At 34.8% G+C, this 144,179-nt stretch overlaps 1 protein-coding gene across 5 annotated transcripts; it reads right to left on the bottom strand.

The window, feature by feature from the left end:
• Positions 1-24,622: 24,622 nt before the first annotated feature.
• On the bottom strand, positions 24,623-121,003 carry LOC114002819 (cadherin-10). Of its 5 annotated transcripts, XM_027749114.2 has the most exons (13): positions 117,412-117,718; positions 90,386-90,532; positions 77,386-77,764; positions 58,224-58,518; positions 49,653-49,772; positions 48,902-49,069; positions 43,755-43,942; positions 40,724-40,977; positions 37,815-37,951; positions 35,438-35,559; positions 28,773-28,881; positions 26,612-26,863; positions 24,623-25,696 (listed from the first exon to the last, which is right to left on the bottom strand). In XM_027749114.2, the coding sequence occupies exons 3-13, from the start codon at positions 77,614-77,616 to the stop codon at positions 25,203-25,205; spliced, it is 2,370 nt and encodes a 789-aa protein (XP_027604915.1). In that variant the 5' UTR covers positions 77,617-77,764; positions 90,386-90,532; positions 117,412-117,718; the 3' UTR covers positions 24,623-25,202. The 5 variants fall into 5 exon arrangements, with proteins under 5 accessions (XP_027604915.1, XP_027604919.1, XP_027604914.1 ...); XM_027749118.2 differs by lacking the exons at positions 90,386-90,532; positions 117,412-117,718 and adding an exon at positions 120,981-121,003; XM_027749113.2 differs by lacking the exons at positions 90,386-90,532; positions 117,412-117,718 and adding an exon at positions 117,799-117,913.
• Between the last annotated feature and the right edge of the window lie 23,176 nt (positions 121,004-144,179).

Below are 144,179 nucleotides of genomic sequence, written 5' to 3' on the forward strand. Positions count from 1 at the left end.
CTTTCTTTCTTTCTTTCTTTTTCTTTCTTTCTTTCTTTCTTTTTCTTTCTTTCTTTCTTTCTTTCTTTCTTTTTCTTTCTTTCTTTCTTTTTCTTTCTTCCTCCCTTCTGAAATTTCTATTGATCATCAAGGTACTCCTGTAATTAATTGTGATTTTTTCATTTTTCCACATGATGTTTTCATGAAGAACAGGTGTTTGAGAAGGATTATATTTGCTCGTTGAGATTGATAGCAAAAGGTTTTCACTTCTTGGGTAATCCATTTAGTATTTTAATACATTGCATTCTGACAATCTTTTCCTCCCTATACATTGAATGGGCCAAAGTCTATGGAAAACACTTGTGAATTACAGTACCTCAAAATGGACAACCTAACTTGAAATAATGCACATGAAAACTCAATTTTTAGTGTTGTTTTGGTATTTGGCTTGTTTGAATGTTTGCTCCATTTAATTATTATTCACAATAGCAATATGCAAGTACATGGTATTTCCCAGGCTTTTGCCAGATGAAAAGCTATGGCCTTGTTCATATCAATTCTAGGTCAATATTAGATCCTGTCAAAATATTATTTGATGTGTTGAGAACTTCATTGGGTAGAACAGTGTTCTGACCACTCATGAAGTTGTATGTATTTATTTTGTTCTTCCACTACAATTTGTTGTTTCTAAATTTGGTTGTTCATAGACACACAATTAGGTACTTTGCTGTCTTCTTTAATTCTCAATAACATTGGAAAACTGAAGATGGATTAATCTGGAGTTTGGTGACCACATTGTTTGTCCTTCAGGGCTGGAAAATCAGATGGCAAGTACTTACAGTACTTTATTTTGTTCTGTAACACTCTTTCTCTTCTTTATTTATCTGTTTGTTGGTCAGAATAATGTGCATTTATTGCAGCACATTATGATTCAACAGAGCTCTTCAGACTGCCACTGACTGCTAAATCAAATGTATGAATCTTCTATTTTTATTTCTGTAGTTCTAGAAATTGCTTAGTACAGTGATAGAAAAATCTTTGAGAAGAAGAACATTCAGGACCTAGTTCACAAGAATGAAACTCAAGTAGAAAAATTCGAAGAAACTGACTTCTTTTGCAACAGGTTTATACTATTCTTTTTTATTACTAGCTTTAGCAGAATTATTCTTTATGTACAGTAATTTAAGGCTAAGCAAAATCACATCCAAAGTCATAAGATATCATTTCAAAGAATTGCCTGATAAAGATATACTCTGGCACACTTAGCACAATGCAATTAAAGATTTGGAAACTAAAGTCTCAAGTTGCTACAAAGATTGTATATATTTAATAGGGAAATTAAAATTAATTCTTAAATAATATGTGTCAATCAGATAAAAATTCAAAACTCTTTTGACTGTTTTAATTACGCATATTGTTCATACTCAGATTAATGCTTCAAGGAAATATTTAGATGCTGCTAATTTTAAAGTACTGAATTTAAGTGGAACACTGAAGGTTCTTTGCCGTGTAATAATCTCATGACTGTTGTTGTATCTGCACTGCATAAGAAGGAATTCTGTGGTTTAGTGAAAACCTGCAGTCAGTGGAGTGGGAAAAAAGTTATTAGATCAGAAAAAGTAGCCTCTAAAGGAATTGTGCCATCAACACAGAAGATATAAATATTATATATAGAAGAGTATTTTAATTCCCTCATACATGTATATATGCTAACATATATTAAAAAATGTAGTGTGAATGAATACATATAAAAACAGAGTTTAAAAATAAAGTATAGGTGTTTATTAGGCAATGCTTAAAATCATGGCTAGGCTTCGCGAACGAAGATTTGGGAAGGCTCTATCCACATTTGCTGCAGGCACGCTGGTGGCTTATGAGGCCAATACGTGACAGACAAATCCGATTGCAAAAGGCACAGCAGAAAGACTCCTTAGATGGTGTATTCTGCAATACACGGTTCTTTCTGCGTTGCCTTTTTTCCTCGAGGGTGGTCCTGCGAGTGTTCTCAAAGGAGACAGCTGCGTTATAGATGGTGTGTCTCCAGGCCTCCCGATTTGAGGCCAGAGTAGACCAGTTATGGTGATCAATATGGCCAAGGCTGAGATGTTGTTTCAGGGAGTCCTTGTATCTTTTCTTCGGGGCTCCTCTCATGCGGCAGCCAGTGGCAAGTTCACCATAAAGCAAGATCTTAGGGAGGCGGTGGTCCTTCATCCTGGAGACATGACCTGCCCAACGCAGCTGTGTTCTCATCAGCATGGCCTCGATACTTGTGATAGCTGCTTGCTCTAGAACAGATGTGTTGGTCACATAGTCTGACCAGTGGATGTTAAGGATTGTACGGAGGCAGCGTTGATGGAAGCGTTCTAAGAGACGCAGGTGGTGGCGGTAGATGACCCATGATTCAGATCCATATAAGAGAGTAGACAACACAATGGCTCTGTAAACACTGATCTTGGTGCTTTTCTTCAAGTGTTTATTACGCCATACTCTTTTATGGAGTTTTCCAAAAGCACTATATGCCTTTGATAATCTGTTGTCTATCTCTCCGTCAATCTTACCATCTGAGGAGATGAGGCTACCGAGGTAATTAAACTGTTGGACTGATTTGAGCTCTGATTTACCAATGGTGATGTGGGGATGATGGGGGACATCCTGAGGTGCAGGCTGATGGAGGACCTCTGTCTTCTTTAAGCTGACCTCCAGTCCAAAGAGCTCAGCAGCGTCTGCAAAGCAGGATGTTAAACACTGCAGAGCTGCTTCTGTGTGGGCAACAAGGGCGGCGTCATCAGCATAAAGCAGCTCCCGGACAAGATGGTTTAAGGTCTTAGTGTGGGCCTTCAGTCGCCTTAGATTGAATAGACTTCCATCAGTACGGTATCGAATGTAGATACCGTCCTGATCATTGAGGTCTGCTGTGGCCCTTTGGAGCATCATGCTAAAGAAGACGGTGAATAGGGTAGGAGCGAGAACGCAGCCTTGTTTCACACCATTCTTAATTAAAAAGGGCTCAGAAAGTGCATTGCCATATCTGACTTGGCCATGCTGATCCTCATGGAGTGAGATAATCATTTTGAGGAATTTAGGGGGACAACCTAAACGTTCCAAAATCTGCCACAGACCTTTTCTGCTCACAGTGTCAAAAGCCTTGGTGAGGTCGACAAAGGTTACATAGAGACCTTTGTTCTGTTCCCTACACTTCTCTTGCAGTTGTCTGAGGACAAATACCATGTCTGTGGTGCTCCTGTTGGCTCTGAAACCACACTGACTTTCAGGAAGGATACCTTCTGCTATAGTGGGTATTAGTCTGTTCAAGAGTATTCTTGCCAGGATTTTGCCAGCAATGGAGAGCAGAGTAATACCACGATAGTTTGAGCAGTCAGATTTAATTCCTTTCTTCTTATACAAGGTGATGATGACTGCATCACGAAGGTCAGATGGTAGTTCGCCGAGTTCCCAACAGCGCACCACGAACTCATGGAATTTGGTGTGGAGTGCAGGGCCCCCATGTTTCCAGATTTCAGGTGGAATTCCATCAATCCCAGCTGCCTTGCCGATTTTCACCTGCTGTATGGCCTTGAGGGTTTCTCCTAAAGTGGGGGCAGTATCCAATTCATACTTTACTGGTTGTTGTGTGATGGACTGAATTGCTGAGTCTTGGACTGTGCGGTTGGTACTGAATAGAGTCTGAAAGTGTTCAGACCATCGATTCAGAATGGAGGTTTTATCTGTCAGAAGTGTTTGACCATCAGCGCTGAGTAGAGGGCTTTGTACCTGGTATGTAGGCCCATATGCTGTTTTCAAGGCCTCATAGAAACCTCTGTGATCACCTGTATCTGCGCATAATTGAGTTTTTTCAGCTAGATCAATCCACCATTTGTTCTGGATGTCACGGAGTTTCTGTTGGAGTTTGCTGCACGCAAGACGAAAGGCTGTTTTTCTTGCGTGACAGGATGGCAGTGCAAGGTGTGCTTGGTGGGCGGTTCTCTTCTTTCTCAACAAGTCTTGGATTTCTTGGTTGTTTTCGTCAAACCAATCCTTGTTCTTCTTGAGGGAGAACCCTAAGGATTCTTCGGAGGATTGCAGGATGCTGTTTTTAATATGATGCCAGATTGTTTCAGGAGAGGAATCTGCAGAAACTGTGGGAATGTTATCGAGCTTAGTTTGAAGGTTTGCCTGGAAACTGTCTCTTACTGTGGCTGATTGGAGATTGTTAACTTGGAGTTTTCTCCTTGGGATGCTGCCCCTTTTTGGTTTGATTTTGATCTTGAAATTGAGTTTACAGCGCACCAGCCGATGGTCTGTTTGGCATTCTGCGCTGGGCATCACGCGGGTATGGTGGACATCGCGGACATCTCTCCGTCGCACCAGGACATAATCGATGAGGTGCCAATGCTTAGAACGGGGGTGCATCCAGGTTGTCTTCAGACTATCTTTCTGCTGAAAGATAGTATTAGTGATGGTGAGTTGTTGCTCTGCACAGAATTCTAGCAGAAGTCGACCATTATCATTGCAGTTTCCAACACCATGCTTGCCTAATACACCTTTCCAAGCTTCAAAATTCTTGCCTACTCTGGCGTTGAAATCACCAAGGATAATGATCTTATCGTCTGCAGGGACCTTTTGGGTAAGGAGGCGCAGGTCAGTGTAAAATTTATCTTTTTCAGCAGGGTCAGCTTGGAGAGTTGGGGCATATATACTAAAGATGACAACATGTTGCTTGTTGTTTAGTGGAAGGCGTAGGGAGATAATGCGGTCAGAGTGACCTGTCGGCAGATTTTCGAGTTTAGGAACAATAGAGTTTTTGATCATGAAGCCGACTCCTGAGAGGTGTTTTTCGGTTCTGGGCTTGCCTGACCAAAAGAGTGTGTAACCGGCACCATGTTCTCTGAGGCTGCCTTCTTCATGAAGGCGAACTTCACTGAGAGCGGCAATGTCGATGTTGAGACGAGCCAGCTCATGGGCAATTAGGGCAGACCGACGCTCAGGACGTCCGCTATCTGCAGAATCGAGCATGGTTCTGATGTTCCAACATGCTAGAGTTAATTTAGGTACACCTTTGGAGGCAGGTGCGTGCCTTTGACTTTTCTTTGTGCGACCGCATTGGAGGAAGATGCCCGTTGGCCTGCGGTTAACCAACCGGGTGAAAGTGGAGATGAGCTTTGTTTAGGCCACCTTTTCTAGGCCCCTCTCCGAGTGGAGCAAGCAGTGCTGTCCTTGGAAAGGCTGCTTGGTCGTTCAGGGTGCTGCCTCAAGAGACTGTCATCTCCGGTCAGTCTCAAATGACCAATATCCTGAACCGCCTGCATGCAGGGTTGAGTCTGCGGCTCCCAGTGCACCTTTCACCTGCCGTTTCGACCCTCGCCCGTCGCTACAGGACTTTTTGCATGTGGGTAAAGCCTTCAAGCCTGCGCAATGGATTTTTTAGGTGAGATGCAGTATGCGCGGAACTGAACCCACCCTTTAATCCCGAGGTTCATCTGCCAGGGCCGAGCGAGCTTGGACGGTGGCAGTGAGGTCCTCAGGATGTAGGTTTGATTAGAGTGACCTTCTCTTAGATGGATGGCCTTACAGGGCTAAGCGAGCTCCATCTGCCCGGGTTTGGAATTAGAGTTGACCTTCTCCTAGGATGACTGCCAGAAGGCTAATGAGCTCATCCTGCCCACAGATTTATTGTATCCGACCCTGTAGTTTTGACCTGTCTGGCATGGGTGACCCTACTGAAGGCATGTACTATCGCCAGCGTAGCTCGCAACCACATAGGGGTATACAGGTTGCATTCTTACTATTAAAAATGATTAGGCCAAGTCTTACACTACCTAGGTTTCTGCCATCTGTCTATATTCAATCCCAGGGAAGCACCCAGGAACAGCCCTTTGTCCTGACCAACCTTACAGGATGTAACAGATAAATCCAGGACATACCAAACCTGGGCAGTAGCCACGGGTGAACCAAAAACAAACAAACGAGCGAAACTGTTCTGGCCACCGTACCCATCTAGGGCTCGAGGCCCTCTCTAGGCCCCAGTCCGACCAAGAACTCCAAGCCCCAGAGGAAACTATTAACCACTCTGATCTTGTCCTCCCCCCACCGTGTTTCCTCATATCTTCCCACGCACTACTTACCTGACCACCCTCCAGTCCGAGGACCCCCACAGCCTGCCTGGTACCCCACCCCCCTCCCCAAACCAGACCGGCAAACCTCTGTGTATTCCGAGGCTTCAATTCTCCTCTCTCTCCTTTCTCACGAGGGCACAAGGTCACGCCGGCGAGGCTCCCTCTATCCTTTCCCGCTGGGGGGGGAGGGGACCGGGGGCGGCCCCGCGCGGGACCCCGGGGCGGCCCCGCGCGGGACCCCGGGGCGGCCCCGAGGCCGCGCGAGAACCGCGGGAGCGACCCCCGAGGCCGCGCGAGAACCGCGGGAGCGACCCCCGAGGCCGCACGAGAACCGCGGGAGCGACCCCCGAGGCCGCGCGAGAACCGCGGGAGCGACCCCCGAGGCCGCGCGAGAACCGCGGGAGCGACCCCCCGCAATGCTTAAAATAAATTGCATCCAAATAGCTGAAACATGCTACTTTTCTACATATCAAAACAATAGTTGTCCCTACCAGACTTACAAAGAGTAATGACTGTTTTCTAATGTTTGATGCGGACACATTAACCATTCAAAAATTTCTCCAAATTCTTCTAGTGGACCTTGGAGTAAGTCAAAGCATCCTAATCCTGTCTGCCCCCTTCTATGCTGTAATTCCAATTCACCTAGTTTCCTAATGCTTAAATATTGTATACAAAATTTTACCCTATCTAGACTTTGAGAGAAAAATTAAATACTCAAAAAAATACATCAAACTCAAGACATTTTGAGATTCTTTTTCTTGAGAAACTAGCTTTCCCCATCCACGACGTGGGGGAGCCCAGCTCTAGTTCCTTCTCCGTCTGAAGAACCATTTCCGACGTCTTGTTGGACGGGGAAGGGGGACTCCAGAAACAGGGTTTTTCAGGCCCCGAGCCTGGAGGGGAGAGGTGCCCTCCCCTCCCCCCAGCACCCACGTGGCTCCATGGCAGGCACAGAGACAGCACACCGGCGTGGAGAGGAGGCAAGAGAGAGTTTATTGTTGGGGAGGGGTTTATAAGGCTTTTAGGAGGGTCAAAGGGGAACCAATCACAAGTTCAGGGTCACACAAAAGAAACCATCAGGTAAAGGGTCAACAGCCAATAGGAAGGGGTTAAACAAAGGACCAATGGGACGCCTCAGGACACCTTTCCCAGGACACTCCTGCATGGGAGATAACAGTTGCTGTGGGGGGGTGTTGGGAAGAAGAAACACGTGTTTGCAAAGGGACCACAAAGAGCCATTTTAAGACATGTTTAAACAAGTTTCTCATCAGATATAGTGCTACACTTCTCCAAGTGAGTCACATTCTGACTATTATACATATCTCAAACATTTACTAGATATTTGTGCATTGCATCACATTTTATGCTGAGCTACTTCCTATCCTGAGTTCATCTTAATCTTAATGACTGTTCTCAGATACAAGCTTTTTGCTATTAAAGATTTCCCTCCAACAAAAGCAAAGCATGTTTGCTTTTCTGCTTGCTTCCTTTCAATTACTCTCTTGATTCTATGATCTTTTTCTGATCCAAATAAAGGAAAAAAAGTGTTCTGTTGGTTTGCTGACATAAATTTACTCTCCTTTTGGTCAGTTCCTCAACAGTCAGTTTAAGAAGTGTCAGAGTTGGCATATAGGAGACGGAAGAATGTTGTAGAATTTCAGGAAATGCACAAGAGAACCTTGTGAAGACTAAAACCTCTGGTTTTGGCACTGGGAAGCTACTAAATGGACTTATCTCTATTGTTTGGCCATGACCCTTTTTGCTAGGCAATGATTTCAATACTCTAACATAAATAAACATTCATGGTGTGGTTCAGGCTTCTTATTTGGTCTATCCGTGAGTTTAAAAGGCTCTCATAAATACACCTTTGATTTCATCAGACAGAAGAAAAACATCCACCAACAAATTCAGTATTTTGCCTTTCTGTCTGAAGATATTTATATTGTCATCTCTCCTACGTTCATTATCACTGTCATTCTCCTGAGAGGTTAGTGTCTTCACAAACTCCTTTGGACTCATTTAATGCAAAAAAAAGCATATTCACCTCCACCTGTGCAGTTATATTGGAGCATACTATACTTCAAATTATAAGGTCTATGTTAAAAAACAAAAAAAAAACCAAACCAAACCAAAAAAAACCAAAACCAAACCAAAACAAAACAAACCTAAAAACAGGTAACAAAACAAAACTCATTTTCATTGTTTTTCAGAGTTCTGATTACCATTTGTGTCTGGCCATATTATTTAGAGTGAGACTAAAACCAGAACTGTTGAGTGAGTAGACTGCAGTGAAAGAGAAAGAGGAGTAGAAGCTATTCCTATTCAAAACCCAAATAGGGCAAACTCAGTGATCCAGATGTTGGATAGTAATAATGTTTAACTAAAAGTTGTGGCAGAGTTTAAGAGAATAGTCCAGTTGTATGTGGGATCTGGAGCTGTGTGCTTTAATATACCAACTTAAGGACTCTCCTGGTCCAGTTAGTAATTTGTACCTCCACCTCTCTGCATTCAGAGATACAAGAGAATGTATCAAAAAAACATGTTAATCGCCAAATCATTTACAACTTCCTGATGTAGTTGTCTAGTTCAAAAAACAAATCATGGTTTTTAGCTTCTATTTATCTAACTATGCTGTTAAAAATAGCTAAATCCAAACTGTGTTTTTTTAGACAGAGGTGCCTGTATATGAAAAGAAAGTGGAAAAGGTATCTAATACAATTTTAGACAGTCCCAGCAGTCAAAGTAAAAATGCTCACCATCCACATGGCTTTGGTACGGCACATTATTGCCAAGTTTAAAACAGCTATTAATGCTTATTTCATATTTTCCAGAGACATTTTTAAGGACATTGTTAAGAGGCATTGTTAAGTTGCCATTTGGGCAATTTTGAGGACACTGCTTGCATGCCTGATCAGTTAGGAGACAGTCACTTTCCAAAGGTAAACAGGAAAGCTCATAAAGTGAACAACTGAAGCCATGTATAATGACCTAAGACAATTCACAGGGCATGTCAGGATTGTCTCTAGGACCCTTGAGTAAGATGTTGCTGTCAGCTGAAAATGAGCTAAGGCAATTCTGAGACCTAATCATTGAAGAGATATTTTAGAAGGTTGCAAGTTATCAGCATATCAAGATATTTTAGAAGGTTGCAAGTTATTTTTTCCAGTCTATACAAAATGCATTCATAAACTGGCACGTGCACAGTAACTTGCAATCTGAAAGGAATACCATTACCATGGGCAGCTGACCATTACTTCTAGCCTTAAATAGGTAAGTACGGTTCTATCCCTCTCTGCTGAAAGATTGCTCACAATTGGAAAAGCAGAATGATGTGAAAAGAAGGGTTGGAGAGGCAGAACTCGCACCTGAAACCTGAGCAGCTGGAAAACAACCAAGCTGGACTTGATCAATTTAATTACTGAGTTATTTGTGTTTCATACTGGTATGAGGTGTGTTTGTATCAAGAGTGATCAATGAGTTCTTATTCAGTAAAAAAAACAAGAGCAATCATTAAAGATGGAGCATTTTTACTTATAAAAAAACCTGAATCATCAACCTTAAGGTTGGAAAAGACCTCCAAGATCATTGAGTCCAACCTTTGACTGAACACCATCATGTCAACTAAACTATAGCACTAAGTGCCATGTCCAGTCTTTTCTTGAACACCTCCATGGATGGTGACTCCACCACTTCCCTGGGAAGATCGTTCCAGTGCTTAACCACCCTTTCAGTGAAGAAATTCTTCCTGATGTCAAACCTGAATCTCCCTTGGAACAACTTGAGACCATTTCCTCTTGTCCTGTCACTAGCTGCCAGAGAGAAGAGGTCAACCCCCATCTCACTACAACCTCCTTTCAGGTAACTGTAGCAAGTGATAAGGTCTCCTCTGAGCCTCTTTTACTCCAGGCTAAACAATACAATTCCCTAAGCTGCTCCTCATAGGACTTACTCTTACCTCCACCAGCTTTGTTGCCCTTCTCTGGACACGCTGCAGCATCTCAGTGTCTTTCTTGAAGTGAGGGACACAGAACTGGACACAGCACTTGAAGTGGGGTCTCATCACTGCTGAATATAGAGGAACAATCACTTCCCTAGTCCTGCTCACCACAATATTTCTGATACAGATCAGGATACCATTGGCCTTCTTGGCCACTTGGGCGCATTGCTGGCTCATGTCCAGCCACTGTGGACCAGCACACCCAGGTCGTTTTCTGATTGCCAGCTTTCCAGTCACTCTTCCCCCATCCTGTAGTGATGCATGGGGCTGTTGTGAACAGTGTAGGACACTGCACTCAGCCTTGTTGAATCTCACACCACTGGTCTCAGTTTATCAATCCAGTCTGTCCAGATCCCTCTGCAGAGCCCTCTCACCTTCCAGCAGATAAACACTGCTGTCCAACTTAGTGACACATGACTTAGTGAGTACATGAATGCACTTGAGCCCCTCATCCAGATCATCAACAAAGATATTAAACAGAACTGGCCCCAGTACTGAGCCCTGGGGAACACCACTTGTGACCAACCACCAGCTGGATGTAACTACATTCACCAGTTAGGCTACATCCACAGCCTTTACTTTATCCACTGGGCAGGTCATAAAGTTTTGTTTACCTAGAGTACAGAGTCTTCAAATGTCTATTCCAAACATTGTCAACTGCAAACAATATGTTGCAAACAATGTTGCAACATATATTTGTTTGGGTTTGCTTTGCAATAAAAACACAAACCCTCTATGGTTTAGCATCTTGGAAAATATTTTATGCATAAATAATAATGTCCTAATTTTCACATTCCTGTCTGGAAATTTTGTTCCACCCCCATGTCCCACCCCTGCCCTGCAAAACAGGAACAAAGTTAACAGGAATCCCTCACAATGACAGATATGTGTATGAGGCCTCTGGTCACCAACGTTCCTTGTCCATCACTTTAGCTGACGTGTTTGTAATCACAAGTTAAAGAAAATCTCTCACAGGAGTATTATGGTTTGGCAAAAATAATTTTGGAGCAAACATTTCATATTAACATTTTATATTTTCCTTTATGCTAGCATTGTATGTTAGTATATTCCACATGCATTTGATCACAACTGTTCAATTCTTCTCCAAAATCTATGAAATCACCAAGAGAAAAGGAAAATGACATGTAGGCATTTAAGCCTTGCATGATAGCATGCATAGAAGTGGGTGTTTCAGAAAGTCAGAATTCAGGTTTTTACTTTCATAGAGAAGAATTCCTCCCTCACAAGATGATGCTATTCACTTTATAGTGCTCACACATTGCTGGGGAAAAGAAGAACTGTGAAAAATGTGTGAAGTAAATAATTAGCATGAAAGTAAGGAACAGTTCATAGGGTATAACATCTTCAGAAATAAGGTGCAAAACACTTTTTCAGAAGGGTTGAAGGAAATAATGATCAGTGCTTTTCAAAGAAAACTGCTGGCTATTTTTCCTCTACTACTTAGAATTTTACTAACAAAGGATAATTAAAGAAAAAAGAATCTCAGGTTTTTATTTGAAAAAAAAAAAAAAAAGCCAAAATTTGATTCTTTCCCATTAAAATCCTGAAGAACTTCATTGAAATGTACTTGCTCTCTTTCAGAATTTGCATGGAGGAAAATGAGTTCAGTTTCACTGCTATAAATGTTAGGAAGGCAGAAGCTGAATTGATTAAATCAGGTGGTTTATTGTCTTGTTTTAGAAAGCATTTTGGGAAAGATGAGAAGCGATATAAAATTACATTTCTATCTCAGCCTGAAAAATATGTGTTCCATAACCTGCAACAGCTGATCTAGCTTCCTTGGAGTAATTATATGGCCTTCCTTTATGACTGTGAATGCCATAATAAAGAATGTCTCACATTTAATGAGAAAAGGGATAAAGCTTCAGGAAAGCTTTGAACACCATTGCATCTTCATATCTTGTTATTAAAAAAAATAATATAGGTCCTTTATACATTAAGTAAACCTTACCAGAGGTTTTCCACGGAAAGAATGAATAGTCATACTCTCAAGAATCAGGTGTAGGATCTGGATGACCAAGAAAGTCTCCCAGTCTTGAGCAGGATAACATTAGCAGCTGGAAAAGAGCTAAAACAATTCTGAGACTTCAACCCAGAAGAGATGCTAAAGAACTATGATTTTTTGCTATACTTACAAGTTTTGTAAAATATATTGAGATGTTTTTAATAGAATTTCACTGAAAGATGCAGTGTGGGACATGAGATTATTTTTTTATGAAGATAATATTATTTTAATATAAACAACAACAGAAGGAATTTAAGGACATTCTTACAGATATTTCCTTCGTACATAAAACCATTTAATGATCATGTGAAATTTCTTAATTCTTCCTAGTACTTTATGTTTTGCATTAGCAGTACTACTGCAGGACATCTAGTCCTATTTTAAATAAAAGTCTTAAAATACTACATTTGAAACAACAATTATTACAGTAATATAATCTTTCATGCAGAATCAGTTAATGCCATCATTGTGTAATTGAGCCCAAAACATTAAGGTGAAAGCAGATTGGCAGCATTTTTGCATGATATGCTCCTGCTTAAAACATCACTCTGGATGGGGGGGAGGTGGGTGAGGAGTGGGTTAGGCAGATGAAAGACCTATAAATCAAACTAGGAGGATTTGAAGTCCATTAAAAAAAAAAAAAGTCTCCTTTGAGAACACACGCAGGATCACTCTCGAGGAAAAAAGGCAACACAGAAAGAACCGTGTCTTGCAGAATACACCATCTAAGGAGTCTTTCTGCTGTGCCTTTTGCAATCGGACATGTCTGTCACGTATTGGCCTCATTAGCCACCAGCGTGCCTGTAGCAAATGTGGATAGAGCCTTCCCAGATCTTCGTTCACGAAGCCTAGCCATGATGATGACATCAGTTTTACTGAAAAAGACTAGAAATATTTCACCATGTACTGATTTGTTATCCTAAAGCAAAACCTCACTAAATTAATTAAGAGTACAATACCAGTGCTTGGATATGGTAATATAAACATATTATTATTATTGAGTAACTAATTTTTTCTCACATGAAACAGTGTTGAAGTAAATGTTACAATTAGAAAGTTGCTCAACTGGTAATGATGATTAATTTTAATTTGTTGATTTTGTATTTGTCAAATTAGTTTGTCTACAGAAGAGATTTCAAATGTTCTAATTCATAGTTCCTGAGCCATTTCCTTTAGGTCTCTTAGTGAGATAATAGTGTGTATGCCTTGTGTAGTCACAAATTTACATGACATGTTTCTTGAGCTATTCCATCTTTATGAAATTGATACTTTTAATGATGTGCTGAAATGTGAACTAGATATGCTTCAATAGAGAGAGATTATCAGAGCTCTCTCTATCAGATAGGGATCATATATACCTATATTGTGGAAATGTTATGACATATAATACTAATTGTAAAAAATAATTTCTTATATTCCTGTACTCTTTTAAAATATGTCTTGCTAAAACATGATATGCAGTTAACATGGGATTCGGGAGTTCAGTTTTATACAAGTTCTTGGCAATATCATAATAATTGACACTTAAGCAGTTTTATTTTTTTTCATGTTGTAAAAATATCATTGCTACTTGCTGAATATTTGGCTTTCTATTTAAGTATACTCAAGAAGATTTAACAGAAATATGCTGATTTTGCATTTTCAGAAAAACAGATTATATCTTGCAGAGACAGTAGAAATATAGAACTTCTTACTGAAAGGCAGAAATATTTGGTCATATAGAATGTGTTATAAACAACTGTATCTTTAATCTCTCCTGTGTGGTTTAGGGGTGATAATTTTGAAATGTATAAGTTTCAGGAAGAGCAACCACAAAGATCAAAAAATGGACCAGGTTTATATTATTTTTGACATTCTTTGGAAGTCTTCTGATTAAGATAATAGTAGCCTGTAACAAAATATATTAGAATCAATATATAAAATTAGAATCAAAATATATAGAAGTGGTGTGGTATTAAGATCTAGGTCTGATTCTGAAAAACATTATGAAATATTAATAGTAACATTTTCCCTGAAATACAGTAATAATAGGCAGAGAAGAGATATGGGTCAACTTCTGCCATAGTAATGCCAGCCAGAGATACAGGTAGTCTTCAGTCTTAGTTTTCTGAGAGTAAAACAATTGCTATACTGCTTCTGATTGTATGAATCAGGAAAGGGTCACAGACTTCAGACTTCTATTGTCTTTTCCCTATTCTTGTTATTCTCCTTATCCACCTGTGATAGATGCCACTAAAGTGAATTAATGATGCTTCTCTTCAAAGGTACACCAGGACATAACGGTAGAATCTCTTACAGCTTTTCAAACTCAGTCCCCCTCATGCCTAGAACGCAGGTTAATTAGTTCCCATCTCTGCTGAAGAAGACAATTGAAAAATCCAGTACAATGTTTTTCTTTTTAAAACTCTGTGACTTCTTCTGTATTGAAAAACAAAAAAGGGAATGGTAGAATTTCAGAATGAATAAACAAGTTGATTTTTACCTTGTACACACTGGTTTCTCGGAAACTATTTTAGTAGAAGGTTTTATTTGTTCATATGTTTTTATATTTGCATGTTCTACTTCTTTGATTGTGCATGATAAAACCCACTATAGTTACAGAAGAGATGAAGCACTCAGAAGTCATAAAGTAAATGGTCCTGATTAACTCAAATTGGATGCTGCTGAAATTACATAAAAGTTGTCTTCTGACTTAGGGCTCTACTTTCTTCTACATCAGCAGTGGCACCAGAAGGGACAAGGGCTGAAAAACATTCAATTAGGCTTTGAATGACTCTTTCATGCTTGTCAGAACTGAACTGAATCTATTTGGGGTACATCCACTGCAAGAAATAAAGCTGAAACCAGTGAGAGAAGGAAACATCAGCCATTTTTGCGAGTGACAAAACAATATTTTATTGCTACGTTATTTTATTACTTTTTCCTGTAATAACACTGCACAAAAATCAATAAAAAACATTGTTCAGCTTTCACTACTTTTGAAATAAGAAGGAATTATATTCAACCATCAGTGGCTGCATGAATTGATATTAATTCATTTCACAGCATTTGGTTGTTAGGCAAAAACTAGACTGCTCCCCTCCCCTGTCTGACATTTTCCTTTTAAACATGGATTGCTTTTTCCTTAATATCTTATGTAAGATAATTGCGCATTAAATGGCTTAGAAATACATAAATAGCTGACAGTGACCAGGAGGAGTTATTTTCAGTGGGCTTAAACAGACTTTATCTGCACACATGATTGTTGATTACTATTGCTTTTACTTACATTAATTAAATTAATCAATGTAATCACAGAAATATTTTGTTTTCATTGGAATAGACAAAGTTGATAAATAACTACAAAGCTGAAACTTAACTGTTCAGATTCTTGTAAGCTCTGTGAGTTGTTTTGTTTATTTCTTACAAAAAGCTTTGAGAAAGTTTTCCTTTGTTCTTCCTGTTACAGTTCTTTAATGTTACTCTCAAATCTGATTTGAGGCACCTTCGGTAAAGCTTACTGGCATTCATTTTAATAGTGTTGAGGCATTATGGAAGAATAGATGGGCTTTGCTTATTTTGTAAAATGCTGTACTTGATGTTGAAAGAACTAACATCCTTCTGTAATGACATATCAAGTATGTTTGTCACTCTGGAACTACAAAAATATGAATTTAGAACGTTGATGCACCAAGGACTGTTTACTTCCTAGCTAAAAAACACCATTTCAGATTGGAAGCATGTTTTACATCTGCAAAAATGTTGTTTCCTGAACAAAATGTATAAGACTACAACACTTTATGTAAGCAATTTCATATTATATATTTGATATTGTTCTGACAGTTCTTAGGAGTAGAGGGAAGGCCTATACTACTGGTCAGATCTATGAATAGAATGACAACAACAAGACAGTTTTATTTGGGGGTTTCTTAATGTGCTGTCAGAAAGGAATAAATAGAGTAAAATTGCTAAATCTATTTTAAGAATACTTGCAATTTATTATTCAATCCTATTTTTACCTATGAACTGGAATTTTAGGAAACATAATTTACTTTTATGTCTCTGCTGATAGCAAGGCTTCCTTTTTTGTTTTATATTTGAAGGTTGTTTTTTTTTTATCCTGCTATATAGCAGCAAAGAACTCCAAAGTTTTATTAATATTAACAGAAGATTCTATTTTTCAGAAAAGAATAATCTGGTAGACCCTTATTTACATGAGACAAAGAAGCAAACAAGTTTTCCTTACATTTCAAATACACTCCAATTTTTAAAAATGTTAAAACTACAAGGGAGTCTTGGAACAGTCACATTTGCAAATTTTACTTATGAAATGGTTCCTTACACATTACAATACAGGAAAACTGGAACTTCAGACAAAAAATCTGATTAATTTCATCACATACTAATGGGCATCATACTCAAAAACAGTATTATAGTTAACATAATTAGAGGCAAATTAAAATTGTAAAGGTAACTCAGGATATGTTGTTATTGAGGTTGTACTTTTTTCTTTCTTTTAGGTGTGTGTTATGGGTGAGTTTTAATCATATGTTTTGATTTTGATTTTTGTTTGGGTTTTTTTGTGTTTTTTTTTTTTTTTTTTTTTTATTTGTTTTGGTTTTTTTGTTGGGTTTTTTTGTGGGTTTTTTTATTTTGATTTTGCTTTTTGTTGTTTTTTTTGCCTTTTTTTAATTTTTTTTTTGTTTTTTTTTTTGTTTTCTTTTTTTTGTTTTTGTTTGTTTTTGTGTTTTTTGTTTTGGGATTTTTTTATTTGTTTTGTTTTTGTGGGTTTTTGTTTTGTTTTTTTATTTGTTTTGTTTTGGTTTTTTGTTGGTTTTGGGTTTTTGTTTGTTTGTTTTTTGGGGTTTTTTGTTTGGGTTTTTGTGTGGGTTTTTTTGTTTGTTTTGTTTAGTTTGTGTTGGTTTGGGGTTTTTTTGTTGTTGTTTGTTTTTTGGGTTTTTTTGTTGGTTTTTCTTTTTTTTTTCCCCAGAATGCCTATTGTGCTCAGCACTATAGAAGATGAGTGTTTGGCAACTAATTTAGTCATAAAAATCTTTATGGCCTAAAAGGTGTATTTATATTTCTTTTAAAATAAGACCTGAAGAATAACTACTAAAGGATAAAAACACCTTCTAGCTGAGATATGTAGCTGTGATTTCACGGTCTTAAGGATTGATGGTTTTGCCACAAGCTTGGAGCTCAGAAATTCAAAACTATGTAGGTTATGATTACTAATATTTATTTTATTTAAAGACTCTCTGGTTGAAGTAGAAATAGAAAACTGCTACCTGGGTAGTGTAAGGGGTTTTTTTGGAGCATTTTCACTACCAGTGACAATCTCAGTATGAAATGAGGCAAATCTCTACACAAAATAGTCATTATACAGTAGCCTCAAACCATTTCCAAAACAAGTCCAGCTGGTGTGTAACTGAGAAAAATAGAACAAGATGAACTACGATAGGGGAGAGTAGGAGTTATCATAATATTTGGAATATAAGGAAATTTGCAATAAGGAAGAAGGTTTTTTTCTCTCTCAGCAGTGCACTAGTATGGAAGAAGGCCAGACTGAGCCCTTAGCTACAAAGGACCGTTTTTTTACAAGAACTGTTTTTCAAATGATATAATTAAAGGTCACAAGAAAACCTTCATGATTTTCTTTTTTTCTGTTTTCCAGTCTCATTTATACCAAGGCTCTTCAGGTCGCTGTTCTGAGATGTTGATGCAGGAAGGTTTATATATCTTTGGTGTAATTGTGCATAGGAGTTGTCTGAAGTTTCTCTGCTGGGAGTGTCATTTAAAAAGGTTACTGTGACATTTCTAAACGTGTGTCTTGTTAATAGGAATGAAATGTTTGTTTCCCTTTTCATGCATATATTTTTTGCACGTGTACATATGTTTATCTAGAACACACATACATACCTGTACATATATATAGAATATCAAAGTTAGAAATAATATTTTCTTTAGATTCTATTTTGCCTTGAATTAATTGATAAAGAGTAGCAAGGAAACAATGCTTCTCAAACATGAGTAATTTGGAGGACAGACAGACGGACAACAGTTTCCTTCCAGTAATAGTTTTCATCGGCCTCTGAGTTACCAACAAATTTTACCAACTTCTGTTACTAAATAAAGTGATGCTTATGGCAGCTAAATTAACTATATATCCTTGACTGTGTTTGATGGACTTTTATACAGAGTGAAATATTTTCAATGAAAATTTAAATTTAGTCACATTAAATCTAGTGTTTGTTAGCTGTTATGCCAGCAATGTCTTGAAAATGTACCCACTATATTTTCTTTGAATAAATTTGTATTTTGACCCCACTTATATTAAAACATACCTGTAATGAAGGTGAAATAGAGTTTTTCTATCAATGCCATCTAGCATGTTGTCGATCTACTTCTCTTCTGCTTCTGTTAGAACATTTTCTGGAAAATTATCCCCTGATGGTTCAGCAGTAGTCGCAGATATATAAAAAGAATGTCAAGGATTGTTGATCCGTTTGCATTGAGAATTATATGGTGGGATTTGTTTTTGATGGCAGGGGGAATGTTGTAAAAATGAGAACATCATTGCACTAGAAGGTTTATTGAGCCTGTCTTTGATGGTGGCCAGCTGTGAGTGGTTAGGGAGAGTAAAGTAACATGCATAAAGTAAGCATGTAGTGATACTTACATATAGAAGTTACTTCTATGATCACTGTCAATAAAAAAGTCCAGGGCTTCTTATGATTATAAGTTACATGGATGGGCTTTTGAAACATTTCTTTCGACAATTTTGTAATGTATTTAAGCAATTAGCATCTCTAAAATCTTGCAGAAAGTAACTCCACAACCTTAAGTGTCTTTTGTATCTGAAAAATAACTCTTTTTCTTCTTTTTGAACCTGCTATTTGTTGTTTTTACTAGAAGATTCCTGCTTCTATTATTAAAAGCACAGTGAATAGTAGATCCTCCATCTCATCCTTGTTTTCATAGATATCTATCTCTTGTCAGCTGGAGAATGCTAGTCTGCCTTATTGTTCCTTATAAAGAAACCATTTTTTCATTTTGATCATCCCTTTTCCTCTTTATCTTTGCTAGATGGAGAATATTTTGTCTGGGGGAGAATATGCTAATGACAGCAATAAAACCTTCCATATAAGGGCATAGTCAGTAGCAGAGGATTTTTTATTCTTTCTAATAATTCTTAATATATTATTTCCTTTATTTGCTTAATTCTGAGGCAAGGTTTTCACAGAATTAGCTATTATGAGTACAAGATCTCATTTGTGAATAACTCTGTCGCATCACACCATCTCTTCCCATTCTTTTGAATGGCCTTTTTATTAACTGGTCCTAATAACAATCTTAAATAAGCTGTCTTACCCCATTAGTCATCTCCTTTTCCAGATCAGAAGATCAGATCATGAAGAATTCCACTTCTGTCCTTCCTCTACTAGGACCACTGAATATCTATTTGATTTTCTGTATTTTGTTGAGGAGAAGACTTTTCAGCCTAATTTCTTTAGGAGTGTTGATGACAGACCTTGTCAAACATGTATGGGAAAGCTAAACAGACTATGAAACCTGAAATTCCCTCCTTTATATGTAAAAGTTATGACTGTCTTAATTCATGGCATGTAAATGTAAGTGGTCAGATCTTCTGACTTTCTATCCTTGTGAACAAGCAGATTACCACACTATCCAGAAACCAGCCAAAATTACAACAATTCAGTACTTCTGTAATTTTTTACCATTACAAAATTCATGTGGGGAGTTACATAATAGAGATGTGCGTTATGATGGAGATATTCTTTATGCACCTATATAAAATACAATGTTCCTCTGTAAATTAAAGTTTGTCAACAGTGTTATGGCTTCCAAAACTTTTCAGGCATTACTAATTAATTGATTTCTTGTATTTGCTGCACTGTCTGTGACTGTAGAGCTGGAAGTCAAGTTACTTTGTCATCCTATAACCTATCACCTCTTTGGAACATAAAAGCTACTTTCTAGATTTAACTGCTGACTTCCCTCTGTTCTTTTGGTGAATATAATAAATTAGAATTTGTTCTACTTCTCTCAAAAAGTTTTGCCCAAAGTTTCCACACACAGTACCTAAACATGGGTGCAAATGTATTTAGAAAATGCTTTCCTTGCAATTCTTAATCAATAATCAAAATATTGTTTTGCAAATGTTAATGGAAATGTACAGAATTATTTTTCTAGGTATAAGCTCAAAATATAAATGATCTCTGGTTTGTAGTCAAAAATCAAAGATGGACTATTTCATATTTCTTTTCAAATAGATTTTTAATTTTTATTGTTCACTAAGGTTGCCAAATTTTCTCAAAAGTTAAATGTTCTATTTTTTTTTAAAAAAAGAAACTTATTCAGAAAAAATGTTGACTTAAAAACTGTCATTTTGATCTCATGGTTGATTATATTCCTTTAAAATGAAAACAACAATGTGAAGAAGAAAAAAACAAAAGAATTTTAAAAAAGTCTGGCCAGCTTATTGTATTTATGAATTCTGATGTTGTTATTTCTGGATTTTACATCTTCTGTCATGTAGAAATGACTTTTCAGTCAGTTTAATTGTATTAGTATAGAATTTAAATAAGCCTCTGAAAAACTGGAGAGACAATAGAGAAGCCTAGGATATTTTGTTCCCCAAAAAAATTGTATTCACGTCTCCTTATATTTGCTATAACCTCTTTATGTTTGCTATTTACGTAATGGTTTTGGACATAATAGATAACACTGTTATGAGTAAATGAAATTGTTTTAGCATCTTGCGCATCTTGCTGTGAACAGATTGCTGCTGGATGATTTCTGTGCTGTTCAAGTAATAGTGTTTGAAGGCTTCAGGTAACTTTTATTGTCAGATTTCTAGTTCACTTATTTGACAAAAAGTAAGGAAACCTAAACTCTATTGTTGATATTCCTATATCAGATGTATTTTACTAAGTAGCTTCCTAAAAGGTTAGTTGATTTTTCTTTTCAGTATTTAATGATGTACCAAAAGAGAGTATTTACTTTTTCCCAAATGTTGGATAAACCTAGAGGAACACTATCAGAAATTTTATTTCTGATGAATAAGGGCTAAACAGTCTGAAGCAACTCAGAGCAATGACTGGATTTAATTTTCTCCATCATTCATGATGGTCTTTTTGGGACCCTTCCAACTCAGAATATTCTGTGATTCTGCGATTAGCATAACAAGCAGCTCTGTAGCCAGTAACAAGTGTTTTTGTAGTTAACCCAGTCGAATCAAATTATAAGAACAGGGTTGAAGGAGAATAATGTAGCAAATTTGGTTCTCTTTCTTTCAACTTTGTGTGACATGTAGAATAAGAAGAATTTTAAAAAATCATTATAAGAACCTCTGATTCAAAGGCAACAAAGTCACACTGGACAATGAGTGAGAGGAATGAGGCGTAAACTCTTTACAGACAGTAATGTAATTGATAAATAGTTTGGCCTGGGAATAGTATTACATATGATTGAAGGACAAATTGCGAAAATGAGATACCTTATAAGAGTGAAAGAGTGAAAAAGATCTGCATATACGGATCTGGCACCTGGTGAATATTGACCTGACCATGTGCAGTGTGAGGATTTTGTTGGTTTAGGGGCTTGTTTTATTCTCTTGGGTTTTTCACTCTGCTCAGACAGTTCCTACTATCAACCTTTTCCCTGAAGGCCCTCTGAAATACTACCTTTTTCATTGTTGTTTTTAACATAGGATCTTGTACACATCTGCCTCCATAAAATCCATTAAAAAAAAAAAATTTCTTGCAACAAACTGTAAGAATTCACTGTCTCCTGGGGGTCCAGTGACTGGAGTAGTTTTGATACAATTCTGAATTTTTAAACATTGAGAAGGTCTGCTTTGTAAGTTCCACCTGAAATGCAATATTAATGTCTTTTCTTTCTTTTCTGTGGTCCTGTGACATTTTTGTCTTAAGAACATATAGAAAATTCATTCAGAGTAAACAATATTGGGATCTTGTTTACTACATGTTGTTATGCTTTGTAAAGTTTCATACAATCTTATGTGGCTAGGCTGAGGACGTGCCACTTGGGAAGCAAGCATCCTGTTTTATATTTTCTCCATTTTAAACTGTCTAGGAGTTTCACTTTCCAATTCCTCACTATTCTGACACCATAAGAAGCCATTGTGATAGTGCCCTTGATTGCTTTCTTTTCCCTTTTCATGGCATATGATACTCATGGCATTTAACTTTTCCTATATGGCCTTACACTTGACTAAGATGTTGTGACTCATCCATGGTGTATTAGACCTTGGAGAACATTGTGGACTATTCTGTTACTGCATGGAATATTAAGGACCAGAATCAGTTGCTCAAGTGATACAGGTCCCAAAATATATCAGATATGACAATGAATTATGACTGTCTAATGATTTGTCTGCACAGATGACTTCATGTTCCTGTGCACACTTTCACTATGTTGAAGTATTGTGCAGTAAAATGGTATATCTATTTGTACGGTGAAATTCTACATGCAGAGTAACATCTATAGTGCTGAAATGAAATTTGGGTTTAGCTTTTCCTAAAATGTGCTGGGGAATAAATCTCCAAGGATATGGCAACAAGTAAAAGAAATTTTCATTTATACTAATTATATAATAATGTTATGGCTATGTTTATATATTGTTTATACTTTCACAATGCGACTCAGATTCTGCTGAACAGTTATAAAATAACTTCCCTAAACATAGTGGTCGACAAAAATTTCTATGTAGTTTTTATTTGGAAATTAGTACTGTAATGCAAATCAAAATAATAGAGTCTTATTTTGCTTGCTTATCTTGCTGATAAGTATGAAGAACGAGGGAGCTATGTGCATTTGTTTTTTCTTTCTGGAAACAAAACAGAGATTTTTACAGAGTTATATCTGAAAGTGTTGTCTGGACCTATTTAAGCAAAGTTTTGGTTTCAGTAAAGAGGTAAAAACCCAGCTGCTTTACAGTCTATTTTATTTTCTGTCCTACGACATACTCGGTTAAACACTTAGGGTGTCACTGATCTCAATGTTACTGTAGATAGAAAATAGTTTTGAAATAGTGTTTTTTGTCTATTTATGATTTTAATGGATGAATATTCTTTTTTTATTTCTTCCTATTACATGTTATTGAAGGAGTAATGGAGATTTGAAAGTAAAAAAAAATTAGGTCCCATTCACTACATAATTATTAAGAAGATCAACCGTTTGTATCACCTGTAAGACTTCTGCAAAACTTTGTCATGCCGATCATGTAAGATGTTTCTTAATATTTTCAGAATAATTTTCTAGTAAGAAATATAAAAAATCCTTAGTTAATGAAAATATTATTGAGTGAAATGAGGAAAAATCCATTATATTCACAATTTCTTAATAGATCAAATAGCTTAACTTGATATCAAGTCAATAAAAATTTGATCTCCATTGCACCAAAATAGCTTGCATAATGGTACTGCATTCGGCTTTCAACTTCATTGGGTTTAATCAGTCCATTAAGGAGACTGAAATATCCAACCAAATGAGAATGCAGCATTCCACTTTTCAAAGGACTAATATATTTACAATATATCTTGTTTTTTAAGCCAGTAAGTAAAGAGAAACAGAGGAGGGATTATCCTTCAAATGTGTTTCTCCCACAGTAACTAATACAAACCTTATGACATCCTGCTTTTGCTCTGAAATTATTTAATCTCAGCAATCTTTCAAAATTGCAGTGTTTGTTTAGTATAAAATTTATGTAACCAAAAAATTGAAAGAAAAAAGAGAAAAGAGACATTTTAAAATGTTTTTGGATACCTCCTTAGTTTTGTGATAACTGAAGTATAATTTTGGTTACAGTTGGCTCATTGGTCAGGTTTCTTTTTACTAGACTTTTCCAAAATATCCTAAATCTCAGTAAATTGAGTGGGGGCTGTGCTAGTTTTACTGACAGTTTCCCAGTCTTCAGACTGACAGCTTTAAAGGAGATTAGGTTATCTCAGGTGGTTATAATACAACACACAGTGGTTTGTCATCAAATGATTTGTCTTTGGAAAAATGGAGCTTAAAAATGATTATTTAAATATATTTTTACACTTTATCCATTGCAGTTACAGACCATCTCTAATCATGCAATTATGATTCAGAATGGTGAACTATAGAATAAATAAATTGAGATTTTGAAACTAATTTTATCTATCTGGATAGATTAGTTGTGTGCAAGCATGTTTTTAAAATAAGGCAATTCAAGTCGTGACAAAACAGTAATTCATCCTTCTAGTCTAGAATATGATTAGTTGAGTGCAAAAATAAAAAAAAAAATTCTCTTAAACATTAAACTGCAAGAAGTAGCGCTTTTGAGCAAACAAACAAGTCTATAACTTGATCCTCTCTCAGTGAATACAAGCACTTCAGACTGTGTGGTATGTATGGTGAATACTGCAGTACACAAGTACGAGCAGTTGGCTTTGGAGAAATTCCGTGTTCTCTTCAAGATTGAAATTCATGGCCAGAACAGGCAGGCAAGCAGCAACATAGTTGTAAAAACTGGTTTATTTTTTAAAAATAAATACAAAAATATAAATATAAAACATTGGCAGATAGAATTTGATGAAATGAAGTTGCACAAACTTTTTTTTTTAAACCAGCTGCATATTACACTTATTAACACCACGTGTACATTTTGTTTTATTTTAATGTACAGAACAGGACATATTGGATTTTTTCTTCTTTGCCATCTTAAAAGCTGCACTTGCAGGGATAGGACATGTACCTAACAGAAGCGGCTTGTACATGAGGTTGCTTAAGGGATTATCACCCTGTTCAAATTTCTGAAGGTAAGATATTGTTTATTTTACTTACTAAAATGGACAACACTGAATTTCCATAGCTTTGGCTCTTGGAAGTTGATTAAATAAAATGTTGTATATATTCCAAGTGGCATCCTACTAGAAAGAATGAATGACATTAATGTACAAGTTTAAAACAAATTTTAAAAGGAAACCATTGTGCTGAGTGGCAGGAAAAATTTCCTGAATGTTAAATACTGTTGAGTGCAGAAGGTGTCTGTAAAATTACTTCCACTCAAAGGAAAAAAAAATGAAGCTACTGTAGGTTAAGAAGTGTCTTTGTCACTTTCTCCTCCACCGTACATCTCAGCTAGCTTATTAAACCGAGGGCCCCATTCTCGGAGGTAATCATAGTTTTGGTCTCCTTCAGTAGTACCTGACTCCAAGGAGCTCAAAGATTCAGCTATTGAATCGTTTCCTTCATAGGCATAGGTTGCAAGCGAGTCATACGGCGGTGCGGAAGGATCAGTGTCATGCTCTTTTAGCCTTTGGTTAATGAAATCTCGGACATCTGTGTTGTCTGGTGCCGAAGGAGTCCTGCGTGGTACAAATAATGTTTCAGGGATAATGTCTCGTCGAAGCTTCTTATCTTCAATAGCTGCAGGATTCCTCAGTGTGCCAATATCAAAGGCTTGGGTGTCTTCCTCTCCACCGCCTTCATCATTATAACTCACAATGTTGTCTCTGATGTCCTCTTTAGAGAGGATCAAAGGCTCCTTCTTTCGTTGCCTCTTTAGAGCAGCAAATAGCACCACTATAACTTAAAGAGAGAAACAAAGAATGGGTAAAGATTTCTATTCAACAATTTCTTAGCAGTAAATTCACCAGGTACAAGAACTATGTTTCAGCTACATTTCAGCAACTCATTTCTGCCTGATAACTGGATAAACACCTCTATCCGTATTATGGTAACACAGTAAGGTCTATATCAAAAAGTGCTATTTTGCACACCAATTGTGTGCTCTGCTTTACAGGACCGCAAGCTTGTCTGCATGTTCCTTCTGTAACTGTAATATGCTTTAAGTAAGCCAGACCTATTCTGAAGATATTTTCCCTTTTTCAAGCACAAAGTACACTGTTAAAAACTGGGTTTGAGGTGAATTATAGGTCATTAAGTGATATTCCGAAAACCACAAAATGGAGGGTTTTTTTTTTTTAATTACAGCGCAGAAACCTATAGATAGACAGTGCTTTAATATAAAAGAATACAGTTTACTGTCTTATTATGTGTGAAATATATACCGTATGTTGACTTTAGATAGTTTATTAAATAGAGACATTTCCTCAAGAAAAATTTCAAATGAAAGACATGAAAGCAGTTTTTGATTATACTATTCCTCCCCTCTGATATTTCTTTTTTTGATCAACTTAACAAAAGAACATAAATGAGCTTCTGTTTGCACACTGATAGTTTTAACAGTCTGAGACTTGAATTCTTATTTACAGTGTCCAATTAACAGAAAAACAGAGTTTGCTTTTGGTTCTTTTTCTTTTCATTTCAAGCTATAGTTAAATTCTTCTTGCAAAATCATTGATTTTATCAACCTTTTTATTGATTTTATCAACCTTTTTATCTTGCAAAAGCATTGATTTTATCAACCTGCATAGCTTTGTAAAATGAATCAGGCCTGAAATATTTCTTCCTGGGTGGGGGAAGATGCATTTCTTTTCTTACCTAGCAGGATAATGATGCAGAGGAGAATGGCAACCAGTGCCCCTGTGCTGAGGCCGGCAGGGAGGAGCAAGGCCTCAGCACTGCAGGACTGCATGTTCCCCCGGCTGTCGCAGGCACACACTCGAATGGTCAGCGTGCCCGTGCTGCTCTGGATCGGGTAGTCGTTGTCCGATATCACCACTGGTAGAAGGTAAGTACTTATTTCATGTCGACTAAAGCCATTCCGTCTTGTCAAAATTCTGGCAGTGTTATCTAGATTGATTAAAATATATTGTTGTAGACTATGTGAACATAAAACATGTAATTTATAGTAGATGCAATCCACCATATTTTACCTCAGCAGTTACACTTTGAAATAGTTCCTGATATCATGGTGATAGCTCTCTTTTTCTGACAACATTCCCATTTGATCAGAAAGCTATTTATAATTTTCTAGGTACATCTGGCCTGCGTGTCTGTGCCTCTGCATCACTTTTGCATGTGATTTGAAAAGAGGATTTCTCAAAGCTTAAAATGTTTTATAGATTAATGCATGTGGTGCGTGACATAGTTATAGTCCAGGGCTGAAGCCCTGAAATGCAGCGGCCAACTGAGGAAAAGTAACCTTCCACTTCACACAGTTCAACAAGCACTCTGCTCTGAAAGATTCTTTCTATGGATCATCTGTGACAACATCCATGAGAATGCTATCTGTCAACTCAGAGTAAGATTTGCTACACCAAAACATTTTCAACACACTGTAGAACCATAAATTATGCACCTTAGCACATGGAGTAGATTTTTTTTTTAATAGAAATTGTCTTAGTAATTCAGAAAATGTGAAAGACAATAGATTTACCTGCATATTTTTGAGAAGTGAACTTACTAAACTGTATCTGTAGCAGACAAATCTTAGTTGTGTGCAGTATGCTTCAGCATCAAAAGCTGTTCACTGAGCATCCAGAGGGAAGGAAAGGAAGAGAAGGAATGAATAACAGGGAGACTACTTCTTCTATTGTTAGAGCCACAACACAAGAGTGTCAGCCAACACCAGAGTTGTTAAATTTTTAGTCCAAAAGAGAGAAAATAAATGTTTAGTCTCCACTAAAAGGAAAATTTAATTTTCATTGTATTTTTGCATTGCTTCAGCTCAGTGGTTAGCTATCTTGACAGCCAACTTCAGGCTGAATGAAAAGAACCCATGTGCAAAAAGAAAGAAAATCATTGCAAATAGCAAATAAAGAGCAAGATCTATACCTATCTGCACACAGGACCTAGTCATCAGGATATAATATTTGTTTAAAATATTAAATTTTTCATAGACTTCAAGATGTGAAAGACAAAGTTTTCCTTATTGCTTCCCTCTATTGGTTTTATGTCTTTTTATGCTATTTTTTTCACTCAACATAAAAATTATGCATCTGATGGATCTTTAAATACCTCTCCTGCTGGGGATTTTATAAGATACCCAAAGTATTTGATTTCAAGTCTTCACTTCCCTAGTGTTAGAATTATTTTTTTCTGCTGTTGTTTGCAGCCTATTACTTCCTGAAATCATCAGGATTATTCCCATTGCCCTTATGCATGCAACACATTTGAAGACTGATACTATGTTCCCCTTGATTTATTTCTTCTGTAATCTAGAGTCCTCTCAATTAGTCATACTTATAAAGAAGGCCAAAATACACAGTCCTCCTTTCCCAACAGAAGCTTCTGAAAATTTTCTCTGATAAAGACAGATTGACAAAGGATCAAAAGAAAAGTCAAAGTGGCTATGTTCTCAAAACCATTATTTATATTAATGGTCAGAAAGAAGTAAAAGAGAAGGCCAAGGGAATCAGAACTATGTGACAGAAGGCTAAAGTGAAAAATCTCAACTTGCCAGCATTTTTGAAAGCTTTTTTTTTTTCTCCTTTAGTCATGCATTTCATGTCTCTTTCACCCCAAGACAACACTTATACTGATTTTCTTTATAATTTTTTTTATCACGCTTTTGCCTCCCTTAAACAGATAAAAATGTAGAAGTCCTAAACCTCAAACATTCAGGTAAAGTATTTTTCTTGCTAGCAGCAATCTTCACAGCTTCTCTACCAACTGATAGACATCAAAAGCAAATACATTTCAGGAATGTAGTGAGACAGCAAAAATAAAACTCCTTCCTTGAAACAGGCGTGAATATTACCTTCATTATCCTGAACAGTGAAGTTAGGGTTAACGGCAGCTAAACTGAAGAAAAATTTTTGTCCACCGAGAGGGTCATCTTTGTCTACTGCACTTATGGTTTGAATAAGCTGTAGGAAAAAAAGCAAGCAAACAAACAACAAAAAAACCCCACATACATCTAGATTTTTGATAAAGTTGTCTCATCAAAGAAGATTAAAAATATTAAAATAACAATATTCAGACACATTGATTTAACAATATAGTAACTGAACAAATATCAAAAAAGTGTACTATATAAGATTTTCCCACAAGGACATCTTTATCTTTCATGTGGCAGTACATGTACACCTATATTTTTGTAGCTATATGTGGAAAAACTTGCTAAAAATAGTTTCAGCTGTAGCCTGTTTTTATTCTTCATCTCTGATTCATCATTTTAAGTTCAAATCATAATCTAGGACAGTAATTCGCAGGAAGTTTTTTGTTTTTGTGATAAAAAAGGTATTTTATCAAACACATATTTCTGATAGGGAAGTTAAAGTTTCAAATTAAATTTCAAAATTAAAACATTTGTTTCTAAACATGATTTTTCTATTTATTATTATAACAAAATACACCAATATGATTCCTGAGATGAAAAATGCCAGTTAGATTATATTTCAACCTCAGAGTGGGATGAGAATCAGGTGTCACAATTCTCAAAGTAAGCTACATCAGGTCAGTTCAATACTTCTGCTGAGTGTTTTCTCCAATGCCTACAAAAAATTGTGGGTATTTTTGGGAAAGTAATGGCAAGCCCTTTATCAGCATTTGTTTATCTGTCAAGTGAGTGAATGTGTGGCATTTTTCACTGAAGTTTCTATATCTAAGAGAGGAAAAATATTATTTCCCAAACAAATTACATTTTGGCATATTTATTGCTTAATTTCAGACTGGGACTTTTTTTTATATCACAGCAATAAAAAATGAACTTATGGATGGATTTTTGTGCATGCATGCTTGAATGTTCAGTTATGTTCTTAAGTTTAACTTCCAAAAATAGATTAATCTTTAGTCTAGGTCATTTTTCTTCTTCACTTCTTATCCATCATTTTAAATTGCACTGATTTTTCAACCATGGAATTACATCTAATTTTTAACACTACTCATTCCCTGTGGCATACTCATTAAACTCTGTTTGTTTTTCCTCTTCCAATTCTTTCAAATACAATCATTTCTCTTCATATCACAGCTTTTGTCAGGTCTGATCATCTTTAATATCAACAACTGCAATGTACTCCTGTTTGCCTTAACAAATGCATGACTAACTCCCAACTTCTCTATTGTCCATCCAGAAAACAGCAATAAATTTCTTCATGAGGCAAGGATCGTATTTCTTTTAATGTAGCAGCTTCCTTGCTTTCTCAACTGGCATTTTGCCTTTCTCTAAATCTATTTTCATACATGACATACAATACCTTATAAAATGAACAAAACTGATAATCCAAGCATAGAATATTGTTTATTTTTCAAGAATGAATATTTTAATTATTTGAGTAGTTATTTAATTATTTGAATATTTTAATTGTGTGAGTAATTAGCGTATAAATCTTGAGAGATATCAACAAAACACTAGTCCATTTTACTTCTTGACTAGAGACCATGAATATAGTCAGTTTTTGGTGTTAGGCTGATGAAAATAAACTGATTTGCTAAGTGTCCATACTTGTCGTTTAAAAAGAGTATGTAGAATTGAAAGCATTATGTTGCACAGTTTGCAAATTATTTCCTGATAATATTGGCTGCTTTTTTAATGTGATATATCCTGTTTTACATGTGGTTTCAAACACCGTTTTTTTCTCTTAGACCCGTCAACCATGGGAAACCCCTGTTACACCCACGGTAAGTAGCTTCTTCTTGCTATCAATGCTGCAAAGCAGTAACTGCAGGAAAGCCAAGGACTGTTTGATAACAGTCAGGAAACTAAGTAGTCACAAGGGTTGTTAGCCGCTAAAAAAATGATTACAAAGTGGAAACAAGTTTTGTGTATAGTCTGCTTATTCCAACAAAATTCATCTTTCTGCTTGTTAGGTCATCTTTGAACATCAGTTCTATCAACTGTTTAAGTAAACTTTTTTTTTTTTAAATACATTATATATTTGCTTTTAAATGCAGCACAAAGAACAGAACAGACAATGTGCTATTAAGGGAAAAAAAAAAGCAGAACTCTTTAGAAACTGTATATCAATTTGCAGTTCAAAAACTTTCTCTTGCCAGAGTAAAAAAAGTAAAACTTTGAGAGTTTTTGAAAAAAGTAAGGCAAAAGGAAAATTCTGATACTAGTAAAACCACTGGAAGATATCAGATCTATGGAAATATACTGAAAAAACTATGGTAAGAATGAATCAGGGGACCTGGAAAAGAAAGAGGAAAAAGAATTTCAAGTAAATTGACCACAAATTGTAGTATGTCAAAAGAAAAGAGGGAGATGCAGTAAACACAGATAAAAAAGGCTTCAAGATTGAAGGATATAAGAAAGTTCTATAAAAACATCTAAAAATAAGAAGGGAAAATTGAATGATAGAAAATGAAACCACAAGGAATTTAGTTTTGCAACCATTTTTAGAAAGACACCTAGTGAATATAACAAGGAAATTTCTGAAAATATAAAGATACCAAAAGCCATGTTTAAGCAAGGTTTTAGTGAAAAAAACATCCCTGATGAAGATTGTTATATGGGTCAGATGAGTTGATATGAAGAGGAGCAACATAAAAAGAATTAATTCAAGAAACCTAGTGTGTTTATATAATCTTTGTTGAATTAAGTTATAGGAAAAAAGAATAAATCATTCATATTTTAAAAGGTCTCTGAAAGAGAACTCATTATGAGCTAGACCTCTTTATATAACAAAGGGACATGTGAAGAGTGGGCGCGTATAGATTTAGCAAAATGAAGGCTAATAATAGCAAGATTGCAACAACTGTGCTTGGAGACCCAAACAGATGGAAATACATCTTTCTTCACTACTGTTGAGGGGTTTGAAAGCTGCAGAGAGCCATGTTGTTTACCTACTCCTACCTCTGGTTCATGGAGGTAGTCCTTCAGAAAAGAACGCAAAGGACCAGAACGCCACTAGGCACCCTTGTTGGTATGGGTCTACTAACACAATACTGTATGTGGTTTGGTATATTTTAGGTATATAACCCTCCCATACACACACGGGGAGTTACAATGACCCAGAGTAGAAGACGGTGAATGGCCAAAGGGAAATGGAAGAAAAGTAAGCAATTTCCCATTTAAACATCACAATATAGTTGTGTCAGGTGCAGGTGCCCCCAGTGCTGGCAGTCTGCTGGTGCGGCCCCCATGGGTGGGAGGGAGAGAGCCCAGGGGAAAGCCTGGGCAAGGGAGGGCAAAATGCTGCCCGGCAGCCAGGGCTGAGGGAGGGGAACCGAGTGAGAAACAGCCCTGCGAGCCCCGAGGGCAGAGCGGGAGGAGGAGAGGAGGGGAGGGGAGACCCTGGCAGGGATGGGCCTGCAGCCCTGGGAGAGATCCCGGTGGGACAGGTGTTTCCCTGCAGACCTGGAGGTGACCCCATGCTACAGGAGATTTATCCTGAAAGACTGCCATCCACGAGAAATACTCACACTGGAACAGGAAAAAGAATGAGGAGGAAGGAGTGTCAGAGAAGAGAAGGTAGATGAGTCAGTAGTGAAGGGGTGAAAGTGAACCTGGGAAGAAAGTGGGATGAAGGGAAAGTGTTTCTTTTCTTTTGTATTTGTTTCTCACCACCCTACCCTATTTTTAACTGACAGTATATTAATTTTCCCCAAGTCGAATCTGTTTTACCAGTGATGGAAATTGCTAAGTCTGTCTCTGTCTCAAACCATTTCCTTTTTCATATTTTCTCCCCCTGTACTGTTGAGGAGGGAGGAAGTGCCTGGGTGGGCACCTGGAAGCTGTCCAAGGTCAGCTCCTGCCTTCTTTTCTTTTGGCAGATCATTTGCAAAGAGAGAAGAAGGGTATCTCTTCTGATCATTGCCATAGGGAAAAAAAATATATAGAAAAATCATACTCAGCTTCCATGCAAAATCTCTCTAAAGCAGGACTGACTTCTGCTTTCTACACTGCTTCTTATCTTTTACACTAGAGGATCTTTGGAGGCTGGCTGCTGAGCTGCCAGACGTGTGACAGCTGGGAGCTGACAAAAACCAGTGGGATTCCATCTGTCCAGATGCCCAGCTCCTGGCTCTTCTCACCTGGGGCCAGAGGACAGCTGAACTTCTTTGGTTACGGAGTTGCAGCAGTCTGAGCACGTCGCTGCTTTCTTTCCCTGAACTCCTACTGAGTCAGCTTTGTACAGCTCACATGAATGCCTGTGTCCTCTTTGTGCCATCACACTAAGACTGTCCTCATTTTCAGAGGGTCGAAAGAACAGCAACCACCAAAATAGCATTCTGCCAGAGGTGCTGCTTGAGTTTTTTGAGATAGGATATTCACATTGTTTGTAAGGTCACGGTACAATCTGACATCAGCAGTAGTAGCAAGCAGGAAAACATCACAGGCCCTTTGAGTCATTCAGTCTACAAAGTCACATTTCTCTCTTGCTATATATTTGTATGTACGTATATATACATGTATATACATGCACATCTAGAGGTATTATATATATTGCGTGGGTCTATATGTGTAAGTATGTATATATATATTATTTAGGCTTCTTTATAAATTAAGTAAATGGGAAACTATAATATTGATTAAAATGTCTTTCTTTCGTAGATAGGAAATATTTAAATGAATACCACAAAATTTGTGACTGATGAAGCATCATTATTTTCGGTGATCTAATGGAAGATACAAATTTGATCATGGATCAAAAGTAATTACAGAAACCTGAAAGGGAAGAAAGATAATATAAATGTGGGAGGAATCAAGCTTAGAGAACCATGTTCAGTTGGGATTGATTAGATTCAGTCTCTCAGGACAGACTGAATTTGAAAATAACAAGTCTTATTTATGATCTACCAGTAAACAAGAAGAATATAATTACATTCAAATAGATTATTCATGTTATCCAGCATTGCATTTTTTCTCTTCCTGTGAATTGCTTTCTTTAAGCCATCATTCGCAATTCAGATTTCATAAGAAATGTTTATATTAATGATCATTTTAGTAAATTTGGCAGGGTTTTTTTTCTGATAAAAAGACACTATTGAGCTCTATAACAATTTAAATAAACATTTGCGGGTGCATACACTTATTTAGCTTCTCATTTATCAGTCATAAATGATTAGTGTTATTTTATTCAACTTTTTAACTGACAGCCTGTTCTGAATGTAAACAGAAAAACAATGGAATGTAGAAATACCTTTTCTATTTACTTTTAAATTATACTGACTTCAGTAATCTAGATAGTGGAGAACAAACAGAGTTCCTCAACATACATTTATGTGGAACATAACTGTTCTACTAACATTTTCTGTACCCTCCATTATTAGTATCCTGTATATTACAAATTCTGGAACCTCAGGTGAGTAAAATTTATGGATTAATGCATTTAGACTTTTTTTTTTTAACCTAGGATTTTTTTGGGTGAAACTGGAACAGGAAAATTCAATGTTCTTGTTTTCCAATTCTTAACGCTTATGTCATATTGAAAATTATTAAAACATTATTTTAGTATTTATAGAAGAAACTACAGCTGTCAAAAAGTCTACATTTTTAGCCACTGATTTCCCTTTATCTAACAGCTTGAATTCTCTTACAACTGTCAAACTAGACAACTGCCCTTGCTCAGTACCTTTAGACATTTTATGCATTATAGATTTGGACCTTAAATCTTTTGTTCTTATTTCCAACTGGTGTCACTTTGGAATGAAGAAAGGCAACCTGAATGTGAAATTTGTAATACAACCTGTAATGCCATACCTGTGAGACTCAAACAGTTAAGACAAGCTGGCATTTCTCCCACATTCTATGCAAAGGTACTGAAGGGGTTGTACTGAGCTATTACTGCTACAATTTTAAAGGCTTTATTATTGGATGATTGTGTTCTAATGTAATAGGAAAACATTTTTTAACAGTTCTAATAAACAGCTGTCTATTAGGAATTAGATATTAAGTAGCACAGTCATTTCACTTAAATCGAAGTACACATTGTGCAGTCTCTAAGAGGCAAACCAAAATATTATGTTACCAGTTTAAAAATGTATGGTTGTTTTTTCTTTTCTTTTTCAGAAGTTTTTGGTATGATAATGAAAGATAAATCTAACAATTAAAAAAAGAAAAAAAGTGTAGCAGATGTAATTGTTTATAATCACCATCAGTGTGGATTGAAATATATCTGAATTTTGCTATTTGAGAGTTATTGAAAATATAGATCAAACTTTTTAGTAGTTACATAAAGCACTTTACTTTATGAAATTTATGCCAAAGCAAATTATGACCATGTCTCTTGGACACATCTAGTCAGGATTTAACAGTAGTACAAGGTTAGGTAAAGAAAAGCGGTAATTCGCAAACTGATGCTGTTGTAATATATTGAGATTTCACTCTAAGCCTCACCTACAGAACTACTTTGCTTTCATTTTCAACATTTCAAAAACTATTTCAGATATGTTTTTTCCCGAGCAACAGGCAAGAATGATCTACAGTTGCATGCTGTAGCAAAACTGGATAGTAGGTAGTGTTTATCAGAGGCATACCTGTCCAGCTCTTGCATTTTCACATACAAAAGTATCGTAGAATACAGCAAACTGTGGAGCATTGTCATTAACATCCAAAATTCTTACATAGACAGGAACACGAGTAGTATCTTTGGGGTTGTCTGACAGCAGAAGAGAGAAAAAAAATGAGATTATTTTCTTCCTAGGAATTTTCTGTTTTCTTCTAAATTTCTTGAACATTATTCTTGCAAGATTGGGTTTGAATCTGGTCAATATTTAGCATACAAACTGGTAACATGTAAGAATCAGGCCTTCTGAAAAATAAGGAAATTTTTTGTTTAGAGTAAATAAAGTATTAGTATCTAGTAAGCAATTAAGATTTTACATGAAGATAGGGGCTGCAAATATTAATCTATTTAAATTCAGTATATTAAAGTATGCCACTACTATCATAACAAATTTGATTATTTGGTGGGCTTAAGGTTTTGTAAGGTTTTTATCTTTAATTTTAAAATTATTTGTGTTCTGGTTTATTTTACGGAGAGAAGATATTATTGACTTTATGCATTATGTTGGGTTTCGCTGGGATATAGTTAATTTAGTTGATGACATGCATATATATTTTGAACATCTTTCAAGCCTTACTTTCCTCTCTTGTGCCTAAAGAAATTCCAACAAAACAGATGAAATTAACCCCCCAAGAGAATCTGCTACAGAATTTGTTTAAATAAGAGTTTATATGTTTAAATGTCCTTAAAAAATATGAAGGTAGATTTTCAGACATCAGCTTAAGAATAGTAACCTCCCCCTTGCCAAATGCCAAAACTCTATTATTATTTAGAGTGCTCTTTTATTACTATGGGTTAGGTCAGGAATACAAGTGTCCCTGTTCTCACTTGCCATACGAAGAATAAGAAATAATGCCTGGATGTAAAATAGTGCAGCCATTTCTAGGAATTCTGCTGGATGGTAGCTAAATACTATATGATTTTGCAACATTAATGGAATGGCATAACTAACAACAGTGAGAGATAATCCCAAATTACTGATTTACCCCCTTCCCTCTTTTATTCAAATAAAACAGTAAACATTTAGGAGCACCTGGAATTTTATTCCCTTGTTATCAATAAGACCTTTGCTAAAGGGTATGATGAGGATCTTTTTGACATCCTGAATTGTTTAAAATGCCAAGTTTATGACAGAGTTTTTCATAGCCTTTTGCATGTTTGTATTAACTTTTCAAATAATTTTTAATCTTAACACTGTTTTCCCATTTTGTAATGGGTAAAATTTTTAAAGATTTAAAGACCTAAATCTCTTCCTTAACTTCTTTCTCCAAAACTAACACACCTCTTTGGAGAATGCTAGCTACTCCTAGAATGTAATATGTCCAGAATGTAAATTTGCTGTAAGTTTCATGACAAAGAAATGAGTTGAGCACTGAGATATAATTATATAAGGAGGCAAAGTTTTTGCAATATATAAATCTGAAAAGTATTTGCACAACATTTGACAGCACTCTGAAGGATTGCAAGCTCAGGCCAATGCATAGCAAGAAAAAGATAGACTTTAAAAAAAAATTACGCTTGTTTGTTTTTTTGTTTTGTTTTTTTGTTTTTTTTTTACAGAGTGTTTAATCGACAGGGCACAATGTTCCATTTAGTTCTCTACAGTGTAGCTCTTGCCAGTCATGTTTCACTGCTGATCAGTGTTTACTTTTTTTTTTTTTTTGACTGATTTAGAGCTAATCTTAAAAAATAAGTGACTTTGAAAACAAGTGATTCTTAGTAGTAGCTGATTTCAAAGATCAGAACTTTGTCCCTTAGAAAATATTCTGTCCATTGAATAGACCTAATCTCAATAACGTAGCAGGCTTAGGAGGACCTCTGCTTTTCTCTTTGTGCTGTTGACATGAAAATATCTACAGAGAGATGATTTAAATAGTCCAAGAAATGCTACAGTTTAGGATCCAATTGAACAGAACTTGTAAGATATATTGATTCCAAGAGCTGTAGGTGTAGATACCATAGGAAGAAATAATGAAAGTATTTTTAAGGAAATGAAGAAAACAATAGAGACAAAAACATAGACTACCATTCTAAACTCTGGTATTTTAAAAGCAAAATCATGTTACAGTCCTCCAAGAAAAGGAAAAAACCAGAATTAGTCCAGTGACATTATTTAATTTGGTACATTTGAGAAATAACTTGGACATTAGAGGTGAGTGATGGAAGCAGGTGAAGAAAAAAGCAGTGAGGAAACAGCCATTGTTAACTTCCCACAGCTTGATTTCCAGAATATCTAGTAGAAAGGGGCGGGGAGTAAGGAAGGGAGGTTTTTTTACTCACAAAGTCACAGGTGTAACTCTACAAGCTAAGGAAAACTGAAAGGAAAAAGAAAAACCAAATTGGCTTACTGATCTCAGATGCTATAACACTAAGATTGTGCCATTGTGATATTTCACGATCAAGTGGCTTAGAAGTATAGATGGACCCGTTTCCAGAATGAATGTTAAATATCCTGTCAAGGTCAGTGTGACGATCCAGGGAAAACCTATATATGATAAAGAAATAAAAAGTATTGTCAAAATTATAGAAAATGGAAGAAAGCATATATTTCACAAGTCAAAATAGATTTTACATTCTATATGTCCCATTACAAAGGTTAGTTTTGAAATGGCATATATTTAGTTTCTATAAACACTTCTGAAAATTCTGAATGTTAGCTTCACAGAATAAGGAATGAAAATTGGAAGAATTTCAAAAATATGATTCAGTAGTGTAATATTTGATAATAAGAGCTTTTACAGACCTATATGAAAATCATAAAAAATCCGAATTTCAAAATAATAATTAAAGAATTTTTTTATCTTGAAAGGAAAGTTGTCTTTGATATACTGTTTTTTTCAGACCAAGACTGACAGTAATTCATGAGCTTTTCAGAAGTATTGCGATGAGCTTAGCTTCTACACTTCAGGATAAAATAATTCACTAAAGATCAAGTTAAAAAAATCTGTTTGCAGAACTTTCATGAAGAGACGTTAAAGGGCCTTTTATATTGCTGAAGTTATACTTCTGCAGGCAAAACAACTCCTAACATAATATGATGGTGTCAAACTAGTATCAGAAAATTGCTCTTTTCCCCATTTTTTTTTCCTAATATTTAACACTGTTTTCAATTAGGATTGAACCTTTGATGTGGAATTTAATGTAGGATTTTGCCAAATACAGAGCATTTATCAGTGTATGTGGCAGAATAGGGCCAAATTTTTAAAAAAGTTAGCTAGCACATTTGTACGGTGCGATAGAAACAGTTGTTCATGTTTCTATAAAATTTTATGAGTGATCTAAACAGTTCATCAAGTGTATCTGGTTTCACTTACAGTACTTAAATAAATTGAGTCAAATAAAAAAAATGTTGTGATATGAAAATAATATTTATACAGTTTTGGTGGCTATTGTTTGCTCAATCTACCAGACACAATAGAAGTAAATATGTAAAACAAACAAATGAAACTTCAACAAACAAGTCAACACCAAAATGAATACAGAAACAAAACAAAAGAAAATTAGAACAGTCAAAGAAGACTTCTGAAAGTGCAATAAAGACTTGCTCAAACTATTTTTTTTTACTGTTAGCTCACTATAATAACTCTCAGTTAGAATGAAATAGAAATCTGCTATTTTGTAGAGAAATTATACTTAAGACTATTTGGTTTATATGATAAGCATTTCATTTTACTTCATCCATGGTATTAGTTTTATTGAAGACAAGAAATTATATCATCAGCACTCTACCTAACAGTTTTTCAACAGGCAATAATCACTTCTCTAGCTAAGAAGATCTTTTCTACATTGCTTCATTAAAACATGAGATAAGCACATATTTTTACCCCATCATATTACTTCTAATGGCTTCCAAATGGTACCAAAATTATTATTTCCAGAAAATACCTTCATATTCATTGAACAGAAATAGAAATTAGTGCAACAGAAAGCTATTTGCACTCAATTTACAGGAAGTCTAAATTACATGTAGTTTTAATAAAGAGAAATTAGTATTTTTAAAAACAGTTAAACAGAAAAAAACTCCAAAACCTGAATCAATGCCTCATCCTGAATCTATGTTTTTTTTTTTTAAATAACAGTGTTAAAGCATTACAGAAACTGCTCTAATTTCAACATATGCCAGCCTTCAGACTACATTAGTGTAAATGTTAGCTGTTAACTTCTGTAATAAACATATTGTACTTTGTATTTGGTATTGATCTGGTAAGAAATAAAAGCTTGTAAAAACTTATCCTAGGTAGTTATTGTTTGAATGAAAATACAAGGTTGCTTTGAAAATTGAGGAACAAAACAAATGCCATTCGAATTGTTTTAAGTTCTTGTTTTCAAATAGATAACATTAAATGAAATCTGAAATTACTGTACTATGAATAACAATATTGCACATATCTTTAATTTTTTTCTTCAAGAGAACTAAATCTAGGTTCAGTGGTCCCTTTCAACTTTTTACAAATTTCTTTGCTCTTGTAACTATTGGTTTTCTCCACCTTATTCTTCTAAATTAAAAATCAAAAGGACATAAAAAAATATATAAAATAATCTTTAGCTTACTAGTCTCTGTAAATAATAGTGGTGAGGGAAATGCCTACAACAGTTCTTCAAGTTGCGTCAGATACAAAATGAGCAAAAGCTCCAAGTTTGTTCTTTTTCAGTCGCAATTAAGATAGTATAATTACTGAAACTGGCAGTTGTCTCATGTAATTAGAGTAGATAAAGTTGCAGCGTTAAGTTATTTATATATTCTCAAATTTTAGAGGTGTACTGTTATGTCTTATCTTTTCCATACACATGAATTGCCATAGGAGAAAATAAGATTCATTTTCACTTTCTAATCCTCCTGGGCCTTATGAAGAAATATGTGGCAATTGACTATAAAGTCAGTAAATAAGATTTTTTTATCACAATGTAAATTTGGTACTTTTTTTGGTATTTCAGACAGCATATATCCTTGGAAAGCATTGTCTTACATTTTTCTTAAAGCTTAAGCATTATAGAAAAATAAACTAATATTCTCTCCTCCCCCCAAATATAGTTTATTACATACTTTGTGTGTAAGTGAATGGCTGTTCCCCAATGTGTTTGGAGGTTAACAGATTAACATAGTTCTCAGTTCTGTCTATCTACGGGACACTAATAAATAACAAAAAACACTACCGCCTTATTCTTGTGAATAATGTGTACATGAAAATTCAAGCTGTATTACTATTTATCTTAATTTCTTTATCACATAATGGATTTACAGAATCTGAAGTATTACCTTATCGGACTTGAGGCTGAATCAGGATCCCTTGCCATTACCGTTCCTATTATTGTCCCTAGCTCAATATCTTCATGCACCTCAAAAAGGTAAGAAGATCTGCTGAAAATGGGAGGTTCATCTACATCTTCTACAGAGATTTTCACAATAGCTGTATCTTTGAAAGGCCCAAGATAATAGAAGCGTGGATCCACATGGGTATTCTCAGCTTCTACTTTCAAAGTATAAAGTCGTCTTGTCTCATAATCCAGTGGCTAAAATAAAAATTGTGACAAAGCTTATTAAATTACATTTATATATTGACAGATAATGGAAACTGAAGAGGACTCAAGCCTAATCAGATACTGCCCTGCATTGTGGGAACACCAACACAATTCAAATTTTCCCCACCACAGGAATTACTTTGTGTAGTAAGAAATTTCCATGGTTTTTATAGGAAGTGTCTCTTCCTAAACATTAGTTAAATTATCTCAGCATCAATGACAAAAAGATTTTCAGTGCAAATAAACCAATTATTTAGGGAGCTTTGCAGCTGTTTCACAAGAACATGGGTTTGAAAAAATCACAGCATTTAAAATACTTGAAATACAGAGTGGAAATAGTAACAGTTCAGAACAAGGTACTTAACATTAATATTTCTCAAGAAATACTGTAAATTCTTGGATAATTAAAATGGCCAGAGTATTCTTATTGTCAAACCTACGTAGCTGGTCTTAAATATCAGGAATGTTTCAGATGTCTTTTAAGGAAGGTGTGTGTGTCAAAGCTCTCTATATCTAGAGAAACAGTAAGAGCTTAATCTTGTTCCTTTTCATTTAATTTAATGAATCCAACATCAGAGTTTTTTGCAAAATAGAGTTGACATTTTTGTCAGCAGTTCCTTTTTAAAATGGAAGGAGGAAAGGCTCAGGGTTATAATTAGAAATCACTTTGGATAGAAAAGAATTCTATTCCTTTAAATTTTTCTAGCTGTCATAGATGAAAAATGTTAGCTCATTAATGATTCTGAGGAAATGAGCAAGATGAGAATTTACCTTTCTGACACAAAGAAGACTTCATTAACTCTCACAAAATCTCAGAGAAATATAGAACTAGTGGTTTTCATTCATCAAAATGGGTGGTTGAAGACTTATTTTTCTTCTTCCTAACTGCTTTTAAATACTAATTAATGTTCACAAAAGATGCAAAGTGACAGATTATACATTTAAATACACTATTCAAGAGCAGAAAGATGCAGTCCAGTGAAAGAATGAGTTTCTTCACTGCCCCAGATTTATTTTTAAAAAGTGGTTAGAGCAGATGGTAGAATATCTGAATACAGTTGAAAAATGCAACACAATGTTACTATTTAACCTAGATCTGAGACTATTGGTGTGTTTATAAAGTGCAGCATGCTGCTGTTAAGGGATGATGGCTTCAAGCCTAGAAGCAAAGAAAAAATGCTAGTCCTGCCTTATTCTAGTTAGCTGGCTTAATTTGCCAGAATGTGCACAATGAATACGTAAACTTGCTACTACAACATCCAATTTGGACATCTCTTCCACCTACACTGCAAAACATGAATATGAAACCTGTGGATTAAACAGGTATTCCAACCTGTTAACAGTAATGAACCAAACTGTTGCCCAAATATATGAAATTGTGGCAAATCAATTATTTTGTCCGTGAGAACTTGTGTAGAAAAAATTGTATAGAAAAAGTTCTTTTACAGCAGATGTTAAAATCAGACTTAATAACTTAAGGGCTCAGTAAAGGAACACCAGCTATTTGTAGTTATTCACCACTAAAAAGAGAAATTACAATCAATGGGGATAAATAATAATAATAAAATCCCAGAATATTTTACTAAATCAATGAACTCAGCATTCTCATCTTCTCCCTTGCTAGTTAATGTTGTTGTCTATGGTATTCAATAAACTACTTATTCATCAATAGGAGAAAGCATCCTGAAAAATCCATATTCTGTCAGACTGTTAATGACAAAATCAGATCTTGTTTATCAGTATTTCATAGTGACATTTTTGGAACTGCTGTATTATACCACAATTTTTTTTATGCTTGATTCAGCTACTGGACTGTTTTTTCAAGATTCTATTAGTTCAGTATAATAGTAGACCCCAAACTTTGTTTGGTCATTCTTTCCCAGGTAAACTACTACAGTGACTATGAACACAGAAGAATATAGAGATTGAAGAGTAACACTCTCTTATCTTTGCAGAACTTATCTTTTCCTTGGTTGCCATCATCAAGAGATGTGGAGATATATTTTATATCACTGTTTAATTCATTATTTTATGCTTAAGGAGATTTGTTTGAAAAGCTAATATAAACAGTGCTTTATGATAGAAATGATGCCTGAACTCTTTAGAAACACATCTCAAAAGCCCAAAGACAAGGACCAAGAGACTTCTGGAAAAGAATTTGTTGAGGAGCAGGAGAGCGGCATTTCTAACTGTGAGATAAGCACTTAGAAGATAAGCATCTGAAAGTGTCCTGACAATGCAAGACAGAGGGCACAACTAAAGCTAGCTCTGAAGCAAGAACACCGTCATTATGTACACACTGCTCCTGTGGTAACCATCTGATATGCTGGAAACAGGAACTTGAACTTGCAACTCAACTTTCATGAGTGTGTTCTGGCGTACACTGGTCACACAAGGAGATGAGAATCTCACAGATAAGGAAAACCTATGTCTCCAAGTAGTGAGTGAACTGCTGATCGCTTGCTGAACAAAATAGGTTACATGAATATGAAAGAAGTCTGCGTTTAAAAACACAGAGATAATTAGTGAGTCTGGTCCCTTTTTTCATACTTTGCTGGCAACAATGCTTTACACCTATGCTGCATCTCAGCTATAGTTACCGACTTTTATTTCCAGTTCACCTTAAAAGGAAATAGTGCCTTTCAGTCAGTGATTGAGGATGCTTGCAAATGTTAAGCAGTTAGCACTTCATCTCATGATCTAAGCAATGAGTATTTGTGATATAATATTAACACAAAAATCATTTAGTGAATGCTGTTAATAGACACCTTTCGCACAGTTATGATGCCTTCCTGTGTGTCCTTCTGTGTCACAATATCAAACATGTCAGTCCCATCGCCATCTATAATTCTGTACTCTACTTCTGCATTTTTTCCAGTGTCTGCATCTGTGGCTTTAACACTGCCAATGGCTGTCCCAACTGGGGAAGACTCAGGAACACGGAGGTGGATGGTACCTGTCAAAGAGACAAAGAGCCACTCAGGACACCCACAAGCCAGTAGACATGCATTAAGTAGCATCGTGCCACACAGTAGCTGATAACATATTTTTGTGTATCTTTTATTCTAGAGACCTTACCATTTAATACCGAGCAGAGGAGCAAAATTTGAGGCAGAGAACTATGCAAAGGAAAGCTTTAGATAGAAGACTGCAAACAAAATTGTAGAAAAAAAAAAATTCGTAGAAAAAAAAAAATCATAGAAAAATAGGCTTGAGAAGGACCTCTATTCTATCTCAAAGAATCAACTGTCTGTACTTCTCTTGCCCTTCTTTTTCTTTCATTCCTGAAACATCATGTGGAAAGACTGCTTTGTGTTCTTGCCAGCTTTCACTCTACTTTTTACCCTTTAATATCTAATCTTTGGGATACATTTTACATCTATTTTATTTTGGAAGCAATACAAAGAACAAAATTCCTTGACTTCGCTGGTCAATTCTAAGCAACAGACTGACATTTCAGCTTTCAAAATTAGATAGATATCATACTAAATAAATTTGAGTAATATATTAATGCGGGGGTAGACTTTTGAAAATCCACAAGCAGGTGTGCCTATACTTGTTAAAGCAGTTAATTCATATTTAAATGGGCTTATGAACATTGCAATTTTAGGGTTTTGCTACTTTTCTTAGCTCAGTTGTATCCCTTTATTTTGGTACCATACAGCTGATAAAACACATAGGAATAAAACTGTCATCATTCAGATGTGCTGCAGTAAATTGAAATAAACATCTTACCATATATTTTAGTATTCTATGTCCTAGGCTTAGTGTGAAAACTGTAAATAAGATTTGAGATATTTGGTCCCATCTGTCAGAACACATGTTATAAAAACACGTGGGGGACATAATGCACTATGATGAATCCTCAGAAAAAGATTTTAAAATTAATGCAGATACGGTTGTCATTTCAAAGATGAAAGTGAAGTCATCAAATCTCTATTGAAAAACATTTTCTTCTATGGCCTTAGTTAAGTTTTCCAAGATTTGTTGTTCTACTTAGGAACTAAATTGAGTGAGTTAGAAATATAGTTTAGTTGACAATAACAATAAAAGTGGAAGTGGCAAAGGCCAGCAACTGCAACAGGAAAAAACTGAACAGCCTACCCAAAAAGCAGGACACATATACATTGTCATAAATAAACAGTACAGAAAAGTCCATAAGGGTTGTTATTAGTTTTGTGCAGTCAAGAAGAATCATGGGGAGAGAGCAGTGGCAAGGTTGTATGAGAAAGCCACTGGCAACATGATTTTAACATATCTTCAGGAAAGCACAGGTGAAGAGTATTGGTGTATTACAAGTCAACTACAGAGTGACACTCAGTGAAAAAAACCCTATTATTCATCAGGTCATTTGAGACTTTTTATGCTTCTACAGAGCTAACTTACAGAGCTAATTTTCTGTTCTATTATTATGTTACCCCTTGACAAGCCTAAAAAAACCTCCTAAAATTAAAATATAAATATGTTCACACAGATTGCAATTAAATTTTGAATGAAAAATATTGAATTTTAACCCCTTCATATAATTTTATTTAGGCAGCTTTTAATACGAAACTGACATATAGCAGCAGAATGAATACTTTATGGTCATGTACACTCCGTGTTCTATTTACATGTATTTATTTTTGCTCAGTTACACTTTGGTGTTTAATCGAGTGATTTATCCTGCATTTGCTCTAACATTTTTATTACCTTTATCTAATAATTACATCTGTATACTCTGCTACATTAGTAGACAATCTCTCTAACCATTTATATAATGGTTAAAAAAAAAAAAGATTAAAAAAAATGGCCTCAGCACCCATTAATATTTAATCAGTTCTACGTGAGACTGTAGTGAAAGACTGTGGTTTGGTTTTTTTCCACTTAATATTCATACACCATAATTATTTTTATGGAGTGTGAACTATTCTCCACATTTTTTTTCTGGAGTGCTTAAAACTACACCCCTAAGCTATGCCTTGTGGACATTACTTTGACTCCCAGTGCAATACCCAAGTCATTAATTTAGTCTACAAAGTGGTATGAGCTCATATCTTGAATTGCTAATAAGGTAGTGGAAACAGAGAGTGAAAATAACCAGAAATTTATAATATGAAAGATAATTTTTAATTTAACCTATCAATTTATAGAAATCTCCACCATAGTATGAGACGCTGCATTTTATTATTTATGTCACTGGAGACATTTATGCATTGGCTAAGTATGGGGTGCAGTACAGCTTTATACACTTTCTCAGAACACAAATTACACTGAACTAGAATTACGCTTGCAAAACTCTGCTGTCAATCTTATTTCTCTCTTCTATGGAAAAGTAGTTTACTGTTTGCATTTACTTCAGTGGGTGATGTTTTTTCATTTGTCTGTCAGGAAAAGAAATGGGAGGATCAAGGAAAGGAAAACTTTTCCATATACTAAGGAGAGTGGAAATCAGCTGAAAGATTAAAGTCTACACACTTTGGACTGCAAATACTTCAGTCAGTCATAAAGAATGAAAAATCAGCCTTATTTTTTTGTTTACCCTTCTTCTGATTCACTCTCGAATAAGCATATAAAATAAATATTTTCACAGAGTACTACAGGCTATAGTATCACAGGAGACATGGGCTACCATAATTTAGTAGCACTGAGTTTCAGTCAGACTCAGGTTTCTAAGACCATAAATCGCTTATCCCTTTATTGTTGGTCAATACTATCTCCTTACTTCTGAGAACACTTGGGAAATATTACAGTTGAAACAGAGATCCAATGTGTGAGGTCTTTGATGACCTTTCTGCAACACAGTCAATTTTATCATGTTTCCTCAAAAGAAGAGCCACTGCTATCTGTATGGTTTTCAACATATCTTTAGGAGGAGAAAAATATTCTGAAGAACCCTTACTCCATCTTTTTTTTTTTTTTTTTGAAACTATGATAAAATGAATTATGTGAATTTTCCACAATTGTAATATGAGTTTCTTCTGGGAGACATTTAAGCTGGTTTGAAACATTTTATTGAAACATATAGCTATAATATGCTGAGTCCTGTGAAAACATAATGGGTATTTTAATACTTTTCTTAGTATTTCATAAATCTGATATGAATATTATTGTCTCATGAACCTATTACATCTGGATTTTTATGAATAGAACAGAATAAAAATAATTTAACTTAATCAGTTTCAATTCCAGTAGTCTCATGAAACTGTTAAAATCATGAATCATTGTAATGTCTATTTGCATTTTGAGATTAAATATAATGATTTTTTAAAAAGTCAATACCTATTTTTGCTTTTATATATATCTAGTAAAGTGAGTCATCTTTCTAAATGTTTTAGTTTTCACTACCAGTGAAATATACATTTATATCTAGCAAAGAAATTAGCAGACAGAAAGTAGAAAGAAAAATAAAACAACTACAAAAAACACTCATAAGGAGTAAGACTAAAAGTTTCTTTAAAACAAAGGACACATCTGATTTAACCTGACATTAAAGAAAAACGCAGAGATTCTACATCAAGTCCTCGTCTGACTCAAATATGATCTTGGACTTCCAGATAAATCAAGTAAAAATGGTCTAGAAAGTTGATTCCATCATTTTAACTTCTAATTCTATCCACCATTTAAGAAACAAGAAAAAGAAAACAATATGTATACATATTTGAGTCTTATACGCTATCTTAAATTTAACTGTTAAAATTTTCTTTTCTGTAAGGCTTTGAACATGACACCTCTTTGAATAATCTCCCTCAACATGTCCAGAGAGGAGCAATACAGCATGCCTCACCTATGCAGTGATGGAAATACCATAATCTTCTACATACCGATGAAAATTGTGAAAATAATAAATATAAAAGTTATATATAGAATACATAAAATGATAAATTAACAACAAATTCTGTCCAGAATAGGACCTTTGTGGAAATGCACAAATTCTAATTACTTGATTGTTCTGGATTTTTTTATTTTGAGTGTGTATATAAAATCACATGCTGATAAACGTCTTAGCTAAAACCATATATATTAACTACAATATTAAATTGAACAAAGTTATGTCCTCTATTTCTGCCATGAAGAGCATCATTTGAAGTTGATTCTGTTATTTTGATCCTAAAGAGTGAATCTGTAACTACTGGATTAAGCAGAGTTACATAGAAGAAAAAATGGTTGGTGAGAATACTCTAAATCCTAAATCCAAATAATCTTGTAAATATTACAACTTTAATTAATGCAAAAGGCTTTAAATATATTTAAAATACTTAACCTTTACAAGTTTGATGTCACATGGTTTAATATTTCTACGTTAGATAGAGACCGAGAACATTTTTATATTTTAGTTTGAGTATACAAAGTCTAGATAACTGTATTATCAGAAGGTAAAAAGCGTTATAAAAAGTTTCACTAAACTTAAGCTTCAAAAATTACCAAAAAAATTTAAATGTATTTTACTTTACTTTTGGAAATTTTCTATTAGGTTTTGTAGCTCTGCAGCTGAAAAAGTACAAATCTGTTTGATTCCCCTTAAGTATTTTTTTTCCCACAGTCTTCATGATTAAATATTTAAGCAGATACTACAATTCAAACATTTCTGCATATCCAGAATTACTACATGTTTTATTCTCCAGTGGGGGAGTGTGTGGGATTTAAGCAATAGGTAAGAAAAGAGAAAAACATTGTTCTATTGCTTTTATGAGTCCACCTACCACCCCTTCCCATACTACTGGGAAGTATTCCAGGTTTACTGCAGTTATATTTGACCATGTAACTGTTTTTTAACAAACAAGTGCTGTGACATTTAATATACTGCTTTAATAATCATAATCAGTACATAAGCCTTTTGTTTATGTGTGTCCCATAATCTAGGTTTACTCTAAATTAAACCAGATGGTGACTGCTTAACTCTTACAGTACAAGGCAACTGTTAAATGCAGCTTACTCTGGGGGAATCGAGGTGGATTGTCGTTGACATCGGTCAAAGTGATGTTCACGGTGGTGGTCCCTGATAATCCACCCATCTGGCCTCCCATGTCCTTTGCCTGAATAACTACTTGGTACTGCTCCCTGTTCTCTCTGTTCATGTTGGGCAAAGCAGTCCTGATGATACCTGAAATAAATAAAGAATTAAAAAATAAAATTGTTAATAATATCTTTATGTTTTATGTACAGCAATCTGCTGCATCTTTTTTTTTTTTTAACTAGTCTTGAAATCTGCCTCTAAAATGTTCATTTAATGTTTCAAAGTACAAATTTCCATCCATAAGTTTTATAATAGTCTTTTTGTACAAGCTGTCTCTTGGTTGAAGTCTTAGTTCTACATCACAGCTCCCTTTCCAGTTTCATGCTAAAAATTATTCAAGATATTTATGCACAAGGTTTATGAGTAGAAAGAAGATCTTTTATTAATCCAAGTAGAACCATTAAGAAAAAAAATAACATTTTCTGCCTATATCAGAAATGCTGTTACTTAGTTCTTACACTATCAACATTACCGCCGTAAAAATTACTTATACTTCGTAGTGTCAGCTGTAATAACTCAGAGTTTTTATACGTGTTACAAAAATTATATCTCATGAAAAAAAACCCCCAAGAAATAATAATGAGTTATTTTTTATATGATCTGAGATCTTTTGAATGAAAGAAAAAGTTTAAAGTTTGTGGTAAATAAAAATAATGAAAATTTTCCTGACCTGTTTCTGGTTCCACAGAGAAATATGGCTGTCCTTGAAGTATGCTGTAAATTATTCTGGCACTGTTTCCGTATGAAGGGTCATCGGCATCAGTTGCTGTAACTTGGACCACAGAAGTACCTTAAACATTCAAAGTCAAATTAGTTTCAGATGGCACTAGGTGGAGGTCTAAGAGCATCAATTTCCATTCCAACAGACACCAAAGAGAATTTCAGCTATGTCAACTGGATTTTCCAAATATATTTGTGATCTTATAGCCAACTCCAGGTACATTCTTCCCTATTTCAGGGTCTCCTACACAAATTTAATCTATACTTCCCTAATCCCATAAGTGCAATTAGTATTTAATTAGCAAATGTAAACAGTAGCTATGATTGGGCTGAATTCTTACCAAGTTACAATAATTCAATGTAATCACATTCTTCAGAAGACATTTGGTTTTATTACACTAATTTTTCCAGGTTTGGGGTGGTTGGTGGGTTTTTTGGATTTTTTTTGTTTTGTTGTGTTATGTTTAATGATGCCAAGATGATATGAAATTACATATGCAGGAACATGACAGAAAAAGATGATTAAATAGGTCATTGGAACTTGAGAAAAACAAGTCATCGATTCTCCCTGCTTTCCAAGTGTTACTACAGATAGATACTACCAGAAGAAATGTTACCATATGAACTTTGAAATCTGCTGAATATTTAGACTACAGAAAATTAAAAATATAGGAAACAACAAAAAAAAAAAGGAAAAAATCATCACACACATGTGACTGGTTATCCATGGGCTAATCTGATGATTAGAAGACTTCAAAACTTATTTCCCTTTTTATTGCAATTCTTTCAAAATTCTTTTCCCCACCAAATACTGCCAAATGTTACAAAATAAAACATCGGTAAATCTAAGGCCCTTGTCACAGCTACTTATTCTCTTTCATAGCTTGACTATGCTACATATTTATTCTAATACATATAGAATGGCAAGTAGAAGCAAATGCCAAACTACCTCCGTTTATTGTAATTTCATGACATGATCTACTTTTTATGTGTAAATTGTTCAGTTATGGCAAGGGAACGAGCATGTACCTAACTGCTGAAACACTGATAAGTTATCAGAAATGTTCGGTTTTCAACTGCTAGAGAACAGAAATACTTGTTTGAGTGAGTCCCAAAAACTACTTGCATTTTATAAACAAGGCAAAATAGGCAGATTCCTGGTTATATTATTCCATATTAAAATGGAATGAATCACAGATTTAAGAAAGCAAAGTCCCAAACGCAAAATAAAACAAAAAAAAAGATAAAAATTGCTACAGAGTTATAATGAAAATAAGATAAAAGTTATGACTAGTTTTTACTGTATTAATGAATGTCTAGTGAATGTCTAGACTATGGCTGAACATGAAAATCTGAATAACTTTTAAGGACAAGAATGCAGGGGTGATAGATCTGTCCTAAAAGCTTTATCTCTTTATGATTCACGCCTGTGAATATATATACCTTCAGCTACAGTGGACTCCATTTGTAGATATATGTCTATATAACTGTTCCATTAAAAGATGCAGAGGCATTTTTGTTGAATATATTTAAGTTCTGAGGATTGTTGCCTTGATTATGGGCAATGTTACCTCAGTTCTTTGGCTTTTACAGGCCATGAGTTAGGTACCTGGCAGGGCAAGTGCAAGAGCACCACTACATTGCCATGTGCCATTCAGGGTGCAGAACTCACCATTTTGATCTTGCTCTTGCTCAAAAGTAGAAAAGAGACATGCTTTCTAGGCTTTCACAGAGGGATCAGTGATTCCTATGAAAAACCTGACAGAAACCATCCCAAGAAGCAAACAGGAGTAGTATTACCCATATATCAGTTACATTGTGCACATCAGCTGTCAAACCACTAGCTGGTTTTGCTTTGATTCAGTACATTGAAGATTACTGATGCTCAAGAATATAAATACATTGTACTGTCCTGAAACCTGGACCAATAATGCAAAGGCATTGAAGATGATCAATTGTGCCAAGCTTTAAAAACTACATTACGGGTGTCAGTGAGCACTGTTTGGTGTGGGCCTTGGTCTATCTTTTATGTAGACACAAGTTGCTTCTGATGAAGTCAGTCTTTGGCCCTCAGATCCTAATCTGAACTCTATAGGAGGGCATGAATGACACAGTGATAATATACTGGAGAGCTGGAGATGGACTTTTTACAAGGGCATATAGTGATAGGACTAGGGGGAATGGCTTCAAACTGACAGAGAGTAGGTTTAGTTTGGATATTAAGAAGAAATTCATTAGTGCCAGGGGGGTGAGACACTGTAACTAGTTGCCCAGAGAAGTTGTGGTGACCCATCCATGGAAGTGTTCAAGGCCAGATTGTGTGGGGCTCTGTGCAACCCTGCATCCCTGCCCACGGCAGGGGCAGTTGTAACTAGACGATCTTTAAGGTCCATTCCAACTCAAGCCATTCTATAGACCTATGAGTATGGCACCATCTATGTTATTAATAACACCAATGAATTCTGTTCTTTTCTCCTTGCATAATTGCAAATTTTACTATACCATAAATGAGAATTATACAGTGGTAAACTTGGCCCAGAAAGAAACAGTCTTCTGTCAGACTATTGTAGTTCTCAGAAGGCATATTTTACCATGAGTTTAATTATAATGTTTGAATCTCCCTAGGGTCTAGGACTATAATAGTAATTAATATATTTGGCCCTTTTTAATATGTTCGGTGCAAGTATCTTCAAACACCACACAAGTATTAATGACTTCGACCTCAGAGTGCATTTATGATGCATATATGTTAATAAAAATCACTGAAGATAATTACTTAGGAAAAGGAATGCACAAAATAACCATTGTAGAGCTGAATTCTAAACTTAGATTTTATCTTTTCTTTGCTCCCAACTGAGTTACGTGATATTTACCTAGAGCAAGTACCCTCCATAGTAAATTATCCATACAAATAACAAGACAAATTAATAGAAATTTTCTGCTCTTTCTAATGAAAATGAGAGGAAATAATGACATGTTCTCCCCTGAAACAAACTATTTAATGCTGCAGAATACAAAAAAGAACTTGAATGGGCTGCATATTCAGAGAAGTTGATGTCAGAAACGTCTTTGACTACATGGTACTCTTGTAACTTAGAAAACAGTAAGTTTGTGCACAAATCACTTTCTTTTAAGATGTCCCTTTCAAGGAAAAATAATGTTTAATCTTGATGGGGGGTTTCTTCTTTTTTCTATTTTTTTAACTTTTTGTCCTATGTCCTTGCAGCAGGATTTGTGTGCAAAGTGAAATTGAACTTTGTAAAAATCTAAAATTATAAGAATCTGGGGTTTCAAAATCTATCATTATTGATATAGAATTATAAGTCAAAAGTTGCAAAAGGGTTTGGTGAGAGAACTCTATATAAAAAAAAAAAAAATCTATGTTAACAGGAAACCAGAAGGAAATTATATAAGATAAATGCCATGGCAGAGAGGACTAAGAATTGGGAATTGGTGAACAGCACTAATGAGGGAGTATATAGGAAGCCTAGGTAAAAAGTTAAGCAATAGTATCTCTAACTGCTTTCTGAGGAGAAAGAAAAAAGTATAATGAGAGGTAGAGATGACAGGCTAATTGTAGGACACACAACCTGTACTTCACTCGGAGGGAGGTTACATCTTCTGAAGCATATATTGATATCCCTAAATTAGAAGCAAAGATATAAGATGGAATAAGGATAAGGAATGATTAGGGAATATATAGGGAATAAAAAAAGTCTAAATCAAAAGTTCTGAAAGTTTTTATAAATATACTAGTAGGCAAAATCGATGGAAAAATCCATATAGAGGAAAATAAACTCATGTGCAGTTCTGAAAAGAAACCATCTAATGAGTAGATAGAGATATGGGACAAATATGATGGACAGAGCAGAAGATTGTCATCAAAACCATAAGAATATTCTGAGTCATAAACTTTGAAAGTAAGAAAAGTAAAAAATGAAAAGATTAAATATCCAGTAATCAGTAAAAAGTCTTCAGGAGAACAAGTCGTCTTCTAGGATATTCACTGAGCTGCAAGATCCTGAAGTTGGCCCATTTATGTCTACCTTTCCTATGTTTAATGAGCAGCAGAAGAAAGATGAGCAGGACAACAAAGAATTTATGAGCCTTTGTCAATACACTCTATTTTATAATAGAAATAGCTACATGCTCAGGTATCCCTCTGGCTAATACTACATCTGAGGAAAAAATCAAAACTACTGTTTTTGTCTGAAAAAGGCTGGTGTCTGGCTACATCATGATTTGATACCCTATGGATGGGGGCAGATGTAGCAGATAAAGATTTAATAGTCTGTTTCTTACTTTCTAGCCATCTTTGTAGTACCTCATAGTACAGGGTGTTTTAGGATGGAGAAAACCCTGTATTCCAAGGGTGCACAGATCTCAATTATTTCAAGTTTTTGCTACTTGTGCACTTCTTTCTTTTCTTAGTGTGATATGATACCATTTTTATCTTCTTTTATTCGGATGAGTGCATACAGAGTTCATATGAACATCTCATCGCCATGGCTGCAGTACAGATGTATATAAATTGACAAAACAGTGGCAAAACTGCAGAATTGTTGACTTTTTGACACTTCTTAAAGTACAGATAAGATTAAGCCCATTTACAACAGTGATATTCAGTACTGGGATTGAGAAGGCAGGCACCAGATAGCAGAGGTTTTGAGAATGCAGTCTCAGAATAACATAAATACAAGGAACAAATACAAGTCGTAAGTTACTAATCATATTACAGACTGACCTGGACTTAAAGTACAACAAAGAAAAAAAGCACCCATATTTATCATCTATAAAACATCATTTATGTGGTGAAAATATATATAAGAGATGATGACAACATCTACAGGAATTGGAACCAATGGACAAAAAGCACTGTTCCAGCGTTGCCTCCCCCAGTAAAAGGCAAGACATCTGATCAATGTTACCTGTAGCAGGCCCTGTATCATCTTTGGTAGTGAAAGAGCCATACCTTTTCATTTGCTATCTACCCCATTTTATTATTACCACTCACCAAGACTCTTATATATAAAATGACCTTTCTCTATAAAGTTGATTTAAATAAATAAAAAATTTAAAAAAACACTGTTTGGGTATGTTTATGTGCCTGTCTAGTGGTCCAACCTTCACACCTGATAAAGTGGCTGACAGTAAACTATTGAACTTGGAGGTACAGACAGTAGCAGTAGTGCAAGGTATTCTATAAACATTTAGATGTATTTTTAGTGAATAATTCTGCCGTAGAATCATAGTATACTGAATTGGAAAGGACCCATAAGGATCATCAAGTCCAACTTCCTGCTTTTTGCAGGACTAACTAAAACTAAATCACGGACTAAGAGAAGCATTCAAGATACTCTTTGAACTCTGACACTTTCCTGGGGAGCCTGTTCCAGTGACTGACCAATCTCTCAGTGAAGAACCTTTTCCTAATGTCCAATCTGAGCTTCCCTTGAAGCTCAAATTTCATTCCATTTCCTTGTGTCCTATTGCAAATCAGCAGAGTGGGAAGATCAGCATCTGCCCCTGCCTATTATGCAAGGGCACCTATGAATGTGGGGTAGTCACAGAAGAGAAATGCGTGCGGGACTGGGCAGGAACTGGTCACCGTTCCCCCCTATCCCTTAAGTCACAACATTCAGAGAATTGGAACAGTCTGAGGGTAGGGAATCCTTCCCATCGTGTTCTGTCTACCTCACAGACAGAGATGTCTCTGTCCCAGGCAAGGTAGGGTGTGTTTCCAGTAATGTAACTCTTGCTCAGACTCCCACCATAGTAATGCCATATTATGTTGACTATGCTGGATGAGATAATCGCATATGGAAAAGTTAAATGTTTCTATATTCTCACAGAGGTGATTACTACAGGAGACATTCAATGCAACAGTACAATTACATCCAAGACTTCAATTTATCTCTGCATTCCTTACATCAACAAGTCTGACACTTTCTTAACCCATGACAAACAGTAATGGACTAGTAATTGGCTACTTGCAATATTATAACTAAAAAATAAAAATAATGAGAGAGCGAATAGAGCAACGCAGGAATTTCTTATTTTTCTTCTGACAGGGAGGTCCAGTTGTCATAACAAATATAATAATTTCTTTTTTCATAAATTTTTCATGTAAATTTTCTTTACTAAAAGTGCTTGAATTGTGTGATGTCAGAAAAAATACTGATTTAAAAAGATTTTGTAATTCGTGTGATAATATACTATTATTATACAAATACATGAAGATTTTTTATATATTGACTTTGCAATTTTTAATTAATTATATTTGTCTCAGAAGTTTTATGCATCTTATTCTTGCAGAACATTTCTCCCTTCTCCATTCAGTCTTTAGTTTTGAGATTATGGAGTAGGGTTTTTTAAGTTGGAAAATTAAACTAGTGTTATGAGGAAATGAATCAAATTTGATTAATACTTTATAGAAACATGTCATCCCCTCACGGACCACAGATGGATATACACCTCTAGGGAAAGACCATAAAGCTAAAAGTAAATTGTACCTATGAGGTAGGTAGTCAGTCAGTCTAGCAGCTGAATGAGCACATTTTTAAAATCTGGAAACATGATAATATTTTAACTGAGTTACAATTCTCTAAATTATGGTAATTCTATTGACAGAAAAAGTCTATTTATTTCAGCACAACTATTTGTGAAAGGTACAGGGTTGACACTAAATATACCAAATCTTTTCTTGTAGGGTTTTTTTTTTCAGCCATTGGTGTTTTTTGGATATTTCTCGTATCATCTCTTTTGTTGTTGTTGTTGTGATGCAGTAAAATTTGTAGTTTCAAAATCTGTATGATCTATGTAGATGTAAAGCTACAGTGGAACCTTACAGCCTGAATATTTTATAATCATTGAAATAATGCCTTGAATATTTGAAAACATTTAAAGAAAAAGGTTATATTTATGGAATTCAGACTGAAAAAATTAGGAATCAAAAGAATATTATATAACAGCAAAATTTTTAATAAAAACAATAAATCAAGTTCACAGATCTTTCCAATCACATTTTAAACAATGCCTCCTGGAATTTATACAAAGAACATGAGGAACAATATGGATATCCTGAGACATATTTTTTCAACCCTACTGTAATCTTGCCATATGCTTCTCTAGAAAGTACAGTACTGTTCTTTCAAGATACTTTGCCTAAAGATATATATTTTATGGAAATTTAGAGAATTGACTAGTAAATTAGTAAATTAGTATTACATTTTGTTAGATCTTGAAACAATGAAGACAGAAGACTTATCAACTATCTTTTTTATGAGGACAAGTTTGATGAGATTTCAGTACAACCTTATGCAATCACCTGTCAGATTACTTTCTCTCTCTTTTTTTAATTTATTTTCCTTTATAATAAAAACTGCTTGCTAAATGTTGGAACTATTAGAAATTATTCAATCAAAAACTAAAAACAGATTGAAATATCTTATTAGGCATAGAAAACTATTAGTATTATGCTTCCACATATTGCTGTACAACTTTGTTGAAACCATTATCTTTCAATAATTATGTATTTTCTTCCTCTTTTAAGATTTTCCAAAGCCCAGAAAGTAAGTACTAAATCTTCAATACCTATATATGTAAAACATCTCAAAACACTCTTTGATCTAGTTCAGGCAGTGGTAGTAATTAAAATGGGAATAATAGCCAAAAAATAAATTTATTTTTTGTTTTCTGAATATTCAGAATTCAATATTATTACAGCTACAGTGCAATACGATCAAAAAATAATATTAATTTTTAAAAGAGACTTAATTTATTTTTAAGTTTTTCAAAATTACTCCTAAAGAATTTTATGCATTAATTAATAACACTCATATTCCAAAGTGTTATTGTTTATAAATTTTACAAGCTGGAATGATCCTGGCCACAATTTAAGATAGGAATTGTATATACATTGCAAACAGAAGAAAAATTAAACAACTGTTTAAGATTCTTGAAGCTGCCATTCACGAATGGAGTTAAGGAGGAATGGAAAGCGCGAGATGGTTTGTCTATAGGGTAAAAAAAGTGAAAGAAAAGAGAATAAAGAGGGTGTCTACGTTCAGACGGTGCATCAACAACATGAGTCAACATATAATTTTCCTCAGCCTCAGGGAGAGTGAAAGTGAAGACAGCTCTCCATTCAGTGCTTATTACCACTGGCAACCTCCAGTGAAAATTAAAGAAAAAAATTTATTGAGTTTTCAAAAGGCTAATTTAGTCATCTTATTCTAACAGGTCTTAAGGAGGAGGATGATTCACCATTACCTACTTTCTATTTATATTTATATTCCAAAGCACTGTAAGCTAATAATTTGAATATTCCAAGTAGAAATAGATCTCAGATCATAAAAATCTGTTTCCAGATGCAATTCCAGTAATTGAATAAACAAATCAAAATGGAAAATACTTAACTCATCAGGCAGAATTCCACAAATGACTGACTTTTCAGAGGATGGGGAAACAGTTTGTCGAGTAACATAGGACAGGTATTTGTGTCTCAGTATAAAGCACTTACCTACTACTGACATTTCAGGAACACTTGCAGTGTAAATTTCTTCCGGAAATGTTGGTTCATTGTCATTGATGTCATGGATCTTGATGACAAACTCAGATTCAGGTTCCACTGGCCTCAGAGTTCTTCTATTGATAGCTTGGGCACGCAGGGTGTAAAAGGCTTTCTCTTCCCTGTCAATTCTCCGAGTAGCATGAATGTCACCTGTTTTCTCATCAATTATAAAAAGAGTACCAGCCCCATCTCCTGACAAAATGTATTTGAGGGATCCATCTCCCTTATCCTGGTCAGAATGAAGCTGAAATGGAAGAAGAAAGCATTTTCTTTCAGAACAAATAAAAAGGATGGGATGTTTTCAAAAATATTAATTATATATGAAATTATTCTCTGTGCAACAAACATGTTTACCACCAACAAAAGAAATTAATTTTCAGTCATCACTGTCTGACTGCCAGTGCTTCCTAACTTAGCTCGAAGAATCTTTTAACTTGACTGTTTTGGCAGATTTTAGTTTTGCAGCAACACCTGTTCTCTACTAAGAAACCTTTGCACCACAGTTCTTAAAGAAGATTTTATGTTAATACTGACCTTTTCCTTCCTAGAAGAGATTCTATTAAAAATTCACAACTGCTGTGCTAGTTGTAAACTCAGTAGGTGTATAAAGAACATGGCTGAATACAAGACAATTAAGGAAATTAGAACTGGTTTCATGTCATAATAATTTTTAAAATTTCATTACATATAATTTATATTTCTCCTAAATTGAAGAACACTTCATTTTAAGTCATTATCATTTTCTCTCCACCAACTAATGTAAATAGCCTAAAGGAAAAAAAATCCACAAATTTATTTAGCATTCAGTATTGATTTAATACCCATTATGTAAGTAATATAAAGCTTAACTTCACATATAAGACTCACAGTCCTGACTGTTTTAGACAAAAATTATTCAATTGTGTTGTTCAATACAACAATGGGGATGGTTCATTTGATCTTTTGGATACACTTAGCATGATTTCTTTCATCATCTTGTTGGAAAGTTCCTTCCAATCTCATTGGTTTCATAATTAACTGAGAGAATCTGGCATTCTGGTTTATTTTCACCACAAAATGTATTCTTGTTTGTAAATTTATTTTTGGGTTCAGCAGAAGGATCAAATCAAGTAGAAGCTCTAATTACAAAACTGAAGTGCAAATGTAAACTTTTTAAAAATCACATTCAAGGAATATCAGAATATTGCAAAAAGTTTAAGACAGAACTAGCACATTTTTTTCCTTTCTAAAAATAGTTATTTGAACATATATTAACAATATCAACTAGATCTGCAGTAAGATTATATTCAGTCATGTAAAAAGGGTTTTTGTTAATATAAGCTCACATTTCAGATAATAAAAAATGTTACACATGTAACTTAGTATAAATATCCCCCTTGGCATGCAACTATGAAAATATTTCTCTTTTTTGTCTATGGTGCCCTCATATTGCCTTCCCTACCACCCATTTTAAGTATTAGAAGTAAAGTATTCAATTATTAGGTTTTTCAGTGTGGCTTTCCTTGCCTTTTGTGCTGGAATCAGACATAGAGAGTGGACTGGTGGGATAAGCCAGAGTCAAACAGTAAAGCCTCTGTCCCACAACATTTTCAAACAGTGAATGTTTCCCATACACTTGCAATATGTGGAACAGAAGGAACTCATGTGGAATCTTGGATGAAAACCTTTATGGCAGAAATTTGAAAACTATCATTGTTCTGAAATTTGATTTTCTACATAAAAGTTTTCTGTTTTCTCCCAGTTCAGAAATAAACCTCGAGAAACACTTTAAATATTTAGACCTATTAAACTTTGCTTACATTACATACATGTATGTTTACTTTACAAAATACACATTTTCTTACTACTTCTTTTCATTCCACAATAAATGAAGAAATAGGAAACTCCACCAAACATGAAGATTACAAAGGTAGACGTTAAAAAAAATTTTGCAAATAAATCCTTTTCTTTCTTTTTCTTCTGTTTCTCTTGCTGACTTCAAACTAAAGGTTTCAAGCCATTCTCACTACTCTTTTGGGGAATGAATTTTTACTGTGAACTTTAATCCCTCATACTCCTCTCTTGACAGCCCACTAAATTTGTGACCTTTCACACTTCTAATTAACATTCTTTTTAAGGGACTGGACAGTATCTTGAAGGCTGTGGCCCATTTTATGTCATTTAGTGTGACTAGTCCTTAAGTGTTTTCTTCTCCATTTCTTCCTAGGATATCATTTTATCTTCAAAAACATTTTGGTCCTAGGAACTCACTGCTGGTCCATGACCATTTGCTAAAATACTTTCACAGCAGAATGATGAAGAGGCTGTTCTTCCTTAGGCATGTGTGACAGAAATACAAAATAAATTTCTGTTTGAGCAGAAGAATGGAGGATGGGGAGGGGAAAAGAGGAATCTTTAAATGGGCATATTGCAGTTTTCCTATACGCTTTCCAAAGTCAGGCCTAGTATTGTAAATACTTTAAAAAGTTGACAATAGTATATCAATGCTGTAGTGCCTGTCCTTTGACTCAAAATTGGTTAGCGGTCTTGCAAAATCCATTCTAATAAGCTATCTCCAGAATAACATAACTCCATGCAAACAGTTCCCAGCAATAGCATCTGGCTAAATTTAATTTACAAATGATGTATGGAAATTGTTTGGAAGAGTGATATTTAGCAAAACCATGTCACGAACTTGTAAAATAATTAAAAATCCCAATAACCACATTTTAGTGCCTTAAAATGCTGCCTAGCACTAGAAGCCTGAACAATGCAGTGAACAGAACTAAACCAGAAAACTAAGAAAATCTCTACACTAAAAAATATGAAGCTTTTGAACAACTATATTTAGATCCAATTCCACATGTAAATATCCTTTAGCATAATTTTTATTTTTATATGTAAGGTGCTATCAATGTTGATGGCCTTCCATTGCCTCTCCTGTAGACATGTGTGAGTCTTAGTAAGCAGATATGGAAATGATTTTTATGCCACACCTAAAATCATTAACCTCTTTACCTCTGCTTTATAGTTGGGGGGGGACATTTCTTTTTTCTGTTTGGGAGTTTTTTGTTTGGTTTTGTTTGGGGTTTTTTTGGGGGGTTGTTTGTTTGTTTGTTTTTGTGGCGTGGTCTTTCTCTATTTTTTTTCTTCCCACCTCCCTCTACCCCCCTCCACACATATTAGACAAAATTCTGGAAAGGGACTTGAATGTAAGACTTTGAGATAGCCACATAAAAACTTCTAGGGAGCTGAGAGTTGTACATCAGAGTAACATATTTTATAGGAATACCAACCTGCATAGTTTAAAAGAACACTTCAAGATGTAACACTTTGTACTCTCTAAAAAATGTTAATAATTTACCTTGGATTGGTAATCCAATTTAAATTATATATATATATACATATAACTGTCCACAGTCATTGTATAAAAACTTCAGAATGACATTTCAGAAGGTCTTCTTGGGTGATCAGGAAACAGAAAACTACGGATACAAGGAGCAAGGCTTCCAGACATAATTCAAGGAGTGAAAACATGTACTATATATAAGCAAGGGAAGAGAATACCTCTCATTTCATCTTCTTTAGCTCTTAATTCAATCCAGATGCCATTTGAAATGTTACGATCTGCTTAAATTGCAGAAAGAACTTTTAGATTCGAATATTCCCTTGAGCAAAATTAAAACTCATACAAGTTATCCGTTGATACCAAAAGTGTTTTTATTAATTGCTAAGAGATGCAAAGAGAAAGAGATAAAAATAAGAAAAGGTTAGAAAATGCTAAGATTACTTTTAGAAGCAGAGAAAAGATTACCACCAAAAACTACCTTTGTATCCAAGCTGGTCTGTAGGGTGGGGGGGGAGAGAGAGACAAGCAGTTTTTTGCCTTTTTTTTTCCTCTGGTCTTTGCCGCCTTCGATGTGATGTTATCTCTTTAGCTGCACGGGATCTTAGTTCTCTGGAATGCAACCAGGATGTGGGCCTCGCCTGCTGCTCACGCTGCTCACACTGGGCGGCCCCAGACCGTGCAGAGGTCTAGGTCTGCACCTCTTGGCCCTCAGAAATATGGTCAGGGTGGAAAAACTCACGCGGGTAGCACGGTGGGTCTCAGTCCACTTCAAGACGGCAGAAGTCCAGTCTCTGGTGACAGCAGGCAGCTTACAGCAGCAGAAGAAAAGGTGAGGGCGAGGCAGAGAAGAGATTTTTAGCTGTTATAGCCAACTCTCTCACTCCTCTTTCCCTGCTCTTCCCAAATTTCTCTTCATCTTTTATAGTATTCAAAGGAGGTTGTGTGTGGTTTCTTGGCACGTAGCCCTATTCAGATGTTTGCAGAGATATGATAACCACGAACAACACCAGGACCTTTTGGCAGGAAAACTCCAGTGGGAAAATCCTGGTGAGAACTTCTGGTGGAAAACTGACACAGAATTTTTGGTAGGAAGTTTTTGACAGGCAGAAACAATGGCGAAACATAATTTTTGGCATTTGTATGTTATCTGTCTGTTACACCATTAGAGGAACTGAGATGGCTAAAGACTGCCCTATGTGCTTGACAGCCTTGTACAGCGAATCATTACCCAGCTCTGAAATACATGAGCAGTGTGTCAATCAGCACTGCAAAGGTTTTTCATTTTACTCAAGTACTAAAAAAACATTCTGGAAAATATTTCCCTGCTACTTTTAGTGTAAAGTGTTTCCTATAGTTATTTTGGCTGATGGGCATCTGTGATTCATGTCAGCCAAGCTGAGAAATGAAGAGACATCTGTTTCATTTAGCAGTTTTATTGCACAAAATGATCAGCTGTGAAGATGTGGTTTTGTTTTCATATCTGTCACTGATATTTTGCAAACTCCTGTTTTAGTGAATTTCTTGCAGTTCTTCTACAGAAATACTTCCCTTCTCAGCTCTTACGGGTATATATATTTTGTGTATATTTTTTCTCACTTTATAGAAAATCAAAATGTCTGTTGGTACTATTTTATATAGCCCTGTGTATCATACAGTAATTGCAATTACTGTGAAAGACATTTTTGCTTATTTGGTCTCCTACCTGAAGTGGTTGAGCAAACTTTAAATTCAGAAGGGTTTCATGTAAATGAAAAAGAAAGGTTATCTTAAAAAGAAAATAATATTTAGAGAGGGAAACAAAATGGAGTGTTATGTGAATACTTAAAAAAGAAATTGAATTACCAATCCAAAACAGAGGCAAAACCAGGTTTTAAAAGTTGCATTTTCTTGTCTTAAATTTCAGGAAAAAAACTCAAAGTTATTTAATATGTTACCTTCTTCAAGATTAATGCAATTGTAAATAAACAAATAATTGTAAATATTGAAATGAAGCCACAAATTGAGTAAAATGTCTTTTTAGATCTTTAAAAGACTTTTGTAAAAATACTTTCAGAAGACTTTAAATGAACAACATAATAATTCTGCTTCAAAAATTACTAGAAAATTACAACACAGGAATTTTATGTTATTTGACTTTCAGTGATTTAAATCAAACCTGTCAATTACAGGATCTGGGGTTTTCCCTCCCTCCTCCTCCATGAATTCTACATGATTCTGAAATCCCCTAAATGAATATAAAATCTGTGGACTTTTTCCTAATATCATACAAAGTGCTAATCCTATTTTCATCAAAAAGCAACAAGATGCTACTGTGAAAAACAGAGAGAGGATTAGATTAGTTAGAGCTATTTTGTCATACAAACTAGTTCTGAAATTTGAATTGATTTATGACAATGCCAGATAAAATCTTTAAAATTTGTCACACCTATTTCTATTTGAATTTCAGATTCAGAAGTTCCTCTGTGATTTTTCAGTGACTGGTATTCAAATAACCAGAGAACTGATAGGACTGTATTAAGAAACTGACCTTTAGTTTGGAAACTTACTGTAGGCATTAATACAGTTCATTTTTTTAATCTTAATTTTAAGTTCTATAATGTACACTTTCAATTACAGGTTATAGTTTTGGAAGTCTTTACCAAATGATAGACTATTTCAATATTAACTTATTAAATGCATTCTTACTCTCTTACTTTATAGTAGTCATTTTTAACTGTATAATTTAGAAAAAAATTTGCTACTTTCTTCTGCAATGTGTCCATTTTTTGATTTAATCCAAGTATCAAAGTAACAATGAGACCTCAGTACATTCCTGAATTACTGTATCTTTTAGATTTTATTCAAATAAGTCTTGAATGTCTCCTAATTCTGAGGGGAAATTTCTGGGCAAAATATAATCTATTCTCTCTTTTCTAAGTGATTATATTAGCAACGTGAAGCTGAAATACATTGTGGAAGCATTTGCCTTTTCACTCAGTTTTCTAGTGCATATATAATATTAGCACGTTCATTGGACACTTAGTTGAATAATGATTGTCTCTCTAAGCCTAATCACAAAAATGGGCAGATTTGACTTGAAATCAGCTAAAAATAATTGATATAGAATTCCCACAATAGAGATATTTATTTTAAGCATCATGAACTGAACTAATAAATGATGGAGTTGTTCAACATTAACTGCACTTACTTGAAAAGGTTTTCAGACCAGCTCATATCCTGTGTGGTATTCTCTCAGTTGGCAGATTTAACTGTCATGGCTTTAAGCCACATTTTACTCACCAAAGAGGTTCCCTTATTTAAATTTATCCTGAAGGTAACACTTTAAGTAACTCCTTTCAGTGATTCTGTAATTTGCACTAAGTTTTATTGAGACGTCACACAGTTTTCTCATTCAGTTATGTGGTCAGTTTGCCAATCCTGTGCTATCGTATGTTATTTAAGAGGAGACAGGCAGAAAGGAAGAAGGCATATTTCTCAAAGAATGTTTCGTGAGTCTGAGAAAGATAAACAGTGGACAAACTAAAATGGAAGCATAACAAGTAACGCAAGATGAGTACTCTGAAATTCTTTTGCAACAAACAGAAATTAAAAACTCCAGTCTACGCTGCATTTTCAAATTATATTTATTTAACTTGATTCATTAGCCAAAGGAAAGATAAAAATATTTTCCACAATTTTTATTGATAAGGATTACAGTAGTTCTTCCTGTTCAAAATTTTTGTTTGTTCTTACCAAATGTTCTAAAATAATAATTATAATTAATAATAGCTTTATATTTAATATTATTAAATAAAATATTAATAAAAATATTTTAATACTTTTATAATTAATAAAATTATAATTAATAATTTTTAAAGCATTTTTCCCCATATCCTTGGTGAAGTATTATCTATCACAGAAATAGAAATGATATTTTTCATAGCTTCCTACAAACTTTGATAGTGATATCATCTGCACTAATTTCAATTTCCAGAAACTAACTGTAACACAAAGGTATTTTTTCATCATTAAATTTGCATCTTTTCCCCGTTATTGTAGCTTATTCTAAAGGGACGATTCATGGTATGGAGAAGGCATATGATCTCGTCACAGCCAAACTATTTTAGGACTTCAGCTGAGAGAGGTAAGATTTTTTTTTAAAGACAAATCATATGAGAAGTGGCAAAGAGTCCTACATAGAAGCACTAAGTCAACACACCAATACCCAATGTCCTTTCTCAAGCTGATGTTCAGAGGGTTAGAACATGGAAGTTTCAGCTTCACTAGGCTCTTGCAGCTTCTACTTCAGAAGACACACAAACATTGAGCTAAGATGAACTAGAGACTAATTTAATTTCATACATCAAAAAGTTCTTGCATGAGCCAATATGCATCTTCTCGTCCAATTTTAATGTAATAAATACAGTCTGCACATCAGGTGATAACAGAAAGTAGAGAACTGTCAGTGGACCTGAAGTGCCCTTACTTTCTGGCAGCTTGACTTAAGAATAGAATTCTTATGTTAAAAAAAAAAAAAAAAATCCTGACATATGGCAGTCTTTCTCAGACTTGGTTGAAGTTCTTTTAACATCCAGATTTTTTATGCTTTAGGTTGTTTTGCTGGTTCTTTTCATGAAGTTTTAGGCCTTGTCTTGTACACTATTAGCTCCTACTTTTTTCTTTTGGCAGTAGAAAGAATTCTACACTATCCCTAGAAAACTTCCTAATTCTCTTTTATGATACACAGTCTTACACAGAACTTGAAATAGTGTTTCTTACTCCTTTAATGACTTTGTTTTCTATGGCATGTCATTATCTCTTCCTAGGAAATACATCAGTGTTATTGAAATCTCTTCCATTATTCTTAAATGGTAAGTCTTGATTAATCCTATGCAACTCTTTTCAGTGTCACAGCCCTCAGCAGTCCTCTAGCTATTTAATTTATTTTACTTGGCTTTTACTAGACAAAATACCACTCTTGACACATAGAGAACGGTCTGTCAAATAACCTGACCTAACTAAAGAGATAATTAAGCAATCAGTTTCCTTATCTTTCAACTGTATTATTTATATAGCAGTCTCATTATCTTTCTGAATGACCTAAGACACCCTACTGATTGCTAGAGGTATTTCCAAGTCCTCTGTGGCATCCTCAGTAGTAACAGTGTGTAAAAATGTGGCCATATTTCTGCACAGTAGTTCTTCCAAAGGACAGGTATTTTTCAAAGTACAACATGAATGAAGAGTTCTGTGAAATTTACCAAGTAGAAAGATTTATATCAATTTACAAAAGTCCTGTAGCTTTTCTGGCTCTGTCACCTCACAAATATATTTATTGCCATATGGCTATGCCCATTTGACCTCTCTTGAAGCTCATATATTCTATTTGTCACATTAATTTCACACTTTACAACTACTTCCACTTCACTAAAATTTTCTTAAATTTTACTAACATGGCCTGGAACACTGTTTTATTCTATCTATCTTTTTGGTTTCCTTCCTCAAAATGGATTGTTTCATGACATTTCTTTAAATTCCTACTTGTTAAAACAGAAAATTAAAAAAATAAAAGTCTTTTTTTTCTCCCTGTTTACTTCATCTCTTACACAGTTGCATTAGTCAGTTTTCTCACTTTCAAAATTAAAAATATCAGTATCATTTTAATAATCTATTACTAAGATATATATTTTCTAACCAAAATTACCTAGGTAGTAATAGTTATTAATTACTGTATTCACTCCAAAGTAATATTTCTTAAATATTCCTAATTCCTAAATATCCCATTTATAGTGGAATTAACAATCCTAAACATGGAGACTCAGAAATTTGAATTCATGCATATTCTACAGCAAATGTCATACTCAAAAAAGGATATGGAAAATTTGTCATTAGAAGATGAGGTTCTTAATATAGAAGGAAGAAATCTGTATTACTATTTCATGTTTCTGCATATCAAGCATAAATTCTTATGTTGTAAGATATGTACTTCTAAATTATATATAATTACAAAAAAAATTAAAAATTTTAGGAATAAAACCAAGAAAAGCATTTCATAGCATAAGGCAGTTTATAAACTAAATGGTAGGGAAAAGAAGTTGCATCTTTACTCAAGTGTTTTTGGGCAAGGAAGGGACAAAGTATTGTGTATACTCATCTCTAATGTATCCTACAGGCTTCCAGTGTTTTCTACAGAGTAGATTTTTTGGTGGGTTTTGATTTGTATTTGTTTGTTTGTTTGTTCTTCTTTTTCTCACCACAGTTTCACCCTGAAATATTTCAAATCATCAAGTCCAACCTCTATTTCCTGTTTTGTTAATAAATATCATTTGCTTGAGAATTATTACAAAGAGACAAATATTCTCTGGAAAAAAAATAGAAAAAAAATCAGAGGTCACCAAAATATTGGCAGTGAAGGATGGTATGATTACTCCTAATTTTACACCAAGAGGAAACTTAATATGCTCATGTCTTCCCCCCTCTGCTTTGAGATATATACTTAGGCAAGTTGAAAGGAAAGGCAAGATTGAGGGAATAAAAGTTCAGAAGCAGAGAGAGGACATACGCTACTGCTTAAATAAAAATGACCCCCGGAAAAGATAATTTGGTATGCGTCTGTGTTGCATGATAAATAATGCTAAACCCAGATAGCATAACTGGACTGAAGACTACAGACCTAGGAAACAGAAAAAGGCACAGAATATCTGTGCAAGGCAATACAAAGAAGCAAGGCTTTTCTACAACTTGGACAAGGGGTAAAAAAGTGATGAACATAATTGCAGTTGAGCACCAAGGTTTTCTTCAGTTGTTACATATTCTTGCAAGTATCCAGAATTTTTTTCGCATAGAATTTTTGCATGCCCAATCATCTAAGTCTTACAGTGCAGGTAGAAATCTTTGTAACTTCATAGTTTTAAAAAGTACAATAACATGAATATTCCAGAACACAATCTTCCTTCATTCAGCTCATATTTTCCATCCAGCTGCCTGCGTCCAGTCTGTTTGGACATTGCCTTTTTAGTATGCCAAGCCATCTAATCATTCATTAACAATTTTCTAAGCTCTTAGTGCATTTAGATGTGTAAAGTACCTTTGCACCTGCATTTCAGACAAGTGGATGGTCTGTGAATTGAATCTTTGAAACAAAAATAAGACAGCTTCTGTTCTCAGACTTGAGTGTAGGAACTCATCTAGGGTTGTAGACTTAAAATAGCTACAGATCAAAATATTGTCATAAGTTAGAGGGCATTTTTTCCCCTCAATGGTCCAGGACTCCTTTAATGCTCTGAGATACATAGCTATTAAAAGACTCAGGAAGCAGAAATAATTGTTTGAGGAAGTAACACTGATGAGTTGGACAATGATGTTTGTTTACTCCTGAAAAGAAATCCCACTCTATCTGCCAGGGACTTCAGATACATTTTATAGCTACTTACTACCTCAAAAGAGAAGGTATTAGAGAGTTTGAAAGAACTTGCCATTAAAAAGTCCTTTTTCTTCACCTTACTTTTAATTATCTTCAAAGGCAAAAACACTCATAAATATAAGGAAAACCTTCCAGTAGGAAGACATTTTAAAAGAGTAAATATCAACTTTAACTTCTTAAAACTCTCTCCCTCATGGATATTTTGTTGCAAGTCACCAATTTTTTTCAGTGTTACTCCCGGCTCTTCCTTGTTATCTGGGTATACAGGATATTTAAAAGGTCATCTGCACCTGATTTAAAAAAAAAAATAAATCAAGATGGTTAAAAAAAAAGCCCCAAAGGGGCATCACCCTTTGACTTGCTGCTGAAACTATTGGCTATTTATACATTTATAATTTCAAACAAGGTGTAGGTCACACATTTCTAAAGATCTCTTTTCTATTATGTTTTTCATTCCCTTGAGTGAATGAATGTACTGTGATGAAGTAGGCTCTACTTTTCCTGACTTGTGGCTTTGAATATAAATCATTTCAGTTTTATCAGTTCTTTCCTCTTTGGACTATATTTTTGTGACAAGCAGATACAATTTTAAAATTGAAAGATAAATTGAACTGAAAGGAACTGGAGAGTTCAGACCAAACTATTTCCCAGTTTCTTAAACTATTTTGAAGCATTATGGCCTTTTAAGTAAAATGCAAAATCTCATACAAACTCTGAATGAAAACTACCCAAGAGAGCTACAGCTCTTCTTCATAAAGGAAGCAAAATGCATCTTATTAATGAAATTAAACATACCAGTTGTAGTATGCAAAAGCTGTGCTTGAAATAGAAAACTTTTAAATGCCTACAAAGAGTCATTTTGGTCAGGAAGAACTATTAAGTTCATTTAATTTCAAATGTTTAACAACATTGTTTGGCAGAATTTAAAATTTCAATGAGTATTTTACTCTACTTTGCACCTCCTACAAGCAGTTTTAGTTTGTTTAAGGTTTAAGGATTTCCTTAAGGGGACAAAAATATTAAACCCACCTTGTGTTTGTCTATTGCAGCGTCTAATTAAAGACCATTAAAAGTGTTAAACTTATTAAGTATAATACTTATGGTCAAGAAGAAATAAGAACAGATTATAAAATTAGTATTTGCTTGAAAGCTGAGCAAATATTACTTTTAGAAATGATATCTCACTTCTTTCACTGTAAATCCTTCAGTTATTTGACCTTTAAAATTATGCAAAGTATGTCTAAAACTACCCGTGGAAGTGAAAAAGATCCAGTACTAGGTTTAGTGTTTAACTTCAAGTTGTTGTCTATGAGCACATCTGTATGTGTCTACCTAAGATATAGATATGTATACTTAAGCAATTTAGTGTCTCGCTGTTCTTTTTTTTTAAATATGTTTTACCTTGATACTCTTTTTGGAGTCTTGCAATCTCAGAGTGTGGTTTACATCTTTCTAGGACCGTGCTTCACTTTATTCACCAGTGCATCACTTGCCACAAGGGTGACAAAAGGTCCTCTGGCAATTGGCTATGTATGGATATGTGATGTGAGCCTGAAACTGGTACAAACTTCATTACCAGTGAAGATTTGATGCAGCTACAAACCTGGACCCACAGTGCTCCCATCTTTTTGTGATACCAGTTGGTAAAGAAGTCATATCCATTTGATTAGAACTAGATTAACACTGTTAGCCAGACAGTTTTTTCCTTATCAGTACACATACCAGCACCGGCATGCTCTGAACTCCTTCCCTTGTGTCTACGTAATACATTAATAAAAATATAGGACATACTACCTCTCAGTTCTGTCAAACCAGATCTTCTTTTCTAAGCTAGAGATTAAATGACACCACTGTTAGCAAGCCTATTGTTTCATCTTTTTATTTTTTTTAATTTTAATTTTGCCTTCCTTCCTTCTCTCCCTCCCTCCTTCCCTATCTCTTCAAGTCATTTGTCGAGTACCTCTCTTGGCAGTTTGAACTTCCAGTATCTTATGAGGCCCCACTGTTTTTATGAAACATGTCTCTTGCAATGCTAGGTGGTTCTGGTTTCCCCAGTCCTGTTGACTGTAATAAGTAAGTTCCAAGTGATCTTCCTGTCAGATTTTTTAAAGGACAAACTAGAAGCAGAGAGACACTCAACACATCCAGTATTTCTCCTTAAAGGAACAAATACTGACACTGGACTACCTGAGAATGGCAAAATTGCTTTGGAACATCTACCTTCAGCTCTGTTGGATGTGGTCTGCACATATAAAATGAAGTCTAAAAGGACGGTAATCCATTCCAGTACTATTTCACTGTGAAACACTGGAGTTTCATTGTAGGTCTCTGTGTTTCCTCACGCTTTCTAAGATTTTACCATTCTTAAGAGGCAACTAGGAGTGCTCACTTAGGTCTTTCATCGGCAGTGTGTTGCACATCTGAGCAAAATTTTCATCAGATAATTTGGATACTGGGGATCATCCCCTTAAACAGTTGGGTTAAGTATGCTCTCAATATGCCTTACTCAAATGGCTTAACCTCTCTTTCTTTCTGACCAGAGAACACTTGAAAGAGACTTATATGCACAGACATCTGTCCAGGGCTGGGAATCTACAGTCTCTGAACAAATATATCTAGCTTTGAACTCAGGCACACATCACCTGTGGCTCCTTTGGTCTTCACTAAAAGACTGGTGAATACTACAAACCCTTTTCATTCCTCAACAACTGTCTGTAAATTCCATCCTCTGCAATTCAGACAAACCCAATGTCTTGTAGGGATACATCTGGTACAGTAGGTAACAAATAATTAATTATTTATGAAAATAAAACATTACTATTAAGCCCAGTCAGCTCTTGGTCTCCAGTACCTTATGCCACTGTTTCATGAAGCAGGTCAGAGCCTCCAACATACACTGAGGCTTCCAAAAGAATAGTCCTTTTACAAACAGAAAATATGAACCCTCTGGACACTTCAATTTAGAGTAAATGATGAATCTAAGCAGTTATAGAGTAAACTTCCTACTAAACTGAGTCCCAACAGACCTTGAGAATGAATTTTTTCTCAGCACTCACTGAGAATCAATCAGCCTTCAGGACAATCCTACAGGAAGCTTTAGATACCTCTGATGTTATGGAAAAAACAATATTTCACTCTGACACTTTTGACCTGTGCTGAAATATCTATGAGGCCGCACATGTACGCCCAAAAGCAAACATTCATATGCTTGAAATGAATTGGTGCCTTAAATAACCCTCTTCACAGCCTACGTTTTAAGTCTTACTGAGAAAGAAATAAATTTCTAAATTTTATTGTCTTTCAAGTGTCAATTCCACCCCACTGCAGTATCTGCAATGATGGAGGGCTTTTGAAGATACACAGCTGTACCTTCATTTTTCCTTCCAGTAGACCAAAAACACCTCACATGAAAACTGTTAAATGACTAGCTGCCCTCTTTCACCTTGACAGATTCATTCATTTATTCAGTTTGCAGAATATTCTGATCCCTGTCACACAAATCTGCTCTTGCTGAAAATTCAGCCTCTGCAAACTTCAGTGCCACATAGCTGATTTTCTTCACCTGAAAGGCATTTATGCCTCTCAATCAGATCTTCACACCAAATCTCAAGCCTGCATATGAGCACTTGCAAATCAGAATCCTACTCTTTAATCTCTTGTAGCACCAAAGGTCTTTACAAAAGAAAGAACTATGGTAGAAATACTCTTCAGGAATCAAAATACAGAAATTTTTAAAAGGGTTTGGTAAGTCTTCATCTTATTACTACAACAATAAGAACACTTCATTGGGATCTTTTTTTGTCTATGTTGCACTTGATGGTGAATCCTTTAAAATCAAAACAACATGCTCTTTTCTATTACCTTCTCCAAAACCAGTCCTTTGGGTAGCTGCTTCTTCAGAAAGAAAAGACCATTCAGAATTCCTGCGCAGGATGGTTTCTGTCTCTCATTTCTCTTAGGAAATAATTTTGCTTAATCTTTCCTTAAAACTGACTGTTTCTCCAACAGCAACAACCCTGTACATATCTGATTTTAGCTAATCTTTATCCTTTTATGTTGACAGAACAAGAATCTTCAGGAAAATGTGTCTTTTAACCTCTGTGTCTTTTAACCTTCTGCTCTTTAAACCGTCAAAGATAATAACTACACTTACAAGCATGCAATAGGGAATACTGCCAAGATAAACCTTTCTGGTAACAGTTTTAATATGACACATACAAAATTTTATATAAATTTAAGTGCAAAAATATTATAAATTATATTTTGAGATAATAAAAAACACTACAGTGTAACTGAGAACTTCAGTCTGTCAAAGTACTGAAAAATTTGTGAACAATTGATCCTTTATGCAATAAACCCACCATACTGAAAATTGCTAGAAAAAATTACTACCTATTTCAGAAAACAAAGTGGGGAAAATATCTGCAAAACTCAATGAATTACAAGATCTGGTGAAATAATAAGGAAGTAAAATGAACTTTAATGTGGATAAAGAAATTATTAATAAGTTTATTTTTAATGACTGTGGACTACCATATGATTGGTACACAGTAGTGCTTCTTTTAGGTAACAACTTCTTTAAAATAAGGTTTAGATTTAAAAGAAAAGTTTTATTTCTGGAGATGTTCAAAGTAAATTGAAGTTTTTCATAATAAGTTTTAAAATGTATAATACTTTGTAATTGCACCGCTTTATTTGAAAAATAATAAATGGGCCTTGAAACTGGATATTAAGAAAAAGAAATAAAAATTATAAATCAGTTTTCCATAGAGTATACATAGAATTTCTGCAGAAAAAAAGACATAAAGGAGGTATTGACCGTAACTCTAACCTCAAATATTAATAAAGTGGGTTTTCTGATATGAGGTTTAAACTTCCTTTCAAATATTACTGCATTGTTTATCTGCAATTGGGCAAAGCATTTTTTTCTCACAGTTACTGTCTTCTAGTATATTTTTGCAAAGATACCTCAAGGATAAATTGTGTAATATGTAGACAGGTTTGTTTTTTCACGTGGCTCTTTTTTATAACTTCAACCTGTACTAGAAATAAAATCTGGGGTTCTGCATATTCAAAATTCACTTAGATAATTTTGATTTCTACTCTCAGAATGCTGTGTATTACGTGAAGGATAACCATCTTCTTTCTTTACTTTGCCACATTTCATAAGGATCGTTGACTTGAAGGAATACTTCAGTTGTTATGGGATTACATGTCCCATTCATTCAGTGAACCTCATTTCCATGGTATTTTTCTAGTTGAACATTCTCAAGGTGATCTAAACAGTGAACAAATGAATGCACGAATTGCATTGTAAATTGTAGACACTAGTTTCAAGAGTAGTGTGATAGTCAACATTTTTCAAGCTTCTCTGACAGATATATTAGATACAGGTTAAGAAACAAGAAAAAACACATCGGTCGTGAGCTCAGAGAGCAAGCAGACATAAACCATAAATCCAGATGAATCTGGTAGTCTCAGCTTTGGAAGTTCTGCTGAAGGAATGCTTGTCCTCTAACTATTATTGTCAAATTTCAAATTCACGCTTAGTACTTGTTTTTGACTGAAACCTCTCCATCACAAAAATTCTCTCCTAGTCCTCCACCAAAATCATTGAGTTTTAACTTGACCTCTTACTATCTCACATAATTTTCAAACACCATCTCCAAACATGTTGCAGAGAAATAAACAGGAAGGTAGCATTTTATGTCACACACCTATCCAAGTGATTTTATCTCTGGTTAAGATCAGATAAAAGGAAACATCCAGAAACATTTTGACTATGCAGCTGAGATGGCCCTTGGAAAGGTGACTGCAATATCAGGGAAAAGAGATAGATATTATAAATTTTATGTAGAACAATATTAATCTGCAATTATTTTTTTTACCTAATAATTTGAGAATTTGGAGTATCATGCCAAAACATTAATTAGTGTAACAATCAATTTTTAATTCTACATCTCTCTTTTCATTTGCTTTCTTTGAGTAAAACTCTCCCTCAGTAAATACAATGCTATGGTACTTTTTATTTTGTATGTGTTTTCTACTCTTTTCTCCAACTTGTCAGAAAATTACTATAGGGCAACTTTATATACTTAGGTTAATTTTAAATTTGCTTGCTCAAATTAAAAACTCTTTTATTCTAAGCAGAGCAAAATAGATGAAAGTGCAGTCTTAACTGCTCCTCGAGTTTCTTTTCAGTATGTACTCTTAATCTGTCATTTTACTTATCTTTACTTATCACTTCACATTTGCAAACACTTATTTTCCCTCAGACAAAGTAGTTCATTTTTATAAACATCTTTCTCTTTTTCTAATGCAGATGAGCTAACCTACATAAATGTTAACCCTTTCCCATGTAAAGAGTCTTCCTTCACTTATTTATGACTGGAAGAAAATTATGAAGTAACACTACTCACACTGTGATTTGGAACCATAAATATTCAAAAATAATGCAATAGAAAAAAAGTAATCATCAGGTTTCTGAAGGAACTTAAATAATTTGAAACTCCAAGTGCTCTGGAAAGCTATTTATTTCCTAAGACTTCTCCGAGCAATACACTTTTAATACAGTAACATAGTGTTTTGATGCAGTGCCCCTTCTTATTTTGTGGGTAAGGTCAATTTTCATCAACTATAAGCCTGATTTGGACTAAGGAGCAAATACAAAAGGGAAACAAAAAGGCAACATCCTCATTCATAAACCTGGACTCTTAAATTTTTACCTAGTATTTAAATTTCATAAATTTTAATAAATGTTTCTTTTCACAAATCCTCCAATGTTCTTGACTCTTTCAAGAAACATTTTATAATAACCTCATACGCCAGTACATGTTGGAGCCCAACTGGCTGGATAGCAGTTTTTCAGAGTGACCTTGGAACCTTTGTGGACAGCAAGCTGATCAGGAGCCAGAAACGTGCCCTCGCAGCAAAGGCCATGAGCACCCTGGGCTCCATTAGATAGAGCATCATCTGGAGATCAAGAGAGATGATCCTTCTTCTCTCCTCTGCCTTGGTGAGACAAGTCTGTAGTTCTGTGTCAAGGTCTGGGCTCCCCAGGTAAAGAGAGATATGGAACTACTGAAGGGAGTCCAGCAAATAGCCAGTAAATCGACTAAGGGACTAGGTTATTTTTCATATGAGGAGATGCTGAGAAAGCTGAGACTGTTCAGCCTGGAGAAGAGAAGGCTCAGCAGGAACCTTATAAATGTGTATAAACGCATGTTGGGAAGGAGTGAGGGAGACAGGCTCAATTTATTTTCAATGGTGCTCAGTGACATGACAAGAGGCAAGAGGCAATAGGCAGAAACTGAAATACAAGAAATTCCCTAAAATAAGAACAAAATTTTACTGAGTAGGTGGTCAAACACTTGAACAGTTTGTCCAGTGAAATGATGGAATTTCTGCCTGTGGAGCTATTTAAAATCTGACTGGACAAAGTCCTGACAAAGCTCTAGCTTACCCTACTTTGAGCATGGGTGTTGGGCTATATGATCTCCAGGGATGCTTACAATCTCAGCTGCTCTGATTCTGTGATTTTCAAAAAGTCAGTATTTCACTGCAGTATATTTCAAGTTCTAAACAATGTAAGAAATGAAAAACCAGTTTATAGAAAATTGAATTTCTCTGTTTAGCACCAACCATTGGTGTTAACTGGTATCCAATACTGCTTGCACCAATTTTCATTTCAAGAAAATTATAATTTTTAATTAATTTCTTGTACCTATTTGCATATTATTATGGCATTGCACATTATAAGTTTTTCAAAGAATCACATGGCAAAACATAAACATGAACAGAAAATAATTTAAAAGACACTTTCAATGTCCTTTATGTGTACCTCTAGTATACTATGCAGTCATATGGGCCATTCTGCTGACTTCTACTGTAGTTCACTTCCTAACCACCTCATTTCTATCACGTTTGTTAAAAAACTTTACTCATTGGAGTTTATTGAAATTCAGAGAAAGAGGAAGAATATTTTTTCTTCAAAAGCAGTTGCATTTTTCAAACATGAGCATGGAAAAAGAATGCAATATTTTGTAAGAAACATGAAATATTCGGAGATAGAGTTGAAAAATTATTTTATAATGATTTGTAAAATAATATGTTTTGATAAAGACAACATACTGAGGGGGCTGCTGGTAGTAAAAATGTGCTGAAGCAAACATATCTGTCAAAGTTATCTGCATTTGTTTCATTCAAATATTTCTGAATAGCTCTAACTAACAACAATAATTTAATGATTATAGCAGGAGAAACAATATACATATTGCCTGGAAATCTGCTTTTTACACATTAGAATACAACATAAAATCTAAGGCTCTGTAGAAAGAGAAGTAAACTTTAAAATTATACAGAAAACATAATGAGAAACCTACCTTGCCTACATACTGATAATCAGATCCTGTGTATTCCTCTAAAAGAAAAAACTGATTCCACATCCAGCCTCGCTTCTGGCGGTGAATTGCTTTCCCATCACTCCCTGATGCACGTCCTCCAAAGCTTTTGGTTCTGACATCAGGAGTCCTTCTAAACAGCATTTCTGTATGGCAGGGATGTGGCAGCCACATCCAGAGCAGCAGAAGTAGTAGGACTTGCTGTATTGTCATAATTCTCCACTGCTGATCCTCTTCAATCAGGTCGGCAATGGAGCCTTACGGTTTTGTTTTTCTTGACTTGTTTTTTGTGTCTCTAGTTGCTGATGCAGACAAGCAGTTTCCAGCAACTCATCTCTGAACTGTACATATTAACCAAATCCTGAAAGTAAACAGAGAAGAGACAATGTAAGTTGAAATGCATTCACTCCGTAATGTCCAATGTCTTTGCTACTGTACTCCGCAGATATAGAACATTATGACATAGAAAGCAACCTGGTTAGGAATATAAACATTGTTCATATAGGGAGAACTCTGTGAATATGTTGGGTAGCTGCTGTCAAAACACTTGATAAGAAAAAGTAAGGGTGTCATTTAAAACCTTTCAATTTAGAAACTTCTAAGTGTTCTTTATTTAGACTGGTTGATATTGCTGAAACTTACACATTAAATAATGCCTCCTTTGCTTCAAATGTTTTCCACCCAATTTGATTTACAAGAGTTCCAGTGTTTTATTAATCTTACTATCAAGAGACCTGAAACTCTAACACAAAGTAGTTTTAGAAATTATGAAATGGTAAAACATCAGTTCTCCAGGGTATTTTAAATGGTAAAAGGGAACATCATATGCATCAGAAGAACTACAACATGACAAGAAGCAAACTTTTAAACAGAAAAAGTTCTTGAGCTGGTCTTGCAACATGAGGGGATGGAATCTTAGACTTAAAATGCAGGAAGTATTTTTTAAAAAATAAGGGTCTCTTTTCCAGGTATTCTGGATAACTAAACTTAATCTCATTGTGGGAAGTGATATTGTAGAATAAAGGCAAGCCTCTCCCAACTCATCTTTGTTTTGTCTCCACATTTTTTTGCTTTGCTTTGCTTTATTTGATTTTTTCCCTTCTTCTAACAGAACCATGAGATGTTATTTCAGCAAGACAAATTTAGCCAGGTTCTTTTCACTTTATTTCCATTCCAACATTTAAAGAACAACACTTTTTGTTAGTGAGATCATTTGGTAATTGTTTCCTTCAGTAAAGCACAAAAACCTATGATTTGTCATCTTAATAAAGTATAGTTCCTGCAAATTATAATCAAGGTGGATTGCATGCCCATAGAAAACAAAATGCATGGAAGGTGGTTTTATATTCTTCCACATGTGGCCCAAAACTTAAGTAGTAAAAAGCTTGGGTTGTTTTTTCTCCTCTTTGCTGATTTTGATAAGTAAATAACATTGTACACAGCAATACCGTATGCCCTCTGCTTTCAATAACATTATACTGTAGTTCATCATATTCTTAAATATCTTTATTTTCCAAAGAAGATGTATGTGAAAATTTCAGAAATTTTTTGTGTGTTTGATATTGATGTGTTACTTTATTTCCAGTAAGCCTGCATTCATTAAAAGAGCTTGTGACAAAATGTCAGGATTTTCAAGTGGACAGACTATGAAATATAGTGATATAGTTAAAAGACTGTGTGTCTGTGTGAAGGTGTGTGTTTGTGTGTGTTAATAACCTAACAGATTCTTTTCAGCAACCAGCTGTTGTCTTCAGAGTTATATTCTCCCAGGAGAAAATTTTCCCCTCTCTCCCAATATTTGGAAGACTAAATAACTTCACAAAGCCACTGCTGTTAAAGACTTTAGCCCCAAGCCTGTTCATAGTAACTCACAGATGTCCATTTCCATTTATCTAAACCGACACCAAGTTACATATCATTTAATTTACTCTTTCTTCCTCTCTCCTAGATTTTTGACATTTACTTGATTTGTGAACTTTGATTACTACATAGAACAATCTGTTCTAATATAAGCTACTAATAACGTGCTGAATTATATCAACATGTAAAACCTGGAGATGTGGTCCTCTACCTAGGAAACTATTTATCACAACTTGTATTTGTGTTCTTTTGAAACAAAGGTATACTGAGTGAGAGAGGAGGGCTATGATTTATTCTCAGTTAGAAATGTTTCTTCTCAAAGACTATAAGAAATTCAAAGTTGAAATTAGCTCTTCAAGGTATTATCAGTTTCCCTAAAATTTGGAAAACTATTGGGTATTTTATTTGAAAGGGGCATATAGTATTTTCTTCTTTCTTTTTATGTGGGTTTGGTTTTTTGTTGTTTTTTTTTTTTTGTCTTTTTTCACTTTCTTGTTGCAGTTAGTATATATATTTCATTATACACACATTATTATTTGATGTAGAAGAGTTGTTAAATGCCTCTTGGGAAATAATGCTTCAATATTAGGGGTTGTTATTGAATTTCCTTCTTGTTAAATTAGGTCAGCAGAATAAAAGCTCAGATGAAATTTGTTAAACTTACAAAAGTAGCTAATGCACGCGGACTTGGCAAGCACAGCTGCTTAATGGATGTACGTACCAGCAAGGCCTTTTTCCTCCTTTGAGACTGCTGTTGGAGTTCAGTTTTCTACTTTAAATGTAATGAGTTTGATAGTCGTGTATATTAAATCAGTAACATTTACCTTTAAAAATAAGCTAGCAAACAAGAGAAAATGGACTAAACTAATAAAAAGCACTGAATAAAGTTTGAAGGGAATTAGATGAAGGAAACCTTTTAATATAAAACTACAGAAACTAGACAGAAGTCTGAGTTCTGTATTACACTGCATAGCTGGATTGTGTGCTGGTCTACCAGGCCTGGAAAAGCCAATGGAGGCAGATACATTTTTCAACTTGAGTTTCTTGGGGGGGTTGTTTTTCTGCTTGTTTGTTTTGTTTGGGTTTTTGTTGTTGTGTTTTGGGACTTTGCTTCATAGGGTCATAGGATCAGCCAGGTTAGAAAAGAACTCCAAGATCATCAAGTCCAACCGTTGATTCACTACTGCCACGGTCACTAGACCATGGCACTAAGTGCCACATCCAGTCTCATCTTAAAAACCTCCAGGGACAGAGAATCCACCACTTCTCTGGGCAGCCCATTTCAATGCCTGATTACCCTCTCTGTAAAGAGTTTCTTCCTAATATCTAACCTAAACCTCCCCTGGCACAGCTTAAGACCATGCCCTCTTGTCTTACTGATAGTTGCCTGGGACAAGAGACCAACCCCCTCCCGGCTACAGCCTCCTTTAAGTGAGTTATAGAGAGTGATGAGGTCTCCCTTGAGCCTCCTCTTTTCCAGGCTAAACAACCTCAGCTCCCTCAGTCTCTCCTCATAGGACCTGTGTTCGAGTCTCTTCACCAGCCTTGTTGCTCTTCTCTGGACCTGCTCCAGCACCTCAATATCCTTCCTGAACTGAGGGGCCCAGAACTGGACACAGCACTCCAGGTGTGGCCTCACCAGTGCTGAGTCCAGGGGAAGAATCACTTCCCTGGACCTGTTGGCCACACTGTTCCTGATCCAGGCCAGGATGCCATGGACCTTCTTGGCCACCTGGGCACACTGCTGGCTCTTCCTGTCAATCCAAACTCCCAGGTCCCTTTCTGCCTGGCTACTCTCCAGCCACTCTGTGCCCAGCCTGTAGCGCTGCATGGGTGACCAAAGTGGAAGACCTGGCACTTGGCCTTGTTGAACCTCACCCTATTGGTATCAGCCCAACTCTCCAGCCTGTCCAGGTCCCTCTGCAGAGCCCTCCTGCCTTCCAGCTGACCAACACTCCCTCCCCCCACTTAGTGTCATCTGCAAATTTGCTAATGGTGGACTCAATCCCCTCATCTAAATCATCAATAAAGATATTAAACAGGACTGGGTCCAACACTGATCCCTGGGGGACACCACTAGTGACTGGCTGCCAACTGGATGCAGCATCGTTCACCACCACTCTCTGGGCCCGACCCTCCAGCCAGTTCCTAACCCAAGCCAGGGGATGCCAGCTTTTTAAGGAGAATGCTATGGGAGATGGTGTCAAGGGCTTTGCTGAAGTCCGAGTAGACCACATCCACAGCCTGCCTCTCATCCAGCAGGTGGGTCACCTGATCATGAAAGGAGATCAGGTTGATCAGGCAGGATTTACCCCTCTTAAACCTGTGCTGTCTGGGTCTGATCCCTTATCCATCCTGTAGGTGCTGTGTGATTGCTTGTTGTTTTCTTTTTCCTTTAATTCCTTGGAGAACTATTTGGAAAACTGTCTAAATTTTTTCAGAAAAACTGTCTTAGAAGAGGATATGAGAATTCAGAAGAATTTTAATAGTTTTGCTGGCTTCAAGTATTTTTTTAAAAATACTTGAAACTGTTTAAAATATCTTTAAATAGTTTAAAATGAAAATACTTTATCAGTCTTTCTCCTCAAATCTCCCTCTAGTTTTTCTTCCAGAAGTCCGCTTCTTGAATTTTTCCCAAAATAGAAAAGAAATAAGGGGAAAAAAAAATTAAAGCTTTCTAAAATCTATCAGATATATCCAAGGTTCCATATTTCTGTGTAATATCCTTCTAAATTATATTAAACTTACTGCGGAGGAACAATGTGCCTAACTGTGCTTCTTTATACAGGTTTTTGGTTTTGTATTATTTTTAATGAAATTTCTTGGAACAATCTCTAGGAGATATACCAATCATCATTGAAACTATTAATAATTTCACCATGAGCTTTCAGGTAACAATTTTCAAACCATTAAGCAGTACTTACTTTCCACAAGTTGATCACTTCTATATCTCTCAGAACTTAAAAAAAATGTTTTAATGCTGCTCCGACTCTATCCACAGAATCACAGAATCTCAGAATATGCTGACTTGGAAGGGAACCATAATGATCATCGAGTCCTGACCCTGTAGAGGACGACCCCCAAGAGTCACACCATGTGCCCCAGAGTATCATCCAAACACTTCTTGAACTCTGTCAGGTTTGGTGCTGTGACCACTTCCCTGGGAAGCCTGTTCCAGACTCAACCACCCTCTGGGTGAAGAAGCTTTTTCTAATATCTAACTTAAACCTCCCCTGATTTCAAAGGTAATTTTAGCAAAATTTGCAAAATACCATATTTTGCTTCTCAGTCATGCAAACTTCCCCCTCCCAATAATATTAAAACATACTTCATACAGTTTGAAACTCATAAGATTTAACAGCTGTATAAAGGGCCATGAAGGCCTTAAATAATGCACATCTCAGAATTCCATTTACTGGTAACACCAGGAGACTGATCTTTTACACTAGGGATGCTATTTCTATATTAAATTATATTCTCTTTTTGTCTCGTTTTTGGCATTAATGTATAGTTGTTTTTGGAATTCATCAGAACTAAATTTAAAGTAGTAACTTTAATATAGACCAAAAGCTTGTGTTTGTTTGCTTTCTGGTTTTTGTTTGTTTGTTTTTTTTTTTGATAAAGAAATTTTAGTGAGGCTCTTTTTCTTGTGAAGAGAAAATTTGAACAAAAAAAAAATTACTTGGGATAGCTGCCATTTAAGAATTTTTTTTCTGTATTTAACCTTGGTCAAATTGAACTGAATTTTAATTTTTGACATTTCAAAAAGCTTGTTTAAGGAAAGATACTTATGCAATGCTATTCCTGTTTTCTCCATTTCTGTTTCAGTTGGGAGACATTATCTATTCACAGCTCTAATCTTGTCTTTTGGCCCTTTTTGCCATTTGTACAAAAGACATATATTTTTGGAACTGAAGATGCTTCCTGAAAAATTAGGTTAAACTACATTGGAATTTTATGAGGAGAATGACATTTAATTTTATTACAATGGAAGGCACCAGAGTGTGTTTTGTTCTTGTTTTATTCTTGCTCTGCAGAGTTGATACCAGTAGGGCTATTCTTATATACAGCCACTGTGAGAGATTTTTCTTATTTTCTGCCCCATTTCCCCAAATTTTTGGTCCCTCTCCAACCACCAGTATAGAGTCACCACCACAGGCTACAGACCTTCTGTCATAGTAAGCCATCAGCTTACAGCCAAACTTCCTACTGCTATCAGCCATGAAACGCAATTCCTACCATTTTGGTTCTTCCTTGAAGTAGGCAACTTAGTAAGGTACCTCTCTATTTCAGTAGAACTCGGATTCCTGGCTTATGATCTCAGAAATGAAATTCAAAACTCTGACTAGGTTTTGAAATAATAGGAACTATTTAACAAACCAGTAAAAATGGAAGTAGGATGTCAGTTAAGTGCAGAAAAAGCTGCATTTTCAATAAGCCCCAGAAGAACCTTCAACTCAGCTAATTTAGTTGTTTTAATTTATTTGCCATCTCTTTATCAAAACCAGAAGTAAAGTTCTAATGCTTTAGAGAATAGTGTGATGAAGCAAGTACTTTAAAAAGACATCTTTACAGAAGACTCTAATTCAAAACACAACAAATATTTCCATCTGTAAGTGTAACCTATTAGTGTAAGTTATCCTTAAGGGAAAAAGAAGACAATACATTTTATGAATATTTTTAGAAGTACTTGAAACAGACAAATTAACTCTGTCAAATGATCAATTCTTAATGGATACTAATCTCGTTACTCTTTGTATTACAGATTTATGTTCACTGCTTTTTGTATTATATCCCAATGAAGTAATCTGAAGTCATTCATAATTTAATTGCTTAGTTCTGAAATAAGGAGATAATTGGTAAATTGTCAATAAGCTGCTTATTTCATAGCCTGAAGTAGAACCCTTATACACCACAGTGACCGCACTTCAAGTTATTAAATTATAACATGATTTGCAAAGTAGTCAGCTATATCTTTGAACTTCAGAATTCAGTCCTCTTTATGAAATCCTGCAAGCCTTGATCTGTTAGGAATTTAAATTAAATATGCATAGTCCAATGCTAAACTAAAAAAAACTCAGCAACTAACATTTCAGGAATTAGGTATTATAATTAGTGATACTAATCATATTTCCCAATCATCAAAAATAATTCTCTCAAAGGAGTGTTTTCTATGTTGTTTTCATAATTCATGGGGAAAAAGACTGAAAATCAAGCCGAGAAAACAAAGACAAAGGAAATGCTTCTTGTCACAATTTTTTTAGATTTCCTTTGCCTTTGTTTTCTCAGCTTGATTTTCAGTCTTTTTCGCATTGGCCTCTTTAGCCACCAGTGTGTTTGTAGTAAATGTGGATAGAGCCCTTCCCAGATCTTCATTTGCAAAGCCTAGTCATAACTGTCTGACTACATTATGCCTTATTTTTAAGAATATTTATATACTACAAATCCTATTTGTTATTAAACATCCCTCCACCCCCAAGTTATCATGCAGTACATTGACTTCAAAGTAGAAGGCTAAGGATTCTATCTTTTTTCCAATGGTAGTTCAGTAACTGGATATCCAAAACTGTACTTAGGCAAACAGAAATGCAAAAAAAATTGGGAAAAGTAACTCCAAGCAGATAATAAACTGAAGAGGAAGAAAGTATCAAACCTCACCTCCTCCCAGTTCCCTTGCTGCGGAGAATACAATACTCCACCCTGTAAAGATTTCTGGATGCTTCACCACAATCCTTCCTTGGTCTTCTTAAGGAAGAATGAAACCCTCAGGCTTAAGATATAGTGCAACATTGAAATGGTGAGCAGAAGAGCACAGAAAAGGCAGAAGATATTACTAGGTTATCTTGCATAAAAATTTTGACTGTTTATTAATGAGGCTTTTCTTTATTAATTAGATTACTTGGATACCTAACAATAATTCTTAACTCTCTGCATATGATGAACTCTCTTTTTCTCACAGTAAGACATTGAGAGTAGGACACTATTATGGTGGTTCTCTACATATACACTTAAATTTATCTTTGTCACTAAAATTCTGGAGGAGAGGTTATGAGAGCAGGACTGACAAATGGTAGGTGACTTGTGGACACATGAAATTTATATGAAACTTTATAATTTCTGTACCCTGTGAGGTCCCTATATCATTTCATCATGTGTGGCACCTTGTCCTCCCTTCTAGATGATTCTTTCCTATCTGATTGCATATACTGAGTTAAGTTTCACAGGTCCTGGTAGCTACCCAGTATTTCTCTGCATAATTTGGATGAACAAATATAGAGTCTGCATAAACCCTCTAAGCTGAATTAAAGAAAAAAACTCAAATTAAAAAAAAAAAAAAAGAAAGAAAATATCTGAAATTTGCAGGGTATGATTTAAAAAGAGTGGAAAGATCATTATAGGTTGCATAGCATAACAATATACTGCTGTCTGAGTTGACACAGGCAGGCAGCCAGAACAACCACAAAACCATGGGTGACATACAAAGAGTAATTTTATTTCATTACCTCAGTAACCAGAGGATCCCAAAGCAGCACCCAGATTGAGACCCACAAGTGGGAATGTTAGGCTTAGTCCATGCTAGAGGGCCTGCTATTTGCACCAGTTTATCAAGGGCCCTTGCATGGGTAGTATACCATCATGCTGTGATCTCCTCTGCTTTTTTATCATCTCTGACCCTTGATCTTCTCTCTCCCAAAACAGGAAGCTCAGGAATGTCCATGAGAGCGCCTCTATGTCTCTCAAAACACCTACATTATCTCTACACAGAAATTCTACTTCTCAAAACAGACAGAGGATAAACAGCAGTAGATGTAACACATGGGGTTTCCCACACTGTTATTGTCCAGGCCTTGGCAATTCCAGCTGCAAGGTCACTTGAGTGAATCTACCATCCTCCTTGCCATTCTTCCAGTTTTAACTCTCTTCTCCCAACAACTACCTAGGCACAGTTCTGAAGAAAATAATGGAGAAAAAGAGTATAATAGTTCTGAACAATCTCAATATGGTGGGATTTTTATCACTTATCAGAAAAAAGAAAAAAGAAAAAGAAAAAGAAAAAGAAAAAGAAAAAGAAAAAGAAAAAGAAAAAGAAAAAGAAAAAGAAAAAGAAAAAGAAAAAAAAAGAAAAAGAAAAAGAAAAAGAAAAAAAAAAAAAAAAGAGAAAAAGAGAAAGAGAAAGAAAAAAGAAAAAAGAAAAAGAAAAAGAAAAAGAAAAAGAAAAAGAAAAAGAAAAAGAAAAAGAAAAAGAAAAAGAAAAAGAAAAAGAAAAAAAAAGAAAAAGAAAAAGAAAAAGAAAGAAAAAGAAAGAAAGAGAAAGAGAAAGAGAAAAAGAAAAAGAAAAAAAAAGGGGAAAGAAGAAATGTGGATAGGAATACGATTCTTAAGAAGTTTAAGGAGCATGAAACAATCTTTCCTCTCAACTCAGCCTCATTTCAAATTCTGTGTCCACGATTGAACTCACATCTAATTATTTATAACATGTAAATTATTAGAAATCAACCTAGCAATAAAATGTTTAGGAACAAAAATGTTATTTTTGAGGTAATTTATTTACTCAGTCTACAGAAAGAATAATAGACAAAGGTGGTAGGATTGTAGTTTTCAGAAACACTATTGAAAATAAGAAATTATTCTCAATGCACACTACAGATAGTATAAGCAATTGACTTCACTCACAACCATGGTGATTTAGGCCAAGCAAGAAAATCTTCCTATATATTCGCAGGATTATTTGGCAGCTGAAATGAGGTGTGGCTGAAGGATTGGAAGAACAGTCTGAGAAAACTGCTTTCAGGAATGGGCTGCCTGCAGCCAGTATGACCAGAGTATTCCTCAAGTTGTTTTCAAGCTCCATCCCGTAGAAATCTATCCCTTCTTTTTCCATGTCATTATTTCTTTTCATTATGTCTTTCTACATCTGGTGCCCCTGCTACCAGTGGCCACCCTATTCTCCTGTATATGAGTATCATCCTTTCCAGATCAACTGCACCTTTTCCATTTATCTGACTTCATCTCAAAAGCAGCTGTAGATTTACTTTTGTGGCTTGAAAGCGACTTAAATTCTCTTGCTTGCCAGCCAGTAGAACATGCTTTTCCACATCAAATGATACAGTCCTAGACACATGGTTCCCCCCCATTTAGATAAGGTGTCACCAGTCCTCTGAGTTTCCTTCCATAAGATTTTGTAGTTGTATTTATCCTTTAAATTGTCTGCTATGCTCTCCCAGATAGTAAATTTAGCTCTTACCTCCTCCACCGTGAATTCATCCCATGTATTTCTACCTAAATGATTATTCCCTTTGTGTTTAGCCCATGACCATGCTGCCTTCTAAAACATCCAAATTCCATTAGCAGACTTTTTTCTTTTACAAAAAATAGTCCTCTACTTCATATATTTTAGTATTTGATTATGCTTGCTAGCTTCTCACTTTCGATTCCTTCTTTCCTTTTCAAAAACAAACAAAAAAGCAAACCAAAACAAAACCAACCAACCAAAACAAACATAAAATACCTCTCACAATTAAAAAAACCTGTTGCGATATTTAGCATGCGTGCTAGGTGAAGGGTAGAAGAGAGTGATGGTGGAGAGAAGGACAATGACCTGTTCTGAAGTGAAGCAGTGAACAAGCTCCAGAATGTTGTTTTCTTCCTCTGAAGAAGAAAACGGTAACTTATCAGTGAAATTAAATCTATTTCCATCACTATCTTGTTGTAATTTAGACAAAAGAATACACTGAAAAGATTTTGTTAACACCCCATTTTCTTTCGCTTGTTCGTTACATTCCATCTTTGACAGACCACAATTTTTCCGGAAATAAAAATAGCAGAAAATTCTGTCTGAATTTTGCCAAGAACAAAACCAGAGAGATCACTGAGTATCTAGAACTGGTGACTTAATAGTCCTTCTTCTTGTGCTGAACTGTTTTCCTGACCGGGATGAATTATGAAGAATAATGCTGAACAGTTACCAAAAAGACATTCTTTTCCTTCAGGGCAGGTGGATTTTTAAATCTCCTAGCCTTTGCTATCCAATGCTTTCACCTGCCAGCAAACTCTAAGCCTTATTAGAGAAAAGAATAAGCACAGAAGCGTACCAAATATCTAAAAACTCACTCTAATCTCATCAGGAGTTTATATCTTCAGCTCAGGCTGAAACCTTACAGCTTCAGAGAGCAGAGCCAGTTCACTAAAGCATAAAGAATTGGGGCATTGAGAGACTGTGCCTGCTTAGAAAACTGTGTAATTTAATAAAGTGTTCATTGATGTCTACACAGTGGCTCCTCAAACTTGTGTTAGTGCCTGTGCCTGCAGCATGGATAGTCACATTCCTGCTAATTAGATGATAGCAGAAGGATTACACTCTTTCTTAGCAATCAGGAGGAAATGGAAGCAACCATTTCTCATGAAAACTCACAGTTGAAACTAATGGGAGGATCATATTTTAAGAAATTTTGTTGAAGCATACGATTTTAACTTCCACATTTATTAGAATAAAGCTATAAATACTAAAAAATGCACTATATTATTCACAAATTTCATGAATGTTATATTTGATATTTAAGAAAAATATTGAAGGACATAAAGATACATTTGCAATGCATTTGATTTTTTTCCTGCAAATATTTCTTAAAGTGCATAAAATTTCACCTTGTGTTCAATTACTCTATAATAATTTTATAACACTAAGTCCTGGTATGGCTTTTTGTATTGTTCTCAGTTTATACAGCAAAGAAGTCCTTTTATGAGGTGACTGCAGTTTCTTGGACCAGGATGACCTGACGTTACAAAAAAAAAAAAAGTAGGGAATGTTAACATCATTTATTATACTTGTCCACTGTGGCTGGATCAAATGATCATAATTTCTTCACCCTTAGTGAGTCAGAATTATAGATTCTGCTTTATAACTTGGCTGTAAGCTGTTATAAATGTCAAACCATGACAACAAACCTCCTAAGAATATACCATATATATTTATAGTGTATAATAATCTGTAGCCTTTTGTGCCCTACATTATACCAACTACAGTGCATTGGAACAAGATGAAGTACTGTACATCGTGTTTTCAATTTAGGTAATATAATATTTGCTATTACCTCTTCCATGTGAAACTATCTGTTGTATGAGGTATACATGAAGAGCTAATTAGAAGATCACATCCTGCATTTTCCCAAGTGATTCTTGCTTTAAAATCGCACACATCAGGCTGCAACCAACATCTTTTCAAAATTAGGTTTACAGCAGAATTAACTGTAAAGACCTGTGATTCATATAATAAAAATTCATCTTTTTGCATATTTAAGTAATGAAAATGATGTGTATTGCCTAGTATTGCAAAAGGATATCTGCTCTTAAGTAGCATATGGACATTATAAACTGCTGATGGGCACGAGACAATTAGAAACTTTGGAGGTGAGGAAATTTTCACTTGAGAATGTTTCTGTGTACTATAAAACTCCACCTGTACTATAATTACACTTACACTCAGGAGTGCTTTTTATGCTCAGAAAACATTATTTATACATATACCTACATTGCTGTATAAAAAAATAGAGGTAGACATTGATCAGATAAATTAAATTATGCATGGTCTGACCCTGCAGTCCACACTTGGATCAAAAGTGTTTTGGATGCCTTCTGCAATATCTGTAGAGTTCTATGCTTTATATAATCTCTGTTAGCATCTCAGCTTTCAAGGCAAGAGAGGTTAGGCCAACGTAATAGCAAGCTTAGCTGGAAAAGTCTGTTAAATTTGTGGATTTCAGAAATATTCACTGGGCAAACCTGCTGACATTTAAGAACATGTTTGTATAGTACAACTTCTTTTGATATATCTTTCATGGTTGACAGCTATACAGATATATATATATATGTTGGTTTGCTGATTTTCTATATGTTATAATTTTTTGATGTTGACCATAGCATCTGAGAAAGCAGTAATAATATAGATCTATTGCAGAGACAGCCTGAAGAACATCACTGAATTTGTGATGAAAGTCAAATAAAGACATGCTTACTTTTCTTTTCCAAATGTGATCTATGTAGAACACTTCTTGACAAAATACATACTTAAAAGTTATTTCAGGAAAAAAAAATCAATGTGCAGAAAAGCATTTGTAATACCCACCTCAATAATGGGAAGAGGGACTCTTCTCAACCACTCCTCTGGAGAACTAGATAACTGAATTCTCCTTTTTTTAGTTTGGTTGGTTTGGTTTGGGGTTTTTTCCTTCCCGTAATGTAACACATTTCACACACTGTGATGTATGCTTTTCTGTGAAATACATGGGTGGAAATCAGCAACCACTTTGCACTGGAAACAAACTTGCATGGCTAATTGGTCGAGGTGCCACAATTTGCGTCCAGGTGCCACAAGTGACATTTTTTTCAGAACGATAATTTCATCTTTCTCTCCTGATTTTCAAGGGAAACCAACAAAACACCTTCAAAGATAAACCTGTAACAGAACTTCAAAACTCATCTGGAAGCCAAAACCAATTAACTCAACTGAGTTTTTGGTTTTATGGAGCATTATATTCTCTCTCCCTTCCTTTTTAACCTCCATGTCTGCAGATTACAAACTAACTAAACCTCTCATTTCTTTGAGAGCTAAATGTCTCTTGTTATTCTGTAAAATATTCTTTTCATAACAATCTGTTTCATTGGTGACAACTATATATGCATATATGCATTCTTTGTTTACAGAGTTAATGTAATGTAGCTTTCTAATTAAAATTAAAAAACTTCTTCAACTTCTGTATAAAATCCACTTTTTCTATTTCAGAACCAAAAAACATCTTGTATGCCTGAAAGAATGTTTTGGTTTGTGGTTTCCTTTTTTTCCAAATACAGCAAGACAGGCTAGTAAAATATTTTGACTTTATTAAAAATTCTATACGTCAACTATAACTTCTTGAATAATTACAGTTACAGCAACACTAGCAATCTTTATGACATTCATTAGTACTTCATCTATGATGCAGAAAAGGAATATAAGCTTTTCTATTACTCTACAGAACACATAATAAAATATTATGCTATTATTCTAGATCATCTGAGAGTGTATAGCAAGTATGTGACAGGCAAGAAGTCAAATTGCATCTTTTGAAGTCTCAGGATACAATATTGAGTGGTCCTTCATTTGTCCTCTTCTGAGAGGCTTCTATTTTGTATCCTGTAGTTACATACCCCGCTTCAAACCTGTTTCATGAGGTCATTAATATATGAATAGTAATAGATTTACTATTAGTCAAGTTAAATCATTTGGCTGCTCAGTAAGAAGAGAGTGTGGTAGACAAGTAAACAATAGTAAACTCCTCCCTAGCTTTATCCTACATAGGATAAAGCTATACTCTGAAGAGCTATAAATACACTGAAGTTGTTATAGCTGCATAACTCAAGTAATAGAGTAGTGATATAATTGAGTGTGGACTGATGAGCAGCTACAAAATGTAACAACAAACAGAATCTTCCTAATCCATAGGAACACTGTCTACTTTGCTGTCCTAAGTGAAGAAACCTGTGTCTCAGATGAAATGTTGAGTCAAGCTATGTGGATAAGCATGAGCAGCCTTTGTCTTCAAGAGATGTGAGATATAAGGCAAATTCAGGACATTTGTAATTAGTGCATGAGCAGTTGCATCCTGAAGGTCTAAGCATGATCCAGGTGTCTGGAGAATCAATAGTTAAACAAGGCATATGTTGATAAATAGGACAAAGTGGAGAGTGAGAAGCAAGAAAAAAGACTGTAGAAAATCAGCAACCTGCATCTCCTTTCCCAGGTCCAAACCTTGCTTAGCAGCAAGTAGCAACATCTATGGTGTAAGGCATGAAGATATTCAAGAGTAATAACATTTTCAAAGAGAGGGACCAAGTAGCAAAGAATAAAGTCTGACTCATGGTAAAAATTAAAAGGAATTATTGTCCCATAGTGGTATATGTGCATATTTACTTGTTTCACCTTGGAAAGTAAAGATCTTCCAGCATAACTCTCAAAATCAGTACAGATGACAACTAATCAGTCAGAGATGTTAACTGAGGCCATTCCTCTCCAGAAGACTGTTCTGATCACCAAGTCTTAGGGTCTCTCATCACCCTCTCACTGAAATTGTTCCACACTGTAGACTTTTTTCATAGCTGATGAAACACAGAAAAAGAGGTAAGATGGCATGACAGCTGCCCAGTAAACATGTAGTTCAAAAAGACCTCAGAAGAAGAAAAATCAAAGCCAGGTAGAATATTATATTACAGACGTTACTATATTCTGGCAATGTTACATTCTGGCAATCCCTCCCTGCTCTTGCTTTCTGCTTGCAACACCAATTAGTATCTCTAGGAACCAAACCAAAAAATGGAATAGAACAAGTTTTCCTCAATAATTTCCAAGGCGCTAACACATTTTGAAGACATATTTTGAGACTTGCGAGACCTAGTTTTTTATGTAACACAAAAAGGTCTGGTTACCCGTGAATTTCCGGCTAACCACTTTGTTTTATTCAGGGACTTGAAAACTGAAATGTTCTAAACTTCTGGACACCTGAACAGGTTTCCTTCTGACAGAAACCATTGTGCTTCTTCATTTCCCCATCCCCAGTGACCACTAGTATTGCTCTAAAACAGTCTGAAGCAATCATCCAACAAACTGTATTAAACTGAAAATATAAGATGCATTAGGTATCATAGTACCATAGTATTCTATTTTTTGTTTTGTGGTTTGTTTGGGTTTTTTTGGTGAAAGAATGCCATAGAGTAACACATGCAGAGTAAATTAGCTTTATTTTGTAATACTCTGTAATAAAAAGAATGAGGTTTCAGCATCATTTGCAGATAACTCAAGAAATTTTGTACACGATTTCTTTACTACAGACAATTAATTCAGACAATAAAAGGAATTCTTAAACTTTTTTTGGCTTTTGGTATTTATAAAATGATTTGGAGGTGAGAACGTAGGTAAGGTTCACTTTGGTGACATGTTACCTTTTTGAAACACAACAGTTTTTGGCCAACCTGACTTCTAAGTTGGAACACTGTAATATAGTGAATTGGCAATTGGCAGGAAACATAGAGCCCCTACAGCACCTATAGGTGTATTATCTAAAACAAGCACCTGTTGGAAAGTTTTCATCCATTTCAGTCAAGAGAAAGAAGAAATTCTCTTCCTGGATAAAAATGAATATTGGAGGAAATGAAGAAAATAGTCATACAAATAAAATAAGAGCCTATAATTATTTGCTAAAATTATCAGGAACTAAGAATAACATAACAAGGTAAAGGAGAAAAAAAAATTTTAAAGAGTATGGATAGAATTGGAACTTTTGATAGATTTTTTGTGTTAGCTGGTTTCTTCTTCATCTGAATTCTCTGAGACAATTTCATGAAAGGCTTCGGAATTGAGATTATAAAACTGGAGCTCTTCAGACAGTTAAGGCTTTATTGTAAGTGCTATCTGAGAGGTGGTTGAATGGCTGATAAAATTTAAAGTTATCCGGTTCTGGGTACAGTTGCTTGTTTGTTTTGTTTCTGTGCATATAAGTATGTCTGCATATATAAACTTTGCAGCTATAGGGATACTTATTCAGCAAAGTATATAGTAGTTGGAATAAAATATTATATGAAGATAGAAAAAAATCTCTTCTGAACGGAAACCAAGAGAAAACTAGAAAAAATAATCAAGACTTTGTTTTACTTTCTGATTTATATTTTATTGTTCATATTGTTCAATATTGTATTTCAAGGAAACCCACTTGTATTCTGTTTCTCTGATAAGTCCCCTCCAATCAAGTGTGCTTAATTTGTTCTGCCTTCCTTTCTTCCTCTCCCTCTCCTTCCCTCCCTCCCTTCCTCTCTTCCTCCCTTCCTCCCTTCCATTGTTTTTGCTCTATGACTACAGTCCCAGATTCCTTTTACATGTCTGTTGGACCTTCATAAAGTAGCAACCAATATTAGCTATTCAACCAATATTAACCAGCCCTGCATGTCCCTTGTCCCATCAAGCAAGACAATCTTTTACCTAACAGCTCTTTAGTCCAAACTGAAAATGCAAAGCTGCAAGGGGCTCTACTAAGCAGGGTCTTTGCCTCTATGCAAAGTGACAATGAGTCTTGCTATTTTGCTCCAATGATTCTCCAACTACACCCACAGCAGTCAGAAAACAAAATGCAAACAGTGTATATGTTGTCACATTTAGCTGGTAAGCAAACAACTAAAACAGGCTGCCTGACAGCTTAAGAATACTGTATTACTGCAAGGTAACTGTCATGGTCAAAGTGAAAATGGATTCATATTTCATAGATTTATCCAATTCCTTCCCTTGTTAAGCAACAAATAGTTTTAATTAAAATTATGTATTTCCACAAATACTGTCAGCTATAAAATCAATACTGGTGTAGGATTACATTTATCCCAGTAAAACTCAATGATTTATAGCAATATACCTGTTGTAGAGTGAATTCTATGGTTTTATATAAGTAATTATTTTATGATGCATGCAATATTTACAACATTTTTTAATTGTCTCTTTTTTTTTCTATTTTGAATCTAAGATGAATAAATTGCTATTGTAATTGGAAACTGAATGCTTATAGTTCAGTTGTGATCAAAAGTCAATTAGGAGTCAAAACATATTTCTGTGTGAAAAAAACCCTGTTTATTTGTAATTAATGTGACTGAATAAGAATTGTACAAGAGAAATACAAGCCATTTAGAATACTAGAATAATTTATGCCTGTCTATTACCATCTAGTCTCTGTTTTTTGGGGTTATTTGTGGGGTTTTTTTAGAACAAGGGACTGTTTCATTACAATACAAACAGCTTATAATTTAACTTAAGAGATTTTTTAAACAACAGTAGTTTTTTCAAACTGAAAGGAATTACCAGTAGTTAATAATGTGTTGATCTTTGAAGTTTAAAAACTACTAGAAGTGTTATAGAGTGCTTTTACAGGGTCTTAATCCTTCCTTGTGCTATATTATATGCAATATTTTTATGTAATTTCTGAAGGAGAAATGCTGTCCTAGGCAATATATACACATTTTTCTCTACAGAATATTCTTCTGTAAACTTATCAGATGTCTAGAACAGCAACTGAAATATCCCTTGTAAAGATCACAAATGGGTAACCACGAGGAGACTGTAAAAAATAATTCTCTAATTCCAATTTTTTGAGTCAATAATGTCCACAAACTGTCAGCTCAGTTATAAACAGACTTCCATCCTCATAAATGAAAAGATAATGATCTATATACCACCCAGATCCCTGTGAAAGCTGCCCTGAAAAAAGGTCTTCTTAGGACAATGGGAGTTTGATATTCTGCGTATTTAAAGGCAAAGCCTTTCAAATCTCCATATGTGAAATATATAGAGATGCATGCAGCAAATAACTGAGTTTTTTGACACTAGCAATTGAGAGCTTGGACAAACACAAAATATTCTGTAAAACAATTAATACTTTAAAATTTTTGATCAGCTACAGAAAAAGCAAAGAAATCTCACACTTAATCCCACTAGAGGCATAACATACTAGAATCCCTCAATTCATTTTTTGCTTTCCCTATTAAACCTTCTTTATGTCACTTTTATATCACTTTTACCCTTCTCTTTCTTTTCCCCATCCCACAGCAGGGGGAGTGAGTGAGCAGCTGTGTGGTGCTTTGCTTCTTACAGGGTTAGGTCATCCATTTTTTTTTTTTTCTTACAGAAAGTTATCTTAAATAAAGGTACTTCTTGGGGATAGCAGGAACCAGATGATCTGTACGTTTTTACCAGCAGATTTCTTCAAATCTCTTGCATGGAGGGAAACAATATAGATCACAAAAGTATATGTGATGGACACTTCTCAGGTTACAAAGTCATCAGGAAAACCTAAATCTTACATCTTTTAGTAACACCATTGTCCAAAAGCTGGTTACAAAATAAGTCCATAAAGATACAGCTAGAAGAGTACACATACTACAATATATTCTGACACTTTCTGTAAAAAATATTATAGGAAGTGTCAATACAGGAAATGTTGACCATCTGTTATCAAAATCACTCCAGGGGAAGTAAATCTATTTCCATCCAGAGCATACCATGACTTAACTAGGAGCTAAAGAATTACTGTTTTACCTAATCTGCTTTGATATTTTTACAGGATGGCATCCAGCTTCTCACTTCTGGAAGGCTTATCAGACAGGATCTCTGTCATACTGCTACGAACATTATTTGTTGCACCTGCCAAGAAACATGCATCAAACCAATGCTAATGTCAGCATGGGAAGAAGCAATGCTGAGCATTTAAAACTTCCTGTTCTCATTTACAGTAAAGCAAGCAATTATAAGAAGGTTAGGACTTTAGACGAACATAGGAGGAAGGTTACTTGAGGTCCTACATCAATTTATTAAGGTCCAATGGATCAATGGTTCTAAACAGAAAGTAAGAGTGATTCTTAACAGGCTGTAAAGGTCACATAAATTAAATGGTAATACATCCCACTGAGTGTTTTTATTCTTATGACTCATTGTGTTCACTTTTCCAATTTCCATCCAGTGTCACTCTTGAGTTACTTGTTCTAGCCTATATTTTGAACATAAATTTTCATTGGCATGTTGACAGTTATCCTTTCTTTTCTCAATGTTTTCTTTTTATCCCTGGTGTTTCTTTTACTCCTCTTCCAAACACTTGTCTGAGAAAGGTAGACTGGCATAAGAATCTAATGACAGTGTTATCTTTATGTTACTACAAGAATGTCAAGGATTTGTTCTCAGTTTCATCGACAAAAAGCCAACTACTTAAGTGACTGAAGTATACTTGCTGAAGATATTCACTGATGCCACTCAGAGAAAAATGTGATATATATTTAAAATGTATATTATGGTATCGAAAGAAGCTATCAGATTTTTTCCTCAGTGATGAGAAGCACAGAACTACAATGTTATGAAATATATATATAAACATCAGCAAAACTTAGAGGAAAAGTCAAGAAATTATTTCCTCCCTCTTCTGTAAATATTATTTTAAAGTAAAAGAGATATTTCATTTGTAATTACTATTATATGAGTGAAGATTTAAGAACTCAAGTGTAATTTCTTCCTGTGCTTATGAACAAACCTTCCAACTACAATCTCTTCTTATTATTACTCAGTACAACTCTAAGACAGACAGCTTTATGAAAGTGAAGAAAATAAATATCAAAACCACAAAAATCATAAATACCAAAATCAGGTTTGAAAGTTTTGCACTTTTCTGGCAACTTGTGAGGTAAGACATCAAACGCTACCTGACAGACAATGAGGTCAGCAAGAAGTCATGTCACAGAGCAACCAGATCAGAGCAGCAGTACTGCTGCTGTCATTTCTATCCTCCGCCCTGACAGGTGCTTTATGTGTCCCTTCTTCTCTTCAATAGGACACCAGCCTCTTCAATACCTCTGTGACTCAGTATTTTTCCAAATCCTGTTTGATAACCTTCTCCAATTTAATTTCCCCTCCAGGAGCTTTATTTATGCAAATTGCTGAGGTCTGCTACAAATGCTCATCTAGACCAAAGTATGCAAGCTTTTTCCACAGTATCAAGATCTGTAACATCATTGTACTCTTTTCATTAGAAGCTCCTTTTATTCCTTATCTTATAGAGAACCTTCTCATAAGGAACAAAACATCACTTCTATAGAACAATATTCTGGAAATAAATTCATGACCTCGACCGCTTAGCCTTCCTCACTTAGGGGCCATTTTTCACTGAGGTATTAAATAAAGATGAATTCTTTCTTACGGGACCTGGAGGGGAATAAGGAAGGAAGAATTAGGTGCTAAGTAAAAAGGATTATATAGTAAGATGAAACATGGGTATGCTAAAACAGACATGTAACTTAGGTATAAACAGGAAATAGGAAACCAGTCTAAGGGAGAGGAGGATAAAAAGAACAAGTGACAGCTAGTCAGAAAGGATGAAGAAGATACTGAATTAGTCATCTATCAAATATCTTTGACATCTGTGTATTAATACAAAAAACACACTGAGTGAACAGAGAAAATTGTACAGTGTTTTGTTGTAAAAGTTGAAAATCATATGATAAGCATAACAGACAGCTGGTGCAGTATCCCATAGGACTGGAAGAATATGATAATATTATGTGCAGGAAAGCCAAGAAGACCAAAGGAGGAAGTAGTTTTTGAAAGAAACTGTATGGCACAAACAAAAGCTTTTGTAGTGCAAAAATGGCATAGGAAATGCAGGAAATAATTAGACTTTGGCTAAGCCACTATCATTTCATTCAAAACATAGGGAAGCAAGCACCTCAAAAATATAAAATACACTGTATTGCTAAATATCAGTGTAAAGGAATAACAGAAAAAGAAAGAGGTAAAATGGACAAAGTCAAGGCACAGAAAGAAAATTCAGAGACATCTAGGATGAAATAATTCTGTAAGAGAATTAGAAAGAGAATCAAGATTGAAAATTTTGATTCAATACTCGGTGGAGGAATAATATTTTCCAGATAGAATGAATGAAGTCAGAGAATACAGTGTGTCCTCACAGCAGCATTGCTTCTGAAAGTAGATATAGGACAGGTAGCTAATACAACTCTTATTGGCAGCAACATGTTATGATCTCTGTATTGAATGGGAAGGATTAATTGAAGAACCTAGGTATGAATGACCATGCTTTGCAATCCTGTGAGCTGTGTAGCAATATGAGCTTACAATCAATAGCCATGAGACACTGGAGAAATCCATAAACAATTCCTAGGTGGAAAGTGATGTGAACTCCCCCTGAAGTGGATAGAACAACGCTGGACAATGTGTGCAGCTGTAAGCAAGGCAACTATTAAGTTATGGAGTGACTCGTTCAGTGAGAAGACATTCAGAAAATCCAGCAACCCAGTAGCAGTGCATTCTTATGTTGATAAAATAAAACCACCTCAGCATAGGAATCAACAATGTTTAAAGACCACACACTGTTCACTGCAATTTACAGGTTTTTAAAACCCTGGGCCTAATGAATTTGTCATTACTAGAGAACATGGATTGACTGAAACAGTTTCAGAATAGTCATTCTCTGATTAAAAATATATATTTTCCACTCCAATTCCTCTCTAAATTCTTCCTATGATTGAATAATTATCATGCCTTGTGGACAGAGAAAAACTACTAAATGTCAACCATCTAAATGTTCATGAGGCAAACAGATCACTGAATATTATTTAAGAGCATTGTCTGGATTTAAAAAAAAAGAAACCAATATATAAGGAGGATTACTACCTATGAGGAAAATAAAGTGTATCTTCATATATATATGTCTCAGACAAGCATGGGAAGGGCTCAGCTAAAATAATAGATCCATTTGAATACCACACCTTAAGAGAGGTGTGGAGAAATCAGAGTAAAAGAGAAACTGTCATGACTATACTGGCACAAGTGAACAAACTGGTGTCCTTAGGTTATTAAAAAACAAAGGCATATGAGACAGGAGAATAAATTATAACTTAGAAATATGAAAGACTTCAGTAAACAGGACAAGGGATTATCTGTTATCCATGTCTACTGAACAGGCAAGAAGTAATGGCTGAGATAATTTGTAGCTGAGAAAAAAAAAAAAAAGCAAAACACAAAACCAGCCCAGTGAATTAATTTTTTTTGGTAATTTTTATGATAATTACTTCTACAGACAGAACTAGCACACATTAATATAGTACAATTCATCTCTTAAGACTGTCTTGGAGATTACCTTCCTTTTCCACCTCTATCCATCCTTAATCTTGTAAGTGCTATACCCAGAAGACCAACTCTGAACTTCATTTTATTTAGACTGAAAAAAAAGGAATAAAAGGCTATTATGTAATGTATACTTTCAGATATCTTTCGTTTCTGCACAATAACTGAACAAAGTAGGAGAACCAGGTTTTTTGAGCCAATCTTAATCATACAGTTTTGTGAAATTGAAAATAATAAAATGTTCCGTTAACCTAGATTCAACTTAAGTAGTATTTGCAGGCTGGCTTCCACAGCCCTCTAGGGATATAAACATAATTTGAAAAACTAAATGCCTACTCATATTTTGTTTAGTAGTAGCTCACCGTCCATTTGCTTTTTTAGAGTTGTCACTTTAGACTACTGGATTTTCAGAAGTACCTTATAACATCACTGGAAACAGAAAACAGCCTGAGGGCCTGAACACAAAATGGTTAATGCTTATATACCCGCTGTGTCTTCAAGGAAAGGAAGATGGAATGATTCCAAGCATGCAGAAGAAATGCTGTCTGAAAGAGGAAAGATAGTATGAAAACTGTAATCACACTGCTATTAAGGATGACCTGTCTCCAATATAATATTTGATTCTTTTAGATATTTCAACCATTTCAAATCACACTTAGCTCTAATGTGATATGTCCTTTATCATCAAACTTAAAATATTATGTTTCCAAAGAGATTGTGGTGGAAAGAAGCAGAGGAAACAAATCAATATAGCTTAATTTACAGAAAAATTCTTAAAAAAAAAAAAAAAAAGAAAAGAATCAACATTTTATTAAATTGGTAAACTACTTCCTAATCAGACTTGAAAGTTTCAAGATTTATTTTATTATATATTGAATGTTTTTACTTACACATAAAAATATGATACCTAGCCAGTGGACATGGATGAACCTGAGTTAGGGCAGGTTATTTCAAAACTCTGTGAGCAGTTCCCCAGTCTTTTCTACTTAGTTTATAAATGCCTTATATCTTTGACTGTCTCTAACAGGCCACAACACTGCTAGTCAAAGAATTCAGTGCAAAGACTTACCAGAAGTATAAGAAAATTCAAGCACCTAGACTAGACAGTTTACACAGGTCTTAATGCTGGAAGCTCCAACACACTATAGAAAGATGTAATTTTTTGCTTTTCACTCCTGTGTAGTGTTAAATGGATAAAGTTGCATATCTTCAGATGTTATGTGTACCCTGGGTTATGTGTTTCATCTCCCATTAAACAACTAAGACATCCTGGTTCTCCTCTCCCCCATAAACCAATTTTTCTCAATTATGGCCCAGACCTCAAGGGAGATGGAAGGTTTTTGAAGAGGATAATCAAATTCCACCACGGTGTTTACAAGGAAAGAGCCACAGAGATTATATGTAAACCAGCTCAACTAGTAGGACAAGTTCCCAGGATGAAACTGAGATAGAGTGCTGTTCTCAAAACCTATAAACTCATAACTGTATAATCTCAAATAAAAAGAAGACTTGATTGTAAGTTTTATTTGGTATTTAGTGGTAATAGCAGTGCTCCCTTTCTAGGCTGAATACTGATTGTTAGTTCAGTTTAAGTTCAAAACAAAAAAACCCCATCAGTTATGATATTATGATTTATTTTATATTTCACTCAATAACCTTCATGTGCTGCCCAACCACCTGTATAACTCAAATTTCTGGTAGGTAATAAGACCACAGACTAAGTAAAGTGGATATAGTTTGGGGGGGGGGGGTTAGTGGTGGTTGTGTTCCTTAATTATTATATAATAAATGGACAAAAAGCAGCTTTCAGCAATTCTGAAATCTTTGCTGTTCTGCAAACAACAAGGCAATGCACATATAGATAAGAGATCAGTGCTTATGCACAAACACTGCTGCAACTCAATAACCCCCATTGCTTCACATACCTATCAGTACCTAATAAGTGATATATGATAAAAACTTACTTATCTTTAATTAAATCTTCATAAACAATAGCCTATATATACTGAAAATTATCCAGAAACTGTAGTTGTACATCATGAACACTGTTGAGCATTGAATATTCTTAAAAGCACTGGAGTACACTATAAAATCAATGTTTAAAAATGAGTAAAAGAGTGAACACTAGAAAAAATATATTTGTAAGCATATGCAAAGTATCATAGCATCTCCAGAATTATCTGGATGTGTGTACTGATCCCTAGAGATAGTTTATTCTTCCAGGTAGATGTAAAAGGGCTTATCCCATGATTATTGATGTCTGAAAAATTTTTTACTGTTTCTCCTTGCTACTGTGCCACATCGTCTTTTATGTGGTTTCGGGGCATTGTTACCAAAATTAGGTCTATTCAAATTTAACCAATTTTTGTGGATCCTGGTTATATAGTCCATGAAGATTATACCTGGAAGAGATATGACAGTACTTAGTGACACACTAAACCAGAAATTTTGTGTGCCGAGCCAGAATTCATATATCTTGATATAAAAAATAATTCTATGTTTCAGTTACATAATAAAATTTCTCACAAAGAACTTCAGGCTCTTTTTAGCCTGTCACAGTAAACCAGTCCTTCACAAGAACCAGGATTTCAAAGCATTCAATTTTTAATTTGTTATATTACATCATACAGATGAAAGTCAAGCATCTGTGGTTGGCAGAAAATATAAAGTAAGAAGTAATGAACATAAATATGTCCTAAGCAAAGAGCATAACACATAAAAGGAACATCATAATACGAGCACCCACACATCACAGAAAGAAAGGAGGTGATCAAGTTCTGGATAATAGTTGGGCAATATAAAAACATCACAAAAATTTTGGTTATAACTTTGTGAACAGAAATATATAAAGGATGACACAACAAACATTGAAATTTTAGGAGTAAAATATGTGCATAAAAAAGCACATAAAGGAAAGTTTGTAATTTGATTTCCCTTATCATTTTATATTATAGTCTTATGTGGAAGATTTAATAATTCTAAAATATTTGGCAGTGTGAGACTTACAACACTGTAGTATTTAAGTGAGACAACTTGTTACTGTTTTATTAAATATATAATTTTATATATTGCTTTAGATGTGAAAATTTCTACTCAATGCACCCTGAAGCAATTAAGTGCTTCCTAGGTAATAAGAATGATCAGCTACGTTCTCCTTTTGCATTTCTCTGCCAGGACAAGCTCTGATCACGTGTATTCTATGTAAGATTCATTCATTCCAATGTCCTCTTTGTTTCATTACTTAAGCAGAATGTGCACTGTGGTTCTTGAATCAATTAAATCAACTACCTGACAAATACTTACTGGACATCATTGAAAGGCTGCGCAAAAAGACACTGCCTTCTAAAAATTTCTTGAGAAATTAAAATTACCCTTTTATTAAAATCAAGGTGGAAACCAGTGAATTGTCTGAAAAAATGATACATCCTAAACACAGTACTACTAGGCATCAACTGAGACAAATATGTGAGACTGATGGTTAACTGGAAGTTAAAAATAGTTAACCTCAGAAATACAGAGTTGTTTTATTCTTATTTTCTGCTAGAAAATTAGTCTCAAAACAAGGCACAGCTTTGATTAAGGACTAAGTTGCCCAAAGCACGAGTGTGTACATATCTGCACAGCATTAAAAGAAAAAAATAAAATGTGCTAAAATTTATAAATCTGATCAAATCCTGTCAACACTTACGGAAATTAAATACAAGCTTAAATAATTTTTGAAATGCTTGAGTCTCCCCTGCACAGAAGCATTTGAGTTTATCAACATGCCCTGGCCCTCAAACTTCTGCAGTTTTCTTCATACAAGCTCCAAGTTTGCGACGCAGAGTAGGAGGTGGTTTTTAATCCTTCCTGGAGGCAAACTCTTTCCCTCTAATTATGAAGAGGACATCAGAAATCCACTGACATTGAGGAGCTTCCCCAGTGCTGTCCAGCTCTGAATTTCCTGTTCTTCACATGCATGACTCTTCCACCTGAACAAGCACACAGTACTTCAAGCATGGCCTAATTGACAAGAGCACCTGACTGCTGCTGTTAACCAAAATGCCTTTCAGAGAAAGTACCAAAACACACAGAAAGAGGCAGTGCAGATTAGCTCTTATTTACTCTCCTTTGGGATTATTTTTTTAAATTAGTAGGAAGAAAGACTCTAATATGGTCTTTTCAAAAACCGTGGAGTCCTTGTGGATAGCAATGTAGACTAAAAAAGAGAAAGCAGGAGAGCTGATCACTGTCACTATTTCTTTCTCATGTAAATCAGTTGTCAGAAACTCAGAGGAGCTAGAAAAGGGCTATAGCCTGGTCTAAGACTAGCATAAGGTCAGTGGAATATCTGGAGATATATTTTTTTCTTTGACTGAGAACTTGATTGATTGCTCTCGGAGAGGCAGTTCTAGAGACATAAGGGTTTATTTTCTCTGAAAATGTTTCTGTCCTGCATAAGACATCTTGAGGCTATTAAAAAAATTGTTAAATTCTTTTTAAATGTGTTAAGGCAGGGAATTTTGCTCCCATTTTTAAGAAACTGCAATTTCTTTTGTTTTTTGTTGCCTCAGTTGGTTAGTTGCCAAGGTCGTGGGTTCAATCCCCGTATGGGCCGTTCACTTAAAACTAGACTCTATGATCTTTGCGGGTCCCTTCCAGCTCAGACTATTCTGTGAATTCCACTGACTATTTGCTTACTAAAAAGGGACAGTTATCTCCATGACAGTGTTTCATAGTGCTTTACATTAGAGAAGATGGATATAAATCCATTGCAGGAAAACATAGTTTTATTTCTGAAGCACATTGACTTCATTACATCAGTCCAATAAGAAATAATTTTAGTGTTTGTCTTATTTCTGTATTCAACCTTCAAAGAGTGTTTAAATTATTGCTACACTGTAAAACTTAGGGAAGGAAAAAATTGCTTCATTTGCAGCTAATGTATACCTAGTCTTCTCTGTTCATCTTCACGAGAAAACAACCAAGTTCACTTTGGTAAAGGAATGATTTTTTAACCTAATGTCAAAAAGTACATATCAGTGTCACAACTCCTATTTTAGCACTTCTCTTTTCAACTTAAACAGCCCTTCTCAGTTTGCCCTGAGTATTGTAATCTCCAAAGGGTAAAGTCATAGCAGCAAACTCATTCAGGCTGCTTCTGCAGGTGTCTGAAAAGACAGTATACCTACTTTTAGGATGCAAGAACAGCAGTTGTGATTGTTGGGAAACTGTGCTTTTGTGACTTTATGTCTTGTTTAGAATTTCTCTAGGCATGCAGGCCCTGAAACATGTCAGTTATGTACTACTGCAGTTGTACAGCAAGATGGCTTTTTTTCTTTCACTGCCACAGCCAAGGTACATGTTGCTTAGACTAGATGGTTGTCACACTAGATATAAGTAATTTTGACAGTCAGGAGTACACACTAAATACACAAGTTCCACAGATCAGAGATCAACCTTATTTGACAATCTAACCCCAGAATAAGTTTTAAAAAGCATTTTTTTCCTTTTGATCATCTAGACAAGGTAGGTGACAGACACTTTTCGGTCTCTCCTTTATATACAGGATCTAACGGTTTCCAGCATAAATAATGTATTTACTTACCTGCCTAAAATTCTAACTAAATTATGCACTCTGGGATTGAAAGAGAAAAATCTACTATTCAACAGGTGTAATTTGCAGAGAGGCCATACAAGGGATTTTACAATAGAGATGAGGAGATTCTAGCAATTCTACTTCTTTCAAAAACATATTCTGAAATGGCCCTCTACATATTTCCAGACTTTCCTGAATATAATCACAAAATAATTAATTTCTGTTTTCTTTTCACCTCTAGATGCTCCACAAGTAGGAACAATCACTTTAATTGACCGTGTCTCCTCTTCCCTCTCTAACTTCAATGAAGACTTTGATTGGTTGAATTATTTCATCTTTTCAAAACAGTTTCCTAACTATCTACATACTCTTTTTATCCCTTCATCTTCTTTTATGGCCATCTTTTCCACATAGCACTGTCTGCAAATTCGCTTAATCTCACATCAAATTTATTTCTACTCAAATCCATCCTTGGCCAAACTATTATTTCTTCTATCTGAATATCATGCTTCTTTTACATATGGCTTTATCCTTCATTTATTGAAGGATGGTGCAGTGCATTTTCATGTGAATTAAGAGATGCAACCTTTACAACACTTTCTAAATTTCAAAACTCTTCTGTTCAGGAAACTAAGTGAATGCTTATTTGAAGTGCTTCAGGGATGCATATCAATCAATCCATTGTTCCTCCGCAATGTCAACTGACTTATCACAGTTATATTTCTGCTTTTTTGCACTGCATGAACACAATCACATCTCACTGGAGACTTTCTTTTTGGTAATTTATGACATTCTGCATCATCTTTCTGTATCTGTGCTTGATTTTTTGCCTGTCTACTTCCGTGTTTTTCATGTGAAGCATGCTGCCTGCCTACCTGAAGCTTTTATAAGTGAATACGTTTTGAGAAACCCTTAAACCAACATTCTACACCAAAACATTCTACACCAAAACATTTTACACCAAAACATTCTACATTTCCCCTCTTGAATATTCTTTAAAATATTCTGTGCTCAATTTGCATTAAATGTAACCGCATGAAAATTATACTGACATGCTTACAAACGTGTATTAATCCAGAGCAAGATGTTAAGTTGCAATTTGGGGAAATAACTTTCTAGAAAACTTTTTAAGATTTCATTTTCGAAGCCTTAAGCTTCACACCTTTCTGTCCATGTTTCTATTGAAACTGTGACATGCATTTAGATTTGTCTTCCTTGTAAGGAACTTCACACCATGTCAATTCACTTGAATGAGCAATTGCAACTCTTTCTTTTGTTAATTCACTTACTTTAATATTGTAGGCAAAGTGTACTATAAGAGGCAGATATAGAAGGAGAGAAAACCATTTGAGTGTGTTACTTGTTAGTAGAATTTTACTGAGATGAGGAGGAAATCATGGCATTATCACATACATGTACAAAACTGTTGAAATTCTGTATCTTCTTACAATAATGTTATGATTCTTCTCTCCATTCTTGCTGATGGACAATAGAGTTTTATCTCTATCTAACCCAGCTAACCTTAAGCAAAGAAATTACACTATCTCCAACCAAAAGGAATGCTTCAGCTGTTGACTGATTCATCACAGTGATGAGCTGGCACAGCATACAACTGTACCTCAGTTAGTGATTGTTTATTAAAAATCACATTCTAGTGACTAAGATTTTAATATATACCATATAATTGAGAGAAAACATATCTTGTATTGCTATTCCTATAATATTTTTATTTTCTGAACAAATTTAGAAAGCGTGTAATACAGAACAAGGCAGTATTGGTCATGTGTACAGAAAGTAGTGAAAGCATCTGACATTACAAAAATATCCAATTGGAACACTACTTCTATTTCAAAGGTGAGATCTTAAACAGTGTTTTACTAATTTTGATTGATAGTATTTCCTCCCTCAGCTGGGAGGAATAATAACTCACAAAGTAATAATTTGCAATAGATTTTCAATGATGAGCATATTTTTCATGTTATTTGAAGCAGACTATAATATATGTCTTTTAAAAAGAAAAAAAAAATCAACCTTTCTTTTGAAGAAATGAGAACCCCTGACTTAAAAATTTAAGTATAAGCAGGAGTGACATCTTTATTTTTTTTCCAGCTTATTACAGGGAGTATTTTTGCATCTAGGAACTTTAATCAGAATGGAAGTTAGGGCTAAGGAATCAAATATGGACTATGACATAGAAAACTCCTTCAGAAATTGAGCAAGAATGTGATCTGCACTGATTACAGACACCAACAGGCATTATCTTAAAAAAAACAAAGGTATTAAATTAGTATTCACTTAGCACAAAACCAAAATCACTCATTTTGCTGAATCTCAGTGAAAATATCAGGAAAATATACAGCATTCTTGTGCTGTTACTGCTTTTTTGAATGCAGGCTGGTATGAATTTTCCTGAGCTAAAACCAGAAAGTAAAATGAAAAACAAGAATGCTACCACAGATCTTAGCTTTCTGTTAAACATTACAGGATGCTGAAGTGGATATTGCCTTGAGCTAGCTAAGTATTAAAGTATTCTACAGAGATATAATGCACTAATACAATAAAAATCTATTGACAATTGCCTTGAATCAGTTAAGGATTTAAGAGTTCTACAGGGATCTAATGCGACAGACTAAAAATCTATTTCTATGTGGTAATGACAGTCAATTTTTGTGAGATTTCTCAAATTGATATTTATAGGTCCTTGCAAAGAAAAAAAAAAAACAAAGAGAGTTTTGTCCTGTGAGTGATTTGGTTTGCCATTTTACATTCACTATTATAATTCATACGTACATATCTATCGCCAAAGCAAGGCATTTTGCTGGTAGGCGTAGAAACTGTGTGTTAGAAAAGACTATCTCCTTGTTTCATATAATTATCCTCTTGCCACGAGATGGCACTAAAAGATTAAAAATATCTGCATTCCTAGGGCTCCCATCTGAAAAAATGAACAAACTTTTCAGGGAATTGCACAAGAAATGTCTTCAGTATTTGACTTTTCCATTTGGTTAGCAAGTTATGAATACCATTCTACTTACTTTGACCAAGCACTGACATGCAGAGACTTACCACAGAGTTGATGAATATGGAGAGAAAAATTGTTTTACTAAAGCTTAAGTGTCCTGCAAATTGCAAAGAACAAGCAGTGGACATTCAGAATGACATATTTCCTTTTTAGGATAGGGAAGTAAGAACATAATCAGTAGATATATTAATAAAAAACTAAACAGACATAAGAAAAAAACATCAAAAAGTTATAGTCTTCCCTAAGGAAAATTTATCAAAGTTCAACAATCTATGTATTAGGAATTACGTCTTTACTCCACTCAATCTTCAATCCCAATTGCAATTAAAAAAAAAAAAAAGAAGCTGATCTCAAATTTAGTGAACTCTTTAAAAAGCTGTATGGTATATAATGTGAAGAATACTGAAGAAACTATATTTTTAGTTTATAGGATATCAGCTGGTCAAGTGAATGCTTTTCTATTCCCACAGCAAAACCTCATCCTTCACAAAGAGTAGTACTACATGACACAAACAGCTCAGAGTGGACTAACTGCATAAAGCCAAACTGAAACAAAAACCGAAAGCTTCATGTGGGACAAAAAAAAATTCAAAACACAATCACTTCCCTGGAAATTACTTCATGTCACACATTTAATTTATCTATTAAATAATCCAGCAAAGCAACTATTAAAAACAGTGTCAGAATTGTCCTGATCTTCATTGCCAGTATTTTTGATTGTACAGAAAAATATTAAACTACACTCAAACATTTTTTTCTTCACATCACTTCATTTTAGCTCACATATTTTAAAGCACTAATAGATTACTTGGAAGTCAGGGCTTGATTAAACATTAGAATCATTTAGGTGAATTTTGTTTACTTAGAATTGACTTTAATTCTTTATTCTTTTTGTTCAATCATCATACCATTATTACACTACAATTTTTTAATGCTATTTTGCTGATAACTAGTAGCCCAGTTTCAAGAAGGATTTTAATATACTGGAGTTAGAAATGGACTCCAACCAGCATACCCAGAATAACAAGGAACCAGTCACATCACTAAAATCTAAAATGACCCAATAGTCACAGATACCTCTAAGACAAGACTGTCTGGGTGCTTTTCCAGAGATTGAGCTTGAACCATTTAACTGGCAGCTGTGGGTCTGATCCACCCAGGCTGCTTTTATGGCATTAGACCTGACTTTCACAGTCTGTTCAAGGGGCAAAACAACCTTAGGCCATACATACATAAGCATTTACTGGTTGGATCTCGATGGCTGCAGCCATGGAGAAAGGAACGAGCAGGTATTTTCTTTCCTGAATGTACATAACCCAAAATTTAACAAGAACTTACTACTGTGTTAACACAGGGCTTTTGATCCTGTAATTTAGAAGGCTGAACTACTTTGAGCTTTACCATTTGTGTTTAACTTCAGCTACGTGATTGTTGTTAGAAGTGAAAACTTAAAAGCTCACTTGTACATGGCTGTTTGTAAATTCAGTTCTAAAACACAATACAACAAACATCATTTAAACTTCTGAATGTGGTGAAATGCAATTATGCTGTTACTTTTTTTTTTTAAACCCAAACTTCTCATTTCAGAACTTAAATTATTTCTCCTTCTTTGTCACAAAATTTTAGGTATGTAGTTTGGAATATCTCAAGACTAGTGACCTTTCTTAGTCATACTGTAGATTCCTAAATTTTCTTGAAGATTTATGCCCATCAAAACTTTAAAGGGATTATTACTATAATGCACTATACCTTAGGTCTTCTTTTGTTTCTAATTCTCATTATTCTGACCTCAAAAGAAAGCTAGAGGAAACCAAGACACAATAAAGATATATTCACAAATAGCACAAGTATTTCAGAGTGGTTCAGATGCCTTACTAACCAAGGATAGAAATGTATGATTTTGTCTTATTTTTCCATCCTGTACGTATATTCCACATATATACATAAATTTTAGAGAAGATGTCAGTTTCTTCTGACCATCAGAATGATTAAAGACTGTCTAAATAATATAAACAAAGTAAAACATTTTCACCGGAAGAAAGATTTTCTCGAATTAATTAGTCAAATCAGGGTACTACTTCATTTGAAAACACTTAAGAAGGGAAACTTGAAGTAATTGTATAAGTTAGGAAAAAAGAATGTATTTTATAAAAGAGTACTATTACAGAGGAAAATCCATTTGAAAATCCATCTGTACATATGCCATTCAGTCACAACTAGAAGAAAAAAAGTAGATCAAGTCACACATAACACTTTTGCCTTAACTTCTGAATCAGAAGCTTAATAAAACGCCCCTAAGTATTAAGTCATGGAGAGAAGCAATTGTATCTAATATACCTGGGGTTCTGTTCACCCATTTTAATCAAGATGTCAGCTTCAGTAATATCTTCACCATGAGCACCATGTTCTTACTCAAGGGAAAGGGCACATCTCAGCACACTAATGACAGAAAAAACTTTGTCCAACAAAGGAGAAAAAAATCACACTTCCCAAAATGGTTCTCACAATAGTGTTCTGCATCCTGCTCTTTTATAGACACTACAGATTTCTGCCAAAAGCCTATGGAAACTATCCCAAAGGGAAATAGTATTAGAAGACAAAAATACTATTTAAAACTTGGCCATGGGAAGTGGGGAGCAGTAGCGTATTTAGGGAACTTGGATATAATATGCTTAAGCAGATCTTAAACTATATTTCATGTTATAATGACATGTTTTACTTCTCTAACCTTAGAAGGAAATTGTTTCTTTTGGGTGCAAAATAATTAGGTGTATGGCAGTAATTAATTAAAAAATTAAGGTCTACAGTATTATTTACCATTTAATACAATACTATTTTAATTAAACGTCGCTTTTGCTTTGTTTTTTTTAGCAGAAAGTTATGACAGCAGGCTAGTAGCTCTGGATAGCTTATGTCACAGGATCAAAATTATGATGCAAGAAAAAATAATAATAGCAGACAACAGTATTGACATGTAAACATCTTTTCTGTACTAAATGAAACAAAAAAATTAGAAGATACCTGTACTCATAATGAATATATGATCTATAACAAGATGTAAACTTTTGGTGAAGGGTTATTTGCATAACTTGCTATTAAAATTTATGTGCAGGTGGAGCGGAAATAAGAACTGAAGTACTGTCATTCTCTTGCTTCAGTTCATCATGTTTGGGGATTTTTTTTGTTTTAAACACATTTTGCCTATTTTTTTCTTTATATTCTTTCTATTTTTCTTGGATTTTCTTTTGCAATTATTTTAAAATCTGACAATCCAGATCATCTTCTAAATAACCCCTACATTAAAAAAACAACTAACAATAATTTAAGAATTAAATCTTATCAATCTGATTAGCATATGCAAACTTCTAGTAAATGTATTACTTATAATTTTCATAATGGAGAGAGTCAATGACATTTTTTTAGAGTCATAGGAAACATTGGATTGGAAAGGACCTGAAAGACCTCCAGTTCCAACCCTCACTTGCCATAAGCAGTGATGCCATCCACTAGGCAGGTGGCTCAGAGGCCCATCCAACCTGGCCTTGAGCACTTCAAGGAATAGGGCACCCATAACTTCTCCGGGCAACTTGTTCCAATGCCTCACAAGCTTTTGAATAAAGAATTTCTTCCTAACATCTAATCTAAATGTCTACTTTTAACTAATTTTCAAGTAACACACAAATAGAATCAATGTGCATTTATGTTTCCCAGTTCCACTCCCCATGAAAAAGACATCAGGAAAATGGCACATCACTATTTTTAAGAGAAAGGAGTTTTAAACATTTATGGGATAATTTTTCTTAGAATCCCTAGAAGCACAATAAACTTGATCATTCTCCCTCTACCCTGAATATTACTTCCAAACAGTTACACATACCTTGGGTTCTTACATCTTTTCTCACCCTCATTTAAAAACTCAAAAATTTTCTCCATGTATTTTGCCTTATGTGTAAGATATGAAACATGGTCAAAACTCTCTTTGACTCCAGCGGAAGTAAGACTTGGCTGTGATACTTAGAGGAACCAGTGACGGAATGCACAGCATCTAAGTTTCCTAGACACAGGTTTATCTGTTTTATTTGTGTTTGCTCTTGGGGTAGCATTCATTAAACAAGTGTAAATATCATTTGAACTACTGAAGTGTGGTAGACACACATACCCAATAAGACTTCAATTATATATATATTTTATGGTAATTTAGAGTAGAAAAAATAATAGTCCTCTTCAACATTGCATTTTGAGCCTTGCTCATAGTGCTTCAAATTACATTGGTATCCATTCTTTGTGTCCTAAAAATTTGGATATTATAGGATTGTAGACTTCACGAGGATTGCACTCATCTTTGAGGATTGTGATCTGATCTAGCTAAGTGACGGTATGTTCGTGTTCTTTATGTTGTAATGCAAAGCACTGCAGTAGGATGATACAATAAAACCAATCTCTAATGTGATAAATGATGGAATATCAACAATAAAGTCACAAAACATACATCTTTCATACAGGTATCTCATATCATACACAGTTCTTCATGAGAAAATACTTGGAGAGGTTTTTTTTTATTTTTGTAAAACACAGAAGAACACAGTCACAGCTTTTGAGCAACAGAACTCTGGAAACAGCTATTTACAAAAATGTTTTGAATCATTACCTTTTCATAAACACACACACATGCCCTCTTCCCTACATGATTCCTTACTCTTTGAATATGATTCAACAGTCACTTTGATTTACAATTGAGAGATGTTGTAATGAAGTTATAAATAAAAACATTATGTAAAGAATGATGTACACGTGGGAATAATATTAAAAAGGACACCTGCCATGTTGCTTTTCATTGTACCCAGTTAACTTCCTAAATCTCTGTATTCCCCTGCTGCAACCTGTTGGTACAGATATTAGCAGACTTGAGTTTGCATCCCAGAGCAGATGTCCTGTGACAGTACAAGCTGGGGAGAACCTCTGAGGTGTTGCTAAAACTTTATGTCTCCTGCTGGACACACTTCTCTAACAAACAAGTGATAAACATTATCTATTTCATATACGTTCATAAAAGCAAGAAACAGTAGTGGGAGCTTACAGAGAAAGTCAAGTAATAAAATGCTGAGATAAATTAAGAAAAAAACTTTTACAGTATTCTGATTGCTAGAATGCAATCCCTATACCAGCTAAAGGTTGTCCCTGTTTTACCTCTACTGTACACACACACACACACATATTTGAGGTAATTGTCTCTGACATTTAATAATCAGGAAGATTGCATGTAAAAAGAAATGTTTATAAAGCTTCACCTGGTAGATTTTTGGCAGATCCTCCACATATTAAAAAATAGACTGATAAACCAATAAAGAGAACATATAAGCTCAGTAGCCTTTGGTTGGGTGGTGTTCTGGCTTCCCACCAGATGAAAACAGAGCAAGGAAAAAAGCAGTGCTCAGGTCCAGTTGATTTTTTTCTTCTGTGTGCAGTAATGCAGCCTGATAACACATTTAGCTCCCTAGAGATGATGATTTTTCCTGTTGCTCTGCTGTAAAGTTGTTAACCCACAGAAACAGACATGTTAGAGAATTCACCACGCCAAGGATTCAAAGCTGAAGAGCTGTAAATCCAGGGAGCTAAAAACAAGCAACTTTTAACATAGGAGTACCTCTTGGCCTGAAGAGAGATTTGGGGAACATTTAGAGCTCACATTACCACTGTTTCTTCTTTTTTTTTTTTTTTTGGCTTTCAAGTTTTTCCAGAAATTGGACAGTAGATGAAGTATGGGGTTTTTTATCAAAAAACACGTGTTCATATTAGTAGACCTGAAGGTACAGGATGTGCAGTGTAAGTGTTGTTTAGTCAATCAATATTTCAGTGAACTGTGCCTCTAGTTTCTACGGTCTTTTATTGATAGTTCCAAACTATCTGGAGAAATTGAAAGCATATTATGATGGGGCATCCTTATGTGCAGTGAAGTCTCTCTTCATAATGTTCTACTCAGGCATATTTTAAACTTCTCATAAGAAAACAGCTTATATTCTTTTAATTTCAATTTTCCTCCTTTACAATAAATGATACATCGAATAGTATGTTATTAAAAAGCTCATAGCAGAATGTCTCTTAAACCCTTATTTTCTGCCCAAATAATCAGTGTTTTGCTTCCATTTCTGTCTGCCACATAATATTGAAGAATTAACTATATAGTAGATTTTTTTCAATTTATGATGGACATAATGTGTCGTTAAAGTACCTTGGTGTTTACAAACTTGATTTCAAGTGATAATAATTAATCAATTAAAATAATGTTATCATAACCCTACATTCATCCTATTACTACTATTCAACAGTACTTCAATCTTCATTTGACCCCCCTGTACTAGTGCTGCAACCCAGTGGTGTGATAAGGTACAACATTATTCTTCTTTGACCTGCAATCTGCCTGTAAATATGGTTAACAGACCTAGCAACTAAGTCACCTGCATAGAATTATCCAGATGAGACAGGCTCTATTTCATTCACATGTTTCCTTGGGAAATCACGTTGAGATCAGGAAATTATTCTCTCAGAATCAGAGGCAGATATTATTTTCAAATTACATTTTCTTACTTTTCCATTTAATTATTTAACAAGAAAAAACCTTATATTACTCAGCTGAAATTTGTATACTGCTTTGCATGTATAAATGTGTATTTTATGAATATGTCTCTACATTTAATTATGTGTTCATTTGCTGCCACATATAACATTATTTTTGTGTGTTTTTCAACTGCAACTAGGCACAGAAAAGAACAGTAACCACAGTGTCTACTGTGAGCACATTTCAGTATTTCATCAGTTTCTTCACAGATCCTTTGTCTACTGAGAACATGCAAGTATGAAGTTTTAGTCTATCTACACTCATTTACTCTAAAGCAAAACCAACAAAACTGTTTAAGAATATATAAGGTCCTACATATATACTCTTTAAGATGTATTTTGCTATTTTCTTCTCCGTGGAGTGTTACAAAGCATTATGAATATAAAAGGGTTGGCAAGGCAAGCAGCCAACACATATTTTCCAATGTTATCCAAAGTAACAAAAAATCAAATAATCAGAACCAGTTTCAAGCTTAAATATATGCCTTATACTCAGCACTCTTCAGACATTGCAAAGTTCCTACTTGAGTGTACAAAATTGTCTTGACACCACACATAAAAAACCAGAGAGAAATCTAACCTAAAATTAACAGAAGCTGCTAAAGAAATGACCTCACCTCTTCATTCAAACTTTTATGTAACAAAGTATATAAAAATATGAGAAGACTCTCTCAGGCACAAATTAGATTAACAGTTTATAATCCAAGAAGTATTCCTCTCTTGACATAAACCCATATTGACTCCACAAAGCTGTTTTTCAATTCCTGAGGAAGACAGCTTATGTTTCCTTCTTGCTTTTCTTAGTTCCCTAAGTTCCTTCTTTCTTTTCCTCCTCTGAAATAGCACAGATTACTATTAAATTCAAAAAGTAAACAATTAACATAAAAGTTTGAGTAACTGGAAAAATCTCAATAAATGCTTGTACCAGACTCATAATATCCCCAATAAACAGCATATTTAAAAAGGATTTAGAGATTCAGAAGTATGTTCCAGTCTCCCACTCTCTGCTTTTCCCCTCCAGTAATGTCACCATGTATATTTAAAGCCTACTAGCTTTAAAAAAAAAAAAAACAAAAAAAAAAAACCCACAATTTTCTACAAACCTGCTTCCTCACCCTGTGCACATACACACCCATATATGCATATACACAAACATGCACAACAAGTTGTATAACTCAAAAAATACCTTAAAAGCAATGGGGATGCAGTTGGGATAATACAGATGCTTTTACTGAAATGAAAGATGAAGATTATAGGCAACAGCGATGATAGGTCAGTTTTAAAATGCTGGTTGCTACTTGTCACTGACTGCACGTGCAGATGCATTCTCCTAAGCCGAAGGACTGCTAGAGTTCTACAGCTGCAAGTAGACTCATGTACAGTATTAGCCTATTGAAAATTCCTAACACAGCTGACAATACCATCAATAGTTAGTAGTTGGAAGCATGGATTTAGACTTGTATTGTGCTGCATTAATTTAACAGCACATCAAATATGGATTTTATTGCAGCAGTGACAATGAATGCTCACACAGGTGTAGACTAAATTTTTCCTCCCTCCACCTTTTCCTTTCTTCCCCCTCCTTTTCCCTTCTCCCTCCACTCCCTCTTTACTGAAATGTCAAACGAGGCGATATTTTCCCCATTTGTGTGCATATAGCTCTGTACAGATATTTGAAATATTGCCTGTATTCACTCTGCTATCCCTCTCCACAGGGATTTCCTTCATAAGAAACATTTGCTGCGAGTGTGAGTGTGGATAATTTTTCTGAAATTCAGTTCAGGGCAGAACGAATAACAGTGAAAGCTGCAACAGACTTGCACAGGTATACAGTAAGTGAGGGCACATATGTGTACGTTTCATGCTATGTTCATAACTGTTACACTACAAAAAAACTGTGCTTTTTTCAATTCAATCACTATTGTTCCCCCCACACTGAATTTGTAAGAACTGAATACAGATGGAAACTGCTACTTAAAAGAGAGCCTGCTTACTAGGAGAAAAAAAAACATAAAATGCTTAGTGTTTCAATCTTGAATACATATAATATTGGTTTAATTTGAGGAGTGAATGCACAGCAGTTATTTCCTATCCCTTGTATCATTACTTCTGACACATATTTATAAAATTTAAAAAGTTGTATATAGTAGAACAAATATATGAATTGCATTAAACACCATGCTGTAGCTCGTGCTATAATAATTATAATAATATCAGTAGAAAGAAAATAAGAAAGGTTCCTACCTTTTATTCTGCTTCTGAGAAAGTCCACCCCAACCAAATGAAAAACGAGCTATTAGAGTCCTTTTTTTGGGTCTGTTTTCTCCTGTTATTTTTTAAGACTGATCCTACTTGGATCTAACTCAGGCTTTTTCTCCCAGCATCACTTAACTCTGGACAGTCGGGAACCAAAGCTAAGGGGGAGCTCTCCCTCCGACTGGCTTTCATTCAGAGTTCCAGATTGGGGAGGGAGGTGGGGGGGGGAAAGGAACACCACCACACACACACACAGCGTGCCCAGATACACACACACACACACACACATACACGCACACACACACACGCTGTCACTCTCCCTCCGAGGAGGGGAGCGGGAGAGAGAGGCGCTGCTGACAGAGCCGCAGCACTTACCCTGGGAAGGTTGGAGATCGGGGAAGTGCAGGCTTTTCCGAGCACACAGTGATTTGCAAGTGAATGCGGTGGGAGGGTACAGCAAACGGAAAGCTTTTTTTGTTAAAGCCTGTCGCCCTCCCTTCACTGCCAGAATGGTTCTCTGGTTTTGAAGTCTAAGCCTCATCTGCTTAGCTTGTCGTACTAATGAATACTGAAAACACCTCCGCTTTTTGTGATGTGTATTTCTTGATTGAATATAACCACTTTACTGTATCACCAGTGATCTTACAGGAATGTTTATTAAATATATATATGTACATATTTTAAAAAATAGCATGCTGCTAAGTTAAATGAAATGCTTGGAGGGCTCAGAAGAAACCAGAGAGTAATTTTGTTTATTAAACTGCTTTTCCTATTAGATTAGAAACATTTTGTGATTCTGAGATTTTTCCTCATACTTCACTATTTTGCATTATGATTAATACAAAACAAGACAGGTTCATATAAAATTAGGTATTTTCACATTTCCAGAGGTTATAAAAAAAATTCAGCATCACTACTAATTCCCCATAATATTTGCCCCTTTTGATACTTGTGATACCTCTTTTTATTTCAGTCGCTGTATTTGGAATTCACATTTTGCAATGTGTTTCTTTTCATCAAGTTAATCTGAGTGGGTTTCATGTTTCTAATACAGCAAATTGGACTTAGCACAATCCTCCTTGGATCATATCAAGTTCAATCCTTTCATTGTGATACTGTAGAGGGTTATGTGTACGTTAGAAGAGATTTAACAAATAGTCACATAAGATTAAACCAATGGATGTCAGTATTGCTCTATCTAAGAAGTGTCATAAGGGACTTTCTCTGGTTGTAGAAAAGTCTTCCAAAAAAAGAAAAAAACATAACCAAATTATCTTAAAATAGAAGCTGAAAAATGTATTTGGGAGTGAGGAAGAAAATAACAGTGAAAACTATTTCATTGTTAGAAAATCTAATACAGAAATAGACTACTGGCTGTTGTTAGGCTGCTCAGTGTTACCTATTCTGCTTGTTCTCAGCTTCTGTCAGGAGAAAAGACAACAAAAAAAGAAAGGCAAGATCCTTATCATGACTGGTATCACTTCCTAATGTAACCACCTGCTGTTGGCTTTCTCTTATTTGTAATAATTAGGATGAACAGAAATGACCCATCACCTAAGCACAACCTTTTGGCAGATGAGCAAGTCAGCATTTAAGTAACATGCTATACTAGCATATGAAGACATCATCTGGAGATAGAAACACGTAAAACAGCAAAATCCCAAGAGGAAGGGTAGGGGGAGTATCGTTTTACTGCCATATATGAAAAGATTTGTTTCTGAAAAAATTATCTACTGTCACAGTTTTTTAACCTTTCAAGGAAAGCAATTAAATTCATTGGCTTTCACTGTACTTGGGCACATAAATACACAGTGCCATGTATAAAACTTCTGTAAAAAAAATTCTTTCCTTCTCCCTTTCTCATTGTTGTATCAATATAAAAATCAGAACTGCCATATGTCCGTCTGCTCCTGGTTTCCAAAGACTTTCATTCTCAGTCCTTTCAGAGGAAAGGAGAAGGCTGCAGAATCTAACTCTCAAGCTTCCTAGACTCTGGCAGAATTTGATATTGCGCTATGTAAAGATACATTCACAGTTTCCAGTAATCAATTTGGAACTGACAATATTGAGGCATCTATGCTCTCTTCCAAGTTTACCCATTTATTTGTGCAAAATTGGAAATGTAAGATTTTTTTATTTTGAACAAACCCTATCACATTGGTCTGAAGGTAAAGTTCATGGTACTTTCTTTTCTGAAAGTACCAACTGTGCTTTTGTCTCCTAAAATAATAGAACTAGACTTTGAATCCATAGTGGAAAGCTGACGATTGTCTTAGAATAAAATGTTCACTTTCATTTTGGTATTACCAACAAATTAAATTATGATGAAGGGAGACATAAATATGTGGAAATATATGGAAATGTGAAACATGGCTTGGAAATATCTTTTTAAAACTGGACTGCTTTTTGGACAATGAACAGAATATTAAGTGTTAAATATTTCCTTTTAACATTTTTTCTTCTGTCATTTAAGTTGCAACCAGGAAGTAGGTAATAAATGACAATTTTTGTATATACACAAAAGTCTATCCTACACAAGCACACACACACACACAGAGGGAGAGGGAGACAGAACTATGCCACATTCTGAAGTCAAAGAAAATAAATGGTCTAGTGGAATTATTCTGGAACAAGAAAGTCAGAGACCATGAATGTGTGCTTGCTCCCTTTTCTGCAAAGCATTTTGGTATATTTCTTTTAGGGTTTTATTCAGCTAGAGTGAACCTATCTTATCTTAGATGTATATTAATTTATTCTGGCATAGTTACTGCAAGTCACACTTGCACCCTTAAACTGGACTGACTTTGGGAGTTAAGGTTTAACTCTAGAAAAGCCATACTTTGTCATGAACTCTTGTTTCTGTTGATATGGTCAGTTGCTTAAAATCCAGTATCTATGTATACTGAATAGTATAGATGCACATGGGCATCTAAGGCAAAACAGTTATTCAACCATATACTTATTCATACACATGACAGTAACTTTAAAACAAGGTGGCATCATAACCTATTTTTTAACGCTGCTTAATAATTCCCATTAGAAGAATCCTTTTAGAGTTGCTTATAAATTTACCAAACAAATTATTTAGGATTAAATTTTCTACACTGATGGTCTGCCTTGGGCAGAAATAATTTAAAAACATTTCAGCCAAAATGATACTGAAATTTCAGAGAATCAGGAAAAATTATAAAGCTGAAATTTTCTCACAGCAATAAAACAACATTCATGCTTTGAAGGCAGAATGTGAAACTCCACGGGGTACAGCTGGCCTTTGAATCAGAGAAGCTTACCAATGGTGACAGATTAGGTCAAGGAACATTAAAATAAAGAAAGAGTGGTAGGAGCAGAAGGAGTGGAGGCTGGAGGATGCATTCTTCTTGACCAGCAAAGAGAAAAAAAAAGCAACAACATATTTCTGATAAAGAAGCAAGAAGGAAGAAACAGTGGTGGAATAGGGGGAAGGAGACTGAACAAGGAAACTTGCAGTGGGGAGGGAAGGAAGGGCAAAAAAAGAAGCACGCAAGATAAAATTTCAGAAAGAGAGATAAAGACCTTACCAGGGTCTGTAATGTTGCTTTTTGCCATCTCTGTCTTCAAGGTAGGCAGTTTTATCCTCTGAAGTGATATATCTAGTATAACGCCTACTCAGACTGCAGTGGAGATGCTTTTCTTGCTTTTCATTTCTGGTTGCAATACTGGCAGAGATCCAATAAGCCAACAGTTGCATTTTTAGGAAGATGAAATATGTGGAATTAGACCCAGTATTTTCCTAAGCATTGCTATTGGCAAATCTTTGTCAAACCTACTGAAATTCTCTCCACTCAATGTTAGCTCACATGGAATATGAGAGCACATTAGTAGCCTCATGAGCTCATGAAATAGTGATCAATGTGGTGCTTGCAAAGACTCCAACCCTAGTAATGAATTGTATGTAACCTGATGATGCTATTTCTCCATAGTTTTATTCCATGTTTGATATATTTTTAACCTCTGTAAAACTGTACATAGAAACCTAAGAATAAAACTCAAGTACTCCAAAATTAAAGGCCAGAATCGCTTGTTAATGGTAAATAAAGTTAAAAAAATTTAAAAATATTATAATGCATATATGAAAATAAGTCAATTTATTGCACACATCTCCTAATCACTTTCCATCTTCATTCATAAACTCCAAAAGCACACTTCCTTAATGTACTGGATGAACTGGCCTATGGATAAATCACAGCATGGAAACAGTTGTCTAGAAAATATTGTCTTTTGTAGTGTTGGAGCCAGAAAAATTGCCATAAACTACACCGAATAATGACATTGAAGCAGAATTTTTATTAAAGAAAATATGTGCCTTTAATACAATAATATACCAAAATATCATTGTTCTTGTGCACCTCATGTTAGCTGCAGGATAAGCAAATAATTTTAACATTTCCCTAAGTTCTGCATGTTTGAATCTGAAGTCTTAGTAGCTTTACAATGATTGCATGCACATCAGCATATGAAATGTTTACTATTTATTCTTGAAATGACCAAGAATGTACTAGGTACTTAGGCATGAAATATAGTTGGAGGCCACTAGTTGGTGGTATATGTCAGGGATCAATATTGGGTACAATGCTGTTGAACATTTTCATTAATGGTCTGAGTGTACCCTCAGCCAGTCTGCTGCTGACACCAAACTGGGAGGAGTGACTGATGTGCCAGAAGGTCATGTTGCCATCCAGAGAGACCTCAACAGGCTGGAGAAATGGCTGACAGGAACCTCATGAAGTTCAACAACGTGAAGTGCAAAGTCATGCATCTGGGGAGGAACAGCCCCAGGCACCAATCTATGCTGAGGGCTGACCAGCCGGAAAGCAGCTTGGCAGAAAAGGACCTGGTGGTTCTGCGGGACACCAGGCTGAACACGAGCCAGCAACGTGCCCTTTCTCCAAACAGGCTAATGGCTGTATTAGGCAAAATACTACCAGCAGGTCGAGGCAGGAGATTCTTCCTCTCTGCTCAACACTGATGAGGCCACACCTGGAGTCCTGTGTCCAGTTTTCCAGTACAAAAGAGACATGGACATACTGGAGAGAGTCCAGCAAAGAATGATTAAGGGACTGGAGCACCTCACATATGAGGAAAGGCTGAGAGAGCTGAAGTTCTTCACACTAGAGGAGAGAAGGTGCAGGCGGATCTTGTCAATGCACACAAATACCTGAAGGGAGGGTGCAAAGAGGACAGAGCCAGGCTCTTTTCTGAGTTGCCCAGTAACAGAACCAGAGACAATGGGTACAAAACAAAATGCAAGAGGTTCTCTGAACATCTAGAAACACTTTTGTAGTGTGAGGGTGATTGAGCACTGGCACAGGTTGTGCAGATGGTTGTGAGTCTCCATCCTTGAAGATATTCAAAACTCTAAACACAGTCCTGGGAAACTGAGTCTAGATGGTTTTTCCTGAGCTGGACTGAGTTGGACAAGACAACCTCCAGAGGTCTCTACAACCACAACCATTCAGTGATTCTGTGAGAACACACAGACAAAAATATGGGGAAAGAATGACATTAAATAGTAGAGAAGTGGTGGTAATAAAGGAGCAGAGGTTCCCGTGTCAAACAGTCTAAGTAAAGTGGAGGAATACATAGATAATACTAGGAATAAAAGGCTGCTCATAAAGGAAGAGGAGCAAAATATTTCACAGTACATGCATTAAGAAATAAAAAAAATCCAACAGAACAGTACCCAGTCCAAAATGTTACTCTTCTAAAAGTAAATCACCTCTCCATTCAGTTCAGTAGTGTTCGTACCAGCTACTGCTCTAAAAATACCACCATTCCCTTTAATTCTCCATGTAGTCTCAGCAATGTCTTGCAATGCCCCAACTTCTGTTATAAATCCGCTTTTATCTACTGTGATAGGTAAAAAAACCCAAGAAAGTTATTTGACTTCTTTGAGTTTCTGGCATCTCATTTTAACCAAAACACATACCCTTTATTGCAGTTATTTAAAGCCATAAGTAAGTAGCTGCCTCCAAAGAATCAAATAGCCATTCTTTCATTTGTTGCAGTTATTCCATAGTGTACACATCCTGGCATCTGCTAAAACTCTTCTATTTTTATAAATCACCTGCCCTCCTACTCTTCTATCTTAGAGTGTATATTTTCTGTTGATACAACTGAATTTTAGTACAATAAACTAAAAAAATTTATAGTTACCTAGAAAACATCCATAAACATGGGTTTATGTTCCATTTAAAAAGAGAATATAATTCATACAGAAGACTACATGCAGAAAAGATTAAATTACTAAGAAGAATGTCAATAAAACATCTATTTTGTATAAAAAGTTTGTCTATGGTTTACTTAATGATTGTGGAAAAAATTTATAACAACCATAGAGACAAATCTTTATGGATTATAGGTAGAAGTCTTCAAACCACCCATCACTTCTTTAGAATTTAGAACAGAAAGACTACTTTTATGAAATAATGCTGTATTAATGCAAGCAGATGTCTTTTGATAGAACAGATACCCTCTGATTTAGACAAAAATTATTTCTGTATAATTATATGAAAATAAATATGACAAAAGATATCTTTACTTGACTTCACTAAAATTGTTCTGTGGATTTCCCCTTTTCAAGTCAGCTGGTTGTTTGTTATTTTTCTGTTAGTACTGGTTTGTGCATTGTTGAGGTTAACTTGAAAATATGTTACATGGTGTAAACACAACACTGCAATGCAAGATGTCCTTAGTAATAGTTATGTGAAGGTTACCAGATCCTTCTTTTCCTTGATCTATTTCTTAGTTACCATTCAGTGGCAACCACACCAGAAATGTTAAAAACAATTCCAAAAGCTTGTTGTTTGATTCCCATCTAGCATTAATATGTCTCTCTGCATTCATAAGTAAATGATATTTTTATATTTGGGCTTATTCAGATATTTGCCTTAGTTGCATGGTTTTGATTTAGCTATCATATACCAATGTTTTATACATCTATCTGTCTCTTCAGGTTTATAAGAAGGTTTAGAGTCATTCCATTACACTTAAATAAGAATGTGATGTATACGCAATGGCAAATAAATGAACAAATACACAAGGAATCCTTCCTCCCTCGATAACATATCTGGAAGAACACAGATTAAATGTATCAATTTTGCATTTGGCAAGTGTGATGGTTGTATGTTAAGAACAGCTAAACCGCTAAACAGCTTTAGATCAATTGCTTACACTTGAAAGAAGCTATATTTCCACAGAGAACAAAATCAAGTTAAGCATACATTTTCAGTCCAAATAATACCAGGAATTACATTCATAGACAAAAACAAACAGTAAACCATAACCCTGTTCAGAAAAAAAGACAAAAATAAAAAGAAATGCTCCCTTTCAACATGTGTATAACATGTAGCTTCATAACATTTGAATTCAGAGACTTAGGGATATTTTAAGCTCCTTATTCATTGAATTGTTCATATACAATTAGCAGGATCCACTTTGACTTTTTTCAGCTTTAACAGATTATGAAAAGTGCTACTCTAGTGCTATCCTCTACTTGCCAAGAGATACACCTTAGAGTTAGGCTAGCATATAAGAAGCGAAATAAAGAAAGGATCTGTTCTTATGCTCTCCCTGATATAAGTCAAGCTTCCAATGTACAAAGTAGTACTCTTGAGAATTTTTCTTTTATTTCCAAAGAACCTATCTCAAAGAGAATGACAAATAGAGGCCACAAGTTAGACAAAGAAAAAATACAACAAAAACAATCCTCCCAGCTCCAAATCTTTCTTAACAGGTCTTAAATGATTTGCAGTTACCAAGTCCAGCTGCAACCAGCAGGTCTGGAAGTTCAATTTGTAGTCTTTTCTGATTCTTCTGTTTGCACCTACAGATTCTCCCAACAGGAATCAGCCATGTGCTTGTACTCCACCTTTACTTTGAAACACCTCCTTAGTAGAACTTATACTAGGGACTGGATGAGAATTCTGTTTGACAATACAAAACTATGTAACAGTAGAGGTAATTTTTTTTCCTTTTTTTGTTAGAACTGGTTCAGATATCTGTTCTTTTACATATTCTATTTACAAGAATATGTAGGGGGGAATGACTTCAAACTGAGAGTAGGTTTAGATTAGATATTATGAAAAAATTCTTAACTGTGAGGATGATGAGGTGCTGGAACAGGTTGTCCAGAGAGGTTGTGGATGCCCCGTCCCTTGAAGTGTACAGGACCAGGTTGGATGGAGCTCTTTGCAACCTGGTCACATGGAGTGACCTAGCCCATGGCACAGGATTTGGAACTAGATGATTTTTAAGGTCCCTTCCCAAGCTGAACCACTCTATGATTTTATGATTCTTGATTTGCAAACCTAAGCATATTTAGTCTCTTCTTTGATATATATAGTTGTACAAGGAAAAACTTCATAGTTAGAGAGAAGGAAGTTGTCTAACAACAGAAAAGTGAGTGACATTGAATGTTTTATATCCTACTAAAAATAACAGTAATGATAAGTCCCCTGTGGAAGATCAACCTGGACTTTTCCAAATAATTAAAAAAAATATTTCTATCCATTCTAGACAGTCTGGACAATAATCTAGTTTACTTTTGAGAATAGGCAGAGGGGGACTTCACTGTATAATTTCTTACTACCAAAACTCAAAGAGAAAACCAGATGTTTCAGTTCATACACTTAAAATACATGCATCTAAACACTACAGAAGTGATAAGACAGAACCTAGGGTCTTTTACAAAAAGTAAATGAGATTGACAAAATGCAAATCAAATACTTCCAGATTCTGCTTATAGCTATTACATACAAGTCCAATATCATACATAGTCCAATACTCAGATGTAAGAACTGAGACATTGGTAGTAAATTGACATAGGGTCACCTCCTGATGAAGTCTAGATAGCTAAAAGTAGAAATAGATAAAAACTTATCCTTAACTAGAATATGATATGAACAGTAAATGATTCTCTCTTAATTTTGGGAAGAAAAGGTTGAATCCTTTCAATTATTGCTGTCACTGTTGAAAGTTCAATTTTATATTTCAGACTCACATATTGTATGCGATCAGTGATATTAGCATGAATTCCAGAACTGTCATGATAAAGCCAAAAAAATTTGGCAAAAATTCATGCAACAGCAATTTGCACATGAATCAAGAATAAATAAAATTAAGACATTGTAGAACTTCAACTTTTTTTTTTTTTAAATCATTTTACTCTAGTACCTGAAAATGGCATACACATCTCTTAGGACAGAATATGACAGTAGTGATTGTCTTATTGACAGTGTCAGAATTCTCCTAGACCTCACAGGATCTGACCCAATGATTAACAAAAGGGTTAAAGAGGAGGACTGCTACATATTGAAACTAGTTATTAATTTCTTCAATGTGAAATCTTATTCTGAGAAACGTGATGTTCATAATGTGGAGGCAGTCAAGATGCTCAGTAAGTACTGTTTTCAATGGAATGTATAATTATTACTAGAAGTTTTTATCTATGTTTAAAGCATACATCTAGGAGGTAGAAAGTATCAGTAATAATTGATTTCTTATGTTTTAATTATAAGTATATCAGAACCAAATCAGCTAATATTTCATAGAAATGTGTTCTTCTTCTACTAGAAGTCAAATACAGGTTTTATACATTTGAATTCATTAAACTCCAATATTCTGTCATATTGAAAACTATTTCTTGGTCTGATATTTTAGCTGTCCCTCATTGGAATTCTTGGACCAGACCTTCCATCTACATCCCACCAAATGTTCCCACTGTGACCTATTCTGCATTTTCAACCCAGGATAATATCTTCAGTGTTTACTGACTTCATCATCAGAAGCTTTTGAGTTGCTTATGTTTTGACAGAGACCTCAAGAAGCTAGTACACAACAGTGTGAGACTCCAAATGCAATCAGATAGTCTGCAAAGAAACAAGGCAGACAATGGGTGAAAAAGAAATAATGTAAAATTGGTTCACAATTTCAACTGGGACTGAAATTAAAAATTTCTGTTACCTAGGCTGATCCAATTTGGCAATACAGTGGCTTCATCCTTACCTAAAAGTCTGTAGTGTTCTTCCTTTCTACTTGGACTGTCATGTGATCTGGCTTTTTCACATGTAATGACAAATTTCTCCTCAGAAGGATATCCTTAAGGCCATTACTGTCCCTGATAGCTTTCAAGAAACTGAAACATCAAGAGATGTTAAATGCTCTGCTCCCTGACACTTATGTTAGACCATGGTAGCATGAGGAAGAGTCTTATTGGTCCCATTAGACTGACGGAACTGTCCTCTACAAATGCCTCTCTTTGTTTTCTTGTGCACTAATAGGATAAATAATCCTAGAAAAGTTGTGCTGGCAATAGAGACTAATTAAAAGTGTTTCTAACTCAAGATTTGAAGATCATATGTCAGAATAAATAGAAATAAATAAAAGCATCAATAAAAAATAAGGGCAGAAAACTTGGGAAGGTAGTGAACACTGTAAAGAGAAGAGTAATATATAGCTTAACTAACACATTTTAGACTAGACGTAAAAGAAAATAAAAGGTGAGGAAAAATTAAAGTACCACTGTAAAACAAATAAAATTATAACTTGTATAGATGGATGTTAAAAGACATGTAACAAGCTGCAGAAGGAAGTTTTAGTATTTTTGTTGTAAAAGAACAAGGCACTGAAATAAATAACTTTAGAATCTGAGTTCCCAATCACAAAGTTGAATCTCTTCTCTGTATGATTTATGTTGAATTAAGGTGAAAATGCCCAACAACAGGCTCCCATAAAATAGAAGGATTATGCTTTTAAAAAAAAAAACAAAACACTGACAAAACAAAACAAACAAACAAAAAGAAACCTAGCAGATAATTCACTGAAACTCTGTATACGTGCTAAAACAATGCAGCTGGTGCACATAGCACTTTTTTTTCTTTTTTTCCCCCCATATATTAGCATGTCTTGAACTTCCTCAACTTTGCTACAGGAATAGTAATATCTTTCTCTGAGGAAAGGCTAAAAAGACAAGGTCAAATCACTCATAGTAGTTTGCAAAACCATCATCAATATCTGCGAGCAGATCTGTTTGTTTTCTAACCTCTGTATTCACATGTTTTAAATTTTGGGTGGTTTTAGTGAAATCATCATCTCCTCTATTCTAAATCCAATACCAGAGACAGATCAGTCAGGAGACTTGTAGGGATTTAGGTTTTAAATAGCACCCTAGATTAGAGTTCATGCTTTTATTATTTCAGTGGGATACAAAAGACACACAGAACTGCAGGCTGCAGAAGAACAACTCTCCTCACCTGGCAGGAAAGACTTCGGAGTGCAGGTATGTGCTCTACTCTAACCCCAAGGGCAAGTCACTTGAAGTCAACAAATGTTTCTATGTTTGGATGGCACAGTTGCTCCTCCTGGAACCTTGAAATCTGATCTTTCTGTATGGTGAAAAGAATAACACTTTCACCAAAAGAAACACTCATTTTCAAGTCCATCTGTCCTTTAGTGATTCCAGCTAAAAAATCAGCACTTATGTTGTGTGCAGAACTATTATCATTAAGCTCTGAAAAAGATGTGTTAATCATCAGACAAGTTTTAGCCAAATAACAACATACTTAATTGCAACTCCAAATCATGTGATAACTACAGGCAAGTCTCCTTTTAGAAATTAATGTTTCCGGAGTAGGGAAATATATACATAACTGAGGAAATGCCTATGCAGGTACCTTATACTAAAATTAAGTCTGTACTTAATATGAGAAGTCTTCACCATTTTATGTCCAGTTAGTGGTTTAAATAAAATCACTTTGTTACTTGGACAACTGCCCAACAAATAAGTACCCACATCATAAATATGCACACATAAAATCAGTACTCATAAGGGTAGCAACCTTGTCAACAGACTCAACAGAAAAGGAAAGGAGAATTGCTTAGGTGACAGCATAACCTCTGATGCCAAAATAAAAATGAAAAGAGAAACATTAGCACAGAAAAGCACCTAGGAAGTCACATGAGTTTAAAATCAATCAATCAGTTACATTTGATTGTCCCAAAATCAAATGAAAGCTAATGCGTGTAGTGTGTTGCTTCCTTGCTGGTTTTCATGGTTTAGTCAAAATAAGACAAACGAAATTTCTTGCTGATAGTGTAACAAACCACAGTTAAACCAATACTTTAAAGTCACCATATATTACTTTTGTATATGGCTTTATGCTTCTTTGTATGAAATTGCATATAATTGCATATTTCTGGCATTAACAAAAATGAAAGTGCTAGTTTTGTGTTTTGTTAGATATTTTGATAGCAACAGATGTAAATTATTTTCATCACTACTTGCAACTTAGAAATTGTTAAATTGATATTATCCCAAATCTAACTGTAAAACTTTTCTGAGGTTTATATACATATTGTTACCACAATGCTACTAGCAACATATATGTTGCAACACATATTTTGAAAAATATACTGATACATATAGTGAATAAAATTAAATAGATACCTTTCTAGGAACATATTCCTCTTTAACAAGATGTTTTTATGCAGGAGTCAGGAAGTGACCTAAAAGTCGTAGGAAAAGAATTTACCTTTAAACCCTGACCCTTCATCATTTCAGCACAATATGGCCTTTATTGACATAATAATATAATAGTATCATAAACTTCTAAACAATGATTCACAGTTCAATCATTTAATACTTTCTCTTTTTTTGTTCAAAAATGTCACAACATAGCATAAAATGAATTCTTCATACAGCTTGCTAAAAGATCATAATATTCTAGCCTCAGGAAAAAAAGATTACAAAAGGAAAAAAGAAAAACCACAAACCAAACCAAACCAAAACCCACCAAAAGAAAGAAACAAACAAAAAAATCAAGGAAGACTCAAAAGAGCCAAAACTCTTGTATAGATTATCTTTAAACTGCACAGGAGACAAGAAGCTTGAGTATATTGTCTTGTCAGATCATTTATTGTGCTACATTCTGATCCCAAAAAGCAAATATTCAAGAGTTCCAACTTCTGACATTTTTTAATTATGCTTCTGTGCAGTATAACATGAAGTTATACGGTATAATGAAGGCCTACGGGAGACTATTAGCATAGTTCTTTTTGGACCTAGTAAATAATTTTTAATATTCATTTTGTCATAAATACCATATGCAGAATTAGTAATTAAGAGACACAGAAGAAAGAATACAACCCTGAAAAACAGAGTATCATAATTTAACATTTTTAATATAATATTGTCCTTGATTAGTTTTTTATTTTAAGTACAAAAAAAAAAAAGGAAATTTCTTTAAAATGTCTCAGGTCTATTAGGTCTCAGGACACTTAAATTGTATGGAAAATAAAAATGCACGGTACACTCAGAGAGAATACCATGACAGCCTCCTAGGTTTCATTGTGAAGAAAAGAACACTCCTGAATTTTTTAAAAATTGGCATAACTTAAATGAGTCAAAAAATGTAATATTTAATGCTAAACTGTGAAGACCATAGGATTATGCATGGGACATAACTCACTATTAATAGGTACTCGGAAGAAGCTGATAACTGTAGAAAATCTCTTCTATAGGTATTACACAGTAGCTTAAAAGCTATAAAAGCTGTCTAGTCTAACAGCAATTACACATAGCAAGTTCTAGAGATAATAACCTCTATTCCATCTCCATCATAAATGCCTCTTTGGAGTTTTGGCCAATCACTTATCTGTGTTCATCACTACGATGGAGAGATTAATTACAGAATGAATATATTTCACCTTCAATTTATAAATTACTCATGCAAAGCTTACAGTTTCCTTGCATTTCTCCCGCATAATCAATCATTTAATTCTCAGTTAACAATTTTGTTTTCCACTGAAACTCAGGCAACACCAGCTAATTTTTCTTGAAAAATGTATGATAATATGTGGGGTTTTTTTTCTGATTGTGTAAGTCTAGCTTTTAAACAATTGAAATTCTGTTACCGGCCAAAAAATATTGGCAGAAATATAATGGGAAATATCTCAGTTGACATTAAAGAACATGAAATAATTTCAGTAAGAACTAACAAATAATAATTTTATTTATTTAATTTTTATTCATTGGCTTTCCCAAGACCTGTAAAAAGTATCATACTAATGTTCATACCATTCTATTAGAAAGTAACTGGATGTTAACCATAAGAGCTATAAAAAGAATTTATTTACAGTGACTATATGCTTTCTACAAAAGGTATAAAACCATTATATTTTTATAAGATTATTTTGCTATTTTTGCTTTATTTGGGTCTGGAAGAAAAATTCCAAGGTTTTCAGTAAATTTGACAAACTTGAAAGATGACCACTCCCATTGAAACGTCAAAAGATTTTCCCCAGAACAATCTTTTACTCCACAGTGAGAACCAAGACAGAGAGAGATGGAAATAGCGCTTGCAGAGAGTAGCGGTTACATTTTCACTGTGTCAAGTAATATTTAAATAGAAAATACTGGCCAAAAGGAAAAAAAAATCAACCCAAAACATTCTAGCCTACAGAGTTGAGGTCGCTGCAAATGGATTAGACAAACCTTCTATGGATCACCAGAAAAGCAAAAAAAACCCAGAGTAAGACAGCTGTGTTCATTAAAGACATACTACTTTTCTCAAAATGACATTCTTTCTGGGTCAAGCTTACAGAAAGTCAGGTTTTCTGGTGAACGTAATATGCTTTGTTGGTGTAACCTTCACATCATACAGGCAAGATACAATTTTGTTATTTTATAAAAGCATGCTATATTTAAAAGTTATTTTGGATTTAAATCCTTATTTCTCACTTCAAGTGTAGGAATAAGAGAGAGAAATTAATCTTATTAAGATAACCAGAATATTGAAAGCAGCACTCTTATATAACAGTCATATTCTGAAGTTTCAATCCTTTTAGAATAAGTATTTTTTTTTGTTTTCAAGGTATAAATTAGAAATGTCCCTTCAGATTCTGACAAAATAACAACTGAGAAGCAAGAACATTGTGCTTTATTACAAGATGACAGGTATTGCTACAGAGTCAGCCTCTGTCATATGACAGAGATACTACATTTATGTCATGTACCTACTGACTTTCCTTCAGATATGCTGCGAATATACAAGTAAGTGAATAGCCATATCAAGATGTGCTTTGTTTCATTGTTTAGCTTTCTGTGCATCTTTAATGTGGAATATTTTTAAAAATAAACTCCTTTACTTTGAATGGAAGCATTCAGAAGAAAACTTGAACATACTGTGATGGAAAGCCAATTTAAAAAGCACTTCATTTAAACAGTAATATATGTACCCTTAATTTCAAAATATATTCATCTCAGACTTATTTGTAAACTCTGAAAATTGCATTTAGCTTTATTTTCAAGTTAGAAATCATCCTTTACAATTCTTTGTTTTTGAAATAAGAGAAACTAATCCTTAAAAAAAGACTATTTCGTTATCTACTTACCTTGAGTATGAATTAGTTCATTTCTGAAGAACCAGCATCCAGTTTCTGCTTCACAACTGCTGTTGGATTTCTATTTTTCTGTGAAAAAGAATAGAAAAGAGGCATAAATAGGGAAACTGCATTACAATAGAAGTAGTTGTTAAAAGATGGGAGTGTCAAACAAATTTAGGGAAAACCTTCATCTAAGTCATACATTGAATTTAAAAAAAAAAATAAAGCACTTCTAATCTAACCAGCTTTACAGAAATCATTCAGTTTCTCTTGAGCAAAGCATAAGCAAATCAATTAGTAACCAGGGAATACAAGCTTAATTCTTGTATGTCATTCAGGAAAACAGCATGGTGTTTCTAATTTATTTGCTGTTACTTTTTCATGTGAATCAGAACTGAGAGAGTTTCTGCATGGCAAAAGAACTTTTAAACTTAAAAAATTATTTAGGTTAAACTGTTACTGTTGTGTCATTTTCTGTAACAATAATTCTCTAATTATTATTCCCAGAGCCCTAAGTTACAAGGTAGCCATATACAATACCTCCAGGTACGTACAATAGGTTAGGTCTAGGTTATGTATGCCCCAAAGCCCTTTCCTCCATTTCAGAAAAAAGTCTGTTCATATGGAAGGGTGTTCTGCAGAAAACCAAACAGACAACAAATCTTTATTTTTGAGTTAGGAGGATGTATAATGTGGGTTTCCTTCTGTCAAGAATGGAAAAGGAAGCAGTTGTATGTAAGAACGACCCTGAATTTTTTTAACACTTAATAAGTTTTTTCCGTATAATTCTCTTACCATTTAATTGATAAAGATGGGATTAAAGAAATATTAGCTCAAGATGATTATACAACAGTAACTAATTTCTAGTGTAAAAAACTGAGCCAAATCAGGATGCAGTATAGAACTGAAGTACACACTGTACTGCATTCTCAGATGTCCTATCATCTTGAGATGTAAAGACTCACAGCTTTTAAACAACAAAAAATACAGCTTTGAATAAAGTAAATCTTGTGAGGGAATCACAAGGTGGTCAAACAGTAAAATAGTATGTATAAGGTAAAATAGTTTCCAAACAAACTACACTTTTTAATCTAAGAAAAACACAGCTAGCTGCATATACAATTACCTTAAACTGCTCAGAGGTGATATTCCATCATTTTTGAAGGTATTTCTCTTCCCTTTTGGTGTCATTTAGATACATATGAACACACTAAATTTTGTGCTGTATATATTTTTGGCAGTTTACAGAAGAAATCACAGTAATGCACAAGCTCCTACACAGATTTTGTTTAATAAGATAATAAAAAAATTATGTGCGTACAGTAAGGCAGTTGTATATATGACATACATACACAATCTATGAAATTTCATATAAAAAATTACTGCATATATAATAAAACATCCCTCTGAATGTCAGCATATTTTGGGATGGAGGAGTGGGAAGCTGTATGATTTGAACGTTAGATTAAAATAAACAAATAAATTCCTAAAGGAATTAGAGATACCAAAAAAAAGTGATTAATGCAAAAAAACATTAGCCTATGCATCAAAAACAAAGGAAACAGTGAGAAACCTAGCAGCCATTGACAGTGGGAGTGTGTACCTCTGATTGTGTCACAAGATATGCTGACCAAGATATGACATTTGTATCATTTCTCCTGAATGAGCATTTTCTGGTATCTAAGGAAGGGTGAGTGCACACTAAATCTTTAGCACAATTTAGCTTAAAGAGTCAACCAACAAGAAGGAACAAATGGACTGGAAATTAGCCTCCTACAAACTCATAAGTCTTCCAGTAACTCAGAGAACTATTACAAAAAAACACACCTGTTTTTATTTATTTGATCCTCAAAAATATATTTTCTTATTTCTATTGTTTATGTCAGTGCAATATCTAGAAGGTCTCCAGTTCAGTGGCTTTCTGAAAACAAGTTCTACTACTAATATATTATTGTTGTCCCATAAACACCTTATTTTGTTTGAGTTCTGAGGTTAGGTACCAAAGGGAATTAATGACTAAAAGAATGAACTATTTTCTTTCCCTTGACAGATGCATAACTTTGCTTACAGAGTTAAGCAAAGTTAATTAACAAGTTAAGAGATCTGGAGTATTTATCTCAGTCTACTTTAGTAGACTGAGCCATTAGTTACAAAAACCTTTCCTGCTATTACAACTGAGATGAAGTAGGGAAGTAAATTTGTCAGTTTACTTCCATAATTTAAAGAAAACTTATTTCAGAAATAAATACATCACTTTGTCTCGGAAAAAAAAATCTACAAAACACAACTGGCAGGAGGCTTTATTATTATCCATTCAGTAATGACTGAAAAAAAAAAATCAGTTATTTGGCAACCCAGGAGACATCTGCAAACTGATAATACTAGCATAAAAAATGATCAATTTTTGGTAAATATATAATAGTAATATAATAGTTAAATAACAGCTAGAGAGGTTAGGACTGGTACACATCACAAGCCATTACTTGGCACTAACCATTGCCTGGATTTGTCTACATACTGTTAGGTTACCATCCAGAGTGGACAGGTTGATTTTAAAGTGGCATTAAGGATCATGTGTAATGAAACATAATATTTGAACCTTGGTTACATTATTAAAAATTATCAAAAGGATATTTCACCTCTCCCCCAGGCAAAACTCGGTTTAATAAAGTTGAAGGCAAAATCTTTGATTGCGACATAATTTATCAAAAATCGTCAAGTCCCTATCTGTGGAAGCAGAAACTTCTTCACTAGGACTGCAAGCACTTTTTCTTTCTGTTATGTTGAACTTCCACCTGAACATGAGGGCAAACTTCTTTACTGTGTAGGTGACAGAGCACTAAAACAGATTACCCAGAGAGGTTGTGGAAGATATTAAAAAATTGTCCAGATGCAAGTCTGTGCCATGTGCTCTAGGCTGACCCTGCTTGAGCAGGGAGGTTGAACTAGATGACCCACTGTGGTCCCTTCCAACCTTATGCATTCTATGAATCTGTGATTATGTTTGTTCGTTTGTTTTTTTGGGGTTTTTTTTGTTTCTGAGTGTTAAAATTATTCCATTTAAAATATCAATGTATGCAATTTCAGCATGATGTCTTCATTTATTTTTTTGTTACTTAGAGGTGTGCTCCCTAAAAGTCCAATACTGTACATATTAATAACCGTCTGATTACTTTTACTCTATAAGAATATTTACTACTTATATGGAATAAGAATACTCATAGCTATCTATTGTTTTGATAGTCAATATCTATTGACTATCAAAGCATATTGATGCTTATATATTGATATATATATATATCTATCAAATATATATATCTAATATCTATTGACTATCTTCTGCATCTGAGGTACACAGTTGCTTAACTCTACTTGGACAAGTCATTTGTTTCTGTATTTGAAGCTGCCTGGAAAGGCTGCTGTCAGTGTTCAGCTTCTTTTTCAAACCAGCAGGATATTTAAAGTCCCTTGAGACACATATTCTAGAATTTAGAGAAAAACAATAAAGGACGGAAATACAACTGATACCAAGAAGTTATTAATATATTTAATAATGCAGAATCTCTTGGTCTGTAACCAAAGGGGAAAATATTTACACTGTTACTGACACCTTTTCTTCTCTCATTCTTTTTAGAAATAAGTAATTTCTTCATTAACAAAAGTTACAATGGATTTCAGTATTAGGTATCATAAAAAAATGAATTAATTAACTTGCATCTGACTTAAGTTAGGAGGCTACACAGAGTAGTTAATTCCTTGCCTAATTTATCTTGGAAAGGTGTTGTAAAAGTGTTTAATTGTCTTGTTAACCTTGTGCATTTGGAAGACACATTAAATAATGCTGTTTAATGAGTACACTTTTATACACTTTTATATATAGTGCATTACATAAAAATTGTATGTATTACTTTGGAGAAAATTATTTCAGAAACATTGCAATTATATCATATTTTGTCCCTTTCAAAGTAACTGTTTGCAAGAAAATCATACCATCCATTTTATATCTTCATGATCTACACATGGCCAATTTTTTGAGTCATTAACCATTAACATTTCAGTCTCTCACACCTAGGAGAACTAAAAACTGCTGAAACTGAAAAGTAATTACTGGAAAGCAAAGGAAGGAACATTAATAAGTAGGAGAAATCCTGTGATTTTTTTTTTGTCCAATAACAAATCTCCAAAATTAAGTACCTATACTTATCTCAAGCCATTCAATAAAGATAATTTAAGGTTTGGTTTGTAACTGAAACTGTGATATTTTATTAGCCAACCAAATGCTAGCTTTGAATAAACCTAATCTAAAGTTATCTTAAAAAAAAAAAAAAAAAGCATTTCAGATATTTCAAAGTGTCTGAGGCAAGGGATAGAATTAAAAGCTTTTAAGTAACAAAATTAATGTGACATTTGTTCATTATTATGATGCAATAAACTGAAAACTAGAAATGTACAGCAAATAACCAGGGGAGAGAGAACAGAAAGAGGACAACCAGATGCAAAAGTCTTTCAAATAAATGTTGATGTCACCTTTAAACCATAGTAGAGAGATAACATTCACAGAAATGGATATCTCAGTTCAGTAACAGGCACTTACAAGATCACATGTGGAATCTGTGTCCAGGTTTGGACCCCTGTACAAGGAAGATAATGCACTGGAGTGATTCCAGCAAAGGGTCACAAGGGTGAGGAAAAGTTTGCCTTTAAGAAGAGAAAGTGTAAGGGTGATTTAATTGCTACAGACATCTACCTTGAAGGGAGACATTGTGGGTTTACCATAACTAATGGTCAGACGCCCACCCAGCCACTTTCTCACTCCCCCTTTACAACAGATCCGGGAGAAAAAAGGATGAAAAGGCTCATGAGTTGAAATAAAGACAGGGACATCTCCTACCAATTACCATCAAAGGGAAAAAAGAAAACTAAATAATTTCCAAATAAAAGAGATTTCAGTACTATGTGTCCATACTGGGCAGCTGCAGCCACTCCACACAGGGTTTACTGTCCACTGTAGCAACACCTTGTGGACAGTAAACCCATCTCCAAATTCTCCATCCCTTGAAGCCCTATCCCTTAGGTGCTGCACAACATGATGTTGTTGGACTTGCTGTGAGCACGGATTGGACTGATAGACCCCTAGATGACTTGCAAACAAGCAAGTTTCGGGTCAATATATTTATTTACAAGTTGCACAGACCAATTTTGAAATACCTGCTTGGGGCTCTTAATAATGCTAGAAATTATTATATGAAATGAATCACTGGATGGTCAGCACATTTCTGATCTCTGGTAAACTCAGAGTCTGGGAATAATGTAAAGTGTCACTAAGGTTTTTAGAGAGCCCAAAATTATTCTCATTTGTATATGTAAAAGTTAAGCTGAAGAATCAGTAGGAAACATATATGATAGATTTTACATCAATATCTATTTTTGTGTAAAAGGGAATATAATAAAATAATAATAAATGCATTACTTGTTTCAAGATCTGTGACATTTCCAGAAACTCGAAAGATCCAGGTCTGTAGGAGAGAGCTTTAGCTTCTTCCTAGTCCAGATATATTTGAGATTCCTTGTGAACTTTTGACTCAAACTGCTTCAGCACAACTTTTCCTTTTTTCTTTTTTCCCAGCAGCTTGAGGGTAATAGCCATTAATTTGTCCTATGGCCTCAAACATAGCCGCCCTGCTGATACACATTTTTCATATTAATGTTTCACTTAGACACTTCTATCTAAACTAAGAGCTATTGTGTTGTTTTCTGGAAAAACTATGCAGAGACTAAGTACAATACCTTTCTATGTTCATGGGAAAAAGAAAACCCTTTATAATTAAGAAGTTTTATATTTCATGGGGTTTTTTGTAGCTTGCAAAAAAAAAAAGAAGAAAAAATGAAAACAAACACACAAAACCCCAAAAAACCCCACAACACAAAAAACCCTTGCCAAAAGACCCAATGACAATCCACAAGCACTCCACATTAAAGGTTAAATTGAAATACCAAAAAGCACAGTTTAAGTGGTTAAATGGTTACAGAAGGTAGCTAGACATGATAACACGGCAATTGTGATTATGCCATGGAAAGGAAGCCTTACAGTTAAGCTAAGTTTCTCAAAGTTATAGTAGAAAAATAACAAACTAAAAGTGCAGTCACAATCTAATCTGTTCATCCTTAAAGCCCAAATAGAAATCAGATTTTACATGTGTTTCACACGTGAAAAGAAAAAAGTACCTAGTCCATAAAGACATTTTGGAAATAAGAAGACTAAACTAAACAAATCTCAATGATTCTGACAATCTAGGCAGTATTAAACTTCTGAACACTGCTCACAATTAATTCCCATCTTTCTAATTTGATTACCTTTGCAAATTCAACTTGCATCTTAATTAAGTTCTGGCAATGAGAATCCAGAATTTTCTCATGATAAGCCAGGCAAGAATTTACTTAATGAAATGTCACAGTGACATTGGTAGTATTGATCTTGTTGCCCAACTACCTTATGGAATGTTAGTTTTAAAGAAGAAAAGTTAAAGGATCAGATCAGTTGAAAATGTTAAGAGAGGAAATTGACTGAACTTGTGTATGTCAGGTTCCAATAATTATTAAGTATTCTAGTGATATTTCAGTTTTAGAGAATTGTAAAGTCTAATTTCTGTCTTCTTAAGTGTTATAAACCCTCATTCCCCTCACAAAGATATTAATTGTCTTTATTGGTAAGTTAGTTTTTCTACTGTAAGAATTAAGATATTAGCTGCTTCTCCCTTTTTAAATGCTTCTCTCCCTCTAAAACACTACATCTCAATATTTCCCTCAAGATTTCCTTCTTATTATGGTTTTTTCCTTCCCATTTCTTTTAGATCACAACCCTTCCTCATCTCATCCAGTGAAAACAGTAAAATCTTTTCACTCTTTTTGCATTCTTTTTGTACCTCACATTTAAGTTTCCACAGTTCTGAAAAAAACCTAACTTCCTTTTGGCTCACCTCATAGACGCTTTCAGTTCTCTGTTGTTCCATTTCTCTTCCATCTGATTAGGCTGCTCTTGGTTTCAGGCCATGTTTCCCCCGTAACAGCCCTGAAAGTTCAATTCTCAGTAGTCTGGCTCCTTTCCCCACACTTTGAGAGCTGAAGTTAAACAGAGTTTCAAACCACCATTGTCTTTCCTAGTTTTATAGTGATGATTTTCTAGTCAAAACATTTCAGATATTTTTCTCACTTTAAGGTCCTATAATTAAATTAATGACATTTTTATTATGAAATTTGTGAAACTGTTAGATCTTTCATGTAATAGGCAGTATGAAATTTGTGAAACTGTTAGATCTTTCATGTAATAGGCAGTATATATTCAGACAATTTGCATGCTTCTACCTATTTTGGTTAGGATTTTACATACTTATTCAGTGCTGACTGTCGATGCACAATGCACATACCTCAAATATTTTTCTCCAAAATTATCTATAGGCCTTCTTGCAGTTCTACCAACATTAAAGCTTAGACACCATCTTTGCTGAAATGCTCTTAATTGTTTTCTTCTTTTGAGACAGATAAGATGAATCTACATAATTAAATTTAAAAAAAAATTCATTTACTTTTTAGTCCCCTTGTATTCGGAGGATCTGGCTAGGAAAAAGAAAACTTTTCAGTTGAGTTTTAAAATTAATCTAAGGTGACAAAGAGAAGACTGTTAGGCAGCAGGAAATGTAAAACAGTGGGTTCTTTTACTAATGACACAGTGCAAGAGACCAGTACTGTGTGAATCTCTGTAAACTGGTGTGGAAGAGGTGGTTCACAATTGCAATTAATAATCAAGTGTTTTGTAATTAAGTTTACAGTACATATTTAACAGAAAACAGTATGGCAGCAACCCACTGAGTTAGTAATGGTTTCTAAATATATAAACAACTTCTCTTGACAATATATTTCAGAACTCTTAAAGAACCAAATAAATTAGTATGTTCATCTAATATTATGACAAAGTTTTTCAATGGTACTTAGAACTTTTTTGAAGAAATTAAAGAAAAAGATACTCCTCATGTACTTACTCAAACAAATTTACTTTTTTTTTTTTTTTTTTTTACAATAGACCTAACTCACAGACCAGAAAATTACAAGAAACAAAACAAACCAAGGCTATTTTGCTTGGTTTTACTGTGGCTGTCTTTAATCAGAAATTAGGCCTAATTCTTTTCCTTTCCATCATAAATCAATATAAAATGCAATTCAGTTAAAAGAAAAAGAAATAACTGTTTTATAAATTACCATAAATTAACAAAATATTTCCATAATCTAGTTTATGCTTCTGTATATTTTCTCAAAATAAATCCTGGTTATATGGCAACTCTGCACAAACTAAGAATACTTGGAATTGGTGCATGGTACTTTGAAAGCATGTTATGACTATAATTCCTTGATATGATGATCAAAATATTATTTCTGAATTGTGAGAAATTGCTGTAGTATTACGAATCACGTTTTTTAAACATGCTAGCTAAAAAGCCACAAGTTATCTGCTGGTGACCCATGAAGACATATCCACAGATTTAGGTAATGAGCTAATGTGGGTGTTTTTGAAGAATGGATACATTAAGACATGAGATGGACCTTAACGTAGTCACCTGGGGCAACAAAATAACTTTACACTGATGGTTACTTTGTCCAGGCTATATCCCTGGAAACCTATAATGCTTGCAACTCATCTCCACTAAAGTATAAGTTTTTTGGTCATGGTCAGTCATAAGCAGAGGTGATAATTTCTAACATTAGTACTTTGCTTGTCCATCCTACCAGCAGTATCAGAAACAGGGATTCTTATCCATCTCCATTATTCTCCATGATTTCTTGATAATAAGATAAAATAAGACTCTGGTATAGCATCCTTGAGCAATGATGTTCAATTTTGGCCACACTGTCAAACAGTTTTCACTCAGCCCATGTCTACATGCTGCTCCATCACACTGATCCATACCACATGCTCTTCCAGCATCACCAACTTTACGTTTTGCTTGCCCAGTTTTCTGCAAAAATTTCTAAATTCCTTATTCCATCTGTTAGGGCACATTTATTCCGTGTAAGACATACTGTAGAAAGTTCATATCTGTCTTACCTCAAAGTAGTTGTACCCAGTCAGCTGGGGATGGAACATGCTCAAGTACACTGGTTACCTGGCACTGTTTCCATAGGGAATTACAGCATAGGAAAACAATCTTTGAAGACTATGAGTAACAAGTCAAGAGTTTGTGTGCAAGATCAAGAACTCCTTACATCTATAAGTAAATGTCTAATGTCTTCTCCCAAGAATAGGAAAGAAGAGATGAAAAGTGTTCTGAAAAATGTTTTACCATTGCTTGCTCTTACAGATTATAAAATACCCCACAGGTCTCTCCCTGATATTTTCAAGGTATATCCCTTGATAATAAGGTAACTTCAGTGAATTCCAGTCCATCATAACTTTCTTATGCTGATGGTTTTTATAAAAAAAATGATGTAAAGCAGGAAGTACAGGAAGGGTTTAACCAGTGCTGACATAATTATTTGTAAATAAAATTTTAAATAATAGCTGTGATTAAAAATATGTCTTATTCATACACTTTATGAACAGAAGGATTTAGAATCAAGTCTCCACTTAGTGTTTTCTTACAGAAATACCACACTTGATGCTGTCAAGTTTTTTATTCTATGAAGTACCCTACACTGCTAAGAAAAAGAAAAATATAAAGCTAAGTCAGTCTTCTATATCAAGTCTTACAAAATTATTAAATCTCAAGTAAAAATTAATCTGTCCCTGACTACATACAGAAGTAAAACCTCAAAATTGTTGACTTATAAGATTTTTGATTATAATTTCCAGTACACGCATACATGTATATATAGAAGTATTTATCTAACATGCACATTAATGCCTGTATTTCATAGGACAGCATAGATTTCATATGACAGCAAAAATCATGCCTGATACATGATAACAAGAAACTAACAGTAATAATTTGAATTATGAATAAAAAATTTGCTCCAACTTTCTTTCCTCTATACTCTATGGACTTAAAATATTTACAAGAAAATTATCCCTATCCTCATAAAATCCTTTTGCGTTGCAGGGCAGTCACTTAAAAAATTTAAAGTGGAAAGATCAGTTAAAAATGAAATAGAAATTTTTAATTTGTTTTTCACACCGAGAGATTATTGTAGCTTGCAAAACAAAACCTTCAAAAGCTAGAAATATTCATGTCAACACTATCTATATTCAGTTAAGTTTCTTACAAACTGGCAAACTGTTTCTAAGTGACACAATCAAATTGTCTACATAAAATCTACTTCTTTCCCTTGATAGATAATATACTGCAAAGAAGCAAGAAGTTAAGTTTGAATAAAGTCCTTCTTCAACACTGGCCATTCATTGCCTTCATAAACGGAATTTTTTTTTTTTTTTGAGTGTCTGCAGTACTTCCTCTGCAGTAGAAACAAAAATGAGCCATTTCTTAAAGACAGCATTCATGTGTCATCTTCTTGTCTTAGTCCCTCAGCATTCTACAGCTTCTTTGATAAATAAAGGCACTTGTGCTTAACTGAATAGAGAGTGCAATTGAAGTTGCTTTGAATTCTAAGTTTTGAACAGTGCAGCTTAAACAGTCTCTTGCATTAACATGCCAAATAACACATTGCATTAACATGCCAAATAACACATGAATTAGGCTATCTAGTTGTTAAAGTGGTCTGCATTAGACAAATGTAGTTGGATAATGAGGAAGAATCAAACTGATTAATAAGACACAGTTTAGTCTTGCACCACTCAAATGACACCCTGGAGATCCATTACCATCTGGCCTGCCGTCTTTTTCCCAGAAAGATGAGGAATACCTGTTTACTTACTAGCTGTTCATAGCTTGGGAAAGACAATAGGTTGCTACTGCTGAGAGTAGCTACTACCGTCCTTCTGGACACCGGCCGTACAACTGAACTTCTATGGTGTCCTGACAGTTCCTCCCCTTGCACCTCTTTCCCTATTGCACACAGGAAAGACATGCAGGTTGCTCCTAATGCCAAGGAAAAGGAAAATGGTAAGGGCTTCCACTGTATGAGTGATGAAAAAATAAAGGAAAAAGAAATGGGAACAGAAATCTAACCCCTGCAATTGCCAGTTTTGCACTGCACCAGTGCATGGCTGTGGAGATCTTATATGCCTGAGAGATTTTAGCACACAGTAACAAAACACACAAACATTATCATAGTGTCTGAAGGAAGAGATGTGACCCTTATGTTTAAAGTAATGGAGTCTAAACTGACACAAATAAACAAACAAAAAGAAAAATTAGTACAGCAGTACAAAAAGTTTGTTGAAGTTGCTTAAT

Source organism: Pipra filicauda, unplaced genomic scaffold (assembly GCF_003945595.2).
Source record: "Pipra filicauda isolate LSUMZ 115617 unplaced genomic scaffold, ASM394559v2 scaffold99_size2403431_pilon, whole genome shotgun sequence".
NCBI lineage: Eukaryota > Metazoa > Chordata > Aves > Passeriformes > Pipridae > Pipra > Pipra filicauda.

Bases quoted from the DNA above. Each gene is read 5' to 3' on its own strand.
- LOC114002819 (XM_027749118.2), bottom strand. From the start codon at position 77,616: ATGACAATACAGCAAGTCCTACTACTTCTGCTGCTCTGGATGTGGCTG. The intron at 49,070-49,652 runs GTCAGGAAAATT...TATTTATTTCAG, and splicing joins CTCTGTGGAACCAGAAACAG to GTATCATCAGGACTGCTTTG. The intron at 28,882-35,437 runs GTATGCCTCTGA...TTTTTCCTACAG, and splicing joins AAAATGCAAGAGCTGGACAG to CTTATTCAAACCATAAGTGC.